Source organism: Amblyomma maculatum, chromosome 9 (genome assembly GCF_055883805.1).
Source record: "Amblyomma maculatum isolate TAMU_Amacu chromosome 9, ASM5588380v1, whole genome shotgun sequence".
NCBI lineage: Eukaryota > Metazoa > Arthropoda > Arachnida > Ixodida > Ixodidae > Amblyomma > Amblyomma maculatum.
The window spans coordinates 42377116-42509695 of record NC_139352.1 but is presented as its reverse complement, the minus strand read 5'-3'; the positions used below and the strand labels follow the sequence as shown (position 1 = coordinate 42509695).

General features: G+C 45.0%; 4 protein-coding genes and 1 pseudogene across 6 annotated transcripts; 2 read left to right on the top strand and 3 right to left on the bottom strand.

The window, feature by feature from the left end:
• Positions 1-15359: 15359 nt before the first annotated feature.
• Positions 15360-21996, bottom strand: LOC146178934 (uncharacterized; annotated as a pseudogene).
• Positions 21997-31219: 9223 nt separating this feature from the next.
• LOC146178933 (uncharacterized) lies at positions 31220-53075 on the bottom strand. Of its 3 annotated transcripts, XM_084578664.1 has the most exons (4): positions 52100-53075; positions 51137-51730; positions 44117-47312; positions 31220-33533 (listed from the first exon to the last, which is right to left on the bottom strand). In XM_084578664.1, exons 3-4 carry the CDS (start codon positions 44375-44377, stop codon positions 33213-33215), a joined length of 582 nt encoding a protein of 193 aa, XP_084434790.1. In that variant the 5' UTR covers positions 44378-47312; positions 51137-51730; positions 52100-53075; the 3' UTR covers positions 31220-33212. The 3 variants fall into 3 exon arrangements, with proteins under 3 accessions (XP_084434790.1, XP_084434789.1, XP_084434791.1); XM_084578663.1 differs by having other exon boundaries at positions 51137-52149; XM_084578665.1 differs by having other exon boundaries at positions 51168-52149.
• A 16081-nt stretch (positions 53076-69156) lies between these two features.
• Positions 69157-92751, bottom strand: LOC146178932 (uncharacterized; the record flags this gene model as incomplete). The annotated part of the gene is made up of 5 exons (XM_084580073.1): positions 69157-69368; positions 82545-83174; positions 85142-85453; positions 86708-86797; positions 92706-92751. Coding segments are annotated over 5 exons (1275 nt in total), but the record flags the coding sequence as incomplete, so codon positions are not given.
• A 680-nt stretch (positions 92752-93431) lies between these two features.
• Positions 93432-110823, top strand: LOC146178931 (uncharacterized). Its single transcript, XM_084578666.1, has 2 exons — positions 93432-94410; positions 103339-110823. Exon 2 carries the CDS (start codon positions 103431-103433, stop codon positions 103770-103772), a length of 342 nt encoding a protein of 113 aa, XP_084434792.1. The 5' UTR covers positions 93432-94410; positions 103339-103430; the 3' UTR covers positions 103773-110823.
• A 343-nt stretch (positions 110824-111166) lies between these two features.
• Positions 111167-126351, top strand: LOC146178930 (uncharacterized). The gene is made up of 2 exons (XM_084578662.1): positions 111167-114929; positions 120125-126351. The coding sequence occupies exon 2, from the start codon at positions 120136-120138 to the stop codon at positions 120691-120693; it is 558 nt and encodes a 185-aa protein (XP_084434788.1). The 5' UTR covers positions 111167-114929; positions 120125-120135; the 3' UTR covers positions 120694-126351.
• Positions 126352-132580: the final 6229 nt, after the last annotated feature.

The window sequence follows — 132580 nt, the reverse complement described above, 5'->3', positions numbered from 1 at the left end:
CACCAGACCAGAATTTACCAGACGGCCGCCATGTTTGGGCCACTTACAGCTGCCTTTGCTGTAAAAAGTGTGACTCAATCGCTTAGCGCAGTGGATTCGGAATGGTTCCAGACAATTTGCTATGATATGAACCTCATAATTACTAGCAGATTTTAGACCCCGATTGTGTGGATAACTCGCTGCGACGAAGTGCGGTTCTCAAACCTGTAAGGTCGGCGACATTCGGAGGGCCGTGGCGGCCGAGCCAAAAGTCGCAGAGGAACGCCACTTGGTTGCGTTGAAGAAAGTGAAGCAACGTGAGCAATGAGCACATCACCACATACACGGCGTTGGACACGTTCAGAATTCAATCATGAAAGCTAACGCTCTTGCATTTCAATGCTTATCGGCGCTGGCTGCATTTATCTTTCTTATTATTTCGTTCATATTTTATGCTAACGCTTCAGCAGCAGCTGGCAGCAGGAACGTAGGATGCTCAGCTGATTTCCGTCTAGCAATCTGTAGTCAAAGTTTTGTTTTTCTAATGTAGTGGAGGAAGAGTGAGGATATCGCTGTAGCATAATCTTCGGTGATGCTGAATCGAACAGTGTCTATACTTTTATGGCACAAGAAGTACGTACGCAGTATACCTGCTGTTTCTGGACACAAATTTGCAAATTAAAAATCTGTAAATTTTCTTCAATAGGGAATTATCTGTAAATTCTAAAAATTTTGCATGTTCTATAAAAAGGTGAGATCTAGCAGAGCCTGTGGCTCAGTCAAAAATGGCCGTTTTTAAAGTCAATAAAGAAATCCCCCGTGCATCTAAAAGCTTGACTCTTTTCCTCGACTTAAAACCCCAAACCAAGTACTGCATATTCTTGGAAAAATCTGAAATGGCTTTCGCGTAATCGCAAACAAGAAACTGTGAGGATAAAGGAGTGACTCTACTGCAGAATCAAAGACGACAGCTTAGCTTCGCTAAGGATAGATATAGGTGCAGAATTATAATTTAGCTTTGCTTAATTTGGCATGGCTTCGTTTAGCTATGACGAGCCAAGCTTTCCGTATTTACAAAAAACAAATTTGTTTCGCTTAACTTTTCTCATACCTCCGGCCAAGATAAGATGCATCCGTAGGGCGACTACGAAACGACGGCTTTAAGTTTTCCTGCGCTTTGCTTTTCCTTATCTCTTGCCGCGTTTAGGTAAGTATTTAATTTATTTATTGGGTGCTGTATCATTTGTTAGTATGGACGCCTGGCTAAAATTTTTAGTGCAACTTTGTCGCTGTATCTGAAGACAATGGTGACATCTCAAGCGCATTTGAAAGATTGACAAATTAGCTTCTTAAGATAGCGCCGTGCTAGTTGGTGCAGTTTTTTGAAAGCCATAAAAACCATGCGCGGTGTTTGCCCACCTTCCAATGCAAAAGGATGCGCGACATAAATTAAAATGTGTAAGAAGAATGCTTGCACAACGTGCTGTGAAAGAGTTCATTTTTAAATGCATGTAAGGGTTCTCTCCGTGAAGACAAAAAAGTGAAATGCATATTGTGTAGAAAGCCAGACACTTCTGAACATGCGTTTATAGATTATCATGATGGACTTTTCCTTTTGGTATCGATAGCGACATTTGCACAAATATCTACCTTCAAACCTCCATGAAATTTGATAGCTACCTGTGCACAATGGAAACAGAGTTTCAAACGACATGGTAATGCTATTAGGTCGCGTCGCGTGCTGAAATGCCGAATGGCTGTTCTCCATGCTAACCTTCATGTCAGATCTATTCGAGGGCATTTGGGGGATTCCGTCCTACCGATAATCGATGTGTTGAAAACTCAGGCATAAGTACTTGAGTTTGTCAATGCAGTTGAAGAAGTGAAAACTTTTAAACTTTTTTATATTATTATATATTATTTATGAACTAGATGTATTGAATGTAAACTGGTTTGACAAATTGGCCTGTCTGTAGTTTTTGTGGGTCAAAGCAATAAAGAGAAAAAAATTCGAGTTAGAGTCATGACCTAATGCTGTGTACAGCGAAACTGATCTCTTTACATCGGCCGTGATTATATGCCCGCTGGCAGCGGTATCTGTCTTTCGGCAGATGCTCGCAGGAGTATTAACAGCCACCGCAGCGAAATCCAAGAATGCAGGTAATAATTATTCTGCGTTAAATATATATAGTGCACAAAATTGTAGCGACACATGTCCCATTACAAATAACCTTTCTTGTTGCAAGGACGTTTGATCCGCAAAGGGAACAGCACTAGAGTCTAGGTAGAGATCTAAGAAAGTGATGATTTCTCAACCACTGTTTGAGCAATACTGGAAGCGCACTCCGCCATTTTCGTCAAACCCAGAAAGCACAGAAACAGACATTGCAAACAGTCAGCTTCCAGGATGTGTGCTGTTGTCATGGTAATTTATATGACCGTTTATCCAACGACAGCTCTTCGACATACATTGCGTACCAAACATCAACTGGGTACTGTTGATGAAACATTATTCCAAAGGGTGAGAAAAGGAAGCAAGCAATAAGAGGATCCTGCGCAGACCACTGAACATGCCGTGGTTCCTTGCAAGCCCCACGTTATACGTATAGCCTGTAGAATTTAGCGCAGGTATAAAGACTCTTTCGTACTTTACGCTCCATGGAAGCTTAGTAGCGTATCACAGAACGTTTGGACAGCCTGTTGAAAAAGCGAGGTGCATATACAAGGAGCCAGGAGCACGCAGAAGGATGCGCAGAACGAGTGGTCCACTGCGTCCCAATCACAGCGTCCCGTTCTGGCGGAAAAAAATCCTGAATATGATAATATGAGGCAACAAACTCATACTGATATAATTCTAACATATATTTTCCAGTGACTGCTAACACACTGCGAAATCACAGTAGAAGATCGCGTGGACGACGTTGCTCGATCGACGAATAACGACAGGCATCGTGTGACAAATCCAGTATCAAATGTTGACACGGAGTGTGGGATTGGCAGGCTGGCGAGCGAGGCTACACTTGCTCCATGGAACAAGAGCTAGTTTTTCGTACGTCGCCTATACAGATTACACCCAACACTGCGCTTTCGCCTTCCATCTAACGCATGCGAAGCGAGTCGAAGGCTCACTGTTGTTTTCACAAAAACCAAAGGGCATTCCACAATAGCATGGCCACCAACTCTGCTTGCGACACCGATATTTTAAGAAACAAATCGAATTATTATTAGATAAGTGCCGTCTTTTATAATGGGAGAGCAAATTCACACCGATATACCCGAACTAGTTCGCTCATCGCCCACTCACTGAAGGTGTTTCGAGATTAAATCGACTGCTTGCATATCTACAAAGCACCGTTTCGCTAAGTGAAAGACCTTAATAGGGGACGGATTGTGGCTGCGCCCCTCCACTCTTCCCTCTTTTTGTACCTCTCTCAAGAGCACGGTAGCCAAAGCGAACACTCAAATGAACAACATCCTCTCTTGTCTCTTTATCTGACTTTAAAAATATTAATGCCAGCACGTGTAGGTCAGTGATTAAATTGACACCAGATGCACTGTCACGTCACCTATCAAGTACGAGTGTTAGCATGCCTGCCTATGACACTTCTTTTAACAATTTAATGGCCGTTCCAAGTTGAGATCCCTTTTCTGCCAACTAGGCTATACAAGCATATTTGTATGCCCCCAGTCATGCTCTGGTAAATACAAACAATTTCACAATTACCCTTCTGGTATAAGCACTAAAATCTGATACACAAAATATGAAAAACTAATCTGGAGCCTTGACGGGTTCACAATTTAAATGCCACACTCAAAGCCTTCTTAGCCTAGCAGTGGCTAACTCCGAGCGCTGGTAGTTAGTTTTAATATGACTCATGACTCGAGGTATATGTGTCGACGTTCTGTACATCATAGCAACATTTTTCAGGCCTCATGTACACCGTCACAGTTTGTTTTTCAGTTTTAGCTTTATAACTGATATTGCACATTCGTCAATAAAGAGAGGATACGCGATGAAGCTTGGACCTAGCAAAGAAATTTGGGTTAGAACGGAAACATTTAGGTCACATGCTAGTGTCGTTACAAAATTCCCGGGCTGTATGGAAGTAGCGACGAACTGGTTACAATATTTTCTGGTATTCCGGATGTTAACTAATCAAATATACTAGCATTCTAGCATGGCACTCAGAAAATAAGAATGTAACAAAATACAACGCTCTTACCGGCACACCTGATATGCTTATGGCTGCACAGAAAACCCCCTGTACTGGCCACCCCACCGCAAAGGATGTCATTGCCGTGAATGCAAGCCAATCTGTTGATCTTTGAACAGCTGCTTGTGTATGGCGAAAAAAAAAGGGGGAAAGGAAGTAATAAATGTAAACAAAATAGAGAGCCATAAAGAGAACGTCAGAGAGCGAACGCCGACCCAAGCCCAGAACAATTTTTATATTTCAGCTGGCATTACTTTTGCGGTAGGGGAATATGGAGCAAAAGCAAATATGCCAACTTAACAGGTGCATCTGCAGCGTAGAATGTACTGTGGTTTACTATGAGTGAATGTGTCCATTGATGGTGACTTTTGGAGTGGACTATGTTATACTGTGAGTGAATGTCTGCGTAGATGGGGACTGCTCGAGTGGAATATGTACTATAATAAGTGACTGTGCGCATCGTAGGGCCGATTCCACATATATTAAGACTTTTTTAACACAAGTGACGCTACGGTGGATAAAATTCCGGAAGAATAAGCAAGGCTAATCCCACCTGTAGCATAAGACAACTCAACAACTTATCTCAACTCATTGAAACCTGGGTGTGTTTCCGAAAGCTCAGCATTTTTACAGCGCGAAAAACCAGGCAAGAGCGATAAACACAAACAATGCGAATCAGTTTTCCGAGCTGAGCTATGGGACCTTCAGTTGTTACACATTCTTAAGAAAACAATAAGCTTTTGAAGCGAGTTAAACGCAGCGACGCTTCAGACAACTGCCAGCAAATACGCCGCTTCAAGTAAAACACAGCAACCTTGCCTAGAGCACGCCTACGATGCACACAGAGTTCACAGAGTTTCTTGCTACAACTAGAGGAAAAGCTGGTATTCCCGTACTTCATCTACCATGGAAGCCCAAAGCATGCAGGGAAAACGAAGCTTTGGATATGGCTTATTCACTGTTCGACACACTGCATTTTTCGGTTTTTGTTTTCGTTTTCATGGATGTCTTGTGCGCTCTGGCGCCTTGTGATTATCTGCTAGCACAAGCAATTTATTTGACATTCGAAGCATTCGAAAGCTGCAGTGAATGCACGCCAACGAATATCGCTACCGTAAACAATGCGCATCTACAGTAACTCCGCTTGTTCAACAAGCGGAGTTACTGTAGATGCGAAAGCAGATTACATCGGTGAATTTTACTACAGTGTAGTAAAATTCACCGATGTAATCTGCTTTCGCTGTGAAGAGCAACGATTGGCGTGAAGTCGCGTATGAGTTTACCCTCCTTTGTTCTTTTTTTTTTTTTTTTCACAGTATGATTGAGAAGCGGAAATGCATTTTGTTTCCCTTTGGGGCAGTCTTCCTACTTATCGTTTTTTTATTTACCTAGTAAACATTAATGGCTTGCTAGGGAACATCCATCTGTCTCATTTGAGAAAACAATAAACATGTTTTGTATGCCTATCGAGGCAGACAACGAAAATTGAAGGACGCTCTCGGCAGCCAGCTTTTTCTTGATCCTTATGACCGCCGACATGTCGTTGCAGTGAAGAGGGGACTTATCATCTGCTCTGAATGATAAATGGCAGTGCGCACTCTTTTGATCGCCTATATTGCTATATTCATGGTTCATTTCGGCCTCGGCCAGAACGCTGGGTGCTCAGAAATGAACCCGCAATAGGCACCAATAAGATGTTTCAACTTTTTGGAATGCCAAAACAGACGCTCCAAAAGCGCGCTATTTTAGGCACCAAGAAAGTTTTGAAAGAATATTTTGTTTACAATGTATGCATGGTAAATACAAACAAAAATGGTTTCCTGCTGTTGCCTATATTTGGTGACACGAAGACAGAGCCCTTTATTATTATTGGCCAATTTGGTGCTAATTTGCACCTATTTGGTTTGGATTGATTAACTTACTAAAGCTACTCACGCTATGAAAGACCTATTTGCTTTTGCGGTCACTGATTACAATCTATGGCAGGCATATTTTACTAACGCATAATTTGAGTGTGAAGCAAAACATCGGTGCAATATTTTTTAACACAGATTTATATTTCTGCAGTCATAATAACGTATAGTGGACAAACCACGCAACAAGGCTTCTGTTCCAGTCATTGCCATGGTCAGATCGACGCTCCTTTCAAGCGACATACTATACGCTCGTGCGGTGCGTGACACGCGCGAGCTATTCTCCAAGTTTCGGTGGTACCGATCGGGGAGCATGTCGAGGTACTCGCGCATAGCGAAAGTAAGCTGTCCTCCATCGCGAACTAAGCGCATGCGCCGGAGAATTACATTTAGCGCTGTGGTGATGCGAACGCGCCGTGCTTTCCCCGCGCGCGCAAGGATCTCTCGGCACTGTATCTTAAATGCATCCCACGCCATAGGTGTCACCGAAGTAATATCTGCAATTGCAGAATTGGGGTTTGCGCGGATTTCTCTCTGACACTCGCCATCGTACAGGACTGATGCGTCCATCGACCACATCAGAGGTCTGTTGTAGCGACCAGGCGCTGCTTGTAGCGCTAGAAGCACAGGCAAATGATCGCTCATATTGCAAGAACCTGCAGGACATGGCAGCACGTCACACCTAAGAAGGGAGGGTGTCAGGGCGGAGGCGATGTACACCTGGTCGAGAAGGGTCGCACTTTCGCCACTAACACGTGTTGCAATGAATTGGTCACCGTGTAAATTGACACAGGCGTAGGTGCAAGAGTGTAGAGAATTTATTGGGTACACACATATATACAAAAACGAGTATTACTCACAAAACAAATCACTATACACTATAGGTAACATATACGTAATAAACTAAAAAAAAAACATGATTCCCCAGAGAGGGGAAAACAGTATAAACGGGGAGGGTTCTAATAAAGGACGACAGGCATCTCAAGTCTGCTAGCTTGTACAACATAGAAGCGCGCATGCCAACGCCACAGAAACCGCGTCTCGCCGTCCGTTTCTAACTGTCCAGACAGATACTTCCAGATGACGAGGCGCAGCCTCTGCAAGGCTGGGTACAGTGCTCCGGTTCGGCGCGCTTCGGCGACGCACCTGCGATGCCACAACACACAGAACCACAGTGAACACAAGGTGTTCAAAAGGGTTCCGGCGCCTGACGCCGGGGTTCATGCGGGTTCATGCCGCCACATTGTTCTAGGAACTACACATTCGAAAAAAAACATGCGCGAGGCTCTCGGGAGCACCGCAGTTGGCACACTGGTCATTGGGTACAATACCTCATCTGGCAAGGCGCTGTCTCGTGGGGAGGACGCCCCAGCGCCTGAGTCAGTCAAAATCTCGCACTTAATTTGGCAGCCGACAAGCTTCCCACGCTCGCCATTTGGGTACAGCGGTCTCTCGTTGCTCATTAGTAGCCTGCGAACGGCTACTAATTCGCTGATGCGTATGGCTGGTAGGCGCTTACATTAACATCTGACAGGTCTGCATCGAGAGTCGACTTTATCTCGGCAACCTCGCGGTAAAGAGGCAGAGGTCTGTCCGCTTGTGGACCGAGGTATTGATGAGTGTAAGCACACGACGCGCCGTGCTCATCCAGTACATGATAAGCGAGCGACCAGGTTAAGACTCGTCAGCCAATAGCCTCTCCACCGGCCTTAACGCGAGTACTCGAGCCACTGTCGGAATGCACGGCAGGCCAAGGCCTCCCCTGCTCCTCGGAAGGTGTAGGATGTGACGGGCGACTAGCGCTGTCCTGCCATCCCAAACAAAAGTCTTTATAAGGGACGCCAGTCTGTTCCCCACACGGCGCGGGATTGTCGCGATACGCGGTGAAAGCTGTGGGGATTCACAATCCCCTTCCTCCATTATACGGCCGCGCGTAATTAACACGCTTGATTACGCGCGCTGGCAGAGAGGTTGGCGGAGGAGAGAGCTTGCTGGCCACCCCCCGCCGCCTCCCGGGCCTGCGGCGACGCTGCCGCGGGCTTCCCTCTTTCCTGCCGGCGTAACCGGGAGGCCTCCTCTCCCGTTCTGTGTCGAGGAGCGCGACTGTAGCAACTCGCTCGGGGGTTCTTCGGCGAATAAGCGCTCACGCGCGCGATTCACGATTTCCGCCGAGGAGACCACCGCCGTCACCGAGAATCGCCCATTGACCGTAGGCACTTACCGCAACGGGATGTGAGCGAGAAGCCGTGCCAGGTGAGAAGACTCTTCCTCTCACCTACTTGACACGCTTCCCTATTAGGTGGTTTTTATTTCACCCCCGTACGCGGCGTTCGCTCGCTACACGGTGGTTGTTCTTGATTGCTATTCCTTTGCCGTGTACTCGAGCACAATAAACTCTGTTCGAGTACGTAACTCGGTGTTTGTTCCCTCTGGCCCGAACCCGCCGCAGTGGCGACTTCTCGCACCGCGGGTTGGGGGTCACAGCTCTGTCTGCTAGGGCTGGCACGTCGGGGCTAGAAGGCGACTGTAGCGTCTAGCCTCCCCGTGGCGCATTCTTGTGAGATTTAACCCCCATATTTTGGCGCCCAACGTGGGGCCAGAGGTGTTGACAAATCGAGTGTCTGTGTGTGTACGACGCCGACACACAGACTAGGCATGGCAGTGAGCAGGACTGACTTTTCAGTCTCTTCTAATACTGCAGTGGTGATTGCACAACGGCAAGCAAGCAAAACCACCTTAACTGTTATTATTGCGAGAGATCAGGAGCTGACGCTAGCCACTGTGATCTTGTAATTTTCTGCGAGAGCAGGATGTCACACGAATCCACCGCTCTGTAGCAGGGTGACGCGCGGATGCTGGTGTGATGGGCATTCTCTCGTTGTGTTTTGACTTACCATGCTCTACGGGAAGACGGTCAACATTGTAGCGTATGTACTTTTGCACGCGCAAGTTGAAGGCATGAGAAGTGTTATTACTATCCTTTCTGCCGCGCCCGTTAGCCAGTTCGCCGCGATAGCTCGCAGCCTCAGAGAAGGGGCGGCCTACCCGGCTGCTCTGAGTGGTGACCGTTTTAATTGCATCAGTGCAGTGGGGAGCCTAGTCAGCCTTAAGAGAGCTTTAGGAAAGCGGTAGGATCCTGTTTTTTATTTTATTTTGTCGACCAGTGTTCGACGGGCTCTGGGAGCCGAGCGGCGTGGCCGCGGCGCACATAAGGGCACGCTGGTATTGCTGCCTGTGCGGGCGCTACACAGCTTGTATTGCTGTGAGCGCGTTGGATCCCTGCCGTCTGTACTCCTATAGCACCTTGCGCAATCCTTTCCCCGCGCGAAGGATACACGTGAGTCCTTCGAGGTTGGTCACGCCACGCTGAGACGAGCTATATCGCACATGTGCATCGCTGAGCATGCGAACGGCCCTAAGACTTTTCTTCAAGTTGTGTCATTTCGCTGCCTAGTGATGTGCATGGTGATGTCGAATGGGTAGAACTTGCTCTATAAGTTCGCAACAACGCCACGGTTGCTGCGTTGGGCACACGCCGACGCGCGACAAAGCTGCAAGCAAAGATGGCGGAGCTAGACTTTACACAAAGCGCACCGCAATTCGAGCCCCGCTGCGTGGCCCGAGGAGGACGCACTCCCCCACCAGCAGGCAGCTGCAGCGAGAGGCAAGGCTTGTGATTTCGAGCATCGCGCCTCGGTACGACTTGCGCCCACAGCAGACGTACTCTGACCAATGCGCAGGGAGTAATTTCTTGTGCTGAATATTAATGGGACGCTCTGTTAATATTCAGCGCATTTTGCTTCCAGAGAAAGCACGCGCTTTCTTTTGGAGAAGATCGAGTGGGGGTAGATTTGAAAAAAAAATTTAACTAGGGAAAAGACAACATTGCAGCCAGCAAGGAGGGGAGGCGGCGGAGGCCACGACGACCGTTGCAGTGCAGCAGCGAGGGGTAAGCTGTCCAAGGAGTGGCCGCGTTCCTGCACCCAGGGCCTGCTGTCACCGTCAACCCGGCCAAGACAAACGGTTTCCGGTCGGCTACGGAGCCAGCCAGCCGGAGTTCGTGGAACAGGCCCCTGCGTCCAGCACGACGAAAGCTGCAGCAAAGAGCCCGCCTCGGCGCCGTTCGGTGCTCGCGGCCGTGGCTTCACCAGCGGGAGCAGCTTGGCGCCCCGCTGCCCTCGCCATCGGCGGCGTCAACCACGGAGGGAAAAAGAGGCCGGCCGGGAGCGAGCGGACGACCGGCTGAGGGGGGCCTGCAGCACGCTACGCAACGCGAAGACGCAGTTCCTGCCCGTCCTCCGGCATGCTTCCCTGGCTGACCGACGATGAATGCAGCAGCGCGCCTGCAGCCATCGACACTTCCAAGGCTGGCCGAGTGACGGTGAAGAAGCGGGACCTGCGGTTGCTGCGGCCGCCGCACGTGTGCCCCCAGCTCCAAGGTCGTCTCCAGTGGTCGTCGGCCTTGCCTCCCCCTCCGACACCCGTGGCTGTGAGCTGTCTGCAACTTTTTATATATTGGCACTTTTCTTTGGGTTTAAACGGTTTTCTCCGGGTTTAAAAGTTAAACGGCGTTTAGCCGGCCCCCTCGGTATATCCCTCGGTGAACGTGACTACTTTTAGCCGTACGGCGGTTTTAAGGAGGGGGGGGGGGGGATGTGGGGATTCACAATCCCCTTCCTCCATTATACGGCCGCGCGTAATTAACACGCTTGATTACGCGCGCTGGCAGAGAGGTTGGCGGAGGAGAGAGCTTGCTGGCCACCCCCCGCCGCCTCCCGGGCCTGCGGCGACGCTGCCGCGGGCTTCCCTCTTTCCTGCCGGCGTAACCGGGAGGCCTCCTCTCCCGTTCTGTGTCGAGGAGCGCGACTGTAGCAACTCGCTCGGGGGTTCTTCGGCGAATGAGCGCGCACGCGCGCGGTTCATGATTTCCGCCGAGGAGACCACCGCCGTCACCGAGAATCGCCCATTGACCGTAGGCACTTACCGCAACGGGATGTGAGCGAGAAGCCGTGCCAGGTGAGAAGACTCTTCCTCTCACCTACTTGACACGCTTCCCTATTAGGTGGTTTTTATTTCACCCCCGTACGCGGCGTTCGCTCGCTACACGGTGGTTGTTCTTGATTGCTGTTCCTTTGCCGTGTACTCGAGCACAATAAACTCTGTTCGAATACGTAACTCGGTGTTTGTTCCCTCTGGCCCGAACCCGCCGCAGTGGCGACTTCTCGCACCGCGGGTTGGGGGTCACAGCTCTGTCTGCTAGGGCTGGCACGTCGGGGCTAGAAGGAGACTGTAGCGTCTAGCCTCCCCGTGGCGCATTCTTGTGAGATTTAACCCCCATAAAGCTCATAAACATTAAACCACAACTGCCAAAGAAACCAGCGCCTACAGCCGGACGCCTTAACCCCGTACTCGAAAGCCTGCCTGAATGCTATAAGCTTGTCGAATGTTTTAAAAGTCCATATGACAGAGTTTTCTCGATATAGTTATGTTTGAAAGTCTACCGCAATTGTTTTATCACAATACAATCACCTGTTATCTTTATCCTGAACGCAACACAATGTAGAGTAGCATTTTTCATGGCAGCATCCAAAGCGAAGCGCTGTAAATTCTCGTACCAGCCATTATAAAACCTAAATGCGTAATTTTCTGGCTACAGTCTTTTGTGGCAGTTTCAACTCGGGAGAAGAATTGTCTTGTAATGCACTCAAAACATTCACCTCAAATATTTTCGCCTCACTTTCACCTCAAGTTCCTTAAAAATATATCTAGTGTGATTCTGTGCTAAAGGCATACAGAGAAACAATGCCAGCAGTTCTCGCGGTGGACTTTCAGAGCACTCAAAGCTCACAGTCATGGACGCTTGAATGTCAAAAGCCTTTCTGCGTGGTTCTAACCTCTATACCAACGTCAATACCAAACTTCAGACCCCGCATGACATAATTTACTTTAAATGTCATGAACATATTCTATTTATACTATTGAACATGTTCATGACATTTAAAGTAAATTATGTGATGCAGGGTTTGAAGTTTGGTATTGAAGTTTATGACATTCGTTTATGACAAAGGAGATAACATTATTTTGATCCTAGTTGCAAAGCAAAGGATATAGCACTTGTCTCGCGAATCTAATCATGCTCTATCTTTCAGTGCCAGTTCTTAAGCACCTCATTTAAAGATCGACTGCCGCGAATTTTATCTCTTGTGCTTGTTACTGTGATCGCTGAGTCCTAAAATCGTATCGTTACGAGGTTGCTGAGTAAGCGGCTTTGTTGATAGAAGCGTTTTAAAAGCTGACATGAAGCAGGCAACGTAAGCACATAAGAGTATTGCGCAGGACAGCTTAACGTTTTTAGAGAGTGCTATATTAGGCCAAATTTCGCCAAGGCCATGGTAGAATAATTTGACCTTGAAGCCAGGAACTTTCAGTTTCGTTTAAATTACGTCGGCTGCTAAACATTGCATAGACCTCTTACCCAATCGATCTTGAGCATTGCCCTTTACATTGATTTTGGTTGCGTTGAATAATTACATGCCCAACGAAATTGAACTCTGAAATTTTACATTTGACATTCACCTTTGACATGGGAGCTTGTCAACAAGCGGAACCAGCCCAAACAACGTTCGCTCTGCATCTTGGTTTAGGAGAGGTAGTCTTTCATAATTTTTGTGCATGGCATAAGCAACAGACAACTGCCCAAAAGCCAGTCACATAAGATGCACGGGTTCACAGTAGCGGACCGGATCGCGGATGGTCAGCGCACTTCTTGTGCCACGTGACCACTTATCCCCGAGTCGGCTCGGACGCAGAGCATTCACATGAAGGCAGCGGACAATACATGTGTGTCCTTCCCCAGCGTGTTTACGCTGTTTGCACGGATGCGAAAAACCTGCTACCGGGTTTCAACATGGGAGCATCGCGAAAACGTCTCGCAGCACAAAATGCTTGACATTGAAGCGTCTGGTGACGACGAAGGTGCCTTTGTGCTAAACAGCGGTCGTGCACGACAAAGCAGTGATTTTAAAAATGTGTTTCGGCATGCAAAACCTTATGCCAAATCATATTTATTAGCGGAATGTTGAGGTGGTCGGCGCGTTCAATGTTCCATATCGGTTGGTATCTCTCAACGAACGCGAAAAGCGTGACGGCTTCATCGTCATCATTGAACCCTTTCTTTCAAACTACACTCATATTAGTAGAAGTTCAGTTCAGTCGTGTCCAACTCTTCGTGACCCCGTGGACCATGTCACGCCACGCTTTCCGGTCTCTCACTATCTTCCTTACATCACATAACTTCATCTGCAGCGCCTCAAGGATGCCATCTAACCATCGCGTTCGCTGCCTACCCCTTCTCCGGCGACCCTCAACCTTTCCCAACATCAAATTTTTCTCCAGTGACTCCTCTCTTCTCATCAGATGACCAAAGTAGCTGAGCTTTTACTTTAGAATTTGACCCTCCAATGAGCACTCAGGTCGACAATATCGACTGATTTGATCTTCTGGCAGTCCAAATAACCCTCAAGAGTCTCAGCCAGCACAGCAATTCAAACGCGTCAATTCTTCGGCGGTCAGCCTTCTTCACAATCCAACTCTCGCATCCATACATTACAACTGGAAAGACCATAGCACGAGTTATACGGATCTTGGTTGGTAGACTAATGTATCTGCTCTTTACTAGGCGGTCAAGGCTAACCATGGCTCTCTTTCCCAGAAGCAGGCGTCTCCTAATTTCATGGCTGCAGTCTCCTTATATTAGCAGAAACGACACCGCAAAAAGAGCACTCATGCATGTGCACAAGGTAAAAAACACACGTTATAACGACGCAGTATCGAAAATGCGAAGCAAACAACGCCGAGGGAACGAGACACACGAAAAGGAGGACGTGCAATGCTACACTCAAATTCCAAATACAGCGAGCGCTTCGAAAGGAAAGCCATCCGCATAATGCAAAGGCGATATCATTTCGGATAGGTAACCAGACGGATCAGCCTTCATTGACAGACCGAGTAACGATAAATCAAAAAAGAGGAAAACCAGCCCCGGTCCACCACCGTGGGCTGAGTAAGGCGCTTGCGTTTTCCATCCAGACCACGATCCGAGCCCGCCAAAAATTATCGCAGCTCGCTCAACGTCACTGAAAGCAGTGACGTTTACGTCACGTGACAGGACAATCGTGCTTCACTGTAGAAGAACTACAGAATAGACTAGTTGGTGTTGCTTCATAATGTTGGTTTAACAGTGCAAAACAGATAAGACCAAGAAACGAGACACGGTTCGTGGCATCGTCTCTTTCTTGGTCAGTGTCTGTCTTGCGCTGTTAAACCAACATTATGAAGCGTTTAATTGCGCGGACCGGTGCGCTCATCTGAACTTACTTATAAAGGCATATAAGAGGAGCGGAGCGGAATTGTGGATGGTCTCCACCTCCGCGGTCCCGACATTTTTTAAGTTACACACGGCAACTTTATGTACACACCTATGGCGCATTTGGTTGGGGGGACGAGAGGAAAGGCGCTGAGCAGTACAGAGCAGTACAGGAGCACGCCGATCGAGGGTGTAACTGTCCTCCCACGGGAACGCTCTCTGGTTGTCGAGAGCAGAGTGCCACAACCATGTGAATGCACCTCTCTCCCCAACGTTCTCCGCCGGCCCGCAGCGGCGGCCGCTGCAACCCGAGGAGAGGCTAACGCTCCGTGTAGAACCGCTTGTTTTGTATGCCTTTGTTCTCACAACGCGGCGAACTGCCTCCTTTGGCCTTGTCGACGCCAGCAGCGACTCTCAAACATGCATTCAGCACCTGAGCAATGCTTTCCGCTCACCGAGTTCCGACGTTTTGAAGCCGCCATTTTGAGCGTCGCTGACTCAAGAGAGAAAAAAAATGGCGCGGATATGACGCTTTATGCCACGTGGCTCCCTCTACTCTCGCTTTAGACGAGGGAGCAGCCGGGAAGCACTCGAGTGCTTTCAAGGGAGGAAAAGCCCTCCTCCTCTACCATTGGAAGCCAGTGATTCTACTCCTGCTTTCCCACTGGAAGGCGCCCGCTTCTCACTTTCGAAGTGCTCTCGAGTGCGCCTGCTCTCCCCCTCGAATTCGCCATTAATCTGGTTCCCGTCAAAAATGTCCAGTCATAAGTGCAACTTCCGTTTAGTTAAGTGGAAGGTCCACTTATAACTGAGCCTATTTTGACGCGTATGTGGAAATAGATTAACAGTCTAGAGGAGGAGGAGGAAACAACTTTATTCCACGCACTATTAGGCGTCGAGAATGTCCTGAGCCAGGGTCACCAACGCTACATGGTCTTTCAGCTGGTCAGAGACTAGACCTGGAGGGTGTGGAAAGTGCGGTGACTGAATTGCAACAGGGCAGCAAAACGTGCTGTTTTGAGTTTGCATAGTGTTCGGAACAATTTCGGCATGCTGGGGAATGTCTAATTCAAGTAGTTCTTGATACGAAAATGATGCGTTTTTCTTGGGGACCACACTGTTAATCTGCATGCACCCGGAGACCACGGAAACCTGTTTTTTTGCATTGCTGAGAAGATGTCTATTTTAATGCGAAAGCATTTCTTGCCTCATGCTTTGCGTGATCAGAAAGTGTGATCGAAAAACCTCCCTCGGACCGGTGTCGTGGCTATGAATCGAACCACCATCCGAGCAGATGAGCTCCCTTTGCCATGTGCGGCCGAAAGGCTGCAATTGAATTCAATACGCGCCAAACCGACCGTTTCAGCGCCCACTGAGAGAAGAACTTTTCCTCAACGGGCAATCTCCGCTAATACGTGTACCGTCGCGTATCTCCCCCACTGGCTCTCCCTTGACTCTTTCATCACATATTATTTTTCTATAGTTCACTTTACACCATTTGTGTCTCGTGACTTCCCCTTTTTTTCTTCCTTTCCTGGCTCCTGACATTGTGGGAAGCAGATCGTAATTCTCCTTGTGTAGTGCAGGAATGCTAGCGGCAATAATGATGACGATGCACTTAGTGATCATGATTGCAGCATCGACAATGACGGTCCATTTAGTTTAAAATGATGCTGGTGATAGTAGCAATCAGACAAAATAGCGGCTAATTTCAATGCGAAGCTTAAGCATTACCCTAATTCAAACCGTCAAATCATGTATAACCACGCTCAGCACCGCTCTTCCTCATACCACTCAGTTCCAGCCATGCTTAATCCCCCCTCCCCCTCCTATTTTGTGCAGCTGTTAGGTGGGTACACATATATTTCCTGGCGCTGGTGCTAAACGCTGCACGCCGCTTCTATATGTGTCATCTTCCGCCTGCATGTAAGTTCAGATTTATACGATCGATAAAACCATTTCCAATTTAACAATTTGAAAACAAATTTGCCAATTTTGTTTATTTTTGCCGTAGCATAGGCAGATACAGGCAACGAAAATTTTGGGGCATATTCACCCATCCCTTACAACTTTTATATCCACTCACCCCCTTCCCCCAGTGCAGGGTAGCAAACCGGATTCTTTTACGGGTTAACCTCCCTGCCTTTCCTTCTCATCTTCCTCCTTGAGGCATATAAAAATTTATTAATCAGAAACAGAGAAATGCTGGTCATGCTGCCTAACCTACATAGACCACAGAGGGCAAAATTTTGAGGTGAAAAGTTTGCCCATTGTATTTATTTGAATGTCCGCTATGCTTGCAATCACTATAAATAACTTTAAGCTACTCAGATGGCCTACACATCCACGACTCTGGCAGGAGCAGCTGGACTTTTCTCTCAACATTTTCTCTTTAATAAGTATTTAAGCATGCAAAGAGAATGTTTATTAACAATCTTACAAACGATACATCCATGTGTTTAGAAAACGTTTTATTAAAGGGGGATGCGGGGCTAAAGGGTCAATTTTTGAACTCTTGTACCGATTTCGATAAAGTTTTCAGGGATGGCTTATCTTCCTCTTACTGGAATATAACTAAGTTTCATCACCTTAACACAAATAGAAAGAAGGTTGCAGCCGTCATAATGAGTAATTATGTTTGTCATCTTAGAAAAACAATCATTGCTAAAATCATGAGGATGCACTAACCATTTGCGCCTAGATAACTTCTAGGTAGTTCATTCTGCAGGATAAGGCAGATTGCAGATTTTCTATGATACTATTGTGAATCTCTGAGCATTTTATAAATGAACTTGATTTTTTCTGTTGTCATTGCATGCCACATATTTGATTTTTCTTTTCTTAAGGAATAATTAGGAATCCAAAAGGAACCATATCTTGTTCCCAACAAACTTTTACTTCAGAAACCACCTTAAAAGCAGCCTTTGGCGGCAGAGTTTAGAAATGGTAGTTTTCTAAACTTTCATCACTAAAAGCACGGCGAGATGGTTGTTCATTAGCGAACCTCCGTGTTCGCGACCTAATCAAGGCACTCTGATATTTTTCTGCACTAAACTGTTGTAAGTGTGCTTTGATATTGTTGATGTCATCAAGATACGACCCTGGAAAAAATTTTTCCAACTCATATATAGTTGTTCAAGGTGCGCTTCAATTCACAAATGTAAAGACACATCAAGAATGTAATCCTTCATGGTGCTTCAATTGCAAGACTCTTAACCTCCTGCTTAAAAAAATCCCACTTTTGAAAGATTGATAGATCGGCATGAGCCCACGTGTCTTTGAAGCCCCTCCTGCGTACCACCGGGCTCGCCCAACAGCGCAAGTAATTTTGCGCGCATTGGAGACCGCAGAATCCCAAGGGATCCCTGCTGACCTTCTCTAAGCAGTACAACCAGTATTTCGGCTGGTTTCCCTATTTTGGGAGTAAATAAAGAGCTTGTCATCACTATCGGCAACGCCCAGTGGCAGATCTCGAGATTGATTGATTCATAGGAAAGGAAAGACGCGGTGTCTCACTTGTTTTCTGTGGACACCTCAACCGCGCCGTAAGAGAAGGGAGGAAGGTGGGAGTGAAAGTGGAAAGAGAGAAAGAGGAGCCGTAGTGTTACGGAGTAATTTCGACCACCTGGGGATCTTTAACGTGCGCTGACATCGCACAGCACACAGACGCCTCTTCGTTTGGCCTCCATCGAAACGCAGCCGCCGAGGTCGGGTTCGAACCCGGGTACTCCGGCACAGTAGTCGGGCGTCTTACCACTGCACCACCTCGTCGGGGCACAGATCTCAGGATGCATCTGCAACAGAACACAACTTTTTAAACAGTTCAAGATCAGATGCACCATGCTCAAACTGGGCATAGTCCGGAGGCTTGGGGTCGGGAGGTTCACTAGGTGGCGGCTTGATGTCCTGTGAATTATTAATGGCCACTGCTTCATGCGGAACCGCGGTGTTAAGCTTTTCAGAAGCGTCCAAAACGTCCGATATGTCCATGATGTGCTCCGACACACCATCATCATCTTTAGACAAGGAGCCCTGACGCAACATGTCGGCATAGGTCAAGACACAGGCACCTACTGTGTGACCGAAACGACGACACTGGGTGCATCGAGGCGTTCGGCACTGCCGCCGGACATGTCCAACTCTGCTGCACCGAAGATACAGCGGAGGCCTGCCGGGAACGATTGTCAACGCCTGAATCCCCAACACACTCGGGGTATGAAAAATGCTGGAAGATGAAACACCGTCTTTCAGCATGATTTACATTTCCCGGTTTGCTGTCTCCATGTATTTCGTAGCAGGGAGGACAGCGGCCGATGTAGCTCAGTTGGAGCACCGGAGGCGATATTCGGAGGTCGTGGGTTCGGTTCCCACCATCGGAACATTGTTTTTCTTCTACTTTGTTTCATTCTCTTTCCCCTAAACAGATTACATTACTAATTTATGTCATTATCGATGTAAAAATTAAACACAAATTACAATCCCCAATGCTTTCCTGACCTCGCCGACTGTTGGCTTCTTTCGTTCATGTATTAACGCGGTAGCGTTAAGGAGCTCGTGTCGCAGAAAAGCCGGTGTCGTCGGCGTCCAGTGAGCGATAAATCCCGGCATGCACTTCATAAATAAACATAAAAAGCAAGTTCCAAGATGGGCTGGGTGGGAATCGAACCAGGGTCTCCGGAGTGTGAGACGGAGACGCTACCACTCAGCCACGAGTTTTTTTTTTTTCTTTATTGCCGGTCATCACCAACACACAACAAAACCAACAAAAACGCGCTACAATCAAATGCTCACAGCAGAGCGGTTGCCACAAGCATGACACTTAATACAGAAGCCGGCAGGCTCATACGAGTTGCCTTTGTCAAGTTAAAATTCCTTCAGCTCGCATAGTGGTTCGACTCTTAAAATCCAGTCTGGCACAGTGGTCTTCAATTTGTGCATTTCAACCAATGCGTGTATACTCTCGCGGAAGTAGAGCCTTGCAGGGCGGGCGTCAGGGTCACAGTGAAAACCCGCCATTCTGGACCGCCATAGACTGTGCAGGCCTATTAGCATAACCGTATCAAGTGGAATCCCATCATTATTTTCAGTTGGCAGGAATCTAATCCCGTATGAGTCTAATGGTAATTCTTTTTTAACAGTTCGTTGCAGCACGTCTCAAAAATAGACGCCCTCCCAACAGTGCAGAAATACATGGTCTATTGTCTCTGGCTGTTTACATATTAAGCAAAGTGAACTCCATGGCAGATAAAAGCCCTTGCTTTCAAAAAAAGTTTGTACCGATAATGTTCCTGTATGTAACTTAAAGAAAAACGTCTTTACCCCAGGAGAAACTGGCATTCTTTTGACCCGCTTCAGTACGTCTTGACCTAGACGGCCGCTTACAAGGCTCTGTACACAGGAACAGGGAAGAAGTCGTCACGAACAGCTTTATACAGGTTCTTCTTTTTCACTGAACTTAAGTATTCTGTCGAGAAGCGAGCTGACACAATTCGAACACTGCTGACAATCTCTTTGAAAAAACTAGAAAGACGCCCTGGCATGCTTTCCGTAGCAACAACGAAATTGGGCAACGCCCGCGCGAGCCTCACTTGGCACACAGTGCGCAAAAAGGGGTCGGTAACGTCGCGAAAGAAAATGAATCTGTTTACAAGCTGGCGCACAAATAAGTGAGAAAGCCCGAGACCTCCGTCTTTAATTGGCCGGAACAGGTTATCCCGACTACATCTTTCCCAGCTTGATGCCCATACAAACACAGCAAAGATTCGGTGTAGCTTTTGAACACTCAACCTAGAACAATGAAGTGCTTGCATGACGTACCACACCTTGGCAACAAAAAATAGATTACACACAGTGGCTCGTGCAAAGATAGACAGCGGCACTCCTTTCCACTTGTCAGCCTTCTCCCGTATTTCCTGAACTTGGGCTCGCCAAAATGGCTTGCTGTCTTCATAGAATTCTAGAGGTACACCCAAATACTTCACGGGTGTTGTAACCCATGTAACGTTGGCAAAAAAGTCAGGCGTTGATGTCCACGCCCCGTGCCAGAAGCCAAGACACTTTCCCCAGTTTACTGGACTTCCTGTGGTCGCACTAAAATCTTTCACAACTTCAACTGCGGCGCAAATACTTTCTTTGTTCGCACAAAACACTGCCACATCATCAGCGTACGCTAAAAGTTTGACCTCAGACTTGTACAGTTGAAAGCCCTGAACAGATGGATTTTGCATAATAGACAGGCATAAAGTTTCGATATAAATGCAGAAGAGGGCTGAGGGGACAACCCTGACGTACCGAACGCCGCACATTTATGGGTTCCCCTAATACTTTATTAACAATCAGTCGCGTTGTGCAGTTTCGGTACGCCAGGGCTACGCCCTCTCTGATAATAGAACCGACATTGATATAATCCAATATTGCAAACAATGCATCATGTGGAACACAGTCAAACGCCTTTTCTAGGTCGAGCTGAAGAAGCGCGACCCTCGCGCAAGCAACGTCACAACATTCCAGCACGCACCTCGCCTTATGAATATTTGTTATAATAGACCGGCCCTTTATACCACACGTCTGGTGGGAACCAACGATCCACTCAGCCACGAGTTCGACGCTTGAAAGCGGTACAAACGCGCTTCTAGTGAATGCGGTGTTGCCTTAGAAACATGCCGTAGAACGTAATACTGCAGTGTATATCGGTAATTATGAGCATGTTACTTACAGAAGTCGCAGTTACACGAGTAGCGAAGTACGTTTCCGCTACATTTCTTCTGCGCTCTGCGCACATGCAGAGCCATCTTGGGGCAAACACAGAAGAACCCCGACGCAATGTGCGGCGCTGCCCCGACATGTGGCGCGCCACTCGCCCCTGACGTTTCGCCGTGCACCCTCACAGGTTGTAGAATCAAGCGTCTTTCCTTTCTTTAGATCACTATCTTCGCTCACCCGCTTCTCCCCTTCGGGCCGCGCGGGTACCGGTGCGAGGATGCCCCACTACCCTTGCGTTTAGTAAGTCTTCTCGACGAGGTGCAATAACGCTATCGCGTTCCACTCTTGAAGGCGAAGCTTAAGCGTCCTCCAAATTTTTATAACGAGCACACTCATTTCCCCTTCATTTATCTGCTTATCCCTGGACAGCGCCACTTTTCTCGCTCTACGGCCTGAACAGTGCCATACGGCTCTAAAGTTTCCACAATCCGGCGATGTTCCACAGGGCGTGGGAGCCAAAGCAGCTTCAACTTAATATTTCTTGTTTCCGGGTCCAATATGCATTTCAGGCCTTTCACGCGTACCTCCGCCAAGTCCACAAGTTTCTGTTTTGATACGCTGTTCTCACAAGTCATCATCCAAACATAGCTCATTTGATATTCTCCAATGCAGACGATATTCGAAGGTCCATGACACGGGCTAGGGCATCCCTGAAGTCAGGCGCTCGGTAGGGACGGCCATTTAAGTCACCATGCAAAAATACAGTATTGAGCACTACATTACCGGATGGCAGATGAAGCAGCACAATCTTGTAGGTGTCCATGATGTCCTCAGAAGATGCAATAATAATAATAATTGGTTCACAGGAAGGGAAAGGCAAAGTATCTGTCACACTTCTTCTGTGGACACCTGAACCGCGCCGTAAAAAAAGCATGAAGGTGGAAACAGAAAGGGGAGCCGTAGTGGAGGGCTAAGGAGTAATTTCGACCACCTGGGGATCTTTACCGTGCGCTGACATCGCACAGCATGCGGACGCCACTTCGTTTCGCCTCAATCAAAGCGCGGCCGCCATGGTCGGGTTCGAACCCGGGAACTCCGGCACAGTAGTCGGGCGTCTTACCACTGCCCCATCCCGGCGGGGCGAAGATGCAAAACCTCTTCATAATTCCCCTCGTCTACAGTGAGTACGATATCGAGATTCCGCGAGTGAGCGATACTGCGCCTTTCCTTTCCTGTAAACGAATCATGAAATGCCGTATGTACTGTCACGAGAGGTCATGACGTCACCAGGAGATTCATGCATACACGAAGCTGACCCCGCCAGGCGTCCGATCGATGCGTTGCGCGGCGCCTTTCATTTGCCGCTTCCTCGAACGCCACATGAGTGGCAGTTCCCGGCCCTACGGGGCAGGGACGGCAGGTCAACGCCGCTTGCGCCGGGAGCTAGCCTGCCATCGAATTTTTACCTGTTGCAGGCCGTCATTGCACCCGCCACCGCTTCGGTTGTGGCGGACGATGGCTGTTTTTTTGCGGCGCGCGTCTTTCTCTCCCTCTACCTTTTCATTTCTTCTCTATTTTCTCCTGTGTCGCCCGACTACTGTGCCGGAGTACCCGGGTTCGAACCCGACCTCGGCGGCTGCATTTCAATGGAGGCGAAACGAAGAGGCGTCGTGTGCTGTGCGACGTCAGCGCACGTTAAAGATCCCCAGGTGGTCGAAATTACTCCGTAGCCCTCCACTACGAGCCGCATTTCGATGGAGGCGAAACGAAGAGGCGTCGTGTGCTGTGCGACGTCAGCGCACGTTAAAGATCCCCAGGTGGTCGAAATAACTCCGTAGCCCTCCACTACGGCTCCTCTTTCTTTCTTTCCACTTTCACTCCCATCTTCCTCAATTCCCTTACGGTTGCGGTGTCCACAGAAAAACAAGTGAGACAGTTACCGTGCCTTTCCCTTCCTATAAATAAATCAGTTTAAATCAGTTTTCTCCGGTGTCCGCACGAGGCAGCGGAGGTGGCTCAGCTACAAAGCCAATAGGGCCCGTGCATTTTCTTTTCCTTCTTCCTACAGCCACAGCAACGCCACACCACACAGAAAACAGAGGCAGACCCAGATATCTAGGAGGCGTTAAAAATCACGAGGAACTTTAGCGACAAAGGCGAAATCCTGAGGTCTCTAATTCTTTAGCGTTCCTGCCATCTGCAAGCCCACACTAGAGCGCGCGCAAAGGAACGCCACGCGACAGGAGCGCTGGCGTACCATCCAAACGCACACTTGTCGGAGAAAGTGTGACAGATACTGCGCCTTCCAGAAATCTCATCTTCTCTAGCGTTCCTGCCATCCTCAATCCCACATTTGAACGCGTGCCAAGGAACGCAAAGGCGACAGCCGCCGCAAAATTCGGTGGCAGGCTAGCCCCCTCCACAGGCAGCGTTGACATACCAGTCCCAGCCCCGTAGGGCCAGGAACAGCCACCTTTCACAGATCGCGCGTTGAAGTATGGTATTGCAGATGGCAGACACGCATTCCGCCTCGGTCAATCAGCACGCCTCAACCATTAAAGGCTATCACCTTAATACAGCAGGCATCAGCAGTGTCTGAAATTGATTTACAGTATAGGAAAGTCACAATTGTCTGGGGACAGATTGATTGATTTATCGGAAGGGAAAGGCGCGGTAACTGTCTCACTTGTTTTCTGTGGACACCTCAACCGCGCAGTAAGGGAAGGGAGGAAGGTGAGGGTGAAACTGGAAAGCGAGAAAGAGGAGCCGTAGTAGAGGGCTACGGAGTAATTTCGACCACATGGGGATCTTTAACGTGCGCTGACATCGCACAGCACACGGACGCCTCTTCGTTTCGCCTTCATCGAAGCAGCCGCCGAGGTCGGGTTCGAACCCGGGTACTCCGGCACAGTAGTCGCGCGTCTTACCACGACAGCCACTTGGGCCACGCCGTAAGGGAAGGGAGGAAGGTGGGAATGAAAGAGGGGAAAATGGAGGTGCTGTAGTGGGGATCTTTAACGTGCGCTGACATCGCACAGCACACGGACGCCTCTTCGTTTCGCCTTCATCGAAGCAGCCGCCGAGGTCGGGTTCGAACCCAGGTACTCCGGCACAGTAGTCGCGCGTCTTACCACGACAGCCACTTGGGCCACGCCGTAAGGGAAGGGAAGGTGGGAATGAAAGAGGTGAAAATAGAGGTGCTGTAGTGGAGGGCTACGATCCACAGTGCTATAACTGCTTTGGCCTCATCGAACTTTAGTGGTCCGAAGTGCTGTCTAGAATTTTTAGACATTTTACACGGACATGCGTGATGACAAATGACAAAGCCTGACAACATACATGGCTAAGAACAATGTACACCGCACAAAGCATAGCTCATTTGATTCCATTCAATACAAAAGGTACCAGCGCAGGCCACCACAGACGCTTCAATGCCACACTACAAAGCCTGCACAAATGATCCAAACGTTTAGGTACTTTTCAACGTCCATGAGTGTTGGCTGAAAATAGTCACGTTTTTTATCCTCTTTTATTTCTTTCTCACAATACTACCACCTGTTAATTTGATTCTTATCGCAATGCAATACACGGTGCAGTGGTAAGACGCCCGACCACTATGCCGGAGTACCCGGGTTCGAACCCGACCTCGGCGGCTGCGTTTCGATGGAGGCGAAACGAAGAGGCGTCCGTGTGCTGTGCGATGTCAGCGCATTAAAGATTCCCAGGTGGTTGAAATTACTCCGGAGCCCTCCACTACGGCTCCTCTTTCTCCCTTTCCACTTTCCCTCCCACCTTCCTCCCTTCCCTTACGGCGCGGTTAAGGTGTCCACAGAAGACAAGCGAGACAGTTACCGCGCCTTTCCTATAAATCAATCAGTGGCTCAGCTAGTAGAGCCAGTAGCAGGCCCGTGCATTTTCGTTTCCTTCTTCCTACTGTCAACAACAACAAGATGCAGAGGAGCCTAGACGCTCGCCCGAACAGAGAATAATGTTTTGCCTAGCGGATACACCAAGATGCAGAGCAGCCTAGACAAACCAAAGCTATTTGGAACATTGCTACTTGAACCCGCATCACAACGTTCAAGAATGGGCCATGCATCATGTTCATAACTTCATCAAGTTCCACTTGCAAGACAGTGACCGTCTACATAGTCTTCTCAAAGTTCCATCTGTGCCACTCCTTCATTTAACCTGGGTCGAAAGGTCCTGTCCTCAGAAGGTAAACATTCTTTGTGAAAATAACAGTGGTAATGTAGGTAGTGATTGTAAGAGAAAGGCTTTTGCATTAATGCAACTAAGCAGACGAACTGACCCTCATGACATAGCGGTTAATCCGATTGAGGGCATGGTGAACCCCGCTTTCATGTCAGTCTGTATTATCAAGCTAGCGGGTCCAAGGGCATTTTGCACAATGGCATGAAATCACTGAAAAAAAAAAAAACATTTTTCTCTTGAGTTGTATCCAAATATTACAGGAGTGGCAGTAGCAATACACTGTGACTTGCTTTCCTGCCCTCTTTCTCAGGCGCTGCTATCATTGTGGCACGTGAGAGCCTGCATCAGAGCAGTGCTCCCTGCGTGCATGCCGGAGCAGGTGGTCATTCCTGATGAATGTTTTGGGACAAAGGTGGCATGCGAAGGGCTGCTCTCTGGTGTGAGTGCGCATGTGAACGCCCAAGTGGTCTTTACGCATGAAGGACAGGCAACACTGGTCACACCGAAATGGCCGCTCGCCCATGCGACCGCGCTCGTGGCGAACCCGATCCATCGTGTTGGTGAACGTCATCGACAGTAGTGGCACTGCGGAGAATTTTGGGTGACTGCACCTTGACTCCTGGTAGTGGTAGCCTAGGTACAGTCAGGAAGAGAACTCAACAAGAATGTGGTGGCACGCTGCTACAGCACACAGGACATCTTTTGATCTAGGTTATGAAATAAAAGTACAGCTACACAGTCGAAGGAAGGGAAACAAAGGTTAAAGGGAGCCTCATATTGCTAGACAATGTTTTAATAGGTGGAGTTGTCTTGGTATTGGCATCTCTTGCATTTCTTCTACACCAGAATGCAGCTGCCATGGTGAACATTCGGACCAGCCATAGATCCTTATTAATGCAAAAGCATTAGTAGTTTATGTTGGCACCAGAAGTGTATGCAAAATGTGTCTGGAAGTTGGTGCCCTTGTGACATCACCAAGTGACAGATCAGTCAATGACCAGATGAAAGTTCTAAGTCATGCTGTAAGGAAGTGCTCTATCGTTGAGTCATTAATCTTGTGATATGAAACTGTCAAGTGATGTAATTCATGTCATTTGAATCATGCATCAAAAAGTGCTGAGCCCCGCCGGAGTGGTGCCATGGTTAAGGTGCCCGACTACTCTGCCAAAGTACACGGGTTCGGTCCCGTCGGCAGTTGCTTTTCAACAGCGGGGAAACATGGTGGCATCCATCTGCTGTGCGATATCAGTGAATGGTAAAGAACCCCAGGTCATCGAAATTTCCAGCGTCCTCCCTAACGGAGTGTCTCATAGCCTGAGTTGCTTTGGGACATTAAACCCTACTAAACAAACCAAACCAAAACGTGCTGAGTCATGCCGTGTATGCAAGTAGATGTAGAAAGCTGACGACTACAAGACACCAATGTAGCACCAATGCTAATGCTTTGGCACTCTCCCAATGCAGTTTCTGCAGTGATCTCTAAAATTTTATAGGCAGCTTCAGACAGGCATACCAGATCACAAACTGTATGCACGCACCACTACCACATGATGAAAAATTCCCTACTCTCAGCAATTTGTTACTCAGAGGAGTGACGGTTGGCAGTGATCCGGGCAGAAAATATGCGAGAAGGGCGGTCAAGTGAAAGCATTTAAGCAAGCCCATCCACAACAGCTGATCCATGCGCCCTCTTGCTCTCGTCTCATTTGCATTACTTGTGCAGCTCCAAAAGCTTTGTTACAGTTAATTTTAACATGAATGACGAGCACTAACTGCGGCAAATTAAACATTCGAAAGTGATCGACACATTCTTGTGGTGAATAAATGATTAAGTTGCGCCCTTTATCTCTCGTCTCATTTGCATTGCTCGTGCAGCTCCAAAAGCTTTGCTACAGTTAATCTTGACACGAATGACGAGCACTAACTGCGGCAAATGAAACATTCGAAAGTGATCGACACATTCTTGTGGTGAATAAATGATTAAGTTAGGCTTCTAAATGGGCCCGAATAAATGAAACGAAATGCATACTGATCGAGAGGCTCTTGTATATTTTTATTGCTTTTACTTATTTCTGTGATGTGTTCTAGCTTGAAGTTTATTGGATAAAAGTATCTAAATATTTATGAACCATAAATGTAACCATTTTTGCTCGCTCTGGGTTTTTCACTGGTGACGATGCAACACAAAAGGACTAAATTTGTTAACTTGTACAGTGTACTGTCTCATCCTAATCTAACCTAGCTATATGTGTCCCATAACCTAGCTATGGGACGCATATATAGCTTTGGCGGACCTGTCTAAAGTTACTCATTCTTTGCTTTAGGAGAAAATAAATGGATTGAAGATTGAAGTTTATTGGTCACGTGCCATCCTAGTTAATGAAAAAGCATGCATTCTGCATATTTTATTATTGCTTCACAGTGTTTATTTTAGAACATATGTTTGCCAGCATGAACCAGCAGGTCACAGCACACGAGTACACATAATGCACGAGTGAGTGGAATTGGTGTAGAGATTACTCCGCAGTGCATTTTTCATTAATAAGTAGTAACATGAACTGGTCATTTCAATAAAATGATAACACAGAATGAAAGCAATTGATTTTTGCTCTGCGTAGCTGCTATCTGACACAAAAGTGCCTGAGTTGCAGCTGGGTGAACCAGAGTGTCGAACCTGAAATGAAGCAAAAACTAGAACTGAATCCGAATTTTTGCCGAAAACCAAAACAGAACCCGAACCTTTTCCATCTTTGAGCTGAACCCGAATGAGAACAAATCCGCGGAACCGTTCCGAACTGGTTCACAGTATGGTTGCGACCCGCTTTTTTCTGTCAACTTACCCTCGTTATTTTTTCATCACTAGTGATGAAGCGCTCTTCTCGCTACTTGTAAACCACTCTTCTCGCTAATTTTAAAAGCCCACAGCACACTGCAAACACCACAACCATATTTAAAAATCGTCCCCTTGCAAAAGGATGAAAAGAACAAAGGAAAATACAATGCCACGTACATAACACCTATCTCTGGTTTCGGGCTATCATTTCATCCCGAACACGGATGGCTACTGCACTGCGCAATGGGGCCGCTCATGGAGAAAGTTGCCCCATCTGAGAGCTTAGCTTCAAAGGCAGTGAAATAATAGCATATAATTTGTATGTTGACTTACATATTTAGATAAATAAATATATAACCATGTACAACTCAAAAAACAAAATGACAAATGTGTTAGAAAAATGGCACGTAAATCATTTCATTTCCCTATCAATCAACAACGGCGCATCACATAGGATGTGCATAATGGTCGTGTGCGTTGCGATGCCAGCAGATGCAGTTTGATTAACCGAGACTTCTGAGTGATAAGTCGACACTGATGGTGGGAAGGCCACCTCGGGCAACAATTTACCGTTCTGTTCTTGAGATGTCTCTGACCTTAGCGCAAAGATGATTCCATAATCCATAAGTCGATTTCCCCTGTTGTCTTCCCTTCCTTTTGTCCCTAGTTAGGTGTACTTATTGTATTTCCCTCGGCAAGTTAAACTATATCAGGAGTGAAGCTCCAATGTTCAACTGTAAAGACTGGGTAGAGTAAGGAACTGAGTGGAATTGCTGGTAGGAGTATTAATGCACAAGCTCTATTTGATGTGCTGTCGTTCAGCCCGTACAAGTACGATGTTGAAAACAAGAATCAGTTTCATTGCTTTATCCACCATCACTGATACGGATATCTAACATTATCTAGAAAGGTGGCAGTGAAAGCTAGAACTGCACTATTGGGAGAGTAATCTGGTGTGGTCTACAGGTTGCACAGCAACAAGAGAGGTATGAACAAAAACGTTGAAAAGAAAAGGAGGGGCAAGGAACCTGCGATTAGGCCCCAAGGAAAAAACAAAGAGGAGCGAATGGCAGTAATTGTGCAATCCATAAACTGCAGCGTGAGAAATTGAAAGAAAAGCCAGTGAGGTGGTGGTACGAGGTTTGCCTGAAGCAATACAAGAAGTAAAAGAAAGAACAAAACAAGAAAAGTGTAAATGGAGTGTTCGTTCCAATGTCACTCGTGTGGATGAGACTGCTTATAAAGCACGAGATCCCTGACACTGTTCCTGTTATTATTAAGTTTCTATTTTTTTCTGAAATCATTTGAACTCATTCGAACCGGTTTGGGTAAGATCTCTCCAAAGCTGAAATCGAACCTGAACCTAAAAGGTATGAACATAAACCCAATCCAAACCAGGAAAAATTCCACTTTGACACCGTGTGAACAAAAGGAACAAGTGGATGGTAAGAGGAAATGAAAGAGGGGAACAGTAGAGAAAGTGCGCAGAGTAGGTTTATTATAAAAAAACTAAAGCCTGAGCATGACTTCTCCCACAACTGTCTTAGAACTGTACGCCTCATCACCGAGAGCAGGCGTCAACTGGTCACATAAGGTCTGCAAGTGTAGTCTATACTCAAGCATAAGGGCGCGGCAAGTTCATCGGATGCATTTTCTCCAAGTCACGGCAGAGATGCTTACCGGTGCAGGCAATGTGAAGGGTGGTAGGGCTAACCCCATGCACGTGTTAACCCGGCCTGCAAACTGGATTCCCAATATGAGCCTTGCTCTCTTTCATGTCGGCATTTTTCTCTTTCTGCCTTCTAGACGGCCCACGAGGCATTCTCCAAGCCTTCTTCATCTGCATGTGCTCATTTTCCCCATCATTTAATGCCCTGTCTCTCCTTTTTTCCCAGCCAAGCACCCTTGCGGGACATCGCTAGCCCTGTAGCGCGTGATTCTACTTTGAAATGTGAGCTGCACCTGTTAAGGTTTAAGGGGGTATCCTGGAACAGCTAGTAAGGCAAGAGAATATGACAGCACGAAGGCACTTGTGAGCAAAAGTAGGAGTACAACAGCATGCGAAGCACATGTCTTTACGATGCCTGGCACAGGAACAGTTGAAAAAAAGTACAATAAAACCCTCATTCCACTCCGCTAGATCTGCCCCTAAGGTGCTCACTCTGTAAGCTCTACCCACCCTTGTCTCCATGTCCCCTGACAACTAGAGAGTAGCGGAGTGGCCGCACATCTGCTGTAACTGTTTTCACTTAGTATTTACACCGTGGCTAGCATTCAAACACAGTGACAGAAGGCTCATATTAAAATCAGCCTCCTTTTTCGAGAGACAAGAAGATTCCTGAACCTAGTGTGTTGCCCTGTGGCATCACAACCACCCAGCACGGGCCCGCAGAAGGCGGGCAGGTTGCAGGTTTCCGGAGTCTCCTTTGAACCAGGCCGCCAGCGGTGATTGCTGATCACTCGTGTAATGTGGCCCGGAAAGGTAACAGAGAAAAGCAGGGCGGCTCTCTACACTCGCTGAGTGTGCTTCTTCCCACAAACTCGCCTTCACAAAGGGGAAGCGGCACTGAAACGAGAAACGGCAACATGTTTCTGTGGCCTCAGCAAGACCATGTCCACTACTAATTTATGCCGCCATTCGTAGCTTCGTCGTGTGGTGCGAGCAGAACAGCCGAGTCATCGCAGATACAGTGTTGCTAGCATAGGAAAAAAGACAAGAAGCACAAAGAATTCACTGGTTCTTCAATCCCACAAATTTTAACTTTTTTTTAATATGAAAAAGGAAAAAAAAAAAGACAGACCAAGCAAACCGTTCTGCGCCTCACCAAAGGCCGCTCCAGAAAGCTCGCTACTGCCCCTGCGACTCCGCGTCGTCTCTCCCTTTACCACTATACACACCTCCAAAACGGACAACAAAAAACCGCTTCTCATGGCACGGGCACAAAGGCGTGTTTTCTTCTTTTTTCTGCTTAATGTTTGCTGCACAGGCCCCGACACTTGCGTGCAAGTATAGCTTTCTCTTCCGCTCGAACACTGAGCAAAACCCTTCCACCTAGCTGATGTTTTTGTGTCATCAAGTGCATAGAGCTGACGTGTAACGGTGGGTGATGTGTTTGCTGTGGCTAGATGTTGGCCTAATGACAGGAGAGGCCATCTGCACCGAAAAAGAGGCACAAGTCCAGGAGGAAGCAGCCCTTAGCCTTTTTATTTGTCTTTTAAAGTTAGATGGTTATACATATACCAAAGTATATGTTTTATCAGTACATATGCACAGAAGAAAAATATATTATACAATACTGAGACAGTATTTACCAAGAGTAACTTCAAACTGGGCATCTGCACACGGGGGCGCATGACACAGTGCAGCCCTAACCGCCCGGCGATGTAGGTGGCTATACCTTCGAAGGAGTCACGAAGCCTACTACCAGAAAGACCTCTGCTTTCTGTCACCAGTGTCACGAGAATGAATTGATTCCTACAGCCACAGCTGGAGACCTTAAGGAAGAGGAAAGATGAGAAGCTTACAAATTTAAATCGAAATATTTCGCACCACACGAAATGTGCGCAACACAACACTGGAAGCCTCCTATGCTGGCCGGAGGGATTGGTTAGTCATGGACGTACGCCTTGTCAGGAGCTCTGGGGGAACAATGACAGTCGAGAAAGACCAGAGCGTGGACATATTTCCCTTTGAGATGAAGTTTCAGTGATATCACCATTATTTTTTCAGTTGTTACCCATTGGAAAGATAAGCCTGGCACACTCAAACGTGGTGTCAATTCATTGTAATCATCAGTCAGCGAAATGAACAATGCATCCCGTCATCATACTGCCAGGAAGAGATGCTGCCATCACCGCAGCAGACCTAAAGTTAGCGCCGTTCCACTCTGTTTTAAGATGTTCCATATGGAGTTCCTATTGTGGGCCAGGGATCGCCAATTTCCACACCTGCGTCCCAAACCAGTTATCGTTCACAATGCTTTTTTTGCATTTAACTTCCCTGCTCTGCTCTTTCGGCACGACACCAATTTCGTGAGCACTTCAATGACAATGATCAAACAATTTGTCATTAAGACCTGATAAACTTTGAACCTTTGCAATTCAAAGGCACAACTGAATTCCAAAAATCATGGATTCCCAGAAGTGTGTTGTAAATTTAGGCGGGAACAAATATGCTCACTTGTCGACAACGTCCTTTTTGTTACACACAAGAGGACCCTATCCTCAATGCCAACAGTCTGGAGCCCCGGGAATGCGTCCGTGGTAAAAGGTGCGTCGATGCCTTAGCATAACGCCTCACTAACCAGGCGCCCCTGAAAGTCAGTCTCAACTAAAATGACACAAATATGTCCACCTTAAGCCCCCATCCAAGAGCCCTGCTAATTTGGGCATCCAAAATTTTTCACCCCTTCTTTACCTATGCAACTGACCCAATAAGAAGCCGCTAAATGACACCAACTCCGAATGCACTTATTATGCTGCCATTCCCTTAAGCATCTTTACCCTCTTCGATATCCTTCTCACTGTTCCTCATAGCAGCGCCTGACCCAATGACTCCCAACAACTTTATGTAGGAGTTTCATCTTGCTTCCTAACACCATTGATTGATTGTAATCGCTGATTATGGAAGGCCACCTCCTCTAACACCGGCTCAATAAAATGCCAATGGCTGACCAACCAGGCTTGAAGGGTATACATGTGGCTAATCAAGCCCTGGACAAAGGGCCCATGCTGAGCGGTCGCCAATGCCATCCAGGAAATAGTCTTACAGTATACAGCTACCTTCACACACTGCTGATCTCCGGTGGCCAAATATACAACACGCACAGCGCCCTCACTGGAATACATGTGAACATTGCGAGGATCATAATGAGCTCCAGAAGTCCTCATTACATGTCTGGCTCCTGTGGAAGTAGCAATGCACAGTGCATCGGAACAGTGCATGGAAAGTAAAGGTGAGGAGGTTCTGCCCCATCTCTGACAATTTTGCGTCAGTGGCGTGCCAGAGAGCGTGCATAAAGATGGTAATCCTGGCCTTGGCACGCGTGCCGGCGCAGGTGATCGGCCCTGGCGAACGTCCTGGAGCAGAGGCGACATATGAAAGGCCGCTCCCCCGTGTGCCGGCGCATGTGCAGGCTCAGATGGTCCTTGCGTGTGAAGGACACACGGCAGTATTCGCACCGGAATGGCCGCTCGCCCGTGTGTCCACGTTCGTGGCGTAATCGACCTGACGGGCTCGTGAATGCCATCGGGCAGTAGCGGCACTGCTGCCTCCTCTGGTTGATCGTTGTATGGGCCCAGCTGGTGGTGGCCTGTGAACGGGCGGAACAGTCCAGACAAATGTTATGTTTATGAAGTTTAATGTCCCAAAGCAACTCAGATTATGAGACACCAAAGTAGAGGGCTTTGGAAATTTCGACCCCATGGAATTTTTTAACGTGCACTGGCATCGTACAGCACACGAGTGCCTTGCTTTTCATATCTGCCAAAAAGCAGCTGCTTCAGCCGGCATTTGATCCTGCATCTTTGGGTGCAGCAGTCAAGTGATTAAAATACTGCACCACTAGGGCGAGGTTCAAGAGAAACGTGGTGGCCTGGATGTGCCAGACTCACAAAATGGTATGGGACAAGCCATAACAGGTGGCTCCGAAATAATTTTGAGGACGTCGGGGTCCTCCACGTGCAATGAATTGCACGGTACATGGGCACAGGCATCTTCTATATTTATTTTCGGTTGAAATACAGCCATGTGGTTGAGATCCCATCCCAAATGTCAGACTCTTGGACTCAGAATTCGAATGTCATGCCGCTAAACTATGACACCATCAAATAAAGTATAAGAGGCATAAGTGCACGATTTTGAGCAGTTACCGTGACCACTGTGAATAAGCCCAAAAAGAGTTTGTCGACCATCAGCGGTGTATGCTGTGTAGTTCATTGGCAATAATTTTATTGGTAGTTTTTAGCACACTAGACAATGGTGTCAGATAGTGCCTAACAGATGGCTGACTCTTCCTCCGCACAACAAGACTTGATTCTGAGATTGCGTCCTTAGCTCTCACCCAAAAAGTCTCACGGCAGCCATTTTTTCGCACTCAGCACCGAGCAGCGTAAGTTGGTGCAGCCACAGATGCTTTGTAAGGATGCCACTTACAAAATTTGGGAGCACCTAAGCTTGCCCTTTACAGGGATGACATGACTACATTAAAGGGATACTGAAGGCAAATGATTGTCGAGATCTTGTGTGCATTCCCAGTGGGCGGCTATAGTATAGACTATTTTAGTTTCAATGCCTGGACACAGTCATCATAATTTAATGGTGGTGCCCCGTATGAGCCAAACTGGAAAAGTGCTCCAGCTCCCCTTGTCGCCATCTTGAGCTGTGCGTATGCTGCTGATGTTGCCGACAGCGGCAGTGTAAAAGGGCTGTTTCGCAGTGCTTGTGAAAGCTATCCGACACCTTGGCACAATTCTGCATTTTGTTTGAGCATGCCAACAAACCGTATACCATCCGTTTAGCATGGCAGCAGCTGTTGGACACAGCAGGAGTAGCCGGGGCGACTACGAGAAACTGTGCTCCGTTTCCGCAGGCCAAAGTCGTCAGAGTTAACTGTGAGGACGTATGCTAAAAGGGACATTATAACGCCGATGAAACGGCTCTATTCTACCAAATGCTGCCTGGCAAAATGCACGCTATGAAGGCCGACAAATGCACCGGCGGTAAGCACAGCGCAGTGCAGATAACTGTACTGCTGTGCACAAACATGGACGGAAGCAATCAGTGCTTGCCTTTTATCATTGGCAAGTCAAAGAAGCGACGTTGCTTTCGCACTTACATACCTGTGTGGTACAAACACAACTCAAAATTGTGGATGACATGCGAGTTGTTCATGGAATGGCTCATCGATTTTGACAGCAGCATGATAAAGAAAGGGCGCAAAGTTCTTCTAATTCTTGACAACTGTACTACCCACCATGTGCAGGCTCTATTAATGGCAGTTGAGCAGCTTTTTCTGCCCTCAAACGTGACATCAAAAGCACCACCGCTGGACATGGGCATAATACGGCAATTTAAAGTGGCCTACCGGCGTCGTGTTGTGCAGCGAATGCTGATTGCAGTTGATTGCGGTGGAAATGATCAAAGCAGCATAGATAGAAGTGACACCCAATTTCATCCGAAATTGTTTTTGCCCCCCCCCTCCAAGGCCGGCTTCGCCCACGCAACTGAAGTGGGCATTGAAGACACTCAACAAAGCCAGCTTGATGACGACTTGTGGCGACGTGTTGAGGCTGACCTGGCCGTCGCGATATCGACTGGCAAGATTTTGTTGATGCGGATGACGCTGCTAAAGTCACAGAGTCTTTTTACAATGAGACGGCCATCCGGGAAGTACAGGATCAAGCGACACCAAAGCATCGGACGACGACGACAGTGAGCCATCGCCTATAAGCGCCCGTAAGCACGAGCACAGCAGGGAACTATATTGAGGCACTTAAAAATTTTGTATATTTTAAGGCCTTGGGGAACGAACACATCGCAGCTTTGAGCAAGCTTGAAACTGCCGTCATCGGATACGTGCTTAAGAGGCAGACAATGATCACCGGCTTTTTTTCTGAATAAATTTTTTTTTTCATTGATGTCGATTTCTTTTGTGAGTGGACCACATATCACCAACTTCTGGATACAACGAATGAATTCCGCGTGATGCTCAGGTTCGTTACAAGCGAGCTCAACTGTATATGTACATGCATAATGCGGTCAGCCGCTTGTTGTGCAGTCTGCAGCTGAACTCGATAACTTCACGTAGGCTATTTCGCGGTCATGAAGCCTATTGCTACCACACACACACGTTAGAATTACAAGACATAGGGGCACGGGATGCTACCGACGCAGCAAAGCATTTGCCTTTCGATTTGATGGCTTGATTGCACAAGCCTGGTTCGATTTATCACGGCGCGCTGCTGAAGTCACGGAGTCTTTTTACGATGAGACGGCCATCTGGGAAGTGCAGGATCAAGCGACGCCAAAGCATCGGACGACAACGACAGTGAGCCATCGCCCATAAGCGCCCGTAAGCGCGAGCACAGCAGTGAACTATATTGAGGCACTTAAAAATTTTGTATATTTTAAGGCCTTGGGGGACAAACACATCGCAGCTTTGAGCAAGCTTGAAACTCCCGTCATCGGATATGCGCTTAAGAGGCGAGGATGGTCACCGGCTTTTTTTCTGAATAAATTTTTTTTCATCGATGTCGATTTCTTTTGTGAGTGGATGCATGTGCATGTACATGCATCCATGTTTCCACGCATCCATTTACAGTACATGTACAGTGGATGCATGTGCATGTGCATGGACCGCATTATGCATGTACATGCATAATGCGGTCAGCCGCTTGTTGTGCAGTCTGCAGCTGAGCTCGATAACTTCACGTAGGCTATTTCGCGGTCATGAAGCCTATTGCTACCACACACACGCGTTAGAATTACAAGACATACGGGCACGTGATGCTACTGACGCAGCAAAGCATTTGCCTTTCGATTTGATGGCTTGATTGCACAAGCCTGGTTCGATTTATCACGGCGCGCTTGGGGCGGGCGGAGTCCGCTGCGACAAAATCATTGGAAAGTGTGATAGCTGCAAATGCAGTTTGAAGCAAACAATGCTAAAAGTCGGTGTCATAATCGCAGCTGACTGCGTGTTTTCGTTGATTCATAGATGCAAGAATAAATGACTTGCAAAAAAAAAAAAAAATCTGCTGCTTAATGTCTGCGGCGTTCAGCACGACAAGAATGACTCTCACAAAAGAAAAACAAAATGCTGCAATGTCTGCAGCCACCATAGCATATGCTACGTCGCATGTTCAGCACGACGAGGATGGTCGGCTCTCTGAAAAAAAACAAAAATTTTGCTGCGATTTGCAAAACAAAAAAAAAAAGGCAGCCGCCACGCACACAAAGTTCGCAACACACACAGGAGAAAGCGCCTGCTATGGGCTGAGCTGGCTTGTCCATGCATGCGTCGAGCGTGCTGCTGCGAATGAAGACTGGGAAAGAGAGAGTAAGGGGAGGGAGAAAGAATGGGCATACACTTGAGCTTCGCTTTATCTTTTCCCTCTTCCAAACACCAGGGCTGCATTGGTTCCCTGTCATTCCTTCACACACATGGCTTGCAAACGTCACGTGCTGGCGTGTGGCAAATGATCACTGCAGATGCGCACGCCTTCAAGGAAAGGATGCGGTGCTGGCCTAGACCAGCCGTCGCCGAACTGTTCGCTTTCATTCCTTCCGCGTGTGGCTTAGAAACGTCACGTGGCAAACGTCCGAAGGTGATGTGACCGTCTTTGGGGGAAGGCGCACCGTCCAGTGCATGGTACGAAGTTCGCTATATCGAACAGCCGGTGAAATTGAGTTCGATATACGATGCAGCTTTTCTATAGTTTTACATGGGATTTTCAAGGGGATATTCTGTGAGTTCAATATGGGCCTGGTGCGCTGCAGCTTCGGCCGAACATGTGGCGCCATCTGGGAGGCACCGCCAAAAAAGGCGGCTGTCTGGATCCGCAACCGTGGGAAGCACCGACGATGAGTTCCAGTTTCTTCCTGGTTCCCTGTAAGAATAAAAACCTCATAAAAACCTTCCAACCTCATATCACACTCATTGCTTTTCGTTATAGCTGCGCGGATTTCCTACGTTTTTTTTTTTTGTACAGTACTTCCCGCTAGGTTTCTTTCAAGGAGGCACGAGCGATTGCTTGTTTATATCTAGTGCACAGCACGCGGATAAAAAAAACGGGGTAGGTATTCTTTTTTTTTTTGCTTCTGGACCCAGCTTGAGTTCTAAGAGCTGTACTATGCATGCATGCTTGGAACCAGCGCTGGGCAGGTCTTCGGAAACGGCCTGAGCGCGGAGCCTTCCTGCCCAGCGTGATTTTTTTTTAACGACTTTTTATTAATAGTTTGCAGCTGTTTTCGGCCCTTGCTTTTGGGAAGATTAGCCTGACGTGGAAGCATGACATCGAGAGCGAAGCACATTGCAGGAGTGCACGCTTTCTGACTTGACACGCGTTTATGGCTGCCCACAAAGAGGAAACCTCCTTTTAAACTAACAGCTCAATTTGCTGTCGCGTTTATGGGTGCCAGAATAGTTATAAAAAAAGGAAACAATTGAAAATAAAGTTTTGTTTGGTTTCCTTGGAAATCATACGAGAGCGAATGTGTCGCATCGTCAACAGTGGCACCCGGCCTTGCAGATACAACTGGCATCCATGATCGTGGGTTTACCAACAACTACATAAAAAAAAAAGAAAACTAATTACATATGTAGTGAAGAGACGCCAAAAGAGCCGAAAAAAACTTACCTCCAAGCTGAAATCGTAGAAGGCGGTTTTCATTTTGCCGCTGCATTTTCCGACGATATCCCAGCGCCCTTTTGGACTGTGAAGTTCCCCGCGCACTCCATACACGTGCTGGATTCGTACAATTTCTGACCGCGCACCAAGCAGTTATTCTTAAATTAAGTCTCAACAAATTCTCGATCGCCCGAAATCCCCCGAACAGCACGCGCTGCGGAGCTTGCTCAGCCATGGCTGTTTTTCCGCGCACTGCACTGTCACAAGTCACCACTCGTTTCGACTCACCGAGAAAAAAATAAAAACTACGGTAGAACTGCCGAGCACTCAAAAAGCATGTGCACGCAAGGCTTGACACCTTAGGGAACATGTCCAGATACAGACTGCTCGTACAGTTCTGTGGAAGAATTTTTTATTTTTTTTGAAGAACCTTTCTCGCTTCTGGGGGATCTAGCATGCCGCCTACACATACACTGCCACCGAGGGGAAAAGCCAGTGCTGCACATTGCACGCTGGCTTAGTTTTTATTTTATTTATCTCCTTACTTTCAAAGTGCCATATTGTTCGAGTTCCGAATTCCTACTTCAAAGAAAAAAAAATCAAGGAGCCGCCAGCAGAAGCGCTTGCGCGCCAACGATGCCCTGCGCCCAAAGCGCCAGCGAGCTTCTACCAGACGGCATGAAAGGGTAGCGGCTTTCTTTGCTTTACTTTTAATTTATTTTGCAACAAGCACACATGGTAAATGTGTCTCTTATGTACGTGTGTGGCACGAGGCAGGAAATGACCGAAAAAATTTTCTTCTAACAAGTTCTCTGCCGAGAAACATAGACTTCGCGTTCACTCCGCCGCCTCCCCCCGACGAGCAGACATACCCCATACGGGTGCGCCTGCGAGAGGTGGCGCCACTTGTTTCGGAGAAGTGGCGCCTCCATACCAGAGCACTAGGCCCATAACCAAAATTCGAATTATCTGGGTTTGACTGTCTTTACTATAAGACGATGTTCCAGCTGAGCGCAGAAAGGCAGATGAAAATTAAAAATCAGCATGACAAACAACTAAGTCCCTATAAAATTTTGAGAAAATATGACTCAGTCTTTGAAAAATGCCACCAGAAAAAGTGCGCTGAATGGAAAGCAACACACTACAGATGTAAAACAGACCCAAAACGACAACTGAGTAGTATAACAAATATACATAACAGCCAGAATGCCAAAAATACAATATATACAATACAAATACAGCACGTAGTAACCACAAGAAAAGCTGACTAGACGAAATAGAAACAATTACCAAAAGATGGGATTGCTTTGGAAAATCGACATCTTGTGCTGTTTACTACACACCATTGTGCGTTGCACTAAAATACACAGCTCAAGTACTAGCAAGCACTAAAAAATTATATTGTGGTAGAATGAATCTGGTTTTTATCATGCCCAAACATGACAATCTGCAAAGCAGCTAACAAAATCAACACACAGTACCGAGATACAAATGCGAATAAAATATTTGGCTAGCACGGTACGTTTATTATTATGAGCACTTCATTTGAGCAAACCGCAGCCACATGCTTATCGGTTATCTGACAGTTGCCATTATCTTGAAGTCATCAACTGGGCAAATATATATACTGTAAAAGAGAGAAATATTACAATTACATTACAATTATTCTGTTTAGCCCCAATTCTAAAGGGTTCCAAAAATTTCCTAACCATATCAGCTAATTCCTGACCCATGAAAAGTCCAGCATAGGTGGATTAAAATATTCCAAAACTTTTCACCTATGCTTCGAGATGAAATTTTCTTTTTCTTTTCTGTAACCTGCTAGGTTGTTTAGGTTCTTCCACATGATGGCTATATGAGCACAAGTTGATTCAATCTTAACAGTCTTTCTTGGTGATATAAATTTTTTACCCAATAATCTCTAGAGGTTTTCAAAAACTTTCAGCCGACTTCTAAATTTCGTTCCAAAAATTAATCCACTAATGACATAACTCATCACTTATTTCAATTTTAGTAACAAGCACCCTTTTGAATTCGTTGATTACAAGTGGAATTGCATTTTTGTCAGTATTTTTACAGCCAAAACACAGGTAATACAAATAGGCCTCAGGATGTTTAAGAAAAAAAAAGCTTGTATGCTTTTTCATATCAATTGCTAACAGAAAAGCACATTTCCCAAATAAAAAGAGGTGATGCTTGGAATGTGGCTCAGAAGAAATGTGCAAAAGTTTTTTCTACTACGTTTTTATGTCAGAAGTCAAAATAAATACCAGAAGATGGTCCCTTATGTCAGAAGTAATTAAACCTGATCTTACATTGCTAACATGCACATTCGTAATGAATATATCCAAGAACAGTACATAACTGTAATGGGTCAGGTTCCTACTTTCCTTAAAGAGTGTAGAAAAGCCACCACCCTCTTTGATAATGGGTTTTTAAAGAATATTAGATAAGTTTTAAAATCAAGATTCAACTCATCAGTAGGCCAGGTTTCTGTAATCATTATACTGTTAATTCTGGTTACAAAAAAATTGTAAAATGTCCGTAATATTTTGCTGCATTCAGGTTTTCGTTATATGCAGTAAATAACATAACTTTAAATAACAATGCAGAACAGAAACCAGATGAAGAATTATCACAGGGCATTATATCAAATGCAGATGGCGGCGCGAGTCTGTTAAATCAAGATCTATCCCTGCAACAAGTTCAATACATAGTTTCCAAATACACATGCTTCAGTGAGATGATGTAGAAGAATATAGGTTCATTACACCAAGGCTTAAACGTAACTTCGAAAGCCGCATTCAGCTCTTGTAATAGAGTACAATTTAATCCAATGAAAATTTTGTCAAGGCTTTGCCAAGTTCATTTGAAAGCTTCTTAGGTATAGCCAGAAAAACGTCAAAATGAGCTTGAAATGTGTCTCAGGTTGATCCTTGGCACACACATGCAAGAAAAATCAACTAAAGCCTCAGGCAAGCTTGTTGAGGCCCCAAGTACAATAACCATTGCTGTGTAACATCTTCATGCTTGCTTTGGCAAAGTCTCTCGCTAGTTTTAGCAGTACCACCAATTGTTTTATCTGTTCCAGAAGCATTTTGCCTGTTTAACCACCGTAGGTCTCTTACAATTGTGTAGTGAAACTGTATAGAATACTGTCATACTAGGCACCTTATCTTGTTGAGATGGCAAAGCATCGCTATTGGCCCTGAAAGCTAGCTTTTAACCCTTTGAGGGTCGAATTGTTTAAAAAAAAAACTTCCTCAGATGGTCAAATTACTTTATTGTGGATTTTGAAAGTACAATATGAGTAAAGTCAAGGACAAGTTGTAGAAAAATATTAGAAACTGCATTTTGAAGTCAACGTTGCGCCCCACTGCAAACTTGGGAACCTCAGGAAACCACAAGGAAAGCAGAAATACCTTCTGAGCTTTGATGATAAACAAGCTAAGAGCAGCCCCAATAAAGTTGGAAATCAGTTTCTGTGGCCCCTGCATGGGAGTGGCCATAAAGATAAAAATCAAGTTTTGGGTGCCTCCATTGCAATCATATTTGAATCACAAGATAGAAGGGGGGGGGGGGGGGGGTATCTGAAAATCACGCAAGGGCTTTGGTGCAAGGGCATTGCCGCAGACCGGGCTACAAGCTGCAGCTAGGAATTACTTCTGTTTATCTTCGCAAGAAGGCAACGCAATAAATTTCAAGCGCTGTAAGTTCTAGGAGGTCGCAGCACCTCCCAGTTAGCATGCATCGTCATTAGGGTGCGAAATTTCAAAAGGAGGATTGAAACCGTACCAGTATGGCAAACACCTTGCGGGACAGAAAACCACCGCCGTACGTTTACAGCAAAAACTCTCAAAGGATTAATGTGACTCACTTTTTTCTAAGTGAGATTTCTGTACTTACGACACCATTCAAGCTCGTCCGGTCCAGTCGGAGAGCTAACTTCTGTAACTATCGCACTGAACTCTTTGCATACTTTCATTTATTTGATCAGGTCAGACATAAAGCGTACATCACTTTCAATAAGACGAAAATATTTTTTTAGAGGAATCACATCAGGTTTGTGGTTAGGTGCCTGAAGCATTGCCCACAGATCACATAGATCAGTCTTTGATGCCCTACGTTTTTTTTACCCCTAGTTTTCACGACAAGGATCTCCTTTCATCTACAGTTGCTGCATTTACTCTAGCCTAGTTTCCCCATATGGAGAGAGCACATGCATGCTGTGCACAGGATATGTTCTCACTGTTGTCAACTGTCCGCTCATAGCATGCAAGAAAATCAGGATACACAGGCATTTTGGCACCAAAGAGAAAGGACAGATACCTTAACACAGTTAGGCTGCATGCAAATTAAGCAATAAACCAGTACTTGAGCGGCCGCGTGCCTGCATTGCCTTCTATATCCTTGTTCACCAAGAATCCCGCACCAAGCTCTTCTCTCCATTACACCAAGACAGCATATGTGCTTGCTGTCCAGTGCTGCGTACGCCCATCTGCTCTCATAATCTCACCTAACCTCACTGTCTTATTTCATTCATTATCCACTAGTTCCTTGAAGAGCACTGCTAGACTAGCCTCATTAGCTAGAGTTCTAGTGCTAAACATTTCCAGGGTCAGTTTCCACTGGCATCCTGTCTGGCACCAGAGATTCATAGCACCCTCCGCTGCGCCATAGGTCTGACCGCCTTCGTGGTCATTTGTTCTGCAGCCACCGGAGACTGAGGGCCGTGGGTTAAAGGGAGTAGTAATATAGGCGCCGCCAATTGATAAACCAAGGTGGGCAAATCCTGTTCTGGTGAGGAGGTGGTTTTGTTTGCCAGGTTTAACGTCCCAAAAAAACTCAGGCTACAAGAAATGCCATAGTGGAGGATGCCGGGAGTTTCAACCACCTAGGGTTCTTTACCGTGTACTGAGATTACACAGCACATCATAAACACCCCTCAGTTTCACCTCCATCAAAAGCAGCCGCCGGCAGTCGGGTTAGAACCCAGGTACTCTAGTACAGTAGTTAGGGGTTGTAACCATTGTGCCACTGCAGAGAGGTTCTCATGAGGGAGTGCTATTTCGGTTGAGGTACTACTATGAGGACCTAGATGCTCTTCTCTAGAGGACAGTTGCATAGTACTGAGATCCTAAGCCTAGTCCTTTAGAGCACAATCAGATGCTCTACCTGCAATAGCAGTAGCACGATAGCACTGCGATAGCAGTATTATCAAAATCGCAGTAAAAGTATTGCAGCGGATGGACACACGGACCCAAGTGCATTAAGAAGGTCAAAGGAGCAAGGATTTTAAAACATCTGACAAAGTTCATGCTAGGTTTAACAGAATTTCACGAATTTCCAAACAAGCTCCCCAGAGGCTTTATTTTGAGTATCTTCACAGCTTGTCAGCAAGCAACACTGTACTGCACGCTGTCACCAATACCACCCCTTTGACACATTAATGAACGTCAACAAACTCTTAGCTTTGAACGAGTCCAAAATGTAGTAGCATCAACCAGAATCAACATAAACATGACTAAGATTTCAGTGCGCTTACCGTGAGCTGACCAAACTGGTTTTCATTCCAACCGTGGTCAGCATCCCTTTGGTTGCCGCTCTCTGATGGTCCAAGCTGCTCCAACATAGTCTGTAGGTCTGAAAGACCAAGCAAACAGGGGAGGCGCTGGTAGTTACCAATGAAATACTGGCCATGCAGACGTTTTTCTGGTACAGAATTTCTATTCGAAACATTACTTTTACTTTGTTCGTACAGTGTTTTCAAGTTTATTTTGCAAGGGGAGCACTCCATGCTGCTCATCTGAGTGCCGAAGTAAGAATCTAATTTTTTGGATCATCTAATTTATTTCGCATCACACTTACTCACATAACGAATGTGCTAAGCCCCGTCGCGGTGGTGCAGCGGTAAGATGCCAGACTACTGTGCCGGAGTTCCCGGATTTGATCCGGACCGTGGCAGCTGCGTTTCGATGGAGGCGAAACGTAGTGGTGTCCCTGTGCTGTGCGATGTCAGCGCACGTTAAAGATCCCCAGGTGGTCGAAATTACTCCGTAGCCCTCCACTACGGCTCCTCTTTCAACTTTCTTACCTTCCTCCCTTACCCTAGGGCACAGTTCAGGTGTCCACAGAGCAAGTGTGACAGATACTGCGCATTTTCCTTCCTGTGACCTATTATGAATGTGCAACAATTTTCTTGTTTCTTCTAATGAACACTCTCTCTTTTTATGCAGTGTCTACTGATAACGATGATCAATGCTAGCAGGCAGCCTTTGTTTCAATGCTGGAAAAATTACGAAAATATTTTGGAGAAAAGGGCATTCATTATGTGAGTAAATATGGTACTGGTGAAGGGGAGACGCAACCTTTGAAAACCGAAAAATCACGAAACAGTCGATTTTTGGAAGGTTATATATCCTGGTAGTATGTCTTATAAACTACACTTTCCGCAATTATCAATGCCCCACTCAACGTAGAAAAACTGGAAATTAATTATGTAACAAGCGGTGGCTGCCGCAGAGCTGCGTGCAAGTGCCAAAAACTCCCAAACTTCCTGCGTGCGCGCTAGTCCTCTCCCGCCGAACTGAGCACCGCCATCTTGGTCTTGTTTCGTTTGTGAATTCTCACACTTTCTTTTTTTGCCATCCTCGACGACGGCGACGGCAGCGCGGCCGAGACATGGCTTGCTTCCGACTGGGAGCCTCCCATCGGCTTCCGAGTTTCCTGCGCTCCGATTCAAGGCTGCGATACCTATCCAAAAATTACCACAATGAATTTCCCAATGCCAACGTATTCCACAAATTCTACAGGCCTGGTCCCATACGACCCATATGATATACTCAAATAACTTGAGAACCAGCGTGCACAGCTTTATGAAATTTATTATCAATTCAAATGCCCATGCTATGAGCCTGCCCTAAATATTTCATTGAGATATATTGACAAACAAAAATGCTAGCGCTCTCTCAACCTTCTAGGGCACCTTTCTCAAAGTAACTTTTTTTGCCTAGCATGGCTGCTTATGACAACCGTATCTCGGGAACCGCTTATCAGATTTTCATGAGGTTGTAATAGGAGTCCTTGAACAGGGCGCTACACCGTCAACAGTCAATGGAACGTTCTGCGATCAGTCGTTGCACTTTTGTAAGCGCATGCACAAGCGTCGGAGAGAGAGCTTCGTCGTTGTTTTCTTTCTTGACCGTTACGCGCGTTGAACATGGTTGCCGTTCTCTTCAGGGCATCAGGCGCTGAACATATCAGAGCCGAATACCTGTTTTACAAGGGTTCTTTTATTCCATACCTCAATAAATTTCTGAGGGTAAGACAACTTCATTTTGTCATAATACTGTGTCTGGAATCATTGAAAAACAATGAAAATTTGTTAATGGAGGTCTGATTAATAACACTGATTTTGAGACTGTGCTAAAATTTTTCAGCAGCGAAATTTGGAAAAGGGGAAGTGTCTTGCCCTGGGGTAACTATCCAGGAATGACCACAACAAATTGCACAGTGCCAGCACGTTTTGCAAATTCTCCAGGCCTGCCCCAAGCAACCTATGTAAACCATTTTGATATGTTCCTCTAACTTGAGAACTAATGAGCCCAGCTCATTGAAACTTGGTAGTTCTTCAAATGTTTGTACTATGAGCCTACCCTGAAAGTTTCATTCAAATTTCTGAAGAAATAAGAAAGTTGGTGTTCAAAGGTTGCCTCCCTCCTTAAGGATAGATTCGTTCTGACAAGATATGCAAGGCAAATAACGTGGGGAACATTTATTCTTGTGTGTAATCTGTTGGTTAGATTGATTGGTTAGAAATGATCACTTTAGCTAATTATAAAAAAAACACCTTACACCAAAACAGCATTTGCAGATAATAGATATACAAAAGAAAAAAAACATTCACAGAGCATTCAAATTAATAACAAAATTTAAAAACGGCAAATTACTGGCAGCACATATCTACCAATTATGACTGAGTATGGGAAAAGAAATGACACTTTCCCCCCAAATAAATATACAGGGTCACTTCAATATGCAATTTTTATCATGTTACGGCTTCAAACATGAGGGTGAACACTGCAGAATTTCAGGTTTATATTTACAAAAAATTTTTTTTTTCACCACAGCAATAATCAGGGACAAAAATATAAGCAATCTGCAATTTGTAGTGCCAAAAAAGAACAACACTCAGAATACAAAAGTTCTTACACAGAATGAAAAACAAATCAATGGGACAGTCTGTGCAAGCCCTGCACAAAAAGCTCTCATCCTGATTGCAGCTGACTTGCAGCGTTAGGCGATGATACTCAAACCAAAAAGGTGTAAAGAGGCATAACAAACATGGCACGAACAGCACATGCGTTCAAAGGCACATCTCGATGACCGCAAGCGGTCGTGCGGCACGTGTACGGGTGACACATGTTACAGGAGGGCACACCAGCTGTCCCACTGTCTCAGGAACACATGACACCTAGCTAAGCATGTGCTAGGTTGCAGCTCCTCTTCATGAGTAGAGCGATGACTCTTGCACCGGCACAGGGCACGTAGATGTACAGTCAGCGTAATGTGAGTAGTTGAGGTGCGCGTACAGTGCATACTTGGAGTAACACGGCATAGAGCAGAGGTGACAGCACTGCTTAACGTTGGCGCTAATAGTGTCCTTGCTCGCAGTTGCATTTTGATCATCCAGAGGAGTCACTTGTTCCACCACAGAGGCCAGACACGCGAGTGTGTAGTGGCTATAATGGGTTGGGTAAGGACAACAAAGAAACACTCAGTAAGAAGTCCTCTTTCGTCACGACAAACAAAAACAGTAGCGACAAATCTGGGAATACTAGGGGTGTGTCAATAATTGGAATTTCAAAATATAAACTGAATATGTTTGTTATTCGATTTGTGATCAAAAAACAAATAGCATTCGAACAGCAAAAATTTGTACTATTTTGAAGGCCAAATTAACATTACATTTAGCAAGCGGTGATATGACGGCTCCACCCAATTTCATACAGGTACTTCCTGTACAAAAAACTTCTATACAGAAATAAAATTTACATTCGAATTTTCAGTGGTGTGCACACTTCTGAACAATTCTAGTTTAATTTTATTTGCAAATACCGCATGAATTTTGAAATAAACAAGATAAACAACGTTTGCAATTTCTTAATTTTTCATTTTATAATTAACTGATCAGACGTTCGACAATCAAAGGCATGTTCCCCCCATATTGGCATTCAATTCATATTCAAAAATTTCAGTATTCGTACACACATAGCATTTGGATTGGGAGGAATTTCTCCTCACCATTTTTTTTTTTTTCGGATAAAGAAGACACCACTGTATATGCTTAAAGCAGCCTGACCTGCCAACATTATGTTTGCAGCCCTCACGAGGAGCCGTGTGGCATACTTATCACGAGAAATGAACTAAATCCCTAGGGTGCAGCAAATGTTGAGACCTGTCATTACAGCCAGCAAAAGCTCATGTCACTTTCACTCTTACACAGCTCACCAATTTCATCTGCGCTCCGTCCCCTGCTACATTCGCCGTCTCTTGCAATCCATTCCGTCATCCAGCGAACATTGGTCATCTTGCATATTCCCATGCCCTGCCCATTATTTCTACTCCCTAATTTCAACTAGCATGTCCCTGACTCTCATTTGTTCTCTGATCCACTCTGCACAGTTCCTCTTCCTTAATGTCACATTAGAAGGAATTTTCTAATTAAAAAAGTTTCTGTGAAATCCCAAACTTTCTATGTTTTCCCTGATTATTTCAGTTCAAGTTCCCCGACGAGTGAAAAGGCTCAAAAATGTAGCTGCTGACGATAATGACCATAGACAAATGATCCACAACGAAAACCTATTTATTAATCATATTCCACCATTTACAACAGTGAAAAGGCTGTCATTAGTGTTAATGGCCGTTAAGAACATCAAAAGTTTACTCAAATTTAAAAGCGCACTGATGAAACCCTCAGAGCACACAAGCCACCTACTCCGCAAATACCCAAGCCAGTCCGATCCAATATGGCTGTACACGTTTGGCAGCACAGCTCACCGATCGCTCCTGCACTGGCCGCCACTTTCATGGCTATTTTTGCTTTTTGTCGCGTACAACTCCGACGCAGCAATTCCGCATATTTTATTGAGTATCTGCCTCAGGTGCGCATCGGTTCTTCTATTGTGGCAGATCAGCGATACACTGGTGCCAAATAGCTCGCGCCTCACCTAGCGGCGGCTTGCGCACTGGAAACAAAAAAACAAAAAGTCTGCATGAACAAATAACATAATTACTGTTTGCCAATTTAAATGAAAATGCACTGTAGAATATATTGTGCCATTTTCCCTGACTTGGCGAAATTTTTGCTGGTTTCTTTGATTTCGTATTTCCCGGTGCATAAAATTTCCCTGATAATTCCCGATTTTTCCGGTTGCCAGACACCTTGTTTGTATTGGTATGCATGGTTGCGCTTAGACTGATGATAATGAGCAAACAGCTCATTATTAAAAAGGAGAAGTTTTTTTTTTCAAGACGAGCCAAATCCAGAGCCCAAAATGAAGTCACGTTTCTCCATTATGGAGACCTCATCCACAGACCTTGCTTTCGCAAAATCTGGAAGAATTAAAGGCATCCGATGAAATCCTGAAATCCTAAATGCAAATTCGATCTCAAATCAAAAGTGCACCAGGTCCAGCTCATGCACGGATCAAAATGAGGCAAATCCACTCATGAGAGCCTTCCTCAAAAAGCTTAAGCCTTATAGGTCAGACTGCTTTGAGCATTAGTATTTAATTTATTCCGGCAGCAATGCTATTTCCTCATCAACAGCCAATGATATTACGACATCGGCAGAAGATCTCACCTGAGAAGATGACAATAATGATGACTATGTCAGCCCTGCTAGGTAAGAAACAATGATGTGTCTCTGCTAGCGAACATTAAAGGGGTATGGACTGCAAATTTTTGTTGCGTGTTCTGCCCTTAGAATAACGCACAGGACATTAAAAAACACGAGCATCTATGTGGATTGGGCAGAAAAACTATAAATAATACATAACTAAATTTTTTCTTGTGCAGTTTCAATTAGTCATAAACACCGAGCGGCGCCTGTGATATCACAAACTTGTTGAGTTTACCCAACACACGCAAAAACTGTAGCCCGGTCGCTACCTTATTCTTTTTGATTTGCTACAAGCCTGATGTAAAAATGTAAAAAAGCCTGTGCAAGGGATAGGATTGAAAAAAAAAATGTATAAACTGCGATTACATGGCAGTTTCTTTCATGCTTCATAAGACTGGAGCTTATCTTTAACATCACAACCATTAAAACCGACACCAGAACTTCCAGAGAAAAAAAATCAAATATATATTGTTTAGCAGGTACGGCTCAATTTCATTTCATGCATCATGTGGACTACTGTTGCGCACACTGTTCTAAAGAAAAAAGCATCTGAAATTTTTGGTGCGCCTCTACTCCTTTAAACCGTTAAGTTGGGTAAGCTCATCACCATAATCAGCCTCACTACATCCGCAGCAGGGTAAAACCCTGACCCAATTCCTCCAATTATGTCATGCTCATTACCATCCTGATTTCTCTTGTCTATTGCACAAATATTTTCACAACTCTTCAGCTACATTAACTATGCTATTCATACTGGTAATGGCATTATCCTCGTTGTCACTTAGTGCATACATCTATATAACTTCTGAGAGTGCCTAGCTTTCTTTTGACTGCTTACAGCTATCTGTTGTTTGTTGTCTAAACCATGGCTGATTTTTTTTATATTACACTTCACTTTGACAACCTTACACTTACTTCAATAGCTTTGCTGGTTCTATACTGGCTGCTCAATTAGAGATCTTCAGAATGAGAAGTTCCTTAAACAGATATCTGGTCTCTGGAGACAAACCATCAGTATCCTAAATAATAGTTCTACTGCCTGCTTTAAGTGGGCATCCCGTAATATCTGTGAGGTAATCATACACAGCTTGAACACTAAGTCTGTCAATCATGGTAAAAACTGAACATCTGTTTTGCAGCGAGATTCTTGAATTAGACCACATTCCTTCCTAGTACTAACTCGCTAGAGGGCTTCTTCATTGTCTTTTTTTCTTTTTTAAATTCTTGCTTCAAGTCTAGTCCCACTTGTGACCTTACGCTTTAATGGTCCCTACATCACACTTTGTGTACCACCTCTCCAGCAGGATACAACAGTGAACATATTATACAGCCTATTTTATAATGTTCAGCCACACCATTTGGCTCCTCCATATTCACCTTGGATTATTACCATTTTGGGAGAAATTCCAGACACCATAAAATACTTTCTACTACTAACTTCCCCCCGTTATTTCTAGAAATTATGCTCTAATTATCCACTGCCTAGTCTCCAGCCCGCTCCTTGTCTACCGTGGAGGATGCCAGTCGGCACAGTGTACCATGTATGCTACCACTTAGTCAAACGTGCTCGTGTACTTCAGACAGAACTACCTGTAGTCAGAAGTGCTCAAAGTGCCAGTACACCAGGCAGAATCATTCACAGTCACAAGTGCTAGCACCCACCTGCTTCTCCCTGCATTCTGTAGGACGATACCTGGCTCCAAGGTGACCTCAGCGCTTGGATCAAACTTCTCTGGGTTTACCAAGATACTTTGTTGGGCAAGTTGGTACTTATTCATTATGATTATAAACAGCGCAAACACGAAGACAAAGGACAAGATACAAGAAAGCCACAGTACAAGCGCTTACTCACAACTATGCCTGAGCCCTTTACTCCAAGGCCCAGAAAAGACAAACAAACAAGGTTAGGATTTTGTATCGCCACAAAGAGAAGATGACGAGAGAGATAGTGGAATCATTTTATTTCAACGGACAATAAGTGTGTCAGCAAGACTTCTCTTGCTCTTTCAAGCAAAGAGGTGTCTTTTTTAAGTGATTTTTTGTGCAGGAAGTGAACCCAGGGGTTGCTTCACGTGACTGTTTCGTTTTCTTCATGTTTGTTTTTTCTGGGACTTGGAGTAAAGGGCTTAGGATAGTTGTGAGTCAGCGCTTGTACTGTGGCTTTCTTGTATCTTGTCCTTTGTCTTCGTGTTCGCGCTGTTTATAATCATAATGAATTCTCTGGGTTTGCAACGCTTTTCTTCAAGCTGCCGTGGCCTGTAAACAGAGAACCACAACAATGAAGAATGCAAAGCAGTGACAAGGCAAGTGGAGAAGGCAATGTTAATCACTGTGCCAAGCAGAGCTAGAGAAGTAAGCACCCTGGTATTAATGCAATTTATTTCCAGCATGTGTTTGTATAAAATCTTCACTGCCTCCTCAGGGTGGCTGAAACAGGAAGTAAAGAATAACTGCCACATGCATCAGTTTCTGCTAAAACTTCCGCCTTTTAAGATATGGACACAAAGGAAAAAAGAATTAACAGTCTAATCCATGCTACGCTTAGATTTATTCCATTGCAAGAATGAACTGGTACTGATCAATGCTCTGTTGCCGTAAACAAAGTATAATTTTTCACAAACTTACTTTTAATCCCACATGTGCTCTGTGCTGTTACACAGGACAGCCAGTAATGGGATGTGATAAAAGCAAATATGAAAAAAAAAAAAAAAAAGGTCAGTGTAAGGGTAGCATTCAAACTTTTTATAGCCCTATGCAGGAGTAGTCTTTAAAATGCACACACATAGAGCTTCCAAATGCTACCCACAGATGGCGCCCGAAGTAGCGGGTTATCATCATTATTATATTTTCCCCCTGCTGCGAACTTTCGCAATCTATATCGGCATCAGTATCGCCAGCCCTGGCCACTCCGGCTTTGTTTTGCAACTGTCAAAGGCACCTGACGTGAGTAGTGGTAGCGTGGTTATCATGGTCGCATGCTGTAGTTGCGTGCCGCATGGTTCAACCCCTGGCATGCTGCAATCCCTGGACATCAGACTCAATTGGCCTTTTAAGGTTGAATTCCAAGGCAGAACTCAGAATGGATGGCAAACAGTAATCACGACGAGATGCCAATCGGGTGACTCAAGAGGGCACTGTTCGCAGCTGTGCTTGGCTGGATTTTGTCTGTGTCAAACTCCAGGGTATATGAACATTGTATCCCGTAGTTTCAAGGTGGCCAGGATTGCAAACAGCTTAGACAGGATTGAATACGACTACTTGTGGGGTGAACGTGCACAAGAGCACAGCATTAACTCCAAGTTGGAAGACTCCGCGAGCGAAGACTGAATAGTAAATATTAAAGGTCGCACATTCACTGACTGGTCGGTTTTTATTTGAAAGTTTTTTTCCTTCATATGTTGCGTCTATTGGTCGCACCCCGAAAAGTCAACCCCCAAAATTGGACCTCGAACCTGGAAAAAAAGTGCGGCCCTTACATGCATTTATACGGTAACATACAAAGGGTGTATCTGGTAAGTAATTAACAACCAAAAGTGACGAAATTGTGTTTCGTGCTTGCAACATTTTTACCAGCGGAAAGTGCATACTTTCCAACATGTGGAAAGTATGCACCACGTTGGTCCCCAAATTGTTGATTAATGTCCACAAGAAGAATCGAGTCATGATTGCGAGCTAACTACTTTATCTGAATCTAGAAATTAAAAATACACAGCGCAGCAAACATAGGACAAGCGAGTAGACGGGAACAGCGCTGTTCCCGTCTACTCGCTTGTCCTATGTTTGCTGCGCTGTGCATTTTTAAAAAATGATGCACCAACTAGCTCAACTCACAGTTCTAGAAATTAAACCTTATTTATTGGAAAGTTTCAATAGTGGTGACGAAAGATGACTATTCGAGTACCACACTGACGCGAAGTGCCAAAGTTCCAAATGACGCCATGCGATGATAAATATGCATGGCAGCCAAGTGCTGCAAGACTGCTCACGCTGCGCTCCACTTCTTGCCTCGTGCTGCGGAGTGCTGCGAATGTTCGCCCGTATTTTCCCCTTCCCTATTTCTCGTTGCACTTTTGCTTTCCTTTACTTTCTGAACTGACCTCGTCGCCTTCTTTCCATATTTGTAGACAGCCTCCCTTTTTTTTTTCCTATGTGCTGCATGCTTTCTCTCATGGCTTCAAGGCATACATAAAGTTGGCTTCTCCTGAATGCTGATAAGCCTAGTGGTAAAGCCATTTGTTCTCGGAAGAAAAAAAAAAAAGAATCTTTGCGTAGGGTGCGGGCGGTGATGTCATTTCGTGGTAAGTCGTCCCCGCGACCAGACGCATTTTACTATAACCGATTTTTACCAAACATGTCTTTACTATAAAGGGGGAAAGATGTACAGTCATCTATGGAAGATGAACCGGGAATTTGGTTTTACTTTACTACATCCAAGTTTTTACTATATCAGAGTATACTACAGCGGGATTCTACTTATTACAAATTTAGGAAAAGTGAGAAAAGGTGAGTCCATTCAGGTAGAACTCAATAATGGCATTAAGCTGTGCTGGAAGCAGTGACTTGTAAGTGAAAACGGAAGACAGTGCGAAGTGAACCGCGCTTCTGGCACAGGCAGAGGGGGAAATGACTGCGTAGAAAATGATGGGATACTATGTTGCATCTTGGTTGCAAACCTCGCTGTACTAAGCCTGTTGCCAGAATTTCTCATCATGCAGTTTTGGGACAATGCAAATTTATACTGAGCGAAAGCTTGCTAACCGAATTTATTACGTCAGCGCCTCACACAAAAGCGACAACATGAGGTAGAATGTGATATGAGACATAAGTTTTTGCATTTGATGATTACTTAAACGGATATAATTTTAAATCTCAAACTCTGTAGCTTCTAGAGGATGGGCACGCAGTGTAAACTCACATGATTAATCAAACAAATCTGCTGAGGGAAAAATCTGGCTGCAGCCCATAAAAACTTTGCACTTCGTGCAAAGAGTGTCTTCAAAATTGGCACAGGAGTGTGTTTTAACTTTTACATTCAGCTGCATGGCAGGAAATATAACTGCGCTAATGCAAAAACGTCTATAAAACTGCCACTCAAAGAGAACTAGCCCTGTAAAGCCAAGCAGAGCGCATAGTATTTTGCTAATTTCACATGTCAGTCCAGCATCTCCTCATTTTACTTCTTTCAAGCTCTCAGCTGCCATTCAGGCAAAACTTCAGTAGGCATCTGAGTAACAAACAAAACAAGACATACTAACCAGTGGGAACAACCACAGTTTTACTGCCTACCCACCACGATAGTATCTATAGGGCTGCTGGACCTCGCTGATCCATTGTGTGGAACCTTGGGGCGTCCTCGCACATCGCATAGGCAGTTCCTCCTGCATCCCTTCAACTAAATCTACACAGAAAAGGGTCGCTTCAGTGGTGAAAACAAGTTCCCAGCCCTTCACTTCTGAGGAACGAACCTTCCTGATGTTGCGCAATGCACAGACCATTGACACCCAATTAAAAAGAAGAAAAAAAAATCTACGGAGCTGTCATTTTTTTGTAGCCGCCATTATTTAGACAGGAATAGTTTTATTTTAAGAACCTGCTTCTTTTTAAGTTCAATAAGTGCAGATATGAGAGCGTTCAGATGTTGTGTTGCTAAGTAATGATCTTGATTAGTTGCTAATGGTAAGCCCTCTTTAGCAGTGCAAATTAGTACGACTAAGTTGCAGCGTTACTTAAAGCTAAACAGTAGTGCTACTTTTAGGAAGGTTGCTTATTATTGCTAATTAGCAGCCTTAATTTTAACTAAGTGCTGTTTTATTGTAATGTGTGGCTGCTGTGACCTTTGGTACCCTAAATCAGTGTGAAAAAACAAAAACAAAAATACCGCATCGGTACGCTGTGACATTTAAAAAAATAAATATCACAAAAAAAAACAAAAAAAAACAAGCAAACCAATTATTCTGCAAAATGATACACATGATTGCACAAAACAGTAAAATACAATTCGAAGAATGTTCATATATAAAACTGAACAAGTAAGAAACAACTGACCCATAAAACAACATCAGAAAGGTGTATGTAGGTACACAAATTCCACATGAAACAATGTAGTGAATCGAAATGACTTCTTACATGGGACATAAATCACACAAATTTACACTGGTCAGCTACGGCAAACAAACAAAATAAAAGATGCAAATTTCTATTAAAAACTAGAAATCAAACCTGGAAAAAAGAAAAAAGTGTAGGTTGGGGAAAGCAGTAAAGCAGCAAAAAGTAATGACAGCAGTAAGATTATTGCTTCTGCAGAAAAAATGCACTCGATGTGAACTTTTCATAATTGGGTTAGAGCAAATATGCCCCAGTGTTTAAAAAAGGGGCAAATGAAAAAGACTGACACCACAAAAATTCGTCCCAGGCTTTCATACAAAACATATTCCACTTGAAATGATAAGACCACACAGGAGAGGCAGGTCAACCTAAAATAAGTGTCGAGCGTGAACTGAACATAGTTTGAAGACGAAAAAATTGGGTATTCATGCAATATCAGCATACATAAGCAGTGTACATGTACAGGTGTTTAACATTTATTGACACAGGCAGGTCATCGGGGACTCAGCATAATGCACAGAGTCACACACAGGGTGTGTAAAAAGGGTCACCAAGAAAGTCTCAAAAAGAGTACTCACATTGGCTAGGAGAGGTGCCAAGCTGACTCATTTCTGAATGTGTGATGCATTAAATCATGGCGTCAACTGCAACTGCTTCACACTCCCAAGAAAAATTAAAAAATAAAAGCATGTCCACTGGCAACACCGAGAGCTTTCACTGGACGTCCTTTACAGTTCTCAACCAACCTTTTTTTAAGTTTCTAATTTGGGCCAAACATGAATTTTGTGCATGCTTCAAGAAAGTATTTGAACCACAGCAAGACCAATTCTAAACTGAATATTTTTACGAATGCACAGAATGTCCGAAGTATCTATAGCGCCAACAGTTTCTTTCATATATTCACACACCAGCCAATGAAAACAGCGTAGTGGATACAAAAATGTCTCATGCATAGATATTCTGTTTGTGCCAAAAATTAGTGGTGGTATCGCTCAACTCCACAAAAGAAAAAAATTTACAGAAGTACGCACGCATGGCTATGCATCAGCAAGAAATTCGTCATGACAATGACGAGTTGTCCCTTTTTCTGTACTAACATGAAGAAAGAGAGAAAGAGAAAGAAATGGGGTGGGTGCAGCCTCAGAAATGGTAGTGACCAGCGAAGAAACATGGTACCTGCCTCCAGAAGGCCGGCACCAAGTCATCATCGGCTAGGTGGAGCAGTTTCAGGCACACTCCGAACAAGGTAAGAGAGTGGGACGACAAAATGTTAAGGCATACAGCTTTCAACCATTAAAGTCTATGCGACATACGCTAGGAAATGACACTTGTCCACGAGCAAATACAGGGTCATTAATGTTATCCCCAGGCATAGGAAGAGGAAAAGATATGAGCTGTTTATCAGTCACCAGCCGAATTATACAAACTGCTGGGTGAAGGTTGTGGGGAACAATCTCCCATCGTCCCCTTTAAAGTCGGCTTTCCCCCGCGGTAGTTGCTCTAGCTATCGCGGAATGGCGCCAACATTGGTGGTTAACATTAACTATCAAGAGATGGCGCCAGCGCCGCGGCAGCACAAGCGCCACCCCCGAGCTTGTCAGCGCGCACGCGGACAAAGCCAACTCCTCGCTCTTCGGCATCGGGATGTGGACGCGAGCGGACGGCTCCTCGCGGCACTCTGCAGTTACAGGCGAGGTGAAGCCTCGCGAGACTTATCCCGCTTGCCCGTCTTGTCCCCGGCCTCGGAGTTTATTCCCTGCCCTAGCGTGGCGAACACTCGCCCGTTGCCCTGCTAGTGAGTCAGACGACCTGTATTCATTAGTGTGTTTTATTGCTAGCTGGCGTTGTTGTTATTGCAGCAATAAATGCCTGTTTGTTGTCAGCACGTGTTGTTCCTTTGTTCCCACGAGCACGGCCCGCAGTGGTCAGCGTGCGCTCGGTAGCGCACGCGATCATTGGGTGAGGTCGGTGGTTGTGACAGTCAGCCTCGATTAAGCGGGAAAAACGTATTTATCCCGCTTTTAAAACCCCACAAGGTTTTTCCGATACCCCTCCATTTAGTCTGGTCCTGTGCCACAGTTCACCCCACCAAATTTCCTAACCTCATCCGCTCCCTTAACTTTCTGCCGCCCCCTGCTACGCTTTCCTTCTCTTGGAGTCCAGTTTGTTACCATAAGCAACCATTGGTTATCCTCTCTTCGCACTACATGCCCTGCACATGCCAATTTCTTCTTCTTGATTTCCACTAGAATACCATGTGTATTGGAAAACAAATTCAGGCAGACAGTATGCAAAGGGAAACAACACCTCCTAGTGGACCATTGGAAGTTAAAGAAAGAAAGTTGATGTAGGAAGTCTCCTATTCTAGAGGCCATGGCTAGCTTATAACAGGGATAATTGGCGAGGGCTGGGACAGTAAAGCAGCAGAAGTAATAAAGCTGCGAATGACGATAACAATGTTAAACACTGTGCCCTCATAGCTGACCTGACAAGAGGTCGTACAACTTCACATGGAGTTAGCATATCAGCAGTGCAGGAGATTAGGTGTGTGGTTCTTCAAGCATAAAAGAAAGCGTGTGAAAAACACAAACCATGAAAGCTTCGGTACCAGTGATTTCAACAAACGAAAATGCTTCTTGGCTATGCCTAAAGTTATCTGGTCTCGGCATTCACAAAAAACCTGTCTTCCTGAAAACCACCAGAAAAGAATAGAGGACATGGTTGTCTCTAAAAGAAAGGTATACAACATTTGAAAACCAAACTAACATGCTTTAAGCTATAGTATGCCTGTGCTGGCAGACATCACACTTAAGCTGATCGATAACATAATTTCATAATCCTAAGCAAGCTCCTAAATTCGGAAAAAAAAAGAATTTGCATGTCAATCTTTTTGCGAGAAAGAGCACATAGTCAAGCCTGCCAGCACAGTTGCTCACTCAGTCGTAGAGCCAGAGTTGTCAAAGTCTTAACATAGCGTAGTGTCCGCGGCGCGATCTCCGGCTTCTTGTGTTGCCGCACTTCGACTCTACAGGACAGCTTTTAGCATTAAACACCAAAAGCCGGCCAAAAGCAACCCTAACTACTTTATCAGCAAGTTTATCACGTGGACCTGGAATCAACGGCCACTTACATGAAAGATAATATCAACATGAAAGCCACAGAGTTGGTGATGAGACAAGTCCAGAACATTAGTACAAATGTCAAAAACAAAGTTGTTTATTTGTCCCAAAGCAACAAGCATAAAAAGGTATTTGGACAGGAATTAAAAGCAGCTCTTTGAGTATGCTAAGGTTAAGGGAAAACAAAAACATATCCTCATAAATAATTGCTGAACATCTCTCTGTTACAGCTGGAACTTTCCAAAGGGCACAAGTCCTCTCACTGAAACAATTTTCAGTATGCCACTCTATCATCTATTGCAATACACCAGAGATGACCAGAGGGTTGAATTCACCACACAAAGGCAGGTAATGCTGACCCCGCCCCTAAAAACCAGCCTTCAAAAGCGAAAACACACTGCATGCAGGATCCCAGTGGAATGATAGAGAGACATTGAATTGGGTATTTATTCTAACACTTCCAACACTTCCTATAGGTAAACATGAGTAAAAAAAAAAGAAAAGACAAAACAAAGAAATGTCAAAGAATAAGAAAAAAAAAATGAATACGTGCTTCCCAGCTTCTCTCGTGGCTAGTGAAAACGTTCTATATAGAGTTGTGCTACTTTTTTCTCAGTTAATGCGTTCCCATAGTGCAATAGTTTAAAGGGGGTGAAGCATCAGGAAACGCAGGAAAAGTGATTCCGGTTTACCATCTAAACTTGTGTGAAGATAAAGTGCCAGTAAATGCCTTTATACCTCACTCAACAGTAACACCTCTCGACATAGGGTAGTTTGGATCGTATGTTTTCCCGGATGATTTTTTTTTTTGCATGCATTCTTAACACAAAAAAAAACCTCATCAACAAGGTACAGGTACAACGAGAGTCAAGCGTAGTATGCCTGCTCCCGATGGTAGCCCCTACTTTGCTACCCTACACATAAGATGTGTACTGGGAAGGGGAAGCTGGGCTAGTGTGGGTTCAGCGATATTTCGGAAAATACTTTTTACCACAACATCCCTGGTTTCATCAAAGCTGTGCATTGAAGATGCACTTTTAAGGGCTCAGAACCATGCTGTTGACTTATCGTGCACAGCCTGTAACAGTAATCATGAAAAGATAGCTCTTCCATTTCAGGCTGCTGATAACAGGCACCCTAGGGAAAGTATAGTGTAGTTGCAACTAGTGGGTGCCAATGTAATGGTGCTAATCCTGAACCACTACCAAGAATATATATTGCAATGAAATGCACACGAAATACTACACCGGTAAACTAATATAATTAATTAATAACAAACCAGCAAAAACTACAACAAAACATTTAACACAATATTAATTAATAGGAGTTCATGAGAAACAACATATAAAAGTATAGAGAGCAAAGGAAACAAATAAGTCTTCTACAAAGGCAAGACCAACCGCAATATGTGGCCCGCTCATCTGTGCCGTCCTTAGACCAAGTGTCCTCCAGTGGCAATGTCATGGATCTTTTGAGCAGACCGAAGGCTTGTGACCATTCGCAAGGACCCAAGACTGCTCCATAGAAGGAATTTTATTTGAGCTGCTTAAACTGCATAAAAATAATGTTTGTGATCCAGAATCGTATGCTCTGCATTCTAAGAATCAAACACATTGTTGAAAATGAATTGCCAAAGATATTTCCAAGGAGAAACAGTAAATATGTCAACAGTGAGTTTAAAAAACAGCATCTGAAATATTGGAGCGAAGAGTATTTTTTCCTTTTCCTCTCTTGACGTTCTTAATTAGAACTTTCCTTTAATAATGCCTTTATGCTACTTCTCCACCAGAGTAAGGCGCAATAAAATAAAAGATAGGTGCATTTAATATCACCTGACACTGTGCCTGTTAATTATAGCAATCTGATCTAGACTAACTACTATATATTTACCTGAACTCGGAGCCACAGTAGACTAGCAAGAACAAAGACTACGGTTCTTGAAAAAGACAGATGCTAGCAAAACAAGTGCGGAAAATTCTGGGAAAGTTTTAGGGATCACTTGGGAACGCTAAAACATCAGCGAATTTGAATTAATAAGCGTTTGGTCAATTCAGTATGACTGATTTAAGATTAATTATTTCTATTACTTAATTATTCCACTTAATAATGCACCAGATTAATTCCCTTATTAGTATCATTTGGAATTGGCAAAATTCAATCAATGCTAATGGCTAATTAATTCTAATTATAATGAATTGTGATCATTTATTTCAATTATCACCAATTGTTATAAATTATCAATTGTGTTACCAATAAGTGCTTTGTTACTTATTTCCAACTATGAGTAAGTGTACTATCGAATTCAGTTCAGAAATTATTAACTATAACTTTTCAACTGATTACCTAAATAGTTATATTATCACACTGTTGCCGATTTTTTTTTCTATTGACATTGCTTCTGTTGACACTTGGGGCCACTCTCTATGGACTCCTCTGGCAGGCTTTGTGGCTGAGACACTTAATACTTTCGCTTTAAAAACTGCTATTTACAGAGGACTGTGCAAGTTAGTTCTTGCCCTTTAATGCAAAGGCTGGCACTAAGCAATAGTACTAGCTAGGTGATATAGTTTACAAACACCGGTATATAGGCATAAACATACATCACAGGGATCGACACACATTCAGAATGCTAAAGCCTGCATGGACTGTTCGTTCAAAGCCTGCGCTACCACGCAAACACATAACAGAGTATTGAAAAGCAGTTACACGTCAATTCCAAGACCATAGAGCACTGGTCCTGTTACATTATTTGATTCTTAACAGTTACCATATTATGATGCACAGTTCAGTTGCTTCACTGGTTTCCAACGAGGATGTGTATTCCAATGTTCTGTATTTCTTACTCAGAAGCGTAGTACAATGAGATGGAACGCATTCACCTGATGATAGCTTCCATAGTCGATGCCGATATAGGCACGCTAATTCACCGGCTCTGCGGCTCTCCTTGTGAAGTTGTGGAACCATCTTCGGGAGGGTTTTCTGTGCTCGTCCCAGCGTTGCCATCTGGAGGAAGGGAACAGACTCTTTCTTAGCCAGTGCGCTCATGCAGAATAGCTTGCATGAAAAATGTCTGACAGTATTTTTAACATTTAAGCAGAGATTCAACAGGCTTCAACAGTCCCTGTGCATAAACATGATGCAGGTATTTGAGAAATGTGATCCCACTAACACACCACTGTATATCCAGGACCACCGATAATGAAGTGATTACCATGCCGATAGTAATGGACAAGTTGGCATCTGACCAGATTAGTTCCACCTGAAAGGACAGAGCTGACGTTTAAAAGTGGGCCTCCAGAACAGCTTGCCGAGAAAGCCATTTCTGGATCCCTCCTAGCAAAGCAAACAGGTGCAGTGGGTAGTATACCTTTACACAGGGACAAGCAAAAAACATAAAAACACCGAATTATGGCTGTACGTTCTTAGTCTATGGGCACGATGTTAGTAGACACCCATCACCCCGTATCACGAGAAAATTTTTTTAACGTGATTTCTTCTTATGCTTCTCTGGTTTCAAAAACAAGTCTGTGGTTATGACGACTTGGACCAAACATATGGGCAATCGAAAATGGTGCTCCTCCTCTTCCCCCTCATGTCAACCGAAGCCGGCGCAGAAGAAAAGTCTCGACGGCACCGCACAACTCCCCGTCCTGCCCGCGTAACATGGGAGCGTCCGATAAGCAGGCGCGCCCAGCAAGCCGATGTGACGTCCCATGGGAGGTTTGCACGAGGTGCACATGGGGATGTGTTGCCCTAATTGGCTGTGAGTGGTCACCTTATTAGCAAATTATACGCTCTATGCGAAACTTTCAAAATTTCACTCCAATACTCCCGAAGGCCACCTCTAATGATTTCTTGCATTAGTATACATATATATATTATGGTGAGGCTACTAAAAAAAAATATATAAAATAATATGCCTCTGCCCGTGCCAAACTCGGATAATTAGAATTTTGGTTATATCGAACTCACGGAATATACCCTTGAAAATCCCATGTAAAAGTATAGGAAAGCTGCGTCATATATCGAACTCAATTTCACCGGTCGTTCGATATATCGAACTCCGCACCACGCATTGGACAGTGCGCCTTCCCCAAAGACTATCGCATCACCCTTGGTCGTTTGCCGCATGATGTTTTCAAGCCACGCAAGGAAGGAATAAGAGGGCACAGTTCGGCGATGGTTGGTCTAGGATAGCGTGGCGCCCTTCCCCAAAGGCACGCGCATCTACGGTGATCACTGCTGCGTGCCAGCATGTGATGTTTGCTAGCCATGTGCATGAAGGAACAAGAGGGAACCAATGTAGAATTAGCGGTGAGGGGGAAGGCAGAAGAGTTCAGGATCTCGCTACAGAATAGGTTTCCAGCTCTAACTGAGGATGGCGACATTACCCTAGAGGCAAGGAACAATAATTTCAGAGATATCATTACTGAGTGCGCGGTAGAAGTAGGCGGTAGGATAGTTAGAGAGGATACTGGTAAGCTGTCTAAGGAGATGAAACATTTAAGAAACGCCAGAGTATGAAAGCTTCCAATCCAACAGACCAGATCGAATTGGCCGAGATATCAAAGCTAATCAATAAGCGCAAGGTGGCCGATCTAAGGAAGTATAACATGGAGAAAATTGAGCATGCTGTAAAGAACTGGGGAAGCCTTAAAGCGGTATAGAAGAAATTGGGCATAGGCAAAAACCAGATGCATGCGATAAGGGACAAGGAGGGCAACGTCATCACTAATATGGAAAAGATAGTCAAAGTAGCCGAAGAGTTCTATGCACATCTCTACAGTAGCCAAAGTAGTCAGGACCGTAATGAGATTGGCGGTAGGGAAAAACAGTCAGACGTTCTACCAGTGACGAAGGACAAGGTCAAGAAAGCACTAGAAACTATGAAAAGGGGGAAATCAGCTGGAGAGGATCAGATAACTACAGATTTGCTGAAGGACGGGGGGAATATCGTGCTAGAAAAACTGGCCACCCTGTATACGCAGTGCCTGGTGTCATCGACGGTACCGGAACCATGGAAGAATGCAAACATTATCCTCATTCACAAGAAAGGGGACTCTAAGGACCTTAAAAATTACAGACCAATCAGCTTACTGTCTGTTACGTATAAGGTATTTACTAAGGTAATCGCTAATAGAATCAGGACAACCTTAGACTGCAATCAAGCAAAGGATCAAGCAGGGTTCGGAAACGGTACTCTACTATCGATCATATCCATACCATCAATCAGGTGATAGAAAAATGCTTCGAATATAACCAGCCCTTATACATAGCATTCACTGATTACGAAAAAGCATTTGACTCAGTTGAAACCTCAGCAGTGATGCAGGCATTGCGAAATCAGGGGGTAGACGAGCCGTACGTGAAAGTGCTGGAAGATATATATAGTGGCTGCACAGCAACCATAGTTCTGCATAAAGAAAGTAACAAAATTCCCATAAAGAAAGGTGTTAGGCAAGGAGACACAATCTTTCCAGTACTATTCACAGCTTGTTTAGAGGAAGTATTCAGAGACTTGGAATGGGAGCAGTTAGGGATAAGGGTAGATGGAGAATACCTCAGTAATCTGCGATTTGCTGATGACATTGCCTTGCTAAGCAACTCGGGGGATGAACTGCAAATAATGATTGATGACCTAGACAGGAAAAGTAAAAAGGTAGGCTTGAAAATCAACATGCAGAAGACTAAGGTAATGTTCAACAGCCTCGGGAAGGAACAGCAGTTTACATTAGGTAGCGAAATACTGGAAGTAGTAGGCGAATATGTCTACTTAGGGCAGGTAGTAACCGCAGATCCGGACCACGAAAAGGAAATAATAAGAAGAATACGATTGGGATGGAGCGCATTTCGCAAGCACTCGCAGATTATGACTAGCAGCTTACCGGTATCGCTCAAGAGGAAAGTATACAACAGTTGCATCTTGCCTGTACTCACCTATGGGGCTGAAACGTGGAGGCTAACCAAGAGAGCTCTACTTGAGTTGAGGACAACCAGAGGGCTATGCAACAAAAAATGGTAGGGGTAACATTAAGAGATAGAATGCGTGCAGAGTGGGTCAGAGAAATAACTGAAGTTACCGACATTCTAGTAGAAATTAAGAAGAAGAAATGGACATGGGCAGGACATGTAGTGTGAAGAGAGGATAGCTGATGGTCGCTGAGGGTAACAAACTGGATTCCAAGGGAAGGAAAGTGTAGCAGGGGGCGGCAGAAAGTTAGGTGGGCGGATGAGATTAAGAAGTTCGCAGGGGTCAAGTGGATGCAGCTAGCACAGAACCGGGTTAAGTGGAGAGATATGGGAGAGGCCTTCGCCCTGCAGTGGGTATAATCAGGCTGATGATGGTGATGATTGTAGCTGTGGTGTTCGGGAGAGGAAAAACACAATAGAGCGAAGTGCAAGAGTGTGCACACTCTTCTGCCGAGCTTTACCGCTCCTCTTCCTCTCTCTCTCTCCCGGTCTTCGCAGCAGCATGCACTATGCATACGCGGACAAGCGTGGCAGACGCTTTCTCTAGTATGAGTTGTGAATGCTCTGCACGCGGCGGCTGACATGCGATGCATGTCTCGTGCCGTTCGTAAGCTATGGCGGTTGCGGACGCTAGTGAGCGGCAGTTCTTTTTTTTTTTGCTGGAGTCGTTAATCATTACTGTCGAGCTGAACGTGCGGCGTGGCGTATGCTATGATGGCTGCAGATGTTATGAAATAGCAATTTATTTTTCTTTTGCGAGCGTCGTCCTTACTTGTCATGCTGAACGTGCGGCGCAGAGTACGGTATGGCGCCTGCGGACGTTAAGAAGTGGCAGCTTTTTTCTTTTTTTCTGAGGTAGTCTTCCATTCTTACATCTATGAATCAACAAAATTACGTGGTCAGCTGTGATCATGGCACCGACTTTTAGCGTTGCTCACTTCAAATGGCATTTGCAGCTATCATGCTTTCCAATGATTTTGTGGCAGTAGACTACGCCTGCCCCAAGCGCGGCGTGATAAATCGAACTAGGCTTGTGCAATCAAGCCATCATGGGCACTCTGCCAAGCTCACTCCCTGCCACCGCAGGATCTATCAGAAGTATAGTCAAAAGATAAACACCCTGTGATGTTATCGCTGAGTAGCATCTTGGCGCACTGCCAATAAATGAGCCGTGGATGCGACGGTCGAAATGGAGGGATGCACTACAGAACGCTTCTTTTCTTTTCTTTTTTCAAATTCACGGGGGCAAAAGTGAGAGTGGGCTGACTACGTGACAAATACAGTATCATTTTTCACGATCGCAAGTGGCGTCTCAAGCCGATTTCTGTATATCGGATTATCGATATATCGAACTATGTCACGATCCCTTTCGAGTTCGATATATCCGGGTTTGACTATATTACTGCAAGTAGCATTTCAAGGGACGTTAAGTAATGATGAGGAAGGAGCTCATTAATGACTTTTTTATACCAGAGTCTTGCATTTGTCCAGGTCTTTTGTCTCTCTCCTACAAGATGATTTTTGCCACCTGTCAAACATGGCAGGTGGCTGTGGCTCTTCCATCAATTAAACCCCTGAGGGCAACACCTGTTGCTCTGAGGCTTCATCCCCAGACATGATGGAAGAAACTCAATTTTAATGAGCAATCCATAAATACAATCCCTTTGCATCACTTGAAAGAATAAAATGCCCAACCGAAAATTCGGTGGTATTACTTCTTCAAGAGAGATCTCAAAAGGGCAAACAGATGCAGTTTTTTTCAACAGTGAGGCCTTTGTGCATGCGTTTTCCACATCACCTAAATGCATGAAAAAGCAATGTAGGCTACAGAGAGTAATTTCCATCACCACCAGTCATCTATGTCCACTGTAAGGAAAGGCTTAAGTGCTCTCCAGTTATGCCTCCCCAGTGTGAGCTGAGGCCATGCTCTAGCCATAAACTAGTTCTTTAACCTGCACCATCACTCTCAGTCGGCAAAGCTACTCATGTACTACCACACTCCTTTCCGAGGCATTCTGCACTTTCCCCAATCTATCTTTAACTCCCATCGACAAACTCAATCCCAGTGACAATGCAGTACACTTCAACATTTCAGCAGGGCTGGAATGCACTGCAGGCAGCCAAAGCAAATAAATCCTCAAATCAAAGCAACATGGATCGGTAGACCTGTGAAACATGTCACAAGCACAGCAAGAATTTGAGACACTGTATAACCCAATGAACCAGAGCCAAGACTAGTGCATAACCAGAAAGAGCGAGGAAAGAGCAAAACAAAAAGCTGTGGCCAGAGCAGTATCAATATCATCCTGTCAAATAAAAAGTTAACAGGAACAAAAACACTTCCAACAGGGATAACAGGAATAAAAATTAGTAGCTAGGACAATGAACGTCGGACAGTTTCGTTTTGTGCTCAGAATATCATCGAGATAACCTTAAGTGACTTCTGACCATGTAGGATTGACACGTTATATCTCTGAAAAAAAAAGTCCCTTTTCATCGATCAAAACTAACATACACAGAAAAAAAAATGAAATGGTTTCTGAAATAAACATCGAAACAAGTCTGCCAAATTTTCGAAAATAGTGCACATAATGCAATGTAGTTCGCCACATTGAAGGTCTATGGATTAATTCCTGCCACCTGGGGTTCCTCAATGCATGTTAACGGCATGCGGCACACAGGTGATTTCTGCATTTCATGTCCATCGAAATGCGGTCACTGTGGCTGGGATCGAGCTGAGGCTTCTTACATCATTAATAAAACGCTTTAACCACTCACGTATTCCTGAGGCTTTAATATGGGAGGTCATAAGGTCAGTAGATGGAACAAGTAAAGTACTAATGGAGGTCTGGACCGTGCCTAGTCTATGTGGACGACCTTTAACTTTAAGAACAACCAATGTAGGCATGGCATGGCTGCACAGCAAATAGTGTAGCGGAAATCTGCTGCAGATTTTAACGCCAGAAAGCACAGTTGTATCACAGGCAGATAAATTGACGACATCATATGTGACAAATATGGAGCTGCATAACTTGCAATTCTTGCGAATGCTGGCTGAAGCATTTCGTGGCAGAACATTAATAACAGCAACTTCGTCACTTCGGCAGGCCCACGGCAATTCTCAATTGACGGGCACCAAGTCCAGTACACAGCAACCTAAGTACAGCAGAACCTTGCTGATATGTCCCTGGTTTATATTATTTCCTGCTTCATACGCTTGAAATAGCAGGCAGTAAAAATCTCCCACAGAGCTGCTCTATTTTTGTCCCGGTTAATATGTTCCCGAACAACGTGTTTTCCTGGTTATTACATTCAAAATTTCGACAAACTGTAGTCATGTAATAAGTCTGACGATCAATGTGCTAACATACGAGGGGGCCGAACATGAGGGCACGTGACATGAAAAGAAGAATAGCAGCGTTCACCCACCACGGTTGCTTTCCTGTAGCATCCAAGTGCAAAGGAACAAAGTATCAAAGACAACGAACCAGCATACAAGGCTTCATGAGAAGAAACACAGTGGCTTCTTTGCAGTGCCTTAGGGGCATAGTGTTGAACAATTTCATGACTAGAACTACATGCACGAGCGGTCTGGGTCTGGTGAATGCAGAGTAAGGCGCAAAAATGTGTTGACTGTCAGCCATCACAATGGCTCCTCCACAATGTTTTTCTTTTTTTTGTTTTTTTTTTCGAATAAAGATTTTCTCTCTCTCCACAATGCATTGGTGTTAGGGGGTGAAGCATCTGAAAATACCCAAAGAAGTGATCCCAGCCTGGCATTGCCATTATCGAACCAGATTTGTTATTTGTACTTGATCACTTCCACACTTACGACAGCATAAATGCAGAGTGAATTCTACGAGCATGAAAAGCAGAGCTGGTCTTACTTAATGACAAGAAATGCACAATTTGCATATTATGCAGTGAAGCCTCGTCACATTCTGACAGCATCGATGCATTACACTATCAAGAAATGTCTGAACGTACACGCAGTCACACACGCAACGTACACACGTAACTGAGGCCTACCATTCAGCTTTAAGAGGGGACGCAGCATTCGGGTTTAACTTTGCCATTTCTTCATGGATTTTGGTGAACATTGGCAGAGTTATCGGCAGTGTTTTTGTGATACTACCATAAAAATTTCAAATTAATATCACAAAAACTTTTTTATCTATAGAATTTTTATAATTTTCATCTTGTACCAAGCCTCGGTGACTTACAAAACATGATAGACTTTTTCATAGTACTTTGCATTCCAAAATGAATGGATGAGGTCGTGATTTTCTCCGACTTTACTGTTTACAACATAAAGGTTTTCAGTTTTCAGTTTTTTTGTAAGGTGACCGTATAACAGTCACCTAGACTCTGAACAACCAGTTGAATAAAAAAGTCAGCAAACCCTGTGCCAAGAAACCAAGAATGTCATGTTCTGCAGCCTTTCTTAAGGAATGCAGGGGAAAAATACCGGCATTGAAATTTGTGAAGAAATCAGCAGAACAATCATACCAGGTGACAAAAAAAAGCAGTTCTGAGGAAATGGCTTCTAAAGTTACACCTCTTATTGCACTTCATCAAAAGGCAACACGGGGTTTCTTGGATGTCTTGCCTCGGGGCTGAAGTGCTTTTGCTGCTTTTCTTTTCCGCTGCTCTGCGAAGAGCATGCTGGCCAGTTTGCAGACCAAGTGTGGCACAGTATTCTGCATAAACACGGCAGGTCCCTGCGTTATACTTGCATACTGCCTCGTTAACGGCTGTCTCTGTTGCAATCAACGATGTGTTTTCATCTTTTGGCAGCAGAGACCAGATGACACAATGCAAACTCTCAGTAGCATTTTTTTTTTTACAAGACAATGACTGAGGAGTTGGACATCAGAAAGCCACTGGTACACAGGCAGCAATGCATTTTCAGCATGCCTTGCAAGCTGGTAGGCTGGAGGTATGCCCTCTGCTTTGGCAGCCTGATGTTTGCACTAACTCTGCTGTCCTTGTGGGCAAAATTCATGGTGCGGGTCTTCATTGATGGATGTTATGTGGTAAAAAGTTGCCATTACAGCTTTTTGCATTTCTTAAATTTTTTCATTTTCATGCAGGGCCTTGCCATAATCGTTTCTCAATTTCTTTATGAGGTCTTGAGTAAGGCCACCTTTCACGCCAATAGGCTGACCTTTCTTGCCTTTTATGACAAGCGCACGCAGGGCTGTGCCCATCCTTTTCTTCACATGGTTCATGCAATCCTCTTTCACAGTGCCAACAGCTATGCGAGATGTGTGGCCACATGTCAATCACGTCCTTTCACAGACCACAGTTATGTTATTATTAAAGGGACACAAAAGAGAAAACAGAAGTGGGCTTGCATCGATACAATGCCAATTCCTGATTACAAAAAATCCACTCTTACTGAAAACAGAGCTGTTATAAGGTAGTAATGAGGAAGAACAGAAATACAGGTATCGCCGCCACAGCCGAAACTCGCAACTACAAATCACGTGACACGCTAGGGATCATGGAGGCTGACAAATGCGAATTACGTTGCTCGTTTGAATGCGGTCGTAGGTTTTGTCTCGAATATAATAACACGCTTTTATCATACGTAAACAACGGCGAAAAGACAACGTAAACGTTGCAAGGCAAATACAAAAATATACTTGGAGGCGCCACAGGCGCCCACTTCAGTTTTGGTTATGTTTCGGCTCAGGCATTTCGTGCGCACTCGGATAGTTTGTTTGGACCTGCAGCGCCTGAATTACGAGCTTGGAGCAGCAGATGCGCCTTGATGGTTCCCATTTGAGCATTCGGAGGCGCGAGCGAGCGAAATCCGCTGCCGCCGACACGCTCCTTCGTTCACACTTCTGCGCCAACGTATCGCAGCCGTCGCAGCTTCGACTGCGACCGGACCGCTCGACTGCAGCTACATACGCCACAAAAAGCATACATATACTAAGTACCGAAGGAAAAACGCATTATTATTCAATTGTTCACTAAATCATGGCACATCTGACCAACATACTGCATCAACAAGACCTTCAACGTGCTATTAGCAGGCATCGTAAACAAGAGGGGCATACTTGCCGCTCATACCAAGGAGAGCGTCGATATATTGCGCTCGTCAGCCGGCGAAAAAAAAGGGCCTCGGGCAAAAAGTAAAAACTAAAAATAACGAAGCACCCGAAATACATTACAAGAGGTAAAAAAAATCTAGTTGTAGCAAAAATAAAAAAATAAATAACGCCTGCAGCCGCAAGATTCGAACTCGCAACTGCTTGCTCCGTAACGTTCGGCGCTAACCGTTCGGCTACGCTGCGCCACCGGAACACCGGAAATATTTCTGCACTTAATCTCATGGCCCCATTTACAATGAAATGTTTCTGCTGCCGGTCTAAAAATTACAACTTCTTGACCATCGGAGCATGCTGCCCGCTCTCACGACTTGCAACTAATGTTCTGGATGCCTATGCGCACTATATTGTGCACTGGATCCATTTTAACATGTGGAATTTCACAGCGCTGGCAAATTTAGTGACGCCGGCCCTTCGGTCATGCTCTGCTACTGTGGATGTAATTTTCGCTGAACACAGAGCTGTAAGCACAAACCTTGAAGGAAAAAAAGTGCGATGAAGCTTCAAAACTGACAAGCGCAACAGCGAGGACACTATATTGCTGGTAACTAAATCTTATTTGTATGTAAACATGTCGGGAAGCGTTGCGATGACCGAGGGCTCGGTTTGTTTATACACAGTGCAAGAAGGAGCGCAAAAGCTTGAGAAACATGTAAAGTTTTGTGATTAACAAGCGCTCTATGTTTTTTTTTCTTCCTTTATGGGCCCATCGCTCGGTAAATGACTCTCTTCATCGTTTTATTTATTTCGGCTGCGGCCGACATTGTGAGTACGCTGTTGCCATGTTGGCCCTTGAGGGATGCGACGCCGCGGGCCGCGCCGGCTCGCTAGCTATCACGGAGTCTCCGCTTACGTCCTAGTATGCGTCACTCAACTCCGACTACATAGTCGCAGGAAACAGTTTGAATTCGACCGGCGGGAACAAGAAAAAACCTCAACTTCTTTTCGCAATATCTCAGCAATTATTCGATTTTTTGCTGCCGGATATGCGGCAACAGTGTCACCAAATGTAGTTTATTAGATTTTCATAGCATCTTTGGATGTCTTTAGCGTCCCTTTAAATGCAAGGTCCATCTCACTGTAAACAGTGTGCACAGCCGCTACAGCATCAGAAAAAATACTGGCAATAGCTGCTTCATCAGCAAGTTGAAATACTGATTTCAAATGCCTTGGAAGGTTTTAGGCAATCCCCTGTGAAGGCTGTTTCACATGACGCGATTTTCGCCGCAGCAGGGTGCGATTTCAGTTGCACAGCGACCGAACAGCACGCCGCACTGACCAACGTGCACGAAGCGGCCATCAGCCAATAGAATTTCTAGGTGCGACATCACAAAACGCAACATAGTGGAAACCATCGAAACAGCACCAGGGGTAATTTTCACTCGGTTTGGAGGCGCTCCTGCCATGGCTGCTGCCGTGTTCGGTACGAACTCGTCATGTAAAACTCCCGATTGCGCTTTTCGGTTCAGGTGAATCAGTCTCGTCTGCCAATGCATCGAAATGGACACATTCATCACGGAGTTTGTCTTCTTTAGGAGGTAACATTGCTCCAAGATGCAGATGCCACCGCCAATCGCAACTAACCGCCGATTGAAGCCAAGCCAAAGTCAATGCAACTGGTCGCGCTACTTGGAAGAAAGCGTGTGCAGCTGCGTATTGCCAGCGGCATCAACTAAATGATGATGATGAACGATGCAAAGGGCCCCTGCGAAGTGTGTGACAAAATATTAAAGCACAAAAAATATTACTGCAAAGAACTGGAAAGTAAATATAATATTCACGCTCAGAAATGAATGCAGTATTTGTTCCTTGCATAAGAAAATAATGTATCATATTTATAATAATATTTGAAGTTGTTCTTACTGACCTCTCTCGGCCATTTAGTATCCGCTGCGTAGTTGCCTAAGGGTCTCAATTATTGCACATCAACTGGTGAGGATCACCAGTTGATGAAAAATGAAAATAACAGTTACTCAGCAAAGAGCAAGTCAAGTTGCTTAGCGGTTCTTCAACAAATTTGAGCGAAGAAACATGGATGGTGGATGGATGGAATATAGGAGCGTCCCCTTTGAAACGGGGTGGTAGCAGTAGCTATCATGCTCATTTTTCTCCATATATCTTAATTATTGATTTAGAATGGTTAACTAAACCATCATTCAATTTATTAAATTTTTCTCCTACATTACTAACATTATGTCACTTCTCTGCTTTTAAGCCACCAATCTTCCAGCCGTTTTTTGCTAGTTTCCACCGCCGGTTTATTCACCCGGCCACAGTTATCTCTAAACCCCAGAGCTTCAGGAACAGTGATTGCGCCTGCATCAACTTCCGGATGGATACCATTGCATTCGAGTATAATATGGGCAATTGTTTCACTGGAGTTTCCACATACAGCACATGCGTCATCTCCATTGTTAAACTTCCTTTTGTAGCTGCGTGTTCTAAGGCACCCTGATCTAGCTTCAAAAAGTAGGGCACTGCCTCTTGAGTTATCAAAGAAATCTTCCTTCCTGATCTGCATTTTCCACTTTCGGTATAATTCCACACTCTGTTTCTTTTCCATCGAATTTATCCAATTTTTACCTTCTCTGTTTTTCACCTGTTGCTTAATGCTCTTTATTTCTCCGTCCTTGTTACTAGCATACTTACTACAGTCGTGCCCCGTTAATATGACCCCCGTTAATATGGACGACCCGAATTATGGACAGTTTTTCTGGGAACGAAACCTTTTCAATGTATTTATGCCTCGTTAATATGGAAACTCGCTGTCCGGACAATGGACAGGGGAAGAATGCACGCGCCCCACTTGGGCCCATGTATTTTTGTCTCGTTAATATGGACAGTGCTTGAAAAAAAGCAGAGTAGTCCAAACGCAAGTTAAAGAAGGGCGCGCCGCCCGCGAACCTACGCGACAGCCGATATGGCGGGATGCCTGAACGAGTCCTGTGGGGTTGGAAAGAACCAAAGCCGGCGTGTCGCCGTTTTAAGGAAGGGGGGAGGGGGGGGGGGGGGGGGAAGGGGAGCGCAAGAGCGGAGAGGAGCGTACACAGCAAACCGAGGGCCAGCGTAAGAAAGACCCCGAAAGGGGGAACCAGGAGGCTTCTGGGTGCAGCGGAAGTGCCGCCGCAGTCGGGAAAACAGCAACATGTGGTTGCAATAAATTCTGCTGAACGTGAACAGAGAGGCCGGTAAAAGCGTAAAAAAGAAATGACAGGAAGAAAGACAAGTGCCTACAGTGGCGGTGGGAACTGAAGTTTTCTTTCCCAAAGAGCAATGTGTGTTCCATGAAGCCGTTAACGCTTTTCGGTGAGAGTTAAGACACGCTCACAAAGTACAGCGACAAAAGAGGCGACGTACGAACACGCAACCTGGACCGGGCGTCCCGTCCTGGACGCGCTTCCCTCTCATGCTCCTGGTTTTCGTCCTTGTTGCGCTGTCGAACGGCCAAACTTTGCACACTAGGCGGTCCGTATGTCGGCTCCGCTTTGAGTCAACGATGCGGCCTTGACAAGGTCTGAGCTCTTCGTAGTCGGCTGGCCATCGCTCTAAACTGTACTTCAGCTTGCAGTGTTTGTTTTATGGGAACACATAAAAACGGCGCCAAGAAGATGGGATGTTCGGTAGCCCTCTGCATAGCAGCTTGCCAGCTTGACTCCTTCGCTTTCTTACAGAGACAGTACAAGGCAAAAAAAGAAAGAATCAGAAGAACGGAAAGGCAGAAAGGTTAACTAGGCAAAAAAGTGCACAGCATCAGGAGCCTGTAGCCCTGAACTTGAGTCTGGCTTTTGGCATGGCGGGAGTTAAACGCAAAAGAACAGAGCTGAACGTAGGCGCGAAGAAATCTGAATACAAGCGGCAAAAGCCATCTCAATCAATCCAAGCTGCGAGGGACTAGTATCGACAGCTCAGCTGTTTCCTCGCCTCAGGAGAATCTCAAGCAGCTACTTAGCGGCTACTTAGCTCAGTGAAGAGCACATTTTGGAAGTGGCGGTGACTAGAGAATCAGACGCTGATTCATCGCCCAGTGGGGAGTTCGTGCTCGAAAGTTCGACCAACACAAAGCCCAACATCACGGATGTCATGGTAAGCGAGTCGCTTCAGGCTGCACTACAATTTTTCGAAGACAACAATGACAAGGATAATGCACTCAAATGTGCCGGTGTTCTGTGAAATTTTGAGTCCAGTGCTCACCGTTATGTACAAAAGCAGTCGTTAATTACAATTCTCTTTTCTCAATAAAATCCTTTTTGTTTTTATTCATGACTCGTTATTATGGATGACTCGCTCTATGGACAGTTTTGGTCGGGAACAAAAGTGTCCATATTAACGAGGCACGACTGTAGTTAGTTTCCTAGTTCTTTTCCTCCATTGTGAGTCAACGCTTTTTAGGTACAGGTATTTAAATACCTTAGCTGCCCATCTGTTACTGTCCAGTTTCCTCAGGCGTTCCTCATATAATTAATGAGCAATGATGGTTGGTTGGTTTGTGGGGTTTAACGTCCCAAAGCAACTCAGGCTATGAGAGACGCCGTAGTGGAGGACTCCGGAAATTTCGACCACCTGGGGTTCTTTAACGTGCACTGACATCGCACAGCACACGGGCGCCTTGCTTTTCGCCTCCATCGAAAAGCTGCCGCCGAGGCCGGGATTCGATCCCGCGTCCTCGGGAACAGTAGTCGAGCGCCGTAACCACTGCGCCACCCCGGCGGGGTAATGAGCAATGAAATGAAGGAAATGTGAATAGAGAATAAGAAGAGTAATGCTAATTAAAGTATTCACCGCTTCCGTCTTTCTTTTTTCCTTTCCGCCACACCAAGCTCCCCTCTCGAGCAAGTGGAATAAACTTTTGCCCAGTAAAGGCACTCGCTGAGTCCATGTATTTGTGCCGTTTTACCTTCCGTAGTATGAGCGAGTTCGAGTTATTCAATGTGTACGTGCTGAGCCGCGCATGCGAGGATGAGCAGGAGCAAGCGAGCGCAGCTAGCTAATTCTGTGTAAATTGGTGAAATAAGGATGCGCAATCAACAACAACGGGAGGTGAGCTTTTCAGCATGCGCACAGCACCTCCGAAACCTCTTCCTGTAAGCACGCGCGCACATGCACACAAAGAAAGAAGGGTGTGGAGGGGGAGCGAAGAAAATGCATTTCAACAATGAGTATGCAGCCATCGCGTATGCTTCCTCCTGTACACCAGGCGATCACTCCCCCATTTACCCCACCCGGCCTGAGAAAGACAAGAAAAAAAAAATTCGAAAGGAATGCGTGCAGAGAGGTCAAGGATGCACACACTCCCCTTTTCCTTCACCGGGTCGTCAGTCAGGCAGGGGAAAAGTTAAAAAAAAAAAAAGCCTGCTGAGATGGCAAGGAGAACCAAGATTGTAGCGATCCTCGTCAGTTGACATGCAATAATTCAGTCCCGTTGCCCAAAGGTCAGATAGTGCCTAAAATATACTGGTATATTCTAGGCACTATAGCTCAGATATGGCTCAGACGGAAGCTTTTTCACCCGCGAAGTGGGTGAGCCATTGAACCCGGTTAAGCATTCAATGTTGTATGCTGCATGCTGCGTGCAAAGTATGTTATCTGTGTCAACAGTCAGTATTTTGTTCTGCTGGTTGTGGTAGAGCTTCACAGCAAGGCGAAGACTGTGCGTGCTTGACGAAAAACTGATTGCCACTGCATTTGCGCATTTTTGCAGGATGGGACAATGCTGTGTCCCAGCTCGGAGGCTTGTCCAGCTCGGCATCCCAGGCACATCGCAAAAGTGGCGGCTTGTTTTACGGATACATGTCTGCACGAGTGGCATCTCGCTGCATCTATTTTAATTGAACGGTGAAGGCGAGATTTCACTGACCCCAAGACACGTGTCACATTGCACAAAGCCTTCTGTTTCACTCCCTTTTCTGCGTGTTTCACTTACTACATCGCATTACCACACTAACGATTGCTGAATGCACTTTAGCTGGTATCACAGGGATGTTCCTATTGTCAGTGGGGTCTTTCTCATGTATAGGAATGCTGAAGGTGTAAATTTGTAGCCTCACATTGACTCCTCTCAGTGACAGATAAAGCGCGAGTAAAAGAATAGAATCGCGAACAGTGTGAAATTTTAGTTGTAAGGAGCGAAGCTGTATCACAGTTACTTTCACTTCTCAGAGGCACTAGCTTCTAAATAGTAACAATTCCCATTTGAATTTCTTACCTAAGCTCTTACAGCTGGGTGTTCTAACGCTAGCGTTACAGTTATCCCGTTCGTTTTTCTTTGTTATTTACACTGATAAGTACTTTGTTTGTCCGCAATATCTCTCACCCTTTTATAATCCCACCGCACCTCGTTTGGAAACCTACGCTCAGGTCATTTTGTTATCATGAAGATTTCATGAAAACTATGACAGACAAATGAACGGTGGTCGCTTTCCTACAGTTCAAGATTTGCAATGTCGTGACGCATCTATGTAAGTAATCGTGAATTAATAAAGCCTGGCTTTTGATGCAGCACAGCTTCACTCATTTATGTGCTTAGTAAAATCCCTCAAGCCATGCAACTCTTATCCATGTGCTTGCCGAATTCACTTGAAGGCCCTTTATGCTCAGAAACGAGACTGAAGCAATAAGGCCCAGAATGCATTTACACGACGCGCAACCAAAAGACTAGGCTAACAACGACGGAGCCATAATGATGCTGTGATAAGGTGGTTGAAGGTGCCATGACATTTCAGTTAACGTATAATCTGACAGTAGAAATCCATGTCACATAATGTTGGCTGAACAGTTACGGTGTCCATTTTTCCGCCTTATCCGAGCATCGTTCTGCCGCCGTCGTCGTTGGCCTTGTTTTTCGTCCAAAAGTAAAAAAAAAAAAAAAAAAAAAAGTCAAGTTCCCCGCCAATGGTACATCATTGTGACATCACAAGCTTTTGTGACGTCACAACGTCACGTCACATGTTTGCTTTGCCGCACAGTTCGCAGGGGGTGCCAAGAAACTAAAGCCTCGCTCAGAGTCGACATGCAGGCTTCTATGGGAGTTACGCTACCATTTGCACTTTCTACCATGGCCAAGTGCGCGCTAGACCGTTCTCATCGGACACGAGAGTTCTTGCTTCTAGCAACTGCTCCTTTTTATTTTTCTTTCCCAGGACGCTGAAGGAGCAAGCATGTATTAGTGAACATTTAATTCAGGGTGTTTAGCAAACCACTATTTTCAAAATCTCCGACATTTCCAGGTTTTCCCTGATTATTTCAGGTCAAATTCCTGGACAAGTGAAGAGGCTCAAAAATGTAGTTGCTGTTGATAATGAGCGTAGATGAATAATTTCCAGCAAAAAGCTGACATTAATCATGTTCTGCAGTTTACAATAATAAAATGCTGTTATTAGCGTTAATGACAAGTAGAAACGTCGCAAGTTTACTGAAAATTAAAAGCGCACTGATGCCAGCCTCAGCAAAGCTCTTTGATACTACCAGTTGCGAAATTTTCTATAGGCCGGCACCATGTATCAAAAAACGGTGGTTTTTCTGGTAAAAATTGGTGTGCATATAAGGTGCCTCGATGCGAGGCACCCTAAGTCACGGCTGGTATCGAGGGAGAGCAAATTCTTAAAGATATCTGCCTTTGCATCTGCCTTTAACTCTACGGCTGTAGCCGTAGAGTTAAAGGCAGATGCAAGTCTTAGAATGACCGAAAATGGTTAAAAATCGATTTTCAGAAAAACTCATTTTCGCAACATTTATCCTTTCGAGCACCCGCACTCAAATTATTAATGCTGAATGCAATAAAATCGGCTTTGAAAACGTCACGGCAGCCACGAAATGTGCCCCGGAAAGAATTGCGTTCGAAATTTCCACACTTGGTTTAAAGCTGCTTTCTTTGTGCACGATTTGCGCTATCTCAAAATGGCTCAGCTCAAGCTGTCTGGCTGCGCGCGCCAGTTTTCAGAACGCCGTTCACGGTGTTTGATTAGCTTCGAAGCGACGCCGTTCCGCGCCTCCCATTGGCTGGCGTGATCAGAGCGTCATTTGTTTTTTCTTGCTGTTTTGCGTTCGCCGCCGTGCCCATCGCATCATGCACGCCTCCGTTTGCGCTCATGTTTCTCAATGCACCGCTTTGTGAAGTTTTTTGCCGGAAAATAGTAGATTGTAACCGTGCACGCATTGGAAGCCGTAAGAAACCGGCGAGGAACAAAAACCAGAAGACATCGGCCACAAGCGTGCCATCGGGACAGTTGAGTTACAGCCGGTGATAGACTTGCTTGATGTGCAGAGAACATCAACCACGCTGTCCGATGACGACATCTCGGGTTCAAATTACAGCGCGAATTGCATCCCGTATCACGGTAGGCTGAGTTGACGCCACCGCCGCGTAGTACTCTGCTGCGGAGCCGGTGCACGTCGGCGCAAAGTCCGTTTTGTCGAGAAAGTCCACGACCCAACGCGAGTTTCTCCTCGGTGTTAGCGTGAAATGCGATGCTGGTACTGAGTTAGTGATTGTGGACATAAAAGTTAAGCAATTTTATCGTGCACACGAAGCGTGGAACCTGCGGCCGAGATCGCGAAGACGTGAGAGGTCGACCGCTGGAGTATCACAACAGACCTCAGCTGTAGCTCAGCTCGCCGATCGCTTTCGGCCGGCGCAATTATTCCTGCTTTTTGTTGCGTACTAATCCCACGCAGAGATTCCACATATTGTAATGAGTGCCCAACTCATGTGTATATTCTTCTATTGTGGCAGCTCAGTCATGCGATGCCATCAAAGTAATATAACGCGCATCACCTTGGGGCGCGGCCGCGATGGGGGCCGCGCGATCATCACGAAAAAAAAAAAAAAATCTGCATGAATAACATACTTGCTGTGCGCTAGCTTAAAATGAAAATGCACTGCAGAATATATCGTGCCATTTTCCCTGACTTGGCGAAATTTTTGATGGTTTCCCAGACATTTCCCAGTATATGAAATTTTTCTGAAAATTCCCGATTGCTGGACACCCAGAAAAACACGTGCAGCGATGGCCTCCCGCTATTTTCGCGTGGCATCCTGGCTGTAATGGCGGCCGAGGAGGCTTAGCGCATGCGCAGTAGTGCTACTTGAAAAAGGTACAAGGTACAAATTTTTCATGCATGCCGCATCATGCTAAACGGCGTTGAGACATATTCCTTATCAGCCAAAAATCTGTCAGCGCTGTTGCTCCGTTACCAATGCTTTTAACAGCTCGAATAGCCCTCAAGTTAACATCGAAAATTCGAAGACCTTCCCTCCACGGCAACGGCCACTGTTTAGCAATGGTGCCGTGGAAAGCGCATGGCAGCATCATTTGCGCTGCCAACCCAAGCCGTGTTCCCAGCTGAACCGAAAGTACAGCTTGCGGAGCACTGCTTGCACTTGGCATTCTCCAGAAGCCCGTTTAGGGCCGTGACTTACACAATGACGTACTCGTCCGCTGACTCTGCACTGGCAAGCACTTGGCCCTCACCTCTCAGCTCCATTTTTCAAGCGGTCGCAGTCACGGAAGTCGGCATTTCTTGCACTTTTGCACTTTTGCGGCGGCTTCCTGCGACGCTTCTGGCAATAAAAAATACGGCTGCAGGTGTGCCTGGATGGTGCGCCCGGTGCTTGTCGACGGCGTGGCGACATCACGTGAAGTTCCCAGCTGAACGGCACGATGACCTGATGACGCTTCCAGCGATCAAGAGCACGGCGCGTTAAGTTCATCAGTGTCCCCGGTGCTGCCAAACGATGTATCGTCCGCATAGGAAGTGCACGGTAGCGTCTCTACAACGGCACTCGTAGCTGCACACGAAGCAACTGCCTCTGCGCCCGTAACTTTGATGACACTCGTAGCCGCACAAGAATCACTCGCTTCCACACCTGTAACTTCAGTCACACCCACAGCCGTGCAGGAAGCTGTAACTTCAGTCACACTCACAGCCGTGCAGGAAGCACTCGCATTCGTGCCCGCAACTTCAGTGACACTCGTAGCCGCGCACATAGCATTAACCCCCGAGCCCGTAACTTCGATAAAATGTTGAGCATCAGAAGTTCTTGAAACAAACGACTTTTTCACTACCGGCAATTTTCGTTTACGCGTGCCGCAAGCATGAGCCGTCCTCGACTTCAGCGGTCATGGACCCATAACCACCAGTGAAGCCCGCTACCAAAACTATGCTATGCGCGTGCGTGCTAACGTGGCGGCCACGTAATTCGTATTCAAGAACTATGGACCACGCAAATAACAAATACGGACAGGCGGTGAGTCTCTGTGCAAATGGAGTCGCGCCGAGTGGTCGAGGCACGCGTAGCACGCGCCACCAGGGAGACCAACTGCGGAGCACACTGCTTTCACGTGATGCGCGCCGCCAATCAGGGATCGTAGCGACCCCGGAACTTTTGATTGTTATGCGTTTGGTTCCGCTTGGAGGAGACTGCTAAGTGGGAAAACGAGCGCGCTTTCCATAGAAACCAAGATGGCCATGCTCCGTTGCGCGGTTGCCGAGAAATCGGGACTTGAAAAACGACATTTTTTCGCTATTTAGAAGAAGTTTTCCGCTACCTTTGATCATATAACATATAAACAGTGATTTGGAGTATTTCTAGACGGTTTTCAACTGCGAAAGTTATTAATTACATAAAACAAGAGTTGTAGAAGCTGAAATTAACAGTTAAAAAAAAATCGACTTTTTTTAACTATTTTTTGTCTGTTGAAAGCCACGTCCCCCACCCCTAAGAAACAATATAGGTAACCATGCACTCCGCAGTTGCATAGATGTGCCAGTGTCACCAAATCGGCGCACATTTTCGTCGAGTCAGCGCAGCACAAAGGAGGTGCGCGCGTGGTATCGAATAGTGCATTCCAGAACACTGGAGAAACGTCTCCTTTCTTAGCGAGGAGAGCACATAGCCTTGCGCACATCGGTGTCACACTCTCCTCATTACTTGGCGGCGAAGGTGGCTCACCCGGCCGGCCAAGAAAGTGCTGGTCATCTTGAGAAAGTTCTGTCGTGCCTAACCAATGATGACGTGAGTCTTGGCGGGAGGAGGAGAGGTCGCTAGCAGAGTTAAAGTTACGTGTATGTGCACTCCTGCCTTGGCACATTGTAACAACAGACGCGGTGCGCCCTATTTATTGTGGTCGCGTCGCTTCAGCCAGCTAGCCAGTGTTACAGCGAGTGTTGCAGTGCTGCTGCTCGACTACTGGGGACAACTACCCACTGTTCGGCACTCATCTACTGTGAGGGCTGGGCTGTGGCTTGAAGTATTAGGCACGGCACAAACGTAGGACAAAAGGAGTAAGCATGTTATGGAAAAGACTACAAAGGCGCACAAAGCGCAGCTACAATGCACAACTGCTTGGCTTGGCAGCTGGCGGCTCACTCTCTGGCTGGCTGAGACTTGACTGAGGGAGGCGATAGGCGAACAGGCCACTACGGCCATCTGCTGTCAACAGTACTTTCAATCCTTCCAATCCTAGCCTCACTTGAACAAGCACATGTACATGCCTCAATCTTGTTACACCCGCAATACAGGCCAAGTTGTCACAGTTCTATTTGTTTCCTATACAAAACAGGCACGCAAAGTGGCAAACATAACCTGGGCGCGCCATCGAGTGAAGCATCAATACTCTGAGAATGGTTCTTACACCGTGTTAACAACACAGCGAGAATGCAGATCACAATAAGAATGTGCAAGGCTTAGCCAACCACAGTGCAGGAAGGTGCGATCAGCAAAGCCAAGCACGCGAGAGCTAAAGCGAGCAAAAAAATCACCTGCGCCGTCGGGACGATGTGTCCGCATGTGCAGTGCCCGATGGTCTTGACGGGCAAACCTCTTGGGGCACATTGTGCACTTGAACGGCTTCTCCCCAGTGTGAGTGCGTTGGTGCTTTATCATGGTGGAACTCAGGGCAAATGCCATGGGGCAGAGATTGCACTTGAAAGGCTTCTCGCCTGTGTGCGTCCGCAGGTGGTCGATGAGATTGCTTTTCCAGCCAAACTTGCGCTGGCAGAAGTGGCATTCGTACATCCGGCGACCCTCGCCGGGCACACGGTACCAGCCCATGGGTGGCTTCCCACCAGCCCGGTCATTCGGAAGCTCGTCCGGTACGCATCCACCAACCGGTGGTGGCAGATGGGGCAGCTGCAGCTCCAGCATGTGCGGCCTTTCCGCCGTCGTCGCTGGTGGTACCTGCTCGTCCAGACCAGTCGCCATGTGCTGCTGCTGACTCTGGTGCGGTGCGTCCGACACCAACAGTTCCCGCAGCATCTGCCCTTTGCTGTGTAGTGCCGCTTCCTCTCCCTGCACACCTGACATGAGCTGCGGAAACACCTGGGCGTGCCTCCAAGAGTGCGAAACAAGAGGACGTGAAAATGCTCCCGGTAGGGCCTGCCGTGTTGGGTCTGTAAAGAAAAAGGCAGAGCCAGTACTTATGAGTGGTCGTATTTGGGTGTTTGAAAAATATGGTCACCAAAGCAAGGCAGCATCGCAATTAAAGAAGTGAAGTGAGCATGCTGACCCCATCAGCAACAAGCAGTTGGTGGCCCCCACTAAAATACAAGAGCAGAACAAAAGAAATAAGAATAAGTGACCCAACGTCTCCTCCATGCGTGCACCCTTTTTTTAGTGTCACTGTCTAGAAACAAAGCTTTATAGACCTTCATAAATATGCAAACATTATAGCTCCAGGAATGCTACTTATGGCACATAAAGTGTGATTTTCAGAATGTGCAAAAGCCTGAATAGCAATCATTATGGCACATTTATGGTTTGAACACATAATGCCTGTCTCCAATTGAAAAATGGCCAAACCAAAAACAAAGTTCACACTTCTTAGGATTAATACATCGCTCTAGCACCAACTTGCACCGCCCCTGGTGCCTCTGCTCATTCTGAGTAATTCTGCAGTCGAAATTTTATGGAACGGGGCTATGATTATGAAATTTAACTTGTCTGCACTCAAGTTAAATCACTTGACGATTAACGGCAAACTTTGTTATTTGTGCACAGGACGATGGCTGCATTTATTAATTCCATGTAGCACCCAAGGATGTCAATGAAATAAAATTTTTTCAGTCAAATTTATTCCGTGGTATAATATGATGAGTGCAGAGGTGAGGTACTGAGACAATGTTTATCTCAGATTTTTTTTTTTTTCAAGTTCCTAGAGCCATAGAAATGTGGGGATATGCATACCATAACATATAAAGTAGAGTAGCCTAACCACGAGAGAAATAACTAAAATAAATATTTCCCACAAACAAACTTTTCCCACATCCCACTCTCCCAGCCGACAAGAATGGGAGGCCTAAGTAAAAAAAACTGACAATGTTAGAAACACTCGGGAACAGTAGAACCCCACTGATCCGTTCCCTGCTCATATGGTCTCTCTGTTCCTATACTCAAATCTGAGAGGAATGAAAATGCCTTGCATAGTTAACAGCTCTTGTTCCAATCAATATGTTCCTAGACAATAGAATTCCAGCTGCGTTTGTTCAAAATTTAGCCAATTCTAATCATATAATACATTTTGTGGCAATCTGATTGTAAGCTAACATAGCAGTGGCCTGAGTCTGGAGTTCTGCGACGTGAGAATTTACATAAGCAGAGGCCGTTAGTCACCCGAGCAGCATTTCTGCTATGCGTAAATGCCGTGGAACACCAATGCCATGCTAATATGCCACACTAGTTATGCGTATGCCTTGTGGAAATACAACCAGTAGCGTATGAAAAATGCTCTAATGGTCCAAGACCACTGGAACCAAGGGGCAGAGCTGTGGTCAAATGGCAGTGACCAGTCACCCAGCAATCCCATTGCCTGAGCAGGACGAAGGGAAAAAGGACGTTGCAGAGGCAGGACTCTCAAATTCCACAGTCTTAAACTGTTCACTTCTGTCCCTAGGCTAGATTAAGAAACAGGGTGGATCACTATCTTATTCCTTCCACCACTTTGCCATCTCACTGCTCCAAACTGCATCTTACACAAAACAACGGTACTTCCTGCTAACATACCTGGTGCCGCTCAGAAAATTTTAGGGGCCCGAAGTGCACTAAAAGATCCTAATTCGGATACTACAGCACTGCTGACTTTCATTGCCTTGTTTTTAGTAGGGGCATGAATCAAAACAAAAAACTAACAAATCGCACCTTTTCTTTTTCCAGAAGAAATCTTACACTCAAGTCGCAACATCGGTTATTGCAAGCAGTGCCATCCATCTGGCTGTTTGTGAGCTGGGTTGGGCTACTACTGGATGAATGAACAAAGTGCAAGTATCCCACTCCACCCAGTGTCCCATGATGGTTGACTTTTCCCTCTGGGAGGCAGCTGTGCAGCTAGCACAATTAGAAACAAATGTGGGAGGCAGCTCACCCGCGTGGAGTCGAAGGTGGAGGCCGAGGCTATGCTTCCAGGCAAATCCCTTGCCACAGTGGGGGCACTTGAAAGGCTTCTCGCCTGTGTGGGTCCTCTGGTGAGACACCAGGTGACTGCGGAAGGCGAAGCGCTTGAAGCAGAACTGGCATTGGAGGCGGCCCCCCTTCGAGTTGCCGGTACCGCGCGCCTCGGGGCCTCCGCCGCCGCTGGTCGGCAGGACGCCAGGGCCATAGCCCGAGCCGTAGCCGGCAGCACTCCACAGAGAAAAGGGGCTTAGCGCAGATGACGCAGAAACCTGCGGCTGCCAAGCTGGGAGAAAGGGACCAGTAAGGATAAGGGACTGCTTCGAGAGGTCAGTAGTCTCATGCACAGGATTCATTTCAGAAAACATACACAAGTATATCACAAATTGGTACACCATGAAAAAACTGCAGTTTCAAACTGTCAGGGCTTCTGTTGAAAGGGTTTCAAATTGGGCTAGTTGGTGATTGAAATGTTCAAACATCGTTGCGGTTTTGAAAAAACTTAGATGTTCCAGTGGGTCGTGTCATTTTGTACGTCTAAGTTTTTTCAAAAGCGCAACGATGTTTGAACACGAACTCTGTTAGCAATTAGAGAGGTAGAATCTTGAATCATTTTTTGTGCAAGAACATGAAGCACAAATAATGATTACTGAACATAATATCACTCAATATCTGTTTTTAGAAAAAATTGTTTAACATTTCTGTGGCTGTGTTAGTGTTGGCTCTGCCACAAAACACCTAATGCTGCAAAAAATTGGGCACTATATTATTAACACGTGATTTGATGACATCATATTGAAATTAACTACATGATCATCATTTAGAAGTGCATGGCGCTGTAGCCTAACCGGTTAAATATTAAGTTTCAGTGTCATCACAAAATGACTGAGAAAAAAGGGGTGATAGCCGCTATACTTTCATGCCAGTTTGCCGCCTTTCATGGCTTAAGAGAGCTCCATGTTCAGCAGAAGTGATCTCTGTCATTAAGAGAAATTATTCCGCCCACAGAGGACAACTTAAATTTGTCCTTGGCATACAAATAAGTCTACAAGAAGATGCCAACAAAAGGCAAATACATGCAGAATACATAAGTAGCCAACATCAACACAGTACTTAGTCAGGAAATTAATAGCGAGTAAACATAATCTAGGAACAGCACATATTGTACCTTAAAAACATTGCACACATTCATGCACATGAAAGGGGATAAACAAATTCCAAGTTCGTACATGTGAGAATAGTAGTACTCTCTGCTTGCTGTTATTAGTGGACAGTAGAGAAAAGTGGAGAGATACTCCCAAGAGATCTTAATCCCTCTGTTACCTCCCGCATACTCTTTAACACATAGTTGTAAGTGATAACATTATGCAAATGACAACATAGCACAGATATAGAGCCCCTCTAATCCAGTTGTACGAAGACACCTGCACAGCCTAGGGGTAATGTATCTGACTCGAGATCAAAAGGTCCAAGAAGGTTACAGGTCTGCCAAATCTGCCATCCCTCGTGAACAGTAAAATGTGCTAATACAAGCAGATACCAAATGAACGCAGTGGCAGTCGAATATTAGAAATGCAACACAAAGAAGGCCAGTTCCTCAGGGCTGGAAGGCATGAAGAGTTGCCAGCACCTGCAAGTGAGATGCACAAATCAAAATGAGCAAGCTGCTGGAATGACTTTGTGCCGACATTAAACACTGGCTCACAGTCTTACAATCAAGATATCATCAGTATGCTTGCATGGCTCTAAAATATCTAGGCTTATAACTGGCGATCTTGCCATACGGGGAAGTCTTAAAGGGACCTTGAAGACAAGCTGAAGTTTCCCTTTCGTCCACAGTGAATGGTATCCTATATCGACAATCGGTCTACTCTCACAGAAAATGGAGGTTTTTAGTCTGAGAAAGACCTAAAAATGAAATCAGTTAGAATCTGCCAGCACCGAATAATATGGCAAGTAACTCTAACTATCGACACTCAATTTTGTGTGTGTATCTCAGGGGCCACCACTGCCATTCACTTCAAAATGCCACAGTAAGACTACAGTTTTAGAGGGAACACTTTTAAATTCAATTTTCTTAGCTAAAATTATTTTTTTTTCTGATTCCAGCAAAATGTTGCCAAGCTCAAACAAAGCAAAACAATGAACTTTTTCTGAAGCAAGTGTATGATAGGGATGACCTGAGCATTCCCTCAGGTACCGGGTAAGTGTCACGAAAGGCAACAATGCTACAGCTAACGAATGTGCACTGTTAAATCATGCTGCTGCTGCTTCTGGTAAAAGGACAATATCTGGTTAACTATTATTTTATTCCGGTTGAGAACATTCTACTTTTGTAAACACGAGTGAGAAGTCACAAAGTGCGATGAACTGCTGGCAATAAAATTAATGTGGCTGCACACCCAAACAGCACAGAGGGAAATGAAATGCAGAGTGGAAAAAATTATGCAACAATCAATCTTTCTCGCAAAATGCTGCTAGGTGGTCTCTTAAAGTACCTGCTATCATACAGCAACATCCATGTGCTGCACAATATGAGCAGAATAAAGAACACCAGAGGTTAGAAGTTAATCCGGATGGAGGAGGCCTTGACTGCAGCAACTCTTACTCTCTTTCTCACTCTTTTTATCCCTTCCCTAGTGCTGCAGTTCAGAAATGTGCAGTGGGGGAGACAGTTACTGCACCTTGCCTCTTCTTCATAAGCATTCTTCTATTGGTGCTACCTATTACTACCATTATTACCAGATGCCTTAAGCCAATCACTGCACAATTATGAGGTGATGAATATAAATGATGGTAAAAAAATTTAGAACACCATTCGTGCAGAAATGTGTTCACAATATTTTACATTTATTGTAACTTTTCAAAATAGTGACATAAAAAAAAATGCTATTCTAAATTCTCAATTCCACTAAACTTGGTACTTATATACTTCCAACGTTATTCTTTATTACAGGACATTGGAACAGTCTGAAACAATCGACTCCACGATGCAGCCATCAGCTGTCAACATCGCTTTCATGCAAGCGTTGTCACTAGCATTGCATAAAATGGTGCTGGACACCAACTGCACTGACTGCTCAGATAACAGCAAAGGTGCAATGATGCGAAAAATGCAAAAGCCAATATTAATTACAAATTGTATACCTTTTCTCAAATCTTAGAATATGCCCGTCTCAGCCTGCGACAGTTCTGACAAGACCAAGTGATGACTACTCCCAATGAAACAAAACTGAATGTGCTCAAATGACATGACAAATACCGTGAAATGACACTAGACACACCCTGTGCAGCAGCACTTAACGGGCTGTAATGCAACGTCTACAGGTAATGAGGTGGAATCCAAAGGTTGGCCTAGTAACAAGGAACCAAATAGGAAAGGTTGACATCAAACAGTTCTGACCCTCTGTGACCTCTGAAGGGAAGCATTTATGGTACAAGTTTCATGACGTTGAAATGGCTCAACCCTGTCAGGGCCATTTTCCAGACCTATTTAAGCCATCTGGTCACCAAAGTAACCTCTGGATCACACCATCATTCTCATTTGTCAGGAGGTAATTCACAAATCCTGGAGAGGCGACATTAGTCAGTTTTTCGTACTGCCAATTAACTGCTACAATGAAGACAGGATGCAGTGTCTGCCATAGTGCGCAAAGTCAGTGAGATGCTCCACTTGCAAGCTAACTGCCTGGAAAACAATGGCTACCTTCTGCAGTTGCTAGCTGCAGTAGCCAATAATGTGTTGATTACAGTCAAGAACGCAAAACTGAAAGAGACAAAGGTAATTAAGGCCAGTAGCCTTGCCTCAAATGCATGCTAAGTAATGTATGAACTACATCATGTCCTACTTTTGTTCCTTGCACGAAGCAAACCAAGAGGTCTTGCAATGTTTACCAGTCAAGAATGCTGTACCTGTGACTACAAGCGGGGGTAAGGCATGTGAAAAAGTTTGTGCTTTGCTCTTCAAGAGTAATGTACAATCTGGGACAAAAGTTTGCAGGATGCGGATTGTGGAAGAGCATTTATTTCTTGGTTGCCTCACTAGTTTGTCCCGTGATATTTTTTCTCTTAATGGGGCATGTGTGTCTTCTCGTGATTCAGCAGATTTCGGCCACCACATTTGGACGACTGCACAGAAAAAATATATTTTTACACAAACTCGTATACCACAAAATTTTGTCTCCGACTGTACATGGCAGTTGTCATGTGGCCAGGCCTAGATCGACCGATCAGGACACTGCCTGAATGACAGGATAGGAGAGCATCAAAATCAAAAACTCATGCACCTGCTTGCAGCACACTAATACAGGTGTAAACTGTTTTTAGCTGTCGTTATGCTGTGCAGAACTGTAGGCATGTGCAGGAGCGAACTCTCAATATCGCAAAGGGACTTGACCCTCCATGCACGCCTGAGAATTAGCCACGGCCGTGAGCTGGATGACGCTCTTGATGTCATCTTTCTTCATTTTCTGAATTATGTTTTGCACTGCTGTTGTTTACAACTTGTAAATAAAGACCTCTTTGTGCAACAAAGCCAGTTGATGAGCTGCACTCAGTCGCCTCATATTTTTCTATGGTCCTATGCTGTCCTTCACACTCAGAGCAGGACACTATACAGAAGCTAGATATTCAAAACAAATTACTGTAGTCCCATTCGTGGCTTTAAAGAAGCCTAGACATATAAGTTCTGGTTGCATGTTTTATTGTTAGTAGTGATGCCTAACACACCACTACACACAGGTCACCACGTGGTATTCACTTATGATGGGGATATAATTTATAATTGAGCTTCTTTTCTCCCGTTTTATTTCCAATAGCCGAGTGGCGGCTGTGACGTCAAATTTTCATAAAGGTAATCTTAGGGCTGAAAAAACTAGTATTAGGCGCAAGGACATACCGTGGCGGCACCTCTCAGAAGCGCCCGCATGACGTAGTAAATGGGATAACGCACATTGAACTGCTGCTGTAGGATGCTTTCCTAGGCAGTTAAGTTGCGCATTAGCATTACGTACAAATATTATTTAATATACACCTAGGTCTGGGCCTATATAAGCTTATTTTGAAGTATGAGATCACTCATTCGGCAAAAAAAGCCCTTTACCGAATCAGAGTTATCGAAGTTGGCGAGCTTTACTGCTACGACAATGTGCACTGGCTGCAGCATTTCTGTTGTTGTAAAAAAAACAAAAAAAGACTACTGAAGCTACCACACAACCAGTCAGATGCAAGCAGCCAGTGCACAGGTAATGGGATTGAGCCTGACAGATGCTGAGCGCCTTCGCATAGTGCCGGTAGAAGCGGTACCTTTCGCCTGCTCCCTTGAATGTAGTACAGCAAACAAGTTTGACTGTGGGGATGAGATGGATTAGTTTTTTAGCAAGTGTGAAGATGTGCGTTCCACGCAGTGAATTCTTTCGCACTGACTACCGCCACTGGCACTCTTGGTTAGAGCGGATATTTGTTTTCTCCGCGCAAACTTTTTTTTTACGCATATCTCAATCAGCACATCACAACATGCATGCAATGCTCTATATTTCGTTTATTCACGGACCAGTTTAAATTATTACAGTACTGGAGATGCTGCCTGAGACAACTCACCATGCATACCGCTGCCCATGGCGGCAGAATCTATAGTTCACTTCAGTGAAACTTCTGTGTCAACGCGTTCATTTAGGATAATTTGAGACCTACTGGCCTTTGCACGATCCCTCCTTTCTTTATGAGGGTAATGCTCTATGAAGAAGCCAGCATCTTTTCTATCCTTCCAGCAATAGTATTATTAGCTTCACAAGTGATAAGCACAAATTAAAACGCGCGCGCCGTTTCTTCTGCCGCTCACGGACCTTTAGCGCCAACTCTATGGACAAAATCTCGCTGGCTGAAATGTCTTCTGCATACGTCATGAGAATGATCACTAGCTGATTTGCCCATTCAAATTTTGATTAAGGAAGGTTTCGTGAGCTTATGTTTCGGGTAGCAATGGGAGCTTGCACTGGGTTCCCTCGCTAACGTCCGGGCACAGAGCAGCAACGGATTGTAGCAACAGCTTAAATAAACTTCAGCGGCCGCAGTAAAGATGCAAGATGAAAAAGTGCAAGGCTGGCATTTAATATCTATCCAAACTACAGAAATAAATGCGACTATTAGCTTTCAAAACGCACAAATTCAATCGAGCGTCTGCTTCAGCAGCAGTAAGAGGAGTCACGTGATCCCACTTGTCCCCCTAGGTTGACAGCAGCGCTGTTCGCTCCAGTGGTGGCGCTCGATCCCAATAATTGTTGCTGCTTCACTCATGATTCCAGTTCTAGAAGCCGGCTGGCCTTAGTCTTTTTGTGAATTATTACAATAAAGGAGCGATTATATCACATTCGTTCATCCCTCATGCAACTGATGTCATAGACATCCCTCAGCTGTTAAAAACAAAATCTAAAGAGTAAAAAAAGATTTAATTATAAATTATTTAGGGGCTGTGGGTGAATAAACTTGGTGGTCCATTCCATGTACGGTAATCACACATCAAGCAACAGCTGCTGAAAGGCAACAAGGCACTTCATAATCCAGCATTTTCACTGCCAGCAAACACCGGGCATGTGCAATTACAACGGGCATGTGCAATTTACATCTTGGTTGCGAACAAGATTTTAAGTCAAAACATTTGTGTTCCCATCAGTGCTGTGTATCTGTGTTCATCTGTCTGTTCTTACGTGTTTCCCAGTTCGCACTGCTCACATCATGCTACCTGGCGAACTGAATTCATTTTATTACTAAGCAGACTGTGCAGTGTTTGCCGTTGCTGTACAAGACGCTGGAAAGGAAAAGCTATGCAGATTCCTTGCTCTGATTGTAAATGGATGTAAGCACATACTGCCTTTGCCAAAGCAGCCAAGCGACCTCTAAAAAGGAAAGGTCTAAGGTGAGAAGAAGGGGCCTCTTTATCGTACTCAAATTTAGAGCCGAAAGAGTGCTATGAATGCTTTCCTAGTAATAAGGGGAAGAAACGAATCTCGTTGTTTGGTTACGTTTGACAAAGACAGTACTAGAGACAGTCAGGCTAAAATGTTCCATCACCCTATTAGCATATAAGCGTGTTTGCGTGTGGCATGCAAATTTACTGTCGTCCATCAATTTCCAAGCCTTTCCTGTCGTCGTAACCTCCTCCACCTAATCACACAACGAATTCTCTTACGGCTTCAGCTGTTGTCAAGACAGCCACTAGCGACAATCTTGAGCACTCAATCCATCACTCAGAGAAAACACGGCGGCCGCAAACGAGCCGCCTTGCAATGAATTTGTGTGCCAACACACAAAAATTCTTCTCTCCTCTCGATCTCGTTGCGGAAAGCCGTGTAAAAACTTCCGCAATGAAACGAGACGCCGGTACTTGCATTCTGTCGAGCCCCAAGACCGTCAGCTGCTGCAAAGGTAGCCCAGCTTACAGCGCAGACTGAACACAAGTTGTCCCCAACGTTCTACACAGACGAATTGACAGCACAAACAGCGAATTTTGAGCCGGTATCAAAGCACACGGCACTTCATACTTTGCACGGAGCGATTTGCTTCACCGCTGGAAGTGACGGCCCGCAATCAAGCACACACACACACACACGCTCCCTCTGGAATCGGCACACTGGGCTTGGATCAAGCTGCCGCTTGTGAGGATCCGCACTGACGCCAAGCGCTTGAAGAAAAAAACAACAACGCGACTTTCACAGAAACATTTGTAGCAACACAAAACACACCGCTCTGTACGGCCGCCATACTAATGTTGCCATTGCGCACTTTATTTTTTAATTTCCTCTCTCCTTTTGTATTGTTTCGCCTGTGTGTTTTTCTTTTTTTTGTTCTTGTTAAGATGCGTTTGTCCCTATGGCTTTCGCGCCAACGTTAGTTTTGGTTTCGTGCTTCTGGCCTCTCGGAGGTACTACATACCAGTGCTCTAGAATTTGAGGTAGACTGAGGTTTCAGGTGCAGTAGTTGCAGCAGTTGCAGCTGGTTGCAGCTTGAGCCAAGTGCGTGTAAGCAGGGGAAAGGCAAGCTAAAAAATAACAGAAAAATGGCGAAGCAGGGTTGAAGATACAGTTTCCTAACATCACGCAGAAATACCAAATTGCTTGAGAAAACTTTTGAAACAGAATGCTTGACCATGCTTAGTTCAAATCGCACCGTGTCCGCCCAGCGGCTGGTAACCGAGCGCTCCAAAACAAACACCAAAACCACCTGTTGCTGTAAAAAACATGGAGGAAGTAGAAAAACCACAGCGACAAACGCATCATCTAATAAAAGCAAAAGATGCGAAACTCCAAAGCAAACATGGCCGGTGTCGCTAGTCGGTCTTCGTTTTTTTGGCGAGTTTGAGTGATAAACGCTTCGTCTCATTTGATAGGATTTTTTTTCTTTGCATCTTTGAAGGCAATGCCGCGTAGCCGACGAAGTCCATCGCGAGCAGACATTTCGATCCGAGCTCTTTGTGACAACAGACGCCAGTGCGAAGATTCCATGTTCGCCGAACACCACCGGCGAGTCGCGACTAACGATTTGTGTAGTGTTCAGGTTGATACAGTCGCTGTTGGAGCGTGCTGTGTGTGGCGGTTTCGTGTTGTGTTGTGCCATAAGTGCCTTGTGTGCTATGTCAACATGAACCATTTTTGTTGGGCTACCGATACGAGTGCTGCTTCCGGCCTGAGGGATTTGGACTCGCCGAACGCAAGTATCGGCGGCTCGTCCCTTCAGAACCGTGTCTAGCCCGAATGAGGCGACGAGAATATGTCTAATCATGCAAGCAGGCACATTTGTCGGAAGCCCTTTTTGGTTATTACTATGATATGCTCATGTTTTCTGAATCCTAGTCTTTCTGAAATCGGCCGCACTACAGTTCGAGAGCCAGCTGGGCAGCCCTGTTGTACTACGCCGTTTTTTGTCGGCGTACAACCTGTTCCGCTGAACCCTTAACGAGGTTCCGCATCGCCTTGTAGTAGCAAAAAGGACTGTAAACACCTCACGGGTGAACTATAAAGTCTCCTTTTCGTTTCTTATTGTGCGTCCCCCACAGCGGCACCCAACTTATCGCTTGTTTCAAAAGACGTAGGAGTTTTACTGATACATTTTCCCAACCCTTTTGTACCGGCCGCGTCTAAACGGGCAACTGAACAAAGCTATCACCTCGTCGCTTGTGTCTCGCGGCACTGCCGTCTTGTCACGAATTCAAGCGAGGCGCAGGAACATGGAATCAGCCCAGCATTCTTGGTAAGAGGAAGAACGAAAGCTGTAAATGTTTATTGTCTTTACTGACCAGAGGTGAAAATATTATTCTGAATGAAAAGCATAATAAAGAACTAAACTGAAACTAGAGTGCGAACTGTTCATAAATAGTAATATATCAACATTTACATATGACAAATATTGCTAAAAATAGAACAAAATCTCATGCAGCACGTTTAAATTACATTGTCCCTAGGACACACTGTAACAAGTTGCATCTCTACAGGTTGTTTGGTGATCTCATTGCTGACAACTGAATTAAGATTTAAGGCTGCTGCTGGCTGCTAGCCTGGGTAGTCGCACTGATCCAGAACAAATGGCACTGCATGGGAAAAGTAATTGTGCACTTCGTGTGTGAGGCAGAAGAAGGCATGAGTTGCCTGTTTTGGGACAGTGTCTAATATTGAGCTTCTTTCAGCCGCTTTGTGCCTTGCTCTGCACACACCCATACGGCGTGCATGTTTTGCAACATAGGCTAAAGAAAGCTACTACTCATGCTCGGCCTGGTATGCTTTTCATACGTCAGTGCCTTAGGCACAGCCCAGAATGAGCACTTTGGCTGCTGGGACTTCATATCACAAACAATGCACCATTTTGAATGGAAGGTGATAAATAAAACACAGAGGGAACAATGTGGCAATGTGTAGGTGATGGGAAAGACTCCCTTCGAGGATGCACCGAGAGTGGCTGTCATTGAGAATGTGTTTGGAAAAACTTCCATGGAGCAGGAAAACCATTCACTTGCTCAATAGAGCTGGTTATGTCTGACGATCTTCCCAGATGTGCCGGTCATCAGACATGGGTGCATGTGGCAGCATTGTTCTGAGAGCCTTGTCAGAATTTACCACAGAGACCACTACCACTGCATTTGTTTTCTTTCCTGCTTGCTTTGTCCATGCACGGGGTTGTGCTTCAACGCAGTATTTAGAAACAACGGCAGGCATAGGTGGACAAACTCTTCAGCACACAATGTTGTGTGGCTTTCAAAGCATTGAAATTTTTTTCGCATATTTTGAAAACAACACTTCGGTGGATGTCAATGAGTAATTACCCCCTTATTAGAAGTCTACTCCACCTCAGGGGATTGCCCTAAATATTTGGCCAAGACCATTCCCACTTCGAGCTATTGATCAATTTGCTCTCAACCTACCATCTGGTCTGCTGATCGTCCTGGTTAGCTCAGTTGGTAGAGCGACTGCCCCAGAAAGATGCTGGTCCCGGGTTTGATCCTCAGACTTGGACTATAAAGTTTCTGAGAAAGCTGTATAGCTTTTCTTTGTAGCCGTAAGGCTGCGCTTGGGTGGACGTCAATGAATAATTACTCCCTTATTACAAATCTATTCCACCTTGGGGGATTCCCCTAAATATTTGACCAACACTATGGTGTGGGCTCGCAAATTGTAACACACGTGCGATGTTCACAAAGTTATCAGTTCAGCAATGCCGTCGGATGTCTTCAGAAAATGTGCAGCCTGAATGAAAGGCATTGTGTGTGATGTCAGACATTCTTTGCAGCTCGTTTCTTGGTGACATGATGAGCATAATACCATCAGATATTTCTGTTCCTTCACTCTCACATTACAGCACCTCTCATTTGCTGTCCATATCTTTCTTTTCTGTCCTCAATCTGATTTCAGGCCTTTACTTCAGCCCCAGGTTTCTGATGCTGAGACACCGCTGTCGTACACTTTCCTCTTGAAGGGTGTTGCATCACCATTCATGACCTCATAATACTTAACTGAGTACAATCCACCCTATTCAGACAGTTTTTTCTCTTGTGACATTCCAAAGAGCACAAAAATGGTGAAAAACAAGAACTGCTCTTTCCACAGCTGTGTCCACTGCACCAAATACTTCGCCATATTCCCACGATGCAATTCCTACACGATGTTCACCGGCCCATTGTGCACAAGTGCACATTGTCAGCTCAGCGTGCAGTTTTTCATGCTTTACTCTGGGGATTCAGTGTGTTTTGTGCAAAGAGCAAAGCAACCAGCCTCATGCTGCCTAAGTGATTATGGTTTCACCATTTGCACACTTTCATCACTTGCTACTTCTGCTTGATGCTCTCAAATGTTCATTCTTTTGGTAAGTGATCACCTTGTGCCTAACTTGGCACTTTGTTCCTCTGCATTTATCATGACTGTCACTCTCTCTTGTTTATTGACAACAACAAGCAGGTAACAGTCTTAGTCAGAAGTGGTAAAGCCAAAGGCTTTTTGTCTCAGTCGCAAAATGAGGCAGTCGTATCACCAGTAAAGACTAAATAGCCGCGAAATGCTGCGAGACAGTTTCTAGCTGTGAATGCCCCTCAGAGGAGGGTTTCCAGCCAGTAGCATTAGTTCGCAAAGCTGTGTCTGCCTAGGGAGACATGGACACCAACCTTTGTCCATGTCTCCTTAAACGGGGCAGTTTCTTCCTTTCCTCTGGACACCGAACTCCAGTCACCAACACAACACCTTATACTTCCTGTGGGCAGGAGTGGGGAGCGGTCTTCTTTGTGTCTCAGTTTGGTCGTTCCTCTGTCTCAGTGCCATTTGTTGGAGTGATTTCTTTGAGGAATTTAGCTGCTCTATTGTTAGCTTGTAACTTACCATATATTGTCAGTAGTGGGTGGGCTCTGTCCTGTAGTGCTTTTTTTTTTTTAAGTGTAGAATGGTGCCATTTGATAGTAATCTAGGCGTTTACAGGTATTTATGCTTGCACCTTCTCTCAATACTACTAATTCAGTAAAATAGAATGCATTTTTTTTTTTTTCACATTAATTTCAATGAATAGCTACCGCATTCATAGCTTTGTTTCAGAGCATTCGGGCGTTTTTGCTTTATGAAATCGTGTACAGACTTCTAGCCAACTTTTCTTAACATAGAAGACAGAGAATTTATTGCCAATATTGTTGATGAGCTTGCTAAAGAGTCAAATCCAGAGACTGAAACTGAGTCAAATATTGCTCTTAGGAAAAGCTCATACATAGATTTTACTTTTACGCAAGTGTGGGAACCAAATGCATTAAATAAAGCATAGAAATCCTGGTTGCAAAACCTGTGTTAAATGAGAAATAAGCCAGATCCATTCATGATAGCCTGCTTTGTCAACTTGTGCCTCATAGGTGGGACTGTTTTCAGCATTATTTCATTTATTCCTTCTCCAGCGTTGCTTCCTCACTGACTGCCAAGGATATGAAGAGAGCAGCAAAAAAATTTGACCCCAAGAGACAATAATTAATGATGGGATAATTAGGCCCATCACAGATGAGGCAATGATGTGCTTCTACTGTAATGAACATTAAAACATCTAGTTGGTTATATTAAAAGTGACTTTATCAATTTAGTATTGGTAGTAGTACAAGACTTTCAATCAGCAAACAATTACAGGCCGAGCATGCCGACGTCCTGGGCAAATCTTTTATGGCAAGCCAGTCGAGCAAGGTAATGATGAAGTTCTCAGCAGCCATGTAGTGGAAAAGGCAATGGAATAGGTTCATATAGGTGGAGGGGAAGTTGGTACAGGAGCGGTCGGATTGATAGTGACAGAGGAAGAGGCGGGAGAGGGTAATTAATTTGAATTTATTTTACTGCCTTTAATTTCAACACCTCTCGGGACTCTGTAGAATTTTATGTTAGATCCTTGAGCTGTGGCTTTTCTAATGTTCTGTATGATGCCCCCAAGTGTGCAGTTTGACTGCACTTCTAGCATGATCTGTAACACCTTAGGGAGTTAGTGTAAATGTTCTTCTTTACTATCTTTTCTACAGCGGCAGTTATGGCATAATGTTCAACAGTGAAGATGAATGCACACTTTGGTAGTCTTTTTGCTTCCTAGCAATTTTCTTGTACCACTGCGCTTCCAGCATAAACAGTCGTTTTGAGTGCAGCAACAAAGTTGGTTTGTTTTTAATGACCAGGTATTAGGCATCTATTCAGCGTTAGTATAATAGTTGTCATTGGTGTGGCTGGCATAGTCATTAGTGTAGCCAGACATTGTAGGCAATAGCAGAAAGAAGTGCTGTGGCCAGCAAGTGGCAAAGTGAAGAGATGCAGACCTTCTCCTTACATTTGGGATGGGGATTAGGGAGGGGAAAGGTAATGAGTGGTTTATAGGATTGAAGGGTATGGCGAGAGCAGAGGAATGTGTAACCGAAAAATGGCTCCCACAGAAGACCTCGGGAGGGTGGTTATCATGGAAGGAAGAGGTTATGGAGAAGGCCAAACAATGCTCAGCCTGAAAGTGATGATAGAGAAATCGAAAGATCACTACTATGAAAGGAGCAGACTATAGCAAGAATGCACCCCACTGGAAGGGTAGAACGAAAGTTGGAGGAGGGGATATATGAGTGGAGAGAGAGGATGGTAGTCGCAGAAAAGGGCAAGGTAGGCGCAGAGGTTGGAAAATGGAGGAGTAGTGTACAGTGGGGACAGTGCCAAATAATTGGGCTCAGTTTGCGCCAGATGTTGCGTGATAATAATATGGACTCGTTAAGTGGGAAACTTTGCCTCGGTGTTGTTGTCGGCATTGCGAGCTAAAAATCACGAGCATGCCTGTGGCATGTACGAGTTGATAGGTCGTGTGAACTGCAGGCATTGATGTGGCATATAAGGGATCAGGGGGATCGAGCCCTAGACCCTTGGATCCATTGTCAGACATACAACCTCTAGGCCACGCTGGGTATTACAGGCAGACACCTTGTTTAAAGCAGGGCTTTATGTCTGAGTCAGCAGCTTGCAACTGTATGTTATGTATGTGTGAGATGATTTCTGAGACGAGTGTGTGTGAGATTGTTATATATTAAGCAAGTGACAATGTGCACGTTGGATCCAAAGGGTAATCTGTGGATGGGAGCCATATTGGAATCGTGTCGTACCTAAAGGGAAGGCTTCAGTGTTTTCCAAATTTCTCTGTGGGGAAATTCTTCTGCGGAAGAGCAAGCCGCCTTAGTCACTCATATGGTACTCAAGGCAAGGTCAATGGTTGGTTTGTGAGGTTTAACGTTCCGAAGCGACTCAGGCTATGAGAGACGCCGTAGTGGAGGGTTCTAAAAATTTCGACCACCTGGCAATCTTTTGCGTGCACTGACATCGCAAAGCACACAGGCACCTTGCTTTTCATCTCCATCCAGAAGTGGCCGCTGAGGCTGGGATTCGATCTCGCATCCTTGGCCACAGTAGTCGAGCGCCGTTGCCACTTCACCACACCAGCAGGGCAAGGCAAGGTCAATGAGCCATGACAGTGTTCCAGCCAGCGTCATGCCAGTGTTTTCTTTATGGCAATAATGAACTGAAAAAGTGCTGGATAATATTTGAAGGATGGTTATGTGGGGATTATAGTGTATGCTGTAGCTGTGCATGTACAGATTTCTCAAATACTTTACCTCAGCATATCGCAGAACTAAAATACCCAGAGGGCTACGCTCAAATTTTGCGTTACCGAGTGTCAGAATCGTTGGCCACTTTTGGCCAGTGTAAAAATTGGGCTTAGCATGGTGTTTGTGAAAAAAAAAAATACTTGAATCACTGCACTGTAGCAAAATTTCGTTTCATTTTATTTGTAAATGAGCAACCCAATGCCATTCTCCATTTATATCCTACATGTCATGTTTGAATGGTGTCAGAAATTTCAAGAACTTTCCATTGGGGCTAGGGGAAAAGAGAAGCACTGTTAGTTCCCCTTACACTGCCAGAAAGCTTTTAAAAGGCACCTGTATCTAGGAGTATTCATTTGGAAGGACTCCATATTCTTAAAGGGGCAGAACGCTTGAATTTAGGTCTGAAATTTGTTCGCCGCAGTGGAAAGATTGGTGTCTAAAATGTTTCATTCCATAGCAGTTTTGGTAAAAACACTGTAGAAAATTCTACCGAGAATTTTGCAGTCAGTGTATGCGCCCATTTTTATGTAGTATGATGCTGGAAATCATGAGCAGCGACCGCGATGACGACTGGTGGTTGACAAAAAAGACGTACTGAAAACAAAATTTCCCTCTCCAGACAGTAATTAGATATTTTTTGCTTAGAGTAACATCCTTTTCAGTTTCACACTCAAGGCTGTTATGGCACAATGATGCACACCTTGTCAACAAAAGTTTTAGTGGGCACTATCATCGCTTCACAGTGGGCACTGTGGCCCTATCTAGTGGCAAAACCTGAAAGCATGCTTCTTGCGGTGCGAAAAGAAGGGTCATTTTTATTTAAGGGCGCAGTGGAGAGAGCACAAAATAGAATGAAATTTGACAAGGACTCCTAGAAGAAAAGAGCACAGCGTGCACTTACGAAAATCAGCAATATTTTTGCTTACATGCAGTCACGTGGTGTACTACAGTGAAAGTAATGGGGTTTCTCCGTTAGATAGCACCTCAGTTATTTTTATGCAATTTTCAATGGCAAACTAAATTTGTAAAGCGTCTTTTCTTTTCATCTCCACCATAATCTCATGAGATATTTTGGCCAGTATTCTGTCCCTTTAAAGTAATCACTCGATGTTCTCTGAATAATAGAAGAGCATCATGAATGATCACTTTTTTTTTGTAGCAATCCCATCTTATGCCACATGGCAAGTCTTTGAATAAAAAAGAAAGCGTTGCCTTCTGTCAGTGCATGATTGACACACTTTCCAACGCTTTGGAACGCAATGCCTTTATGGGACGCATACTCTCCATAGCTTTCGAGCGGTTGGAACTGTAGTGTGTGGATTAGACATGTGAATGGAATGTTTTGTGGAAGTTTGAGATATAAATTTGAAATTCTTGCATCCAAATTTCCTTCGTGTTTTAGACTTGCATATAATATTTAGTTTCAGTGCAAATTTCAATAGTTGTAATATATATGAATATGAAATTGCCATTTGGCAAACATCTTTTCCTTCCTTTTGTATATACAATAAATAATCTCTACAACAACAAATTCATTTTGTTCTTGGTCGGAAAGACAAAAAGCACTAGTGTTTATAACATCGTAATTTGCCATCTTTGATGATAATGCCATTACTCTTTCTCTCTCCTCCCTGCAACTGTGGCTGTAGGAGACACCCTTGATATCACCAGTGTGCAGTGGAAAGTTGAATGAGTGTAGAATGTATGCTCTGTGATTTGTAAAAAACAAAATTATGCTAAGACCTTGACATGTTCAGTGACATGCTTAGGTCTTGCACTCTTAATGAACACTGTGTGTTTTCTTTTCTTCCAGTTAGGAAGCAAGATGGTTTGAAAAGGAGACAGTGCAAGTTACTGGCAACCTTCCTTTTTTTTTTCATGGGACTGGCTTTTATCAATCAACATTTCACTACCGTGCAGATGCTCTCCTGGCAGCATTTCGACGGTGGATCCCGAAGGAGCCAACACTGCTACTACCCAAAGAGCCATTTTACTTTCAGTTAGTTGGCTTGGGACAAAGTATCACAAATGAAAAAAGTTCCTACTGCAATTCTTTTTCCCTCTAGTTATAGCGTATGCATAACGGGTAATACAGTTAGGGCTCAGCAGTGACTCTGCCTTCAAGTAAAAAAAGATTAGGGACACGGTTTTTAGCAAATATTGGTGCGGCTTACTTGACAAAGGAGTTTAAATTAGGTTCCTTTCTCGTATTTGCTTCCTATGTTCTTATAGTGATAGTTTACTAAAAGTAACTTATCCTCTACAGTTAGAAAAAGCTAAATCGCTCCTTGGTTTTCTTGTTCTCGATATCTCATGGCTGTTAGTGCCACTATATTTATTTTGTGTGAGTGCGGCGTTTGTCATTCTGGGTGGCATCATAAATGACTGTACTCTGATTGCTCGTCAAGAGGGGTTCATGTAACCTTCTGGACCCCTCACTGCCCTGAGCACATTATGTACTGTTGTAGTGTATAATAGGCTTTGAAATACAAATCAGATAGACACGTGCTTCTCTTTTTTTTCCTTTAGAGGTGGTTTTTGCGCACATATTTTATCGAGATGAAAAGTACATGGCAGTTGACATTTGTTGAAAATAATTTTTGCAAAGCCATTTACATTTGATTTTGTGTGTCAGTATTTGCTTCCATTGACTGTGTTCTGTGTGACTTCATATTTTGTGTGCAATCTGTACCTCAGATTTAGGCTCCTGCCATCCCTGCACTTCATTTGCTGCTTTGTACGTCGGTAGGAAATTGCTGCCAACCGTCCGAAGGCTTGTCCTGAATGCTGTGTCACTTCACTTCATTTTTCGTTTTGGCTTGGGTTGTAGCTGTTCATTTGACCATGTTTAGAGATGTATTCTATGCTTATGCCCCATGCCAGGTAAAATTGCACTTACAATCGGTGATGCGTGTCATCGCTCTGTTGATGCTGTGACCATTATTTGTGGTCTGGGGTCTAGGACCTCTTTCCATGTGCGAGCCATATTGGCTCGCACATGGAAAGAGGTCCCAGACTTCCGATGGGCCTCTGGCTGAAGAAGGGGAAAGGAAGATGGGGGGGCAATGCCACCTACAACTTTTCCATTTCATTTCTTATGCCACCTGAGACATAAAACTACCACATTCTTTAACTAATGCATCGTACATGTAGACTGTGCCGGAAAAGATTAGTTTTAAAGGAAACTGGAGCAGATTGCCATGCATCCGCGTACCAGTCGTCCTTTTCTCAGTGCACGATGAAGTCTAAACACTTTCAGCTACTGACCAGACTATTCCAGTTCTTCCCATGCAGCATCTAGGGGCTCCAATGTAATTTTTTTTATGTGTTGCCTTTTTTTTGTTCATTTTCACACACCTAGCACCTGCGGTGAAGAATCATTGTTAGGTTAGGTTACCTCTCCTGTCACAGTTTTCTGGTACTACTGCCTCGTTTCTTTTTTTTCTCTCTCTTTTGTCTATGCCTCCTTGCCATTCGATGATGGATTCATTAATGCTCAAAAATGATTGTTCATGCTCCTACATGGCATCTTACTCTCACGCGCCTTGCAGATGGGGGCGAGCCTCCGTGCCTTCAGTCCCTGAAGGAACTGACCTTCAACCTACCGTCGTCACGGCACTTGACGCCTTACAGCCGTCATCGCATGGCCATGGGGCTGGCCCGCTCGCCAGAGACACTGAGGCGGATCAGCTCATCGCTGAGGCGCGAGCTCCAGCGAATCAGAGCCACTCCTATTCAGTATGGCGCAGGCCCAGTGTCATCATCTGGCAGCAGTCCGATGGTGGTGGAGCGCCCTGCGTCAGCCGCGCTGAAGCCTTTCCACTGCCATCTTTGCCCCAAGAGGTTTGCCCGCAAGCATGTGCTAGAGAACCACGTGCGGACGCACACGGGAGAGCGGCCGTTCAAGTGCCCTTCCTGCTTCAAAGACTTTGCCCGCAAGGACTACCTCAACTATCACGTGCGCACATGCAAGTGTAGGCACTAGTAGTAGTGCATTGGTCTAGAGTGCGTTAGTCTTGCACTACAGTGCGTTGCAACGCATTGCGGTGCATTACGGGGACACAAGGAAAATCAAAAGTAGCCTGTTGATGAATTGCCACATTTTATGCATTCTCTTGTCGGCAAAAAAAGTTGAATATGAGTTGCAACTGTCTTGACTACTGGCAGTTTACAAACTCACAGAAGGGACTGTGGCATGTGTAGTAATATTTGTTATTTAATGAGACAGAAAATGCAGGCCCAAATATTATAAGTAAGTCGGGTAATTCTGCCTTTAATGCACTTCATAGCAAATAAATATAAGAAATGTGAAATGTGGTATACTTAGATGAGAAAAACACTGAAATAAGATGTCTGTCAACTTTCGATGGCTAAAATTTAGATCAGTGGAGAGGAAGAAGGAAACGAAAAGGACTCCATGAGTGGAGTTCGGAGCTGAATGGTATTGTAGCCTAGCCTCCAGGATCTGTGCCAAAGAATACTGCATTTTATTTCTAAAAATGGGACATTGTCTATGGCTACCTCTAGCTTTTAAACAAGCAGCATTTATAACTCAGTAGTGTTAAACAGCGTCCTGTTTTTCGAAGCATACGGCATTGACAGCATTGTAATGGAAAACCTCAAGCCTGCATCTGGCAGGTTATACGGTTAGCAGTGATTGGTCAGCCGCGGTTAGGGTGTCATGATACCACATAATGGGCAGGGTTAACTTATTCCGGTAGCTCTTTGAGGTGGGGATCAAACCAACAAGTCACGCTACACCTAGGCCATGCAGGACTGTTCATGCAGCTCAATTAAAGCAAGGTTTTATATCGAAGTTGAGGGGTCTTGCACATATTGTGATAGCTTGCGAATGTATGCTAATGAGTAAGTGTGGGATAATAGAAGCGCAAATAAAAGCTGAGTGCTTAAAGCGAGTTGCAGAGTGCATGTGCTAGAACAAAGATCCACCTGGGGGTCTCAGAGACAGAAACCCGTAAAAGGTTATCACATCTACGCTTAAAGTGGAGCTTGATGTCTGCCGAAATTTTTGTCATTCAGATGAATTTTTTTCATGCAGGCCAACTTCAGTTTGTTTTCAGGGTCCCTCTAAGCTTTTTGAGGATTTCAGTGTTAGATGCGAAGCATTTTCACTGACTGGCGAGTGGCGGAGTGAAACGCTGTCACTTGCGCACTGTACATTTTTTCTCCTTTGGACTGCCACTGAAGTTCCTATCTAATGCAGTAGCGTTGTTGCGGACACGAGGCATGTGCATGCTTTCCTGGCTGAATATTATAAGAAAGCCTGCACACACGCACTTCAGTGCACAAAAAATCATTAGCAGCTATCATCAGTAGCATTTACATTGCTATGAAGCTCGGCTTGAGCTTTATTGGTGTGTGCACTTTTTGTGTCTGTACAGAGGGGCATTTTTGCATTCTTATTTTTTTTCACCTGGGGTTTGATCACTTCTTAGGGCTCTGCCGTCTCTTATACAGCACTATGCCTGCAGCATATGTGAAGCCATCTACTTTAAGTTAAATAAGTGGCGTCTTTCTAAGCATAGGACAGTACAGAATATTTTAGAGTGCTGCAGGATATACTTGTATCGTTAATTGTGTAGAAAAATAGTATCATCACTTGGTGGAGTTGCATCCATGTGTATATAGCATTTTTATCGAGTTCTTAAATCTTTTGTTAGCATTTTTTTGTTGCTACCATTATTCACAAAGGAGGTATTCCAGGAAGGTGACCTATAATTTCATCGCTACAGACAATTCTTGTATTTGCCTGTACAGTTTCGCCCATTGCCAAGATGGTCTAGACACATGTCAGTCTGAAGTTTATCAGAAGCAGCTTGTTGATAAAACTAGGTCAAATTTTCTGTTTTTTGACAGTAGTAGTTGAACTAAATTTGTAAATTTAAAAGTAAAAAAAGCAAATAAAAAGTAAATTTCAAGTAAGTGACAGCTAGCTGTGGGCCCTAAGCTCAGCTATGTGCTAGCTTGTTATGCCTACAGTGAGAGATGGACACATATCCTGCACAGTAGCATATGTGTAGTGTACTGGAGGCATACATCAGTTGGTCTTTGCCATAATGAGAAGGTCAGCAAACTCCAAACAGCACAAGTGGGAAGTGGTGAGAGCTCTGCAGTACTATAGGTACAGTCGGCAGGCTGGAAGTCTGTTCTTTCCTGGGGCACTCTTTTCAGTTTAAGTGGAAGAGTGCTTGCCGATGTCCGGGATTTGAGTTTGAACTGCAATTTCATCATTCACGCATGAAATAATTGCACGTCTAGCGCTTGCATTGGCGTGATCTTCGCTGCGTTGGGAGAAAGTTTTCTCGTAAACAGCAGAAGGCGTTAAAGAGCATGGTTTCCTGTTTAGCAGTGACGTGGGCAAGCCCTGTCCCCAGTCGTCGGTCGAGCTGCCCGTGTGTACAGGTGGGATAATGTGGACCTTTGCATAGTTTATAGCTTGTAAGGGCCTTGATCTAGGGCCGCATTGTTTTGGGCACGGGCTTGAGTTGTACCTCACTGGTAAAGTGTACGAAACCAGTGTTTGCAGCTGAGGTTGTGAGAACTATTACGTTTAATATGTAGAACAAGTGAGCGTTAGTCTACATACTCATTCCAGGTGTTGCTGACCAGGGAGTATTTAAGCTATAACAAACAAAAAATGGACCTATTCGTCTACTGCTGTCTCGTTTTTGAGAAATGGTGGTAGTTCAGTTTGAGTTGCGCAAAGGAATGTTAATACAGCAACTCTTTTTTTTTTTTTTTTCGTACTACCGGTGAAATGGTAAGTCTGCCATCACTGGGCTAGACACAGATGCATCACTAACCAGAAAATGCCACACCAAATATATGACAAGCGCATGATAAATCGTTGAATACTTTCTTTTGCAAGTGTATTTACTCTCAAATGTGTTTTCTGTAGTGATAATAGTTAAATTTGTTTTCTTTAAATGCTATTGAAACTCTTGCATTCAGATATGTTTTGCTTTGTTTCAGTACCATAGAGCTGCCTTTTTCTGCTTCACTTTGGAAACTGTGTGTTATGCAAAAGTAAATGAATATAAATGAATTATTTACACAACATTCTTGTGGCCAAGGTGGGCTATGATGCAGTTTATTATAAGTGTTGATAGGCAGGCTGGACTGTGCTTTTGTAATGGTATGCTATCATTGCAGGAATAGTTGGAGTGAATGGGTCTGGGAGCATAATCTTTTATCATATTTACGGCTTTGGTTAGACACGATTGGTTTGAGCTCCAGACCCAAGATATATATTTGAGTGTAGGTCGAACAAGGGAGCTCTAAATAGGCAGTTTTAAGTTTATGGGAATTTCCGGTTACTTGGGGGTATGGTGTGCATTTTGTTTATAGGACTCGTGTGCCTAGCACAGAGTGATGTAAGGTGTTTGGGAGTTATGTATTTATATTTGTTTGTTTTTCTAAGTAAGGTAAAGACTTCTGATGTCTTTCTCTACCTGTGGCTTTGTAAACTTGTTTGGGAGTAAGGTGTATTGAGAGTATGGAACTTTTGGCCATATAAATATATGGTTGGGTGCTTTCATGGGTCCATTCTTACCGAGCTTTGCCAAAATTTTGTGCAAACTTGTAGTTCTTGGTTCACCTGGAGAAGGAACACTGCATGACTATAATTTATTCGAGCCTTGCTGTATAAAAAGTTTTTATACAAAATGGTTGACAGTGATAAGTATAAAATGCACCGTCACCGTTCGTTTTTGCAGTAGCTTGCAAAGGATGTTTCAAGCAGGGGTAACTTTGTGATCTTTTTAGTTTCTATCTGATAAGTTACCTATGTTTTATTTACAAAGGCAGGTGAGTGTGAGTTAAACGCACATGCACATGGACAACAGCTATTGGACATAGGGCCTGTATATATTTGTACATCCAAATGGTTGCACACGCTTTAGCTTGCCTTGTACTGTTACTCTTCCACATTGTGATTTCATTTATTTTGCATCAACCCATGTATTGAAACCGAAACTCGGTCTGTGTATAACTGCGTATACATGTAGCATGTCGTTTCATTAAGCTTTTAATTGATAGTGCACACTCTCTGTGTGTGCGTGCTTCATGTAGCAAATTCACAAAACTTGACTGGTTAACGATTTGCCCATTCATCTGGCACGCTATATCTTTAGTTTGTCCTCTCATATTTGAGTACTGCGATTCTTGAATCTGACTCTGTTTTTTTATTCAGGCCTTGCATGAAATAAAGCAGCGACCACCGTCATTCATTTCATTCGTGTCAGTGTCTGTCTAGCTTGCATGTATTTTAGGAGCATTATAATTTGCAAAAGAGAGGCATTTATGCGAACATGCTCTTCTGCTTTCAACGTTACCCAACTCCTGTGGTGAAGTAGTTTCATGGGCTCGCTTGACGTGCATCTGTTCGTGTTTGCTGTGCTGGCTTTTTTTTTTTTCCTTTTTGGCAGGCACGAACACCTTTTGCTGTCTTTGCGGCGCAATAGTTTTCTTTTAGGAGTGTGCGAATATCCAAAATTTCAAATTTGAATTGAATATGTTTGCTATTTGATTCGTATTTCAAAAACTGACACTCGGAATTTTCGAATATTCGATAATTGCCGAATACACCGGAAATGTTTGAGTCCAGGGCGGTTTTCTGGATCCTTGAAGGCTAAATTAACAAGAGTTTACTGTATTCAGTGATGATATGACAGCTCCACCCAGGTTCATGCAGGTCCTTCCTGTACAGAAAACCATTTTACAAAATTTTGTTTAAATTTTTTATACTGCATTTTTCAGTAGAGTATACACTTGTGCAGAATTCTAGTTTAATTTTGTTTACAAATACTTGTGAATTCTGAAATAAACAATATGAACATTGTTTGCAATTTTTTTATTTCATTTTTTTTTTACTGATGAGATATTCTGTATTTGATTTGATATTCGAAGGCATTTTTATTTCCGCTTTCATATTCGGTTAGTTTTTCTAAAAGTTCAGCATTCGCGCACATTTAGTTTCTGGTTTGTACTCGCAGGTTTTGGGTGCCAGTAACAGTTTAGCTAGGACTTGCATTTTCTGTTGCATACTTTCAAGACTACACGTCAGATCTTGTTGGTTTTGCCCATATCAAACATTGTTCTATGTTGCATGTAGAAATGGCTCACTTTAATTGATTATTCGCTTTCCGGCTTACAGAAGTGAAAAATGTATGTACCAAAAGTGTGAACTTGGCCGTAATTTTTTGTCACCATTTATGCGGGCCGTGGTATAGTATACTTTCATTCTTTTTTAGTAAAAGCTTTTTCTTGGATATTCAAAGGCACTTTTTTCAGACATCCAAGCTAGTATCACACCCTATTCAGCAGAGTATCGTTTCAAAAATTCCCTGAACAGCTTTGGGCTCACTGTACCATGTGACAGAGAAAAATGGAACACAGGATCATAGCATGCAAATGTTTAGGTAGCTTTTCAAGAAAGCAGCTGTAGTGCATGCTAAATGAAAGGTAAAGCAGAACTTTAATAATTTTTTTATTTATTTATTTATTTATTTATTACAACAGAAGGTGGAACTTCTTGTTGGGCTAGTTTGCAGCTCATCATTGTGAGTTGTCAGTGGAGCTCTCTCCGTTTTCGCTGCTTGTATGTATTTGTGTGTGGTTTTTGGCTCCTTAAAATTTACAATGAACAGAAGATGTGTTACATGCTTAGCAAGCCTTTCAAGTAGCAAGCTTCCATATTCAGGAAAAAAAGTCCATCTTGTTTGCTGACACTACTCTTTCTGAAGTTTAATAAACATCGTGCTGTATCTGCTACTGTCCCCTCCACTTATACTGAATGTCCCTTCTGTGAAACTATACACATACATCCATTGTTAAATAGGGTTAGTTGACTGGCTAGCGCCATGTACTGACTGGTGGACAAAGTGACTGGAGGGATCATGTAACGGCGAGAGAGAAGGAGCCGCGAGCGGGAAGAATGGGGAGACGAAAGAAAGCATTTGTGATGAATGGACATAACATCAGAAGCTTCATTGTGTAATCCTATTGTAATCCGGTTTAATCTTTATGAACTTCTGTTTCTTTTTGGAGCATCAGTCATGTCATCATGAACACCAATGGCTGACACCACGCATTGCTAAAACGTGTAGAGTTTCGACTGTGGGTGCTGATCTACTTTACCTCATGGTGTTGATGTCATTGTCGCTGGGCCTCTTCCTTCTTCTCCCCTGGAAGCTTGAAGGGACATTCTTGGTGTCACTTCCAAGGAGTGTGCCACGTGGATGAGAGGACCTCCGAGAATCTCGTTCATGTCTTTGGCCAAAAGCATAGTACGGGCCCTGGCTTACACGTGCTCTATTTAGTTTGGTATGTTGCAGTGTAGAAGTAAAGGGGGAAAATGAAGAGACAAAAGCAACCAGCTGTTGTGGTAAAAGAGCATTGAAAGCTCCAGAATTCAGAAAGGAAACGACACATCTGTGAATGTCGACTGCAAATGGAAAAATGGGAAAGGGAAACTGAACTATGAAAGGAAGTATATACATAATGAAAGTGGGATCATACTGTGCACCATTCTGAGATGATGCAAAAAGCGTGCACAGAACAAGACTGGTTAAAAGACAAATACCATTAAAACGCACATCAAAATAAAGTTAACTGCAATGTAACCAACTTGCTCTTTTGCTAAAATGCAGTTAATGACACGCTGAAAAACTAATTTGTTCATGTACAGCATTTGCTGTCTGACTATAATGGTCTCGTCAGTGAATGCAAGATGGTAGTATGATATCTTTCTTGAAAAAAAAAATCTTTACACATAGAGCATTATTAGGCAGATGAATGGTTATTTTACACAAGCAGGACTACACGTGTGCGTTGAGAAAAAAAGTGTATTACATATCTTTTTTCTTGGTGCTATACACAGTTACAACCCATAATTCTTTATCCTCATAAATATACAAACTGATTTAGTCTGCCGTTTCTAGTTCAAGTCATGTAACAGGTACCAAATGAAATCTGTAAAAATTGTTGTTTAATTTCACTGATAGTTTCCGAAGGAAAGGTACCGTCTGTTGCAGAAGTTCGTAGCCCAACGCGCCGGGCGGAGGAGCAGTATCGTTCCCGAGAGGCGGCGCTGTGCCCGCCGGCGCTGCCTGGTGACGTGGCTTTAAAGAGTGAGGAGGCTTGTTCTCTTCCCCTCATCCAGCGGTTGATATCGCACATCTTTGCTCTCAGCCGCAGGATGAGGGGAAGAGAACAAGCCTCCTCTCTCTTTATAGCTGCGTCACCAGGCAGTGCCGGCGGGCGCAGCGCCGCCTCTCGGGAGCGATACTGCTCCTCGGCCCGGCGCGTTGGGCTGCAAACTTCTGCAACAGACGGTACATAGACCTCTGGAAACGTCTTGAAAAATGCGCATGAATGAATCTTCTGAAAGCTTTCATGTTGACATTCGCCATATTCTCAAAAAGTTATAAAAATAGAACATTATGTCACAAACCACATGTGTAGTATATTTCTGAATGCTATCGAAATGCTGTGTCAGAATGTGAAACATGACACTGATTTTTTTTTTACAAAAGAAAACTGCCCTAAGGCTTCATTGCCACCTAGGGAACGTAGGCTGTCTCGTCTTGTTGACTTCAGAATAGGAATTCTGGGAGGCAGTAGCTTGCAAAAGCAATGCTATTCTTATGCACCCATGAGCCCGTTTGGCAGCGGCAGTCATGGTCTCCTTTGACATGATTTTGACAGTCCTGCAGGCAGAGTGATTGGCTTTGCAAAAGTAGCTTCCGTTCGGCATTGCCTTTGTTTTGAGATCTACATGGAACCATCTACAAGCACCATGTAGTCAAAGCTGTGCCTTGTGGCTAGTTTGCTGCTACCATTTCTGATTCAGCTTGCCGCAGTTGTTTGATTTTCTGTTTATTATTGCAGTTACCACGCTGTAATGCCATTTCATCGTCACGTTTCTTTGACATTTTTTCCACATTAAAATGGGCGGACTCTTCGCATGTCCATCTGGTCATGTTGGGTTGCAATATCCTTTATTAGAGTGCCTGCTGTTTCCACTAACTCTCCCTGGCCAGTGATGACTTGGTACTAGTACCGCTTTTGCGGAGGCAGGTACCATCCCTGTTTCCTCACCGGTGTACCACCAGTTCTGAGGCACTCCCTTACCCCTCTTTATCTCCATTGCTTGGATGGACCATTTGTGGTGGTTGACACAAACTTTGTCCTTGTCTCCTGGTTTTTCTCAGTAAAACTCTGTGGGCACTAGTATAGGGTTTCTTGCATTGATGCAACCCTCCTTTCATTTCTCGTATCTCTGAGAGGAAGGAGCCTAAGCTTGCACCGTGCAGCGTAAAGTACCTGTTCTATTCTCCCTTAAGAATATTGTCAGTGACGCCTGTACCTGTTCCTTATTTCTAAAGGATGTCTGTACATCCCTCTTTTTTTTTTTTTTCATAAATGATGCTTGTTCGTCCTCTTTTTCTGGTTTTTTTCAGTGTTGTTTTGTAAGCTCATGATGCAACCTGAAGAAGATGGAATCACATGAAAGGGTAAATGCAATTTCGTCAGTGCCCACCAAGCTGTTGAAACTTTACAATGTGTTTAAATACTAACGCCTTTAGCAAATATTTTTTTACCAGCTGCAGTACAAAAGTACTCCCAGCTTCCTCTAATGTGTCATCGAACGTGATCCTCCTTCCTCTTCATAACAGTGCCTCTATCATTTGAACTGTAACTTCATTGTTGAACTTTTTGACTGCTTCATACATCTGGTCTGTCCATGAATTTTTATTTTATATTTATGTGTTACCTCATTGTCCTCATGTAATTCTGCACTGAGGGCCTTTAAGGGTGTAATAAAATTTAAATGATAATGATCTCCAACAGTTGAAAGAAGTCACGTTGCGCAAAACAGTGTGACCACAGTTTGATAATGGAACTGTTAGTATGTCGTGTGGTTAATATCTTTATGAAGCAGCAAATATCATACAGGGAAAGGAGACAGGTGCCTAATTGATTGATATTTAATTGAGTGAAATAATGGTTGATTGTAAGGCGTATGTGTAAAGTGAGCTGTGCAGTGATTTTTCACTTGGTAATATATTGCAGATATGGGAGCCTAAAGCCTTTCTTAAAAAATAAACGAGAGGCTACTTATTTTTTTTTTCAACACTGTATGTGTTCTTTGGCTGCGTAACTCAGCTGAGAGGTTCCTGGAAGTATGCTTTTCCTGCAAATGTGTTTTCTTGCCATGTCCTAATTGTATTCTGTAAGTTGTAAATGCGTTCTCCAGCCCCTGCACTTGCGTGTCTGCCTCAATGTACGAACCTGATCGCTGTAAATCTATTTCAGTGCTTTGTGTTCGTGCAGGAGGAAGTGACTGGCGATTGATGAAATTCTGAGGCGTTCTGCAGTGACAACATTGGGAATGAACGATGCTGCTCCCGGAACCCGTGATCAAGTCGCTTATGCTGACCTATCCATTTCCTTATAGCTTATCATGCATTTCACGTTGTTCCTTGCTTAATCTTTGTGGTGCAGCTCTCAAGTGCTAGAGTTGATGTGTGTGTGATCATTGCTGTTTATCTGTTGTTTCATTCTAACCTATACCTGGAATAATCTTTGCATTTTTAGGTTTCATTCTTTCTGTTGCGATCAACTTCTTGGGGAAAAAAAAATGTTTAGTGGCGTTTTGTTCATACAGCCCGTTCCAAAAATCTGTGTTTGGCAGTGGTCTGTTTTCCTTTATTATTGAAATCACGGGCTGGAAACTTCTTTTCATCATCTGAGCCACATTTACCCATATCTAGTCTCACGCCACACCTGTGGTTCCTATTTTTTTTTAGCCTCCGGGCTTGTGCTGAAAAACCTTGTTGAGTCCATACTTTCCTGCCTGATATGAATGCATGGACTGAGTGTGCAAATGAGTAGCTTCTCAAAAAATGCCCAGATCTAATTTGTACAATATATGCACAGCTTGTAGTGAAGTAGTTAGTTGTTAGCAGTTCGGTCTCAATTCGATTGAAAATAAGGGTGAGTAAAGCAAAGATGTGAAGGACTGAGGTACGCAAGCATCTTTGTGCTTAGTGGAATTCGGGAAAACCACCTAGAGAAACTGAGTTTATTTACCCGACTGATGGACAATTTTGCACCAAGAGTAACCAAGCCCTTAAATAAACCATTTTCTTTCTCCATAATTTCTGGCATTCCTCCAAGAGAAGTGCATTTTAACCTAATGATTGAGAGCTAGTTAATATAGTAAACTTCTTTCAATTGAGTGGCCCTATACAAACTCAACAGGAAAGGTAGAACAGCAAACTGCTTTGTACAGTTTTCGTTGTTTTTAAGCTCCTTATTTTACTTTACCTAAAAATGCAACATGGATGTTTTCTTGAGCACTTGATGAAGTGTTACGGTGAGAGATGTGAGAAACCTTTCATGAAAAAGGCAAGGCTGTATAGGAGTTATGGTATATGTTGTTATGGTAAACTTAGTCTTCACTTTCCACCACAAAAGGCATGTGACAGTGCCCCACCTGACACTGTGCCACCTGCATTAAGGTGGTCCAGATGGTCACTGAAGTGAGCACTATAATGGGAGGTCTGATGCAAATCTGCTAGTGCTGTAAAGGTAGTCATATTTTACTGACAAGTTGACTCATTCCAGGGCAGTATGCAGGTTTTTCATGCACTGAAAACACTTGGTGGTCACGAGGCAAAAACAAAGAACAAAAACAAAGAAAAAACACCTGATGACCATGAGCACGAGATGTGACGCAGAAAAATATTAGGTTCTAGTATAGACTTATTATTTATAAACAGTTATAGACAGTTAGTACAGACGGTTATTATTTGGTAAGTAGCTTTAACAGGCTTCATCCCGCTACAATGCTCTTCCCAAAGCTGATATTTTCTTATTTTTCACACTAGCTTGAATTGCACCTGTGTCATCGTTATCTGCATGGCTTGCCCTTGTCATGTGATTGAATTGCTTTGTAGAAATGCTTTTGTTTCAGTATTCTAGTTTATTGTTTTAACAAGAATTTTTTTTTTCCCAGCCCCAACAATTAAACAGCAAGAACCTGAGGCGCCAGAAATATCCATACAAAGTGGTGGTGACACTGCTGCAGGAGAAGAGCACTTCGATCATTTTCCTGGTGAGCGTCATAATGCATTTTAGTCTAACCATGTGCTCGTCTCATGCGTTCATTCTGTTGTTGCAGCATCATGAAGTTGAGTTTCACGATGACACACGTTGTGGATTGTACTGGTGCTTATTAGTGCAAAGGCACCAATTAACACATGTCATAGTCTACCAAAAACCTTTTTGAAGCCTCTCCTGAGCTTATGGAAAAAAAAAACGCTTGTGAAAGCGCAGTGGATTCGAACCCCAGGAATTTCTCGTGGGAAGCGAGTGCAGAACCGTATAGCTTCACTAAAGCTGATCATCCTGCGTTTTAAACTTTAACATGCTGTCATGCTCTGCACTCCGTGCCATCGTCTCCATGAGCTTGCGTCTGTGCGCAAAAGCTTTCGCTTGTCCTACTCAGCTTAACTATGGTAAAACTCTGCTTTTTTTTTTTTTTTTTTCTTGTCCTGAACACTTATGTTGTAGAGCATTGCAAGCTCTTGCCTTCCTCAGAAGGACACTTCAAGTGCTGCACTTGTGAAGGACAGATGTCGGCTTCATTAAGAAAAAGAAGGTAAGTATGTGTACGCAGCTACGGCCATTGGTTAAACGAATGCCATGATTTTTAACACTATCAAAGGCTACTCGACCATACGCACAGCTACATTATCAATCTGCCCATGGCTCCAGTCGTTTGACATCATGCTTGAAGGGAGGTTTCGGTCTCACTGTTATATTCAAAACATGAAGACCAAGCCCCAATTCAGTGCACACCTTTGCTGCAACTTCTCTCTTGAAGGCAATCACTTTTTCTGATAGCTGTGCCACCGTTGCAACCACTCATAATGTCTTGGCAGTCATACTTCCCTGGTTTGGTATTAGGGCGAAAGCCTTTAATGGCTCATACCATCAGCATTCGTTCGTCCGGTCACACTATAGCTGTCAGTCAAACCACGTCGTGATGACGTCCTCAGAAAAACAAAAATCTGCCCTGGATATCAGACGTCCATCCCTTGGATCCCCAGCCGAGCACTTTAACCAACTGCGCCACACCCGGGATCTTGAACCGCACGTCATAATTCTCCTTGTCTACCATGAGGAGGATAGTAGCGATGACAATGACACTGCATTTAGTGGTAATGACAATTATGACAATAGATGATAGTTATGATAGCCGACGATTGGCAGTAGCCTGCATCGCACGCGTCGCGAAAACGTTTACAGCGAAAAGGTTGGTTATGAATGCCCCTTGACGAGCGGTAAACTGATAACATCGTGCATGAGAGATTTCAATGCAAGGTCGTATTCCCACTTATCTCCAATTAATTTTAGAGCAGCACCACAGCACAGTTTGCAGTTCGAAAGTGACGCAAGTAAATACCTAGTTCAAAAAATTGAAATTCACAACAGAGAACGAAGTTCTGCAGGGTGGTTAGGTCGCGATGCCGGCACTGTCAGCGAGAAATTCATTCTTCCTGTCTGTTACAGCATTTGAAGCTACTGTTATATATCTTGTCCGCCGCCATATTTTGCCGCCCTTTAGTTTCTCCGGGTTGCAGAAACGCCGTGTTGTGGCATACGCAGCTGCAGCCGGAGATACTTTCGGCCGCTGGGAACGTTAGGCCTAGCGCGGTGGGCTCAACGTCACAGTTACCGTACATACACAATTTCGTCACCTTGTGCGTCCCGTGATGTCTTCGTTGTGAAGTTGTCCGATCAGCAAACGATTCGCTTTCTTGCCAAACTTGTTTCTTGGGTAGTCGACGCATCTCATACTGCTTCGATCACAGCACGGGAACAAAATGGTGCTGCCTCTCGCGCTGGGCTGCGACCCAGCGCGTCATGCAGACAACGCAGGCCAAATAAGCCAACCGGGCAGCGCCCTCACGTCACGTGCCCCGAGTTACAAATAGGATTGCTCGCTTAGACGTTTTTTTGGTGCTTCTTTTTTTCTCTGGCCAGTAAACTGGCAAGAATGGCAGTAGTGGGAATTTAAGGAGGTAAAGCTGTTCTTTCAATCGAGACCAAGATGTCTTCAGTAGCATGCATGGATCCGGAGCTGCGCGCCGCGGGAAAATTGCCATTTTGGCATCAATTTCAGCTGAAATTCGATCAAAAGTGACAATATAAATTGTTCTTGCGGGCAAAATACTGAACTTAGAACTGTGAGATTTTGCAGACAAGTGCAGAAATGGCTGCAGGCTTCGAAAATAATGTTTTCGAAAAAGCGATTTTTCGGCACTTTTTCGGTTTCTAAGACCCGTCCCCCCTTGACATTCCAAACGGTTATAAGGAATGACGTATCAGAGGTGTCTGGGTGATTTCAGTCACATGGGATTCTTTAACGTGTCTGCAATAATTTGTTTTTTCAATATCTATTTTATACTCCTATTTTGAGGGGCATGCTACTTTTGTGGTCGCCAGTTACAAATGCAAATTTGCCCTCCAGGAAGGGGTCCAGGGTGCGCAAGCATTTTTGCTATGCGATGCCTTTGCCCAGATATTTCAAGTGTAGGCATATGAAGGATGTCGTCATTGGTGTGGTAATGACTGCTGTGCTAATTCACTAGCATATCACAAAGAAGGCTTTTGGAACAGTTCTTAAAATGGGGTTATTGTTTAATGAAATAACTACAATACCGTGTATAAAAACAGTAGACCATTGTTTTGACTTGCAGACGACAGTCACCGAAAGGTAACTCAGCATTCCACGACCTAGGCGAGGGACAGATTTATGGGTCATTCTTAGATTGGGCGGTTGCTGGGGGCAGTTCCATTCAAACCATGCATTAACGTGATAGCGTTCCCTGTTCTACAGAAAGTCTGGTTCTGTGAGTGAAAAATTGTGGGCTCTGACAGGTTGTAGCTGACAGCTGGCATGGCCGGGCATGGTGCGCGGGTTGCGTGACATCACGCGACCACATGAAATGGCATGCACTGCCAACATGAGCTCCTCATTTGTGATGGGAATCAAATCATCCAGGACCCTTGGCTGAGGAGTAAGACCTAGTACTCATTGGCCACACGTGGTTAAAGTGGAGCTTTATAAGGTATTTACGTCGGGTGGTCTTTCACATAATTCGGTAGTTTATGACTGTATGCTAACCAATGTATGCGAGTTGATAGAGGCATGTATATTTATGAACTAATGAATAAATAGGCAGCATAATGAATCTACAGCCACCCAAATCTTTAACTGGCATGCGCGATACCTTTTGTGTGCTCCTGCAGCCTTAGGGCAAATAAAATTTGTCGAAAGGTCGAGATTAAGCGAGGACTTGGTGAGCCCTTGCCTATACTTGGACTTTTTGCAGGTTGGCTTCTCTATAATATTCAGAAATGTGGTGCAACAAACACAAACACTCAGAATCATAAAAAATGCGCCCGTCACGCATGCCAGTTAAAGATTTGGGAGGTCGTACTCAAAGAAGTATCTGCAAGAAGACTTGCAAATGAGAGCCATTAATGTATCACATCATACCCCTAAAGGCGATGCTTAAGGGTGTCCCCCTCATTGTTTGGGTAACCATTGGTGGTCACCTGTGGAGTGGTTGAGGGCTAATGATGGATTTATTGTCTTGCAAGGCAGGTGTGGTCACAGAGTATTCATTTTTTTTACTTAAGGTAGAGCTCAACGACCGATTTCCCAAGCATTTCGGCCCAGTTAAGCGAGTGCCAGGCCAGGGGAGTGGTTGTACCTAGAGTTACTATATAGGCTTTCTCAGAGTTACGCATTCCATTTCTTTCGCTGCCAAGCAACCGTGTATCACCGTGAAGCCAACCCAGCTGGCACTCAAACTACACTGCATCATCCGTCGTGGGGATGGCGTGCAGTGCTGTGTGTGAACTGTAGCGACGGTGACATATTTTGGTTACGCCATCCAAAAGTAATTTTTTCTCGACTGCTTTCCAGTCTCGCTGGTCTCCTGCAAATATGGTGTACGGCTTCACTGTACAACTTGGTTGCTCATGCGGCCCCTTCGTGCAACTCTGGCAAAGCCTGCATAGTAACTCTAGTTGTACCGATCGTGTTCCTAGTCGGTACCTGGCAGCACTAGTGATCTAACCCTGCGCCTCTTACCACTGCATTGATAGAAGGTTGGCATAGAGCAGTATGAAACAAACTTTTTTATTTCCTTTGTCAGAATGTTACGAGACTTAAATCGCCTTCCCTTTGACACTGTTGCTGCCTGTGATAAAGCGCAATTTAAAAATGCCTGAGCTAGCATTGCATTGTGCACAGTGCCTGACTGGTGTCGCAATGGCTCCGTTGTGCTGTGACCCGATTGGGCTACCGCAGATGTAGGACCACATTGTGAAATATAAAACAGGCCTGCTGTTTGGTTGACGACATTCCTTGCCTAGGTGCTCTCACCTTAACCGTTCGCTGTGGCATTCCATGCGTGGCTTTGGCAGAGCGTACATGCTCATGCCTATATAAGAGCAGGCAAGTGGCATGGGAAAGTGCTAAGGGTGCATGAGAAAAATGCTTCTGTACCAATAGGCTGTGTTTCAGCATGGATATCATAAGTAGCAGCTGTTATGCTTTGTATTTTATGGCTTGTGCTGAAGCTTACAGTTCAATGATTCCCCTGTGTAATGCTCCTTCTCAGAGAGCAATTGAAGCAGGCCACACAACTGGCCTTGTAGCTGGCAACAGAGAGGAAAGGTTTAGGCACTAGAACATACAGCTCTCTCTCTCTTAACACAGGAGAGGAGGGGTTTCCATTCAAGAGATCAGGGAATGCCTTGAGGGCTGCTAGCGCCCTGTTCTTCAACATGAAATTTCCATAGGTTTTCTGGATTCTTCTAGTCTTAATAAAACAGCTCAGTCATCACATGCTGTTTGTGCAATGTAAACCTATGTGATATCTTTTGGCATTTCCAGTGTGTTGGAGGCGTATTATTTTGCCTTCATGGTACATTTCAGTGTTTGGAAGTAACAATAATTTGCCAACAAACCGTCATTCTGTAGACAGTCACCTTCTAATAAATTATGTTTGAGCTCTTACAGCGATCTTCTTTTCCAATATGTGGTTGCCTGCTAGAAATCGTTTCCAAGGTATAAAGGTTCTTCAGCATTTCAGTTTGAGTGTCATGATCATGGCATGCTTCTCGTTATGATCCTTGTTGTGAGATTTCATGGTTAAATGTAAACAGGACACAGTACAGAAAATAAGAACAGGCCCACGAACTCGGGATTGTTATGTTGCCACTTTTCAGGTACCTTTCCAATGGATGATTCTGGCAGTTTCCAGTTCCTAACGCTGGCAGACGAGCAGGCATCGGCGCAGGCTTCCAACATGGCATATGTCACGGAAGGGCTGTCCGAGCCATCATTCCAAGACAGCTCTATCGCACCAGTCAGCGCTGTCCAGGGCCAACATGCTGGTCCCGCCGGAGCTTCCTTACAACCTGAGTGGCCAGTAGTTGGCGACTCTGTGGCAGGAAACACAGTAATTGCTGGTAACAAAGATTGGCCTGTGACGGAGCGCCAGCTGGTTGATCGCGTCAGGAGAACCGCTGTTCTGTCACGCTCTTCATGGTCTGCAAGCTGGCGCCAGCAGCAACAGCAGCAGCAGCAATCATCATTCGCCGGACACACGGCTGGTCGGAAGGTGTTCCGGTGTCCCGTGTGCCCAAAAATGTTCGGTCGGCGAACTGGCATGGAAGCTCACATCCGAGTCCATACCGGAGAGAAGCCATTCCAGTGTACGTTTTGCACCCGTTGCTTTTCAGACCAGAGCAACGCAAGGAGGCACATGCTTACCCATACCGCACAAAAGCATTGATGACAAAGGTGTCTGGACTCTGAATCTCATCTGGTGGTCGTGCTGGTAAGGGTACAGCAGGAAAATCTTTCCAAGTCAAGGGGTGCAAATATTGAAATTTTCGAATATGAATTGAATATGAATATAGGGAAAAAGTGCCTTCAATAACCGAATTGAATTGTGATTGGCCGATCAATAGAAAAACAGAAAAGAAGAAAGCTTACGTTTTTCATTGTTTGCTTCTGAATTCACATGGTACAGTCAGACCTGGATATATCGAACTCGAAGGGGATCGCGAAGTAGTTCAATATATCGATAATTCAATATACAGAAATCGGCTTTTACGACACTTACGATGCGAAAAAACGATACCGTATTTGTCACGTAATCAACCCAATCACATAATGAACCCACCCTCCACTTTTGCACCCGAGAATTTGAAGAAAAAAAATGAATTAAGGCCAGCTCGCTCACACGTAAGTGATTGAGCGATCTCAGCGAAGAGCGGTAGTGACGGAGCAAAAATTTCCAACTTGTTGGAACTGCGTCCCTCTTGCCGCTCGAGCCACCGCGGCAGCTCAAAATAAGGTTTCTGTGTCGCCGCCGCGGCAGAAATCACGACGTTTTGGCTTACATGTCGATGGCGCATGCCACTCCGTTTCGGTCATGTCATCCACAGCTCATTTCTTGGCAGCGTGCCAAGATGCTGCGTAGCGATAACGTGACGTGTTTATCTTTTGATAGCTGCTGCGGTGGCGGGGAGCGAACTTGGCAGAGTGCCCGTGATGGCTTGATTGCACAAGCCTGGTTCGATTTATCACGCCGCCACGCTTGAAGCAGGCGTAGTCCACTGCCACAAAATTATTGGAAAGCGTGATAGCTGCAAATGCTGTTTGAAGCGAAAAATGCTAAAAGCCGGTGTCACGATCGCAGCTGACCGCGCTTTCGTTAATTCATACATGCAAGAATAAACGACTCCGGCCCGCCAAAAAAATAACTGCCGCTTCTTAACGCCCGGCGCTGCCATATCTTACGCTACGCTGCGCATACAGCACAACGATAAGAATGGACGACTCGCAAAAAAAAAAAAAAGATCTGCCACTTCTTAACGTCTGCAGGCGCCATAGCCACGTCAGCCGCCGCGCACAGAGGGCTCGCAACACACGCTGGAGAAAGCGTCCGACGTTCTTTCTGAAGATGGGCTGAGCTGGCTTGGCGCATGCATAGCACATGCTACTGTGAACGAAGGCCGGGAGAGGAAGGAGAGAGATAGCTTGGCCATGGCCGGGCTAAAGGGGAGAGAGGCACGCGCTCTTTCTTCTGGCCTGCGCTTCGGGGCAAGTTCCCACCTTTCACCGCCGCTAGTTTGTGGCACTGTAACACAACCCTGGCCAGTTCAGTTGACTGAACCGGACGCCTCCCCCGTTCGTGGAGAACAGGCAATAGGGGTTCTGTTTACACCAATTTACATTCCCTTTGCCATGGGCATCCTGAAAATGGTGATTCCCTCCCCACTTCGGGAATTCTTGGCTTATGGTCGGAACAGCATTAAATTATTGCTGAGAAGCTTCGAATCATGAACATTTGAAAGAAACACTCAATGTAAAGGTTATGATGCAAATAATGCAAATTACTCTTAAATATACTGTTTATTAAATCATACCTGCAGCATTTCGAACATCGTGATTCCAGCAAAGTTGGGTACAAACTTCGATTAAAAATAGTCACTCAGAAGAGGCATTGAAGACTGTGTAAACAAGCAGCTTGTAGTTGGTCTTCATCAAAGGTCCTGAGCTCATATATGTCAAGGTCATAATCTGATTAACTTCCTGGAGGGCTAGTGCACATATTTGGAAGGCTTATCTTCTGTGTTTGTTATTTTGTTTGCATGGTTGATGAGAAGTATTCTCGGGAATTTTTTGGCATTTAAAGCCGCTGATCGCTTTGCGTGGCTACCGACGCTCCATGAGCAATTGAAGAACTTCAAGCGTATTCGTTCGTGGCAAGTCTTTTGCCACGCACTCAAAAAAAGTCACTACTTTGTTCAAAAAAGAGCAAGGAACTCTGGCCTTGGGTAGCATAGCCCGCTCCTATCTTGGCCTTGTAACAGTGCGTACAGAGGATCATCTTTGTTGCATGTTGTGACAAGCATTTCACAGGACCTGCAACCAAAATCTGTTATTAACTTGGAAATGTAGCCACCAACATATGACAAGCCCGAGTAAGTTTCCGACCTTGGTGTAGCCACTTTACATTTCCTCAGGTCTTCCAGCTCGTCGTGCAACTTTTTAGACAGTGTTGCAGCCACTCGTTCAACATCAATATCGGGCGTCGCAGCTTCCCTCGGGGTTAATGACTTGGCCTTCACAATCTGATCAAGGGCAGCCGTAACGGCCCTCACATCCAGTTGATCGTTGCCGCCGCACATCTGTCAAATTCTTCCAAAAAGTGCCTCAATTGGGTCGCTGTTAAATTGTTTCGTCAGCACATAACTGACGCCTTTTTGCAGTTGTCTCCACAGTGGACTGAGTTGTAGCAAGGCTTGAAATGTCTCTTCTGTTAGTGCGCCGTTGCGACTGAACATGACTGTGAGGCAACTGAACATGACTGTACATGCCTTATGTATATACTGAACTTGTTTTGTAGCCAGAACAAACGATGATCATCCATACTGGAGATCGGCGCCTTATAGCCACTTCCTGTGTACGAAGTGTCGGGTATATCAAATCATTTCTTCAACGTTCTTCAGGAAACGAATGGTGGCACCCGCTTCTTTAAAATCATACAAGGCCCTATCTCCATGGTAGTTCTCCTGTAGGTGTTGTAGCGCCGCACAAACCTGCAGTGAAAACACTTGAACAGCATGCAGCACATTTTGCTTTTCGAGATTCGATGGATACACATTTTTCCTTGTAAGGTTTCGCGCGAGTTTCAGTCATCTGCTTTTGATACTCGTAGATCTTCTGAATGTATGTGCCAGTTATACCGTCGCTGCCATCCATGAGCTGCCTTTCGAGGAACTGACTTTGGACATTTTTATAACATGACACGGGTCAAAGCTAAGGAAGATAACCCGCTCAGGGTCATGCGAATGCGTTACAACTGTACGCAAGCAGCCATTTCCCATGTGCTTGAACATTGTGGTGTTCGCCGAGTAGTTATCGGTCACAATTCGAACTATGGTAAATCTACACGACTCGACAGCGGCAATCACCTCTTTTGTCCACTAAAAAAGATCTTTTCCACCTAACTGCTTTGTGAAATAATAAGAGCAGAGTATCTTGTATTGGCTCTTAGTGCCGCACAGAATAAAGCGCAGAACCCTGTTCACTAGAATCCCCTGCGTGTTTGACGTGCTGCTGCCGGGCATGTTCTTAAGACCAAACACAGCATCTCTTTTGCGGTCATAAATGCATTTCGGCTTTATGCTGACTTCATCAATAATTAATGATGACATATGCTGCCTGTTGCTCAGAAGTGAAACCTCGTGAACCAGTCTTGCTCGCATCGCAGTACCCATTTCTGACGTGGTCGGACTTGGGCCCATGTATTTCTGAAGGAGGCATTTTGCTGGCAAAATTCAGCAGCCTTGACCTTCGAGCATGATCATAAGCCTTCAGTGACAGAAATCGCCATATGATGCATTCTTGAATAACCACTTCAGGATATGTCTGATGTTGCTTTCCATATCGCTCTATTTGGTGAAGCAGAAATACGGCCTTTTTGTCTCCATTCTGTGCGTCCGCCACGATTCTCCCAACTGAAGCATGATGTATGTTTTTGTAATAGAATGTAGTGCGTTGTTCTTCCGTCGTGAGTTTTTCCACTAACTTCTGGCTTTTGGAGTGGTGGTATGCAACTTGAGAGCGACGCTTTGAGATCAGAGAGAAGTATTGGCTTGCTCGCTGGCCATCATTGCTCGTAGTTTGCGTACTGACGCTTTTAGTGTGTTCATCGGGGCAGTCCGACACATTGCACTCTACAGGCAGCGATTCAAGTGGCTCAGCTTTTCGCTTGGTTTGTTTTGGAGCTGGAACAGAACGAGCAGCGGGTTCTTTGCGAGGCTTTTTCACGGGAGGTACCAGGTAGGTTGGATAGACTTCGAAAATGGCGGGGACAGTGCCAGGCAAAAGTTTCCTGATGCGGCTCTCTGGAGCGTAGTCTGTCGAAAGAAAGTGCTGGCTACGCACGACCATAGAGGGCGACTTATCGTTGATAAATAAGTCCTTTCTTGCGATGTTTTTTTTTTTTTTGCCATTTGGCGCACAACACTCCGTTACTCGGAAACTGGCAAAAAGACATACCCAAGCATTTCCCAGAGCGCGAGCGGCAAAAGGGTATGCAGCAGTACACCATATGGATGCCGATCAGTCCACGTGCAGCGATTTAACACGAACCACCCTGAAAAAGTTTAACAGCGCAATCAGCAATCGATTGAAGAAATCTTACAAATTAAGCACCAAAACCACTATACCTACTTGGCAGAACGTGGCAGCAGCGAGTGTGTGCACTGATGTCCAGTGAATGTTCGTGGTGCTTCGAAAACACGTGCGGAGAACCCTGTTCGTGCGAGGCGAGGCGTCTGCTGGAGTTAGGTTGAGTTGCATCTAAGCGCCCCCACTCAGCGAGTGTGGCAACCAGCCGTCGAGAAAGCACCCTATTGTTATCTCGTTCGGCGCGCAGGCCGTAAAAAACGTGCACTGAGCCTCTCCCCTTTAGCCCGGCCATGGCTCGGCAAAAGAATGGGCACACCCTTGCGCTTCACTCTATCACGTTTTTCCCCTCTTGTTCCTACCGGTTCTCTCGTCGCCGAACTGTCCCCGCAAACGACCGAAGGTGATGCGATCATCTTTGAGGAAGGCACACTTTCCAGTGCGTGGTGCGGAGTTCAATAAATCAGCGACCGGTGAAATTGAGTTCGATATATGATGCGGTTTTCCTATACTTTTACATCGGATTTTCAAGGGGATATTCCGTGAGTTCAATATATCCAGGTTTGTATTTGCAAGTGAAATTTAGTTAGGAATTGCACTGAAGTGTATACCCTACTGAGAAATCCAGTATAAATTTGATACAGAATTTCATATACTGGTTTCTTCTTCAGAAAGGAACTATATGAAACCAGATAGTGCTGTCATATCACTGCTAAATGCAGTAAGATCTGTTTAATCTGGCCTTCAAGGGACCATATTAAAATGAACTGAGAGCTTAATTTATCAAATGGGGCTGATAAAACTGCCAGAAACCATTGCATCGCACTAACTTTATCTGATGAACATCTGCACTGCAATTGTGCGTATCTGAGATGAAATCAAAAGTGAGAACGTTTTGTCGTCTGGAAGGCCCTATTCACAGAATAGCCCCAGCATATTTTGAGGATGCTTCACTGCACAATCTGTGCAGCCAAGCATTGCAGTGAAGCCCGCAATGTGCTAGGACCGTGGTGTATTAGAACATTTTCGTTGTACTATTCAGGAATGTTCGAATGTTATAAAAACTCTGAATATCAGTTTCTGGAACATTGAATCGAAGAAAAACATATTCAATTTCTACTCTAAATTTCGAATATTTGCACGACTCAAGTTTTAAGGCCTGCATGGAAGCAAAGACGGCCAACGTAATAAAACTGTGCCAGACTTATTGTTGCGGTATTGTGCTGAGTTCAAATAAAAAGTTGGGGATTTGATATGTGTCTATGTCTTACTTGCAAGAAACATTTCCAATTTAACTACCTGCTCTTGGCGCTAATTGACATAATAGAACAGCTGCAGTATTTGCATGATTTCCGCATCCTACGCAGCCTCATTTCTAGTAATACTATAGACATGGATTGATTCAGCCTTCAAGAGAAAAGAAAAACGTTGAAATTATTGAGTGGGCCTTAAGGAACTACCGCAGACCATTTCCATCAGTAATTCGATCTCATGAACATCATCATACGGAGATTGTCACTGTATAAAATGAAAGCTAAGCGAGATTGACTGTTTTAATACACGAATGCAGTTAATTGCTACATTTTCAACTCCCATTGTCTGTCATAATTACGTCCATCAAGGCACCAATCTCCATAGATGCACTAGGGATTGTCAGGAGTTCAAAAATTTTCGTGTTGGTATTGTAGGTATTACGTTATGATATCACCTAGGGAAGCAGTACTAACTGTAAACCTTTTTTTTTTATTTACTGCCTTCAGTAACAACATTGCAAAAGCAGAACGTTGTTAGTCTGGAAGAGTTTCTAATGCGTGTGCTGGCACCAATTGAGTGCAGTGTCATGCCAGATGGCATCACTTGTCTACGTTCTATTAAGGCTCCTCCATTTTTAAAGGTAACAAAAGGTTTTGATCTGGCCGCGCCTCCTTGCGATAGGCCGGTTAGCAGGACATGACCTCTTCGCCACCAAACTCTGCCCAAAGGGTCCAGCAGTGCTCACTGCGCCGCTGAAATGCACAGGAGTCTGTGCTTGCGAGCATCTTATAATAAGGCAAGCAAAAAGGACTTCACATGCCTAAATTGCAGTTTTAGGAATGTATATGCAGTAACTGATGCTTAAGCAAAAGTACGTGTGGAATCACGCAAGGAGTATGTGTCTGAACTTTAATTTTGCAGCGTACGCATGAGGAGGAGGAATCAACATTTATTGTGCCCGAAATAATTCGGTGGTGCATGCTTGTACCAGATGGGGTGGTTCCCTAGTTGCGGGACCCATATGTTCCCAGCAGCTTCTGGCCTCTGTCCGTCAGTGCGAGCTGGATGGATAGGGCGGGGCTGGATAACAAGGTCTCCCATCGCTCAAGGGGTTGGGGATTGGGGGTAGTGGCGGGAAGGGGAAGAGGGAGGTGTCTTGAGTTTTTGCATTCTGCCAAAAAGTGCGGCAGGGAGCCTTTTTCTTTTTTGCAAAAAGGACAGAGCACATTGTGTTCCGCAGGGTACATGCGGTTCATCAGTACAGGATGCGCAAGCGATCCCGCCTGCGCTCGACGCAGGATCGTCTGTTGTTGCCTGGTGAGTTTGGGGTGCGGTTCTGGCAGTCTGTACCTTTCCTCTCGGTACATATACGGGTTATCTCCCGAATCCGAAGACCTCCGGGCGGAGAATCTTGCCGACCCTCCTCGACTACTGAGCTTTATCTCCCGAAAGCTGGTAACCGGATGTGGTAGCTCTTCCAACTCGTGCTCGGCCGGATTGACATTTCTCAGGCATGGTAGTCTGTGATGGTGCTACCTGCGAGTGAGCCGGGACCCACTTGAGCTCTATGGCTCTTCCCGGAAGCTTGCGCTTGGATAGAATGGCTCGGGCCGCGGAGTGGATTACCCCTCTGCGGAAGCTTCTGTAGGCTTTCTGAGTCGGTGACCATGGTGTCCACGCTCGGTTGTGCGAGTGCGAAGGCCACGGCCGCTTCTTCGGCAACTGCGGGGTCTGTTGTCTTTATGGATGCGCTGACGATCAGTCTGTCTTTTCACATAACCACCACTGCTGCACGGTCACTGTGTCTTCAGAGCGCGGCATCCGCATAGAGGACCCTGGGGTTCTCTTCCAGCTTCCGGACTATGGCTTTGGCCCGCGTGGTGCGCCTCTCATTGTCCTTGCCCGGCGTCATGTTCCGAGGAAGGGGTTTGGTCTAAATGGTCGTCTAGTATAACACGCCATTTTAGCTTGGGAAGGCGCATCTTTCCTCTCCCACAGAAATATTAAGCGAGACACAAAGAAATACTTTGGCACCAGCTACTAATCCGGTCTTTCTCCTGCCCCAAGTAATATCCTATATATTGAAGGAGCAGGTCGACTGCAAATGCAGAGTGGGGCGTCGACGCCACTTTAAGACCACATTATATAGGGGTGCGCGGCTTATCGGCCACCATCTAATTTGCTGCCAGCTGCATACCTGGAGGAGTGGGAGGCCATACTGAGCTGCGTAGATCCGGACGTCCAGGCTCGGGTTACCGAGAAGGTCAAAGTGATCGCCGCCAGGACACACATGGCGGTCAGCACTGTCACTAATCCGTCACCCCCAAATCGTATTAATTGCAGTTCCGCTGAAGGACATCAGGTACGGTGTCGTGGAACTATTGAAGCCTTGCAACCTGTGCGCGCGAACTAACGTCTAGCCCCGCCGGGGTGGTGCAGTGGTAAGACGCCTGACTACTGCCTAGGATACCTGGGTTCGAACCCGACCTCTGTGGCTACGTTTCGATGGAGGCAAAACGAAGAGGCGTCCGTGTGCTGTGTGATGTCAGCACACGTTAAAGATCCCCAGGTGGTCGAAATTTCCGGAGTCCTCCACTACGGCGTGTCTCATAGCCTCAGTCGCTTTGGGGCATTAAACCCCACAAACCAAACCAAACTCAGCGTCTTGTTTGAGTACCCAATTCTCATTCAAGAAACTAATGGAACATCCCCTGACTCCGTCACCACAAGGCCTTTATTTTCCAAGTATTGCGCTTGCACCTCGTTCCCAAAACTCATCTCTAATCCGTGCTCAGGCTGCTATATTTTTACATAAACGTACTTCCCACGTCCAACTTCACATCTCCGTGTTCTGTTCACCACACCAAAACATTCAAGGGGCACTTTAGCTCACTAAAGTGCTGCAAGGCGGGAGCCTTCCCCATCGTGCTGCTTAGGCATTGACTGCGAGACCGTTTGTGATTGGCTAGAATTGTGACAGATACTTCGCCTTTTCTTTTCTGTCAACCAATTTAAGTGCCGCTGATGCCCGCTGTACTGCGCCTATTTCTATATATGCTCTGTGGTGCGGTGTTCGAGGAAGCGCCAAATGAAAGGCGTCGCACAGACGCCTGGATTGAACGCCAAGCGGGGTCGTTTTCGTATATGCGAGAATCTCCTGGTGACGTCATGACCGGATGCGACGTCATTATCACTTCCGATGTTACATCCGGTCATGACATCAGGGCCGATGACGCCACCATGTGACGGCTATGGACGTCTCGAAACGTCTAACCATTACTATTGGTTAGAGATAGTTAACCTTGACTTGCACGTTCTGAGCACTAGTTAATGTCTGGTGTAACACCCCTTAACTAGTAAGTGATGAGTGATAGTTATAGTGACCTCCAAATGCATGGGTTCCTATGGGCATCTGCTTAACTATTTTATTAGGTATTAGGTATTATTAGGTATTAGGTGGTAGGAGCGACCGGTGTTGGGGGGGGGAGAAGTCATTGAGGCCAGCTCTTTGACAATGCTATGCAGGCCAGCACTTGAAGGATGTGGCTGAGATGCAGGGCGGCACAAATTACCTTGAGCCGAGAGCTCTTCACGAATTAATCCGCTAATAAGCGCACAGAGTTCTGAGTCGGCAATGGAACCAAAGGAAGTGGGATCAGGCTGCAGGCGTATTGACTGTAGTTCGTCAAAGCGTTGACAAATTAATATCATGGCGTCGATGGGGGTAGGGTTCTGCATGGCCAGGGCGTTAAATGCGAGTGGCTCAATATCTTTAAGGACGTGCCGAACTCGCTTGGCCTCTGGCATTGTGTCATTTATAAGCCTGCAAAGTGCAAAAACGTCTTCTATATGAAAAATATAGGTCTCATTGGACCGCTGAAGTCATGCTTCTAGCTTCTTGGTGGATTCCGTGCGAACAGTAGGAGTGCAGAAAATCGGGCGGTAACTTTTGTTTAAAGATAGCCCAGTCCGGAGTCGTTGATTCATGGTTTAGGAACCACGTTTTGGCCACATCCATCAAATAAAGACACATTAATTAGTTAAAGAGAATCGTCCCACCGGTTGAAAGCACTGACCCGGTCGTAGCATCAGCGTCGTCGCTGTTGAGACAGGCGAACATCTGCGGGTTGCGCTGACGGCTGCTCACAGTCCAAGTGGCAAGGGGAGCTGGGGTAGAGTTGGAAGAATTCTGAACAGCGGAATGGCCCTCTTGGGTCATGATGATGGCGACCGGGGTCAAAGAGTGGCCAGAACGGAGCTCCAGATAGATGTCAGTTCCTCATCCTCTCTTCCTGACCAGTTCATTTCCCGAGTGGCCAGATCTCGTCGGCTTGCTCGCATCAACACTGAAGCTTGCCAGCAAGACCGCAAGTGCCGCTATGATGCAACCCACCATCGTGTCTCCCCTGCTTACCCTCCTCCGTGTAGTGTTTGTAATCGGCATCTAGCCGAATGTTTCCACTCTGTTGGCCACTATGAATAAAAACATGGCGGCTTAATTAACAGGCTCGCTTCATCAGTGTCTCGCCCAGTCTAATCAATCGGATCCCATCACAGTCTCCGGGAACACTAAGATGGTGTCATAAGTGCTTTTTTATCTCATGTGAGTACCACTACATCAAGAGTCAGTCCATCCAATCACCCATCAGCAACAAGCGGCTACCGGCAATCATAGCCATGGCACATGTGCTCCCTGCCTTCCCAAGTTTTGACCTGCGCGCTACCGACGACAACAATATTGGTCACGAATGGACGAAGTGGATAGAAAGGTTCGAAAACTTTCAGCTTGCGTTATCTCGGCAGATGCACGCAAAAAAGCGCTCCTCCTGCACTACGTTGGTGAAGAAGTCTACGGCATATATTGCTCGCTCCCCGAGAGTGCTGTGCAAGGTGCGACGGCTACAAGCACGACCCAAACCACGCAGAGTACATTGACGCCAGAATACGATGCCGCATGAGCGAAACTGAATGCATATTGTTCGCCGCGAGTGAACTCAACATTTGCTATCTCTAAATTTCGTCAAGCTCAGCAAAACGTTGGTGAGTCACTGGACGCCTTCTACGCGTGCCTCCGGCAGCTTTCTCGCCACTGTAACTTCGAAAACGTCGACTCTTAAGTCAAGAACCAAATCATTCTCTCCACAATGTTGTCTCGTCTGCGAAAGTATGCCATGCTTCATTCCTTCACGTTACTGGACTTACTTAAGCAAGGAAGAATGCTCGAGGATGGCGAACGGGATGTGTCCGAAATCGAAAAGCACGTCGATAACAATGCGGCAGTGTTCGCAGTACACAAGGTAGGACAACACCATGGCCAACACCCAAGAAATGAATGACAGATGCCACGGCAGGCCTACACACCACAGCGACCTCGTGTCTCGTCAGCAGATTATCGCAACTGTGGCGGCAAGTGGCCTCACCAAGGCGGTCGATCCAGTTGTGCTGCATGGGGCAAGACTTGCAAGGCATGTAACAAGGTTGGTCATTTTGCACGATTCTGTCGCTCAACCAGGCGAACAGTACATGCAATGGACTGTGACAATGACTCAGACACACAGTTAGCCTGCAATAAGAAGAGTTCAAGAGTCTGCAGCCACCTGTGACACCAGTCCAAGCAGCGACGAGTACGTTTTTGTTGCCGTGACTTCCCTCAAGCAAGTTCATCTCCAAAGGCTGTTGTCACTGTCAACAATGGGTCAGTCACTTTTGTAATCGACACGGATGCTACAGTGTCAATTGTTGGCGAAAATGACTTCAAGAGCTGTCGCCTAAATATGAATCTCCAAGAAACATCCATCAAAGTGTTCCCATACAAATCAACGTCTCCACTTGAACTTTTGAGCAAAGTCTCTGTTACAATGAGATGCAAAGATAAGTGCATTGAAGAAGACATTTTTGTCATTCCAGGAAACTGTGCACCACTCTTAAGCTTCACAGCAGCAACCAACCTGGGGCTTGTCCAGATCACGTACCAAGTTTCTGACAATCCAGGTGACAAGTCAGTCATGGAAGCATTCCCCAAATAGTTTAGTGGAGTTGGAAAACTCAAAACCCAGCACATCCACCTTTTTGTGAACGACTCAGTCCCACCTGTTGCACAACCACAGACGTATTCCGTTTGCCTTAAGTGATGCCACAGAAAAAGAACTTGAACGCCTCCTGTCAGAAGACATCATAGAGCCAGCCATCGGACCTACACCGTGGCTGTCCCCTGTGGTTAT

Excerpts from the sequence above, each read along its gene's own strand:
- LOC146178933 (XM_084578664.1), bottom strand. The coding sequence starts at position 44,377 with ATGAGCAGCATGGAGTGCTCCCCTTGCAAAATAAACTTGAAAACACTG. Across the intron at positions 33,534-44,116 it reads ACCAGTTTGGTCAGCTCACG|GCCACCACCAGCTGGGCCCA; the intron begins GTAAGCGCACTG and ends GCCCGTTCACAG.
- LOC146178931 (XM_084578666.1), top strand. The coding sequence starts at position 103,431 with ATGGCCATGGGGCTGGCCCGCTCGCCAGAGACACTGAGGCGGATCAGC.
- LOC146178930 (XM_084578662.1), top strand. The coding sequence starts at position 120,136 with ATGGATGATTCTGGCAGTTTCCAGTTCCTAACGCTGGCAGACGAGCAG.